This window comes from Haliotis rubra, unplaced genomic scaffold (assembly GCF_003918875.1).
Source record: "Haliotis rubra isolate DU_JTF1 unplaced genomic scaffold, ASM391887v1 Scf906, whole genome shotgun sequence".
Lineage (NCBI taxonomy): Eukaryota > Metazoa > Mollusca > Gastropoda > Lepetellida > Haliotidae > Haliotis > Haliotis rubra.
In genome coordinates this window covers 209,683-331,581 of record NW_025767642.1, presented here as the reverse complement: position 1 = coordinate 331,581, position 121,899 = coordinate 209,683, and the positions used below count along the sequence as shown (strand labels likewise).

At 41.1% G+C, this 121,899-nt stretch overlaps 4 protein-coding genes across 5 annotated transcripts; 3 read left to right on the top strand and 1 right to left on the bottom strand.

Annotated features, from left to right (window-relative positions):
• The first annotated feature begins 4,594 nt into the window (after positions 1-4,594).
• On the top strand, positions 4,595-5,413 carry LOC124264058 (protein TRACHEARY ELEMENT DIFFERENTIATION-RELATED 7A-like). The gene has a single exon (XM_046698775.1). It carries the CDS (start codon positions 4,595-4,597, stop codon positions 5,411-5,413), a length of 819 nt encoding a protein of 272 aa, XP_046554731.1.
• Positions 5,414-6,993: 1,580 nt separating this feature from the next.
• Positions 6,994-11,697, top strand: LOC124264056. Its single transcript, XM_046698774.1, is given in 6 exon segments — positions 6,994-7,179; positions 8,437-8,761; positions 9,398-9,633; positions 9,943-10,441; positions 10,928-11,358; positions 11,360-11,697. Coding segments are annotated over 5 exon segments (1,797 nt in total). The 5' UTR covers positions 6,994-7,179; the 3' UTR covers positions 11,666-11,697.
• Positions 11,698-17,049: 5,352 nt separating this feature from the next.
• LOC124264054 (E3 ubiquitin-protein ligase RNF123-like) lies at positions 17,050-84,726 on the bottom strand. Of its 2 annotated transcripts, none has more exons than XM_046698772.1 (38): positions 84,539-84,726; positions 76,827-76,905; positions 74,802-74,899; positions 70,207-70,310; positions 66,094-66,148; positions 65,693-65,778; positions 64,165-64,251; positions 63,437-63,504; positions 62,847-62,972; positions 62,375-62,492; positions 61,826-61,954; positions 61,180-61,305; positions 57,100-57,192; positions 55,476-55,549; positions 54,987-55,089; positions 54,630-54,726; positions 48,857-48,918; positions 48,627-48,698; positions 41,900-42,026; positions 40,674-40,775; positions 40,276-40,362; positions 39,884-39,999; positions 39,571-39,654; positions 38,666-38,773; positions 35,972-36,149; positions 35,370-35,444; positions 34,360-34,447; positions 33,644-33,731; positions 33,336-33,426; positions 32,721-32,860; positions 31,126-31,314; positions 30,377-30,452; positions 30,042-30,126; positions 28,713-28,837; positions 21,575-21,666; positions 20,487-20,575; positions 18,851-18,926; positions 17,050-18,584 (listed from the first exon to the last, which is right to left on the bottom strand). In XM_046698772.1, exons 1-38 carry the CDS (start codon positions 84,603-84,605, stop codon positions 18,531-18,533), a joined length of 3,714 nt encoding a protein of 1,237 aa, XP_046554728.1. In that variant the 5' UTR covers positions 84,606-84,726; the 3' UTR covers positions 17,050-18,530. The 2 variants fall into 2 exon arrangements, with proteins under 2 accessions (XP_046554728.1, XP_046554729.1); XM_046698773.1 differs by having other exon boundaries at positions 41,900-42,017.
• Positions 84,727-88,345: 3,619 nt separating this feature from the next.
• LOC124264052 (rab GDP dissociation inhibitor beta-like) lies at positions 88,346-118,619 on the top strand. Its single transcript, XM_046698769.1, has 11 exons — positions 88,346-88,496; positions 96,676-96,783; positions 97,630-97,732; positions 106,299-106,433; positions 107,560-107,755; positions 109,868-109,999; positions 111,782-111,950; positions 112,732-112,834; positions 115,945-116,089; positions 116,353-116,407; positions 116,561-118,619. The coding sequence occupies exons 1-11, from the start codon at positions 88,452-88,454 to the stop codon at positions 116,702-116,704; spliced, it is 1,335 nt and encodes a 444-aa protein (XP_046554725.1). The 5' UTR covers positions 88,346-88,451; the 3' UTR covers positions 116,705-118,619.
• Positions 118,620-121,899: the final 3,280 nt, after the last annotated feature.

Below are 121,899 nucleotides of genomic sequence, written 5' to 3'. Positions count from 1 at the left end.
CCAGGACATATGAACCCATCCCTTTTAGCGCATTAACACCTCAGCATTCTTGGCAAACAGTCACCTAATTGGCAGAAACGTCATCGGTATTCGTTAATCCATGTTCTCAGATTGATCTGCATTACCTGTTGCAAATTGAATGACCTGACCCTGTGTACACCCATTTTCGGAAGCGTTGCACTTAGCTCCTTCTTCTGTAACTAGAGATTGTAATAATGAACAAGATATTATTAACATATCGGTTGGCTTGAACTATAGTGATGGTGACCCTGAACACCAAGGGCTTGACAGAGATACCCTTGGTCTCATAGTCTGTATATCTGAATTAATTTCGAGTATCGTGCTTGGTGACAATGCCATTCAAAGCAAAACTTAACAGTAACAGAAGATATTCTGAGTAAAGGAAGTCCAATAATTTGAAGGGTTGTGTTCAGGCTAACTTGAATATTTGAGATGTGGTTTGGTGAGGTGATTTGATTCAACGGTGCTTGCAATAGGTTTTCACTTACCGGTACATTGAATTGTACATGATTTCATGACAGTTACCCCCAACGACATGTAATACCATGGGATATATAGTCATCCCTCTGTCAGTCAGAGATCTTTTCGTTTCCTGAGCAAAATTTAAAGATGGTTGATAAACAAGCATGCACCACCTACTATTTAAGTATTTGAAATACTTAAAGTATTTGTCCATTAGTTATTTCAGTTTAAAAAATACCAATATTATTAAATTTTTTACTAGCAGTAAACAGGACAATACTGGTTGTGCTTTCAAAACCTTTCTAGAGCTTTGATCAAGTAGCCCAGCACCCGTGAAGATCCAGTTTAGAATTGATCTTCAGTAACCCATGCTTGTCGTAAGAGGCGACTAATGGGATCGGGTGGTCGCTGACTTGGTTGACACGTGTCATCGTTTCCCATTTGTGTAGATCGATGCTCATGTTGTTGATAACTGATTGTCTGGTCCAGACTTGATTATTTACAGACCGCCGCCATAGCTGGAATACTGTTGAGCGCGGCGTAAAACTAAAGTCACTCACTACAAGCTATAAGGAGCCTACGTTAATGGTTTTTTCCAATTTTAAGAAAAAAATGTTTTTCAGTAAAAATATGTGTCATATATCTAATTTATGTGAATCAGTTTCAAATTTTTCATGAAGATTTTAGTCTGTTTTATAAATGTTGCTGAGATTTCAAATCAGATAAAGAAACACCAGTTATACTATTAATATTTGCAAGGGTTCACTCAATTCTGCTCACATAAGGGGGGCGGTGGGGTAGCATAGTGGTTAAAGCGTTCGCTCGTCATGCCGAAGACCGGGTTCGATTCCCCACGTGGGTACAATGTGTGAAGCCCATTTCTATTTTCCCCCGCCTTGATATTGCTGGAATATCGCTAAAAGCGGCGTAAAAACATACTAACTCACTCTGCTCACATAATAATATGTAGTTGCCAGTTAAAGTTAAAAACTTTTCCTTCAATCACCTTTTGAAATTGTTTTAAAATTAATAGCATAGAAAATATAAATGGTATCATATTTTCCTAATCTATCATTCTGGCATATGTTTCTGTTAAATCTTGATACAGAATGTCCCATTTATCACCAAGGTGCGTAGTCTTACACGGCCGCAGTGCATATAGTTCTGTGGGCTAATTATGGGAGCAGAATCACCTCAGTCCTCCTCCTCATCTCTCTCTTTTAATTGTAGCTTTTAGCTGTCTTTTTAATCCTTTATCTATTTGGCTAACTATAGCCTCATCTAGTTAGAGTTTTATAAAAGATATAACCTTTCCTTTCCATTCTGCTACTTCAATCTATTGTATACAAAGGGGAGATAACTCTCATTTACTTGTTTCCAGTGTGCTGGAGTGTCCAAAATCCAAGTTCAAACCTCATGTCATAATTTTTTTTCAGTTTTAATTTTCATTATTTACTATTTTGTACACTTCAGTTGTATGTTTTGCAAGATTTTATACCATTTTCTGGACTTATTTTCAGATAAAAAAAAATAATTGAAAAATACCATTTTTCATAGTTTTTGCCCCCAAAAAGCCACTTAGCATCAACATCCAAGGGAGGACTTTTTATATATTGTTTACATAACTATTGTAAACGATATCAACACAAAACCATTTCTGTACCAATTTTTGGGAGGTTCAGTGAATTTTTCCACTAATTTTACTGATCGGGAAGGCCATGACAAAATATTGACGTTAGAATTGGCTAGGTAGCGGACCGTGACGCGAGCTGAATGTGAAGGATCGTTGTCGTGCTGGAACAACTCCCTCTGTGGGTCCATAATCGGGAGCTTGTGGTGTGCAAGGATTTCGTTGGTGCACCGATTTGCTGTCAAATTCCCCTGAACCAACACTTAATCAGATCTTTGTGCGCTGGATATCACACCTCACACCATGACACTGGCTCCACAAATTCTGTCGACCTGTCGAATACAATTAGGGGCAAAGCGTTCATTTCTCCGACGGTAAACACGCTGTCTTCCATCTCGCCGGTGAAGAAGAAATCGCTGAACCAGACTCGCCTCCAGTTTCTCAGGTTCCAGTTCTGGACTGTACGACACCACCGCAAGCGATTGTGCGATGAAAGTCTCTCCTTCCTGGTGGAATCCTCACGTTACGCAATCGATTCCTGAGAGTTTGGTCGGAAATTCTTCTCAAACCAGGGGTGCGTTGTGCAGTCTCCACGGCTGTGGCAAGACGATGACGCAAGTGAGCAACCCGGATGTAGCGGTCCTGGGCTTGGGTGGTAACTCTTGGACGGCCCTTTCTCGTGCGATCTTGGGCGGAATTGGTCTGCAAGGAACGATCCCAAAGGCGAGATATGGTGGTCCTATGAACGTTGAAATGTCGGGCAGCTGCAAACTGTAATTCCCCAGCTTCAAGCAGGCCAATGGCGATGGTTTGAATGGCGGCACTTAGTCGTGGCATGATGATTTCATCTTTTTCAGGCAAAAACAAATGACGAAATTAAAGACAGCGTTTGCCTTTCTATAGTGACCAATACCGCATGATTTTAAGCTAACTTGCACGTGCATCCTGCTTTGCATGTTTTCTTAGAGACGTTTTGGCGAATATTTTTTCAAACGCTTCAAAAACAAAGATTATGTTTGGCCATGAATTAGTATATTTCTATGGCTTTTGCCGCAGCTACAGGAGTCCTATATTCTCAAAATCTTTTTCTTTCTTTTTCATGTCTAGCTTGTGTGTGAGGAGAATGTGCTTCCGATGGAAAGGGCATTTTCGTAAACCCTTGACATCTCGCTAATTTTTACAATATTCCAAAAGGGGTGAATAAGAATAATACAATGGATAAATGCATTCTTCGCCACTAGTACTCCGGGAACCCTAATTTCAAGATAATTGCCTCAACTGGTAAACTGATTAAAAAGAAACAATAGTTTGCAGAAAAAAAATGGATTTGTGCAAAACTGACGACCAAAAGAAGCTTCACCATAGCGTTAAACCCCGAATGATATATGAAAGTAACATGTATTGACAAGATCAAATTCTTAAAGAAATCAACATTAAATATGATTGCCATACAGCAAACGGGCATGATAAGAGGCTGAACTGAGGTAGGGTAGCTAAAACGAGCTTTCAACGTAATGGAAAATTGTCACACACATGCAAAACCACTCAAGTTAAATGACACGTCACACCAGTAGCGTGTATGACCACCCCTAGTACAAGACACGTCACACCAGTAGCGTGTATGACCACCCATAGTACAAGACACGTCACACTAGTAGCGTGTATGACCACCCCTAGTACAAGACACGTCACACCAGTAGCGTGTATGACCACCCCTAGTACAAGACACGTCACACCAGTAGCGTGTATGACCACCCCTAGTACAAGACACGTCACACCAGTAGCGTGTATGACCACCCCTAGTACAAGACACGTCACATCAGTGGCGTGTATGACCACCTAAGTACAAGACACGTCACACTAGTAGCGTGTATGACCACCCCTATTACAAGACACGTCACACTAGTAGCGTGTATGACCACCCCTAGTACAAGACACGTCACACCAGTAGCGTGTATGACCACCCCTAGAACAAGACACGTCACACCAGTAGCGTGTATGACCACCCCTAGTACAAGACACGTCACACTAGTAGCGTGTATGACCACCCATAGTACAAGACACGTCACACTAGTAGCGTGAATGACCACCCCTAGTACAAGACACGTCACACTAGTAGCGTGTATGACCACCCCTAGTACAAGACACGCGAAGTCTGCGAGGAACAGAGAAACGTCTGATAACGTGACGTACGATACGCCGCCGTTCTTGGAATGAATACACAATGCCATTAAGAAAGTGGTCCAATGTTACATATGTTACATTTGGGATTACACTCAGTAAAGTACAGATTCTATTACTGGGGGGTTGAGTCCCATGCGGGATTCGAACCAACACCTTCAGAGTCAGACACATTATCGCCAGCACACAAAGTCAGGCACCTAACCCGCTCAGCCACCCCGGCTTCCACAAATATGGACAACTGGTAGTCTAGACCAAGGACTCCGTGTACCCCTCTGACTACATTTAGAAAGTGGACAAATGTCACACAGACATTCCACCCCCAAAACCACACAGACAGTCCACCCTCAACCCTCAACCCCACACAGGCGCTCCACCCTCCACCCACCACCTCACACAGACTCTCCACCCTCCGCTCCACACAGTCCACCCACCACCCCACACAGACTCTCCACCCTCCACCCACCCACCACCAGACACCACCCCACACACCCTCCGCACACAGACTCCACCCTCCACCATCCCACCCCCACCACACCCAGACCTCCACCCTCCCTCCCCACACAGACACTCCACCCTCCACCCAACACAGACCCTTCACCCACACACTCCTCCACCAACCACCCCACACAGACGCTCCACCCTCCACCCACACAGACACTCCACCCTTCCACCCCACACAGACGCTCCACCCTCCACCCACCACCCACACAGACGCTCCACCCTCCACACAGACAGTCCACCCACCTCCACCCTCCACCCACCACCCCACAGACGCTCCACCCTCCACCCCAGCCCACCCCCACACAGACCCTCCACCCACACCACCTCCGCCCTCCACCCCCCACACAGACACTCCACCCCCCATCCACCCACCACCCCCCACACAGACTCTCCACTCTCCACCCTCCACACAGACAGTCCACCCTTCACCCCACACAGACCTCCACCCTCCACCCACCACCCACACACAGACGCTCCACCCTCCACCCTCCACACCATCCACCCCACCCCACACAGACGCTCCACCCTCCACCCACCACCCAGCACACAGACCTCCACCCTCCACACAGACTCTCCACACACAGACTCCACCCTCCACCCACCACCCCACACTGACTCTCCACCCTCCCTCAAAACACCCACACAGATTCTCCACCCACCACCCCACACTGACACTGGGAAGTTAAACGTAAAATGAAGCCTTAACGAAGTAGTAGTGTTCAGTAGGCACACCTGTTTACATACAACACAGGCTCCGTGACTGTTGTTGATAGTTGTGCACCCGGAAGTAATTGAAGCTGTACGCCTCATAGAACATTAGAACACAAAGAATGATTCAGTCATGATAACATCGGTAATAGGAAGAAAGACGACGGTAATAGATATCCCTGTCTGGCCCATTCGTGATATAGAATTAGGAGCACAGCGTAATGCATGCCTTCGACAATATACACAACCGGTTGTCAGTCACATATCTGGCTGGACCTCCATACTGTTTAAGAAACAAATATGTGTGTTTAAGTGCACGCGTGTATTTGCGCGCATGTTCTGAGGTCGTTTACATTATTTGTTGCCTTGCCTTGTGAATTAGTCTAGTGTATATATATATATATATATATCACCTGTTCTCTGCCTGTACCATTCATACTTGACAACGATACAAGAACCTGTATCGAAACGTCGTGCTCTAGAATAAAAGAAGTTGCCATCCATATATACTTGTTCTATCTGACATCTCACCTGATGAAGGAGCAAGCATAAACTCCGAAACGTCGTGTTATTCACAATAAAGCTGACATCCATAAATCTTGCTTTTCTTATGCATTCCACTTCTAAATACCCTTGAAAGATTTGTTCTATCTGACTTCAAGATTCTACAATTGCCACCCAAAGAAGTAAAGTTTGATCCTATATACAAACGTATTTGCAAAATACCAGTGGTCGACAGTATTAAATACGCTTTGCACATAAGGTTTTGTACATCGCGAGGTGTATGTTGGAAGCACGTGTATTCTGCAATATATGTAAGTATATACCACCAGCCATGATTGTGGGACAAGCGACATAGGCATTACTGTAACGTGACATGCTAAGGTATGCTGGACTTCAGCCTGTTATTGAGGGGAACTAACCAAATCTAGCTGTGTACAGGTGGTTGTACACTGCACGACCGGTGTGGTAGAGACCCAACACACCAAATCTAGCTGTGTACAGGTAGTTGTACACTGCACGACCGGTGTGGTAGAGACCCAACACACCGAATCTAGCTGTGTACAGGTGGTTGTACACTGCACGACCGGTGTGGTAGAGACCCAACACACCAAATCTAGCTGTGTACAGGTGGTTGTACACTGCACGACCGGTGTGGTAGAGACCCAACACACCGAATCTAGCTGTGTACAGGTGGTTGTACACTGCACGACCGGTGTGGTAGAGACCCAACACACCAAATCTAGCTGTGTACAGGTGGTTGTACACTGCACGACCGGTGTGGTAGAGACCCAACACACCAAATCTAGCTGTGTACAGGAAGTTGTACACTGCACGACCGGTGTGGTAGAGACCCAACACACCGAATCTAGCTGTGTACAGGTGGTTGTACACTGCACGACCGGTGTGGTAGAGACCCAACAGTGAAGTGGTCGTGAAGCATGAAGTGAATTCATAATATGCACATTCACCGACATTCACAAAGATACACATACGCCTGACAGTCACACTGAAGCCAAACAAAGGCGTTCGGTAAAGAAAATCAACGTAACACGTGGCTACCGTAAGTCGATATCAGTCAATACACAAACATAGACAACAACCAGGAAGTGTTACATGAGCAGTCATCACATGCTCCACCAACCTCACAGTCTCGTTCTCTACCCCTGACGGTACGTGTATCTTTAGATTTGATCTGATTTCATCCGCACGAGTGACAACATCTATTGTTTAGTTAGAATGCTGCTGTTGAAGCCCTGTGGTCTTACGTTTCTACTTGTCCATGTTCATCTCCATGTTGTTTTAGAAATACTGACCGTAATCAGGTTTCAGTTAAAAGAAAACGCCACATGTCCTACACTTTAGGTATGTAAAGTGTATATAATTCGCCTTGTGGTAAAACCGAGATGTATTTGAGACACATTTCCTACAAATAACGGAGTGGTAGCCCCACACTTGGTCATCAGTATCCCACAATGCAGCTGCACAGCTTCCTCGTCCGTGATCTCCTTGCTAGCTACTCAAGACGCGACTTTGTTGTTTTTGCAATGATTACTGATACCTGTTACAAATAATACTAAATATCATAATATATTACGGAACAGTACGTCGACGGTTCTGGGTGTTTTAAGTCATGGATGAAATAGCCTTCGGTTGTGAAGTAACCCGTTTAGTTCATGCACGATGCAATTCTCATATCGATACAAAAGCCGAGCCGACAACCCGTTTATCTCTCAATTGTTTATCTCTCAAGGAATGTTAACGTGCCTTGTTCTTATCACCAGCAAATTCTGCAAACGGGTTGGTAGTTAGGCACATGAAATTGTGGTCACGTGACCCCGCACATATGCAACTTCAAGTTTTCACAAAAGAGCGCGCTCATGCACCGCATTATATTTTCGCCCATATTAACTAGCTTGTACTATCCATTTTCACTATAATTCATTTCTCCCAATGTGAAGTTTCTTTTTCTATTCAGTATATTACAGGCGAGTTGAAGATTGAGTGAATTTAGTTTTACGCCGCTTCTAGCAATATCCCAGCAATATCACGGCAGGGACACCAAAATGGACTTCACACATTGTACCCATGTTGGGAATCAAACCAGGGTCTTCGGCGTGACGAGCGAATGCTTGAATCCATTAGGCTACCCCACCGCCCCTCGAACTAACGGATACACGAGTTACGTAATACTAATGGCCATATTCACTGAACTAAAAGCGAGAGTTTTACCCAGATTACAATATATAGGCTTTGGCCGTGTGAAGCCAGTGTTGTTGCAAAATACACTAACATCTTCCAAGGATTTGCGGGTCCTGCGTTCGACTGTCTGTTTGTTTGAATGATACAGATGGTTGTTTCAACATCACGGACATCTACGTCCTGCATCACCATTCTACTCTACTACAATCTCTGTTTGTTGTTTTCAGATGGCAAGTCCTGGAGTTACTCCTCTGGAAGGTGCAAGAAACAGGTACATCAGTGAACTGATATCTCAGACACAGAGTGCCCTTGGAGACGTCCCGTTGGAATTACAGAGACAGATTCTACATGAGATACACAACACCTTACACACAGGTTTAGATAACGTTGAAGACAGGATTAGGTCATATGGTGAAGACTTCTGTAAGCCAGACTTGGACCAAGAAGGGCTGACACGGACATTTCACCAGTTGAAGTACATGGAAGCTCTTTTGATGCAAACCTTTCGCAATAGAAGAACAGAATTAGAAATTGATAAAAGTGAAATTGTAGGTAAGTAGAACAAAAAAATGAGTTAAAATGTGTTTGGTTGCAATATAATTTACATAAACAGGATCATGGTAATGTAACCCTTAGTACTGTGTCTTTTTGACGTTTTTGTGATACAGGTTTTAACCAAGACGAATTCCTTGGTATAATCCTTCAAAGAGAAATGTTGATTATAGATGTACATGAAACTTACACCACAGACACCACATATAGCTATAAACCGTCAGTCTACCCTAGAGAGTTACAGGTAGGTCCAGAACAGAAACTTTTAAACATATCGAAATGAAGGGACGCTCTAGTCTTGGTAGCCTCACACCATGTCTGACATTACAAGAGGCAGCACATTACATCGATATATTTTCATGGATGATTCTCAGCCTTGGCCCTTTTTGGGGAAACTTGACCACTGTTGCAGCTTGGGGAATATTGTAATCATTTTCTTTATTGCTATTATCACTGCTTATATATATAGTATTGCAACTGAATCTATACTTCCACGCTATTTTGTACACCACTGTACTGATTTGCAACCTGAATTTTCGAATATAGTTATATAAATTATATCACATATATTTGATGTTTTTAGGTTTCACATTACTGGGAAATGTTTCACTGTAAATGAGTGCAGTATTCATTCAGGTACTGGTGTAGATGACGCCGACTACATCCACCTGAAGGTATTCCAACTGTGTCAACCGGATCTGCTTCACAGTGTAAGCATTGAATGCACATGCATTCTGGACAGACTGATGCAAGATCAGCTTCTGACGGACGATGAACGGGAAAGCATTATCGCCTTAAACCCCACATCCCGGCGAAGAAATGAGGCCTTCTTGGATGTCATGAGAGGTCGACTTTCCTATGCAACTTTGATGGTAAGCCAGTGTTGAATGTTTTGACGCGTTGTAGGGAAGACAAGAGTCAAGTTGCTAAACACGGCCACCCATCCAGGGAGTCTCCGTGGCCAGTGTTGCTTAACTTCAACTGGTTTGTGATCTGAGCTCTACGCACAAGATCACACATCACCAATATTGACAATTATGTGTTTGTTTACAATGTACAATACAATGTGAATATCTTACAGGTGTTTTCATTGATTACATTTTTTGTGGAATTGCAATGCAACCTAGAGTCTGTTGAGAAGTGTTTTCATGTTATAAGTTCTAGATTTGTGTACATTTCAGAATAACTTTATACCAGCTATTGGGGAAGATTATCCAGACGTTGCAAAGAAGTTGAGTGAAACAGCACAACATCTGAAAGCCAAACCATCAAAAATCAATGTCTGTGCCGTTTGCAATATGAAGGAAAATGTCCAAGTCAAGCACCTCGCTGAACACCTTTCAGAACATGGTGCAGTATCCACTGATGATTATCGGGTACTGAGAAACACTCACACATCTAACACCGAAAAATGGTCATACCGTCTAAGTAAATTGACCAACTTAAGCCACATTACTGAGGCCATAAAAATACGTTATCCGCAAATATACAAACAACTTCAGCGCCAAAACAAACTTGATCTCAGATGCAACTGTTCATCGCTAGAGGGAGGAAATGACAGCTGTTCCGCAGAAAAGAAGTCTGCAAGTAACCCTGTGTCTGATGTTGGACGTCTGTCTGATCTGGAATCTCTGTTCGAAACAGGTTTATGGGTGACATCAGGATCATTGTCACAGATGGGTATGAACACCATTCAGATAATCACATTCTTCCCTTTGGTTCCAAACCTATAAGCTTTAAGACTTACTTTACGAAAGTTTATTACTATTGGTTTAACACAGGTAGCACCAAGACGACTGTCACTCTGACTCTAACATACATAGTGCTACGATCACTTTGTGCAATTAGTCCTGGAGGTCAAGTGTTGCAGTACATGATACTACTACAAAAATATGTAGTATCATAAGATAATAAAGAAGTTGTCATCTATAAAGTGTCCTAAAATTCAACCAATTTAATACAGCAATTGTGCTCTACTTAAATTGTTACCCATCCATCCCCATGTGTTTCTCTACACTGTTAATGAGGTCTGATGCCAAGCATGTGACACCGCGTATTGCTGAGTGAGAATATTTTCACTGTTTCAAAATCAGTATAACAGTTATATCCCATAACTGGTAAAGATGGACACAATTAGAGATCAATAATACTCTTTCTTCATTTCAGAATATCAAGTAAGTTCCAACCCTAAGGGTATGGCAATTATCATTTGTAATCCCAAATCAAACCCACATGAAGAAATACATCGGTACTATGTAAATGATGCTGCTAAGCTTTACAGAACATTCCAGAAGCTTGAATTTGATACTCGACTCTATAGAAACATTTCTAAAACAGACATGATAGCACTCTTGGCCAGGGTTGCAGAGATGGATCATAGTCAGTTTGATGCTTTTGTGTGTGTTATCCACACTGAAACGAAGATCATAAATTATCGCCATTGTGTCCTTGATGCAAATGCAGCTCCAGTGCCTTTCAAAGAACTGAAAGATATGTTCAATGCATCAGGATGTCCTACTCTAGTTGGTAAGCCAAAAGTGTTCTTCATCCCGAGTGGAGAGAGGGATAACTTCATGTCTGGCGTTAAAGCCAGGAAGTGGAACTGAACAGGATATTTCTGTCCCTATGGAAGCTGATTTTCTAGTACTTCGTGCTACAGTACCAGGATTTAATGTTATTGGTGATGATGAATTCAGTGGATCTTTATGGGTAAAGAAGTTTACTGAAATGATGGACACACATTCAAATGATGCTGACCTGGTGACCTGCATGACCCATCTTGCAGCTGACATAAGCTGCCAGGACCTGTGGGATGTCTGCAAACAGAGTCCCCACATTGAAAGTCCACTGAGAAAACCATTGTTCTTCAGGGAGAGGATTCCAGATCAGGTATCATCTGGGTAAAGTAAGTTGTTGAATAAAAGCGTTTGTACTCAGCAGTTGTCATTACGAAAGAACAGGTTGATTATCCTCACAGTATTTAGTCAAAAGGATGAGCCACTAACACCACCAATAATGTAAAATTTGTCTTTGAATGATTGAATCTTGGACAGGAACATGAGTTGCTGATACTGTGATAAATGTTGTGGTGTGTAAGTGTCAACGTCTGAAATAGTCATCCATAAAGTCATCCCTCCAGATCAAACAGTTCCTATTTTCATCTGCTCCAATGACAAGAATGAAGAACCGATGGCCCATTCTCACCAGAAATTGGACAGATTGGGGTTACAAAACCCCAGCTTCCCCATCATGATGAGTCCAGACAAGCCATAACAGTGGGGAAGCTTCTGTCCAGCAGTGCTTGAAGCACTTGACTTGGTCCTCAATGTAGTGTACCTGGCTAGGTCACATTGTATGTATATTTAGAACGTGGATATCTGCTTGGATGTATGGTGATCATCAATACTTTTTATCAGCATTTACTAACTGGCATAACTATAATCAGAATCCTTTTTGTACCATGCTAAACGACCTGTTTAATTACATTTAAAATACTTGTGATCTTTTTTGATGTTGTCAGGGCCTTTGCCTAAACTGACTGATTCTGTCCTCAAGAAATAACCTAAGTTACAGGTCATGTTTTCCCTGTTGATCATGTGTATTTAGTCAAACTGCTGAAAAACACATTTATATAAAACAAATCAGTGATACCTTTATTACCAAGTGGTATTCCTCTACAGTTGAACAATATTTTTTTCTTCTTCATAATTACCAGCATCTGTAAAATTGATTAAGAATCTAAAACAATGACAGTGTTAGACACTCAAATGTGGCCTTCAGTCCTCCATAATCATGTGTAGGTTTACTTGTTGAAGATATAAACAAACAAATCAAATCCTTCCATTCGATCACATGAGCCACCAGCAGCTCAACAAGCAAATGCACTAATATCCGACACTGTCTGACATTTCTGATCACTGTCAATGATATATCTGTTTGTAATTAACTCAGACAAATATTCAGTTTATACTATTAATACTGATTGCATTTTGTTATGTATATGACTTTGTTTAAAAACAACAGTGCTTCGATACAAACCCAATTTAACATTAGATTTTAAGCAACTCAGGTACATATGTAAAAAATATATTTATACATGGACGTTGTGATTCAACTAGACATTTTACAGCAAAATGTTGCTTTCATCATTAATGACGATTTGTAAATAATTATTGTATGTTATGTGAATAAGCAAAATAGGATGTCATTAGCTTCCCCACTGCAAGCCTCTATTACTAGGAGTGTTCCTGAAAAACTGTTGGCCAGCTGACAGGTTTTTTTATTCCAGTGATCACTGGTGATAAAAAGTGAGAGACTTTATTGCATAGCTATATATTATTGCATATGGTTAAGAAAATCAGAATTTTTTAAAACTTAATTTTATTTGTCAATATGTCTGTCAAGGGCATAGTTTGTTTCTTTGATCAATCCCTCCAGTTACAACATGTTCCTAAATATATTCACCCTTTTATAGCCTAGCCTACTGGGTTCTCACAAACTGTGTGGAAAAAACAGCCTCCTGCTGCTGTGTAGAGAAACCAGCCCCAGAGCCCCACTGATTCCCAGCAGTTTACACCCTTCATCATCCCTGACTTTCATGTTTTACAACTAAACAAAACAAAAGCATCTTACTTATTGATACATGTAATTTATGATAAAAAAACTGAAATATCAGAGTATCATGATTTATTATGTCACTCTCAGCTTGTATTTTTCTATCACTCTGAAATACTGAAAAGTTCTGCATGTTGATATAAAATAGTAACCTACAGAGTAATTCTGACATTGCAAATGTTTAACTGTTACCATCTGTAGCATTGCTACAACAGTGTAGTTGAGTTCCAGTGTTGGTGAGGACATTACTCAAGCACCTGTGTGGAGACGCCACACACGACCATGGAGGGCTGAAGGCAGCACAGTACATGAAGAAAGTACATATCACAGTCTATCATTTATACACTTCAAATATAACATGTATAATAGTACAATTACATCCTACCAAACACTCCTGCAGTCATAAATATATAATACAATTCACAGTGTAAATGCCAAGCAAACATTCCAGGCCACATTGATTACATATAAAAGTATATGTCAAGTCATTTCAGGTCTAAAACTAAGTGACGACAAAAGTTACAAAATTTAAAAAGCATCATGATAAAGACTAGATCAAATGTTCAAAACTTAAAATATTTCTGTGGAAGTCAATTCCATTGTTAAATATAGAGGGAACAAAAAAAGGATCACATGAAAATTCAAGCATTCCTTTATTATTTGCAGTTTTCCTCACCACAGCTCTATTCAAACCTGGTGATGAAAACTGGAAAATATTCTCTCAGTATATATTCATACAGGGTCTGTCGGGTTGTAACAAAATGCAACAGTGACATGATGGCAGCAGTACAGAGAGTCTGGGTGATATCAACTTTGCACAAAGACATTGGCAGCAGTTACAGATTACTGTCTCTGGATGCCAAGTCAGCAATGGCATTACCCTACGGCCTTCACCCAGGTTCAGAGGTCTGCTTAATCAAATCAATCATAATAGGAAAAATCCTACTTCATCTCCAAAGTAAATATATATATATGTTCATGATTTACAGGACAAATTATTCTCAAGCAACAAAATGGAGCAGAGAAGAGTGGCAATATCTGTAGTTGTACAAAAAGGGAAAAGTAAACACAAATTTTACATGTCCTTGATGCAGAAATTATTTTTAGAGAAGTGTTTAAGCAGTGTATGAAATAAGCCAAAACTCTAGTCAGACATCAGGGCTGTTAAGTTCAAAATGTTACAAGCCCAAAATGGACTTAACCAGACCAAATATGGTGAATTTACTCATATGTATGGAACATCTAAAAATTTTACCAGACCACTGGGCTGGCTAGCTGTAAATTTAGACCGTCCGTCAGAAATCGAGACCGTCTCGGTCGGTCGGACAGGCTGTATTTCATACACTGGTTTAAGTGGTAATGTTCGGTATGAATGTGCTACAATAAGCATCCCCATACATCAGTAAGGAAGGAGATACACATTAGATGCTTGATTGGCATTTTAGAAGATGATATTTGATGAACATAGAGATTTTTCTGTGTGAGATACACATTGTTTTTGGAACCATTTCACACTCATTTCTATAATTTCTGCCCACAAACAAGACTTGAACAGTCTATGGACAGTAAGGGTAAGGAGAGTAACACAGGCCTTAACACCTCCTCTGTACCCAGTATGTCTTGGCTGCCGAAGTTGACATCCACACAGACTCTCTGCTGTCTCTGGAGCAAACCTCTTCCTAAAGAAAGTTGTATTTCTGACCTTAAAAAAATAACGGCACCTGGTACCAGTTGTTAGAAAAACACAGAGTCAAAACTTGAAGTCATTTCATTACAGCTTCAAATATAAAATAAAATCATTTACATACAACAAAGCAGATCGAAATGAAACTTGCAGTTCAGAAATGAAGGTCATATGCTTTCAGAACATCTCTCACCATATTTGTGCTGGATATTGAACCTGTTCTGTGTGGAACTATTGTGAGTGTAGTGAGCCAAACAAGTGGGTCATTTCATGTACATTTCACAACAAAACTAACCAACACTTTTTGGTGATGTTCCCTTTTATCTATCACAAAAAAGCACAACTGACACTTCTCACTGATTATAAAACATTCTGTTGACATAAGCCTCATCAACAGTGTGATTTCTGCATGAATAGAAAATATTTGCTGTCCAATCCAAATCTCGATACTTTGTCTTTACTCTATTAACAACATCACAGCACGATTGTTAAAACCTGCCCAAGTTCTTGTAAAGCTTGATGCATATTATCACAGGACTATCACGGTACATAAATGTGCCACGTTCAATCATAGTGAAATATAATACCTCAATACTGGGTAAAAAGCAAATCAGTGCATGCTTAATTTAGCTGCCAATTGGATAATAGTTTGCAATCAAATACAGTTTGTGCATCATTTTTTTCTGAAGGAGTGGTATTTGTACCTTATTTGTACAAACAGTGTAAAACACTGATTCACCAGATGCTTTGAATGACACTTTGCACTTGCAGCATGTAAAGTGATATGGATTGCATACACATATTTGGCAGATTTGGCGCCAAGAGAGTAAGTATCCCTGCCTTGGAGTCAGTTATTGCCCAAGTACCATTATAGGCAGCTAATATTCCCGCTACTGGTGTCTTATCCTATAATATATGCATTCAATGCATATTACAATACAAAAACATTTCAGGACATATGGGACTTGAATCTGTATATGAATTATTCTGTTGCAATCCAAAGTAGAATATCCCTATCATGGTTATGTAGAAATCAAATATACTGTGTGTTGCCATGACTCTATAATTTATGATGGGAAGGAGTGCCTTTACGAAGAGTCTTTCAAGCACAACACCTGAGATCAGTTCACTTTTGACTTGCAGATAAGCTTATTCTAAACTTTGCAAACCATTGTTGACCTCAACACTGACTATTCCTTCTCTTAACTCTACATTTTTTAAATCTGCTACAGTATAGGTATAAGCTGCACATATATTTTCTGTCAAGTGTCTATAGTTTGCTTAAATTAATACGGTTAATAATAAACAACGTAACTTTACAGACAATGATATGTTACAATTTGTTTGTTCTACTTGTGAATTGTTTTCAGCCCTTATTTAAGATGCCTGTTTCTTCCATCATGAAACACTGACATTGTAAAGGTATTTTACCTTAGAAAAACTGACAACAAAATGTACTCCCTGTGTCGGAACTTAAGTCCTATCTTCATCACAGACAACACACTGATCCCACCAAACCACCAGTGTCCTTCCATCAATATGGCAACATGCACAGAGCTCCAGATAAGGTATGTCAAACATGCAGACTAAATAACCCTAGCCCAAACATTTGAAAACCCAATAGTATAACACTGCCCTAATTTCTCCAGGTAGTTTCTTCAACAAGTATACACATATTTCACTACTAGTGGTGGTCTGATTAATTGAAATAATCAAAGATTGGTCGCAGTGACTAAACGACCAAGCAATCGATCATGTTTTCTCATAATCAAACACAAACAATTCTAGAACACTTGTTTTCATTAACAGTATTTTTCACTAGGTTGGTTTTGTCTGTTACATTTCATAAGCACTACAAGCTCGTTCCAAGTCATGATTGAATTTATCTTAAAGACTCTAAGAAATTTATGTTCCTCCATACTATTCATCCTTTAAAGATGTGAAATTTTGCCCCAAAAAACCCAAAGAACTACATGTTTTTTTCCTTATTTTTGTGAGCATTAACACATTTCATAAATGATGCTAACCAATTATTTTCGATGATTGATCGGTTGTAATGAACCAATCATCAATTATGAGATTTTAACCAATTCCTAACACTATTCACTACAGATCTACAGAAAAGCACATTTACATGCATTCTATGACGCAGAATGGTGCACAGATGTGTAACAGGTCCCTTAGTGTATGCATCATGTGACGGACCCATGAAGATCTGGGTTAGAATTGGTCTTCAGCAACCCATGTTTGTTGTAAGAGGCAACTAACAGGATCAGATGGTCAGGCTCGCTGTCTTGGTTGACACATGTCATCGTATCCCAAATGAGTAGATCGATGCTCATGCAGTTGATCACTGGATTGTCTGGTCCAGACTCGATTATTTACACACCACCATCATATAGCTGGAATATTGCTGAGTGTGGCTTAAACAGCAGAGAAACAAGGCATCATGTGAAGTACTTGGGGTGGCACACAATCATGTGCTAACTGGCAGTCACATAAAGCAATACATAAGAAGAATCATTGGATGTAAACGTCAACTCATCGGTGTAGAAAACCAACTGACTGGACCGTAGAGACTACAAACATTGAATACACCAATAAAGCTATCAATACTCAACAGTAAACTGAGTAAAACACAGTGAGTCTAAACAGTATCTGGAGCTCTGCACACATAGTCTAGATGTCACACTGAGTGTGGATCAACTTCAAATACATAATTTCATCTGTTTTCTAAACCAGACAGACAAATGTGTACAGGTGCTATACTTTCACCTGTATCTCCATGTTTAGGTGAATATATGTGACTCCATCGGGACCCTCAACAAAACATCCTGATCTTTGGAGAAAACAGAATTATTTGCCTGATTTAGCTGATTGCACTTCATAAGAAGATATATGGCTAAAATTAATTTATTACAGGACACTTCATCTCAAATCGTGAAATGTTCAGCACCTCAGACTTACGTCCCACAAGCTCATATCAGTACCTCACTCTCACCTAATGGATTCCTGCTGTGAGAAAAACAGTTTCAACGCTACATAGATAATGGCTTCCTTCAGTGTCATAAAAACTTGTGAATTAACAGCCTACACCTACATGCCAAACTTGTTCAGGTCCCTGCTAAGTCTAGTAATGTATTTACTTCATAAATTAAATATGATCAATCAGGTTGATTAAAACCAAAAAAATTCCTTTTTACTGCATTCACTGCACCCGCATACACAAAGTATCATTCTTGCAACAATAGTTGCAACTACACCATGTTGTCTCGGTCGTCCACAATATCACTTATAACAAATTTGTTTCAAAGCAATTGAACAATTAAGACTTTGAAAAAGATCACATCATCTGGATCATCTCCATGGTAACACAAGTAGAATGAAAGCCAACAGTATCATGACCTATGACCCTTTGATGTCCTTGATATGTCAGTGATGTCACCGCCCATGAAGACTTCCTGACTTGTGTCAGTGCTTTGACTGGCCTTGACATTGTTCTCGGAGGATGGTGTTTCCATGCATGTCCTTCACAGATGTGATGATTGCCTTGCAGAAGAAGCACTCCTTCTTGGCCATCAGCTGCTGAGTGATACACGCCCTGCAAAATGGAAGGAACAGGTGAAGGTCAGTATGTTTATATCACAGGTGATGGACATCTTGTAATGTTGGTGGCGAAGTTGGAATTTACATATTTTTCTGTATCCTGACTCCTCTAAGGAATCTGGTGGGTAAAACAGAATACTTTGGATTAATTAGCACACGGCTGAGCCGTCGTAGATTGCCTGCATGTCCTTCACAGATGTGATGATTGCCTTGCAGAAGAAGCACTCCTTCTTGGCCATCAGCTGCTGAGTGATACACGTCCTGCAATGGAAGGAACGAGTGAGAAGGTCAGTATGTTATATCACAGGTGATGGACATCTTGTAATGTTGGTGGCGAAGTTGGCCCAGTCCTCTAAGCTGCTACGGCTGAGCCCAGTTGCCTCCCTTGAGCATTCCAGAAACCTATGATTGTTGGTTTGAATCCTAGTTCCTGTCAACTGTATTTCCAGGCCTGTCCTAGTAGGTTTCGCCAAAGGGATAACCATCTGAGCCCTGCATCACTTCAGATTTTCCTCCCTTGTTCAGCTGCCACTCCATTACATAACAAGAATACTGCTTAAAGCGGCATCAAATCATTGCATACAATATATTCTCTGTATTGGGTGTGTGATTTCCTCCTGATCTTCTCCGATTATTTCAAATAATATACATCTGAAGGTAAAAAGCCTTGATTGTTTGTTGCCAGTTACAAGTACATGTACTTACTATCCTATTCAAATACGTCACCTCTCAAGACAATCAAAAGAGTGTTTTGTTCCAATTCTAAACTTCCTCCCCTCTTGGTAACGACAAAAGCACAAAAGAAACACATGAATCATATAGTGAAGAGACATCAACATCACGGAAATACCGAATAAACAATTAGACTGTGTAATGCTGTGGCCACTGGTAAACACTCACTGTGCACACCTGTACTGATCATAAAGCTTAGGCTAGTGTACTGTCACATACTTTAACAAGAGAAGTGGCTAGTGTACTGTCACATACTTTAACAAGAGAAGTGGCTAGTGTACTGTCACATACTTTAACAAGAGAAGTGGCTAGTGTACCGTCACATGCTTTAACAAGAGAAGTGGCTAGTGTACCGTCACATGCTTTAACAAGAGAAGTGGCTAGTGTACCGTCACATGCTTTAACAAGAGAAGTGGCTAGTGTACCGTCACATGCTTTAACAAGAGAAGTGGCTAGTGTACCGTCACATGCTTTAACAAGAGAAGTGGCTAGTGTACTGTCACATGCTTTAACAAGAGAAGTGGCTAGTGTACTGTCACATACTTTAACAAGAGAAGTGGCTAGTGTACCGTCACATGCTTTAACAAGAGAAGTGGCTAGTGTACCGTCACATGCTTTAACAAGAGAAGTGGCTAGTGTACCGTCACATGCTTTAACAAGAGAAGTGGCTAGTGTACCGTCACACATTCTTTAACAAGAGAAGTGGCTAGTGTACTGTCACATACTTTAACAAGAGAAGTGGCTAGTGTACCGTCACATACTTTAACAAGAGAAGTGGCTAGTGTACCGTCACATACTTTAACAAGAGAAGTGGCTAGTGTACCGTCACATACTTTAACAAGAGAAGTGGCTAGTGTACTGTCACATACTTTAACAAGAGAAGTGGCTAGTGTACTGTCACATACTTTAACAAGAGAAGTGGCTAGTGTACCGTCACATACTTTAACAAGAGAAGTGGCTAGTGTACCGTCACATACTTTAACAAGAGAAGTGGCTAGTGTACTGTCACATACTTTAACAAGAGAAGTGGCACACCTGTTAGTCCTAATTGACCCAAGTGATGGAGATGGGGATGCCACTGACACCTACCTGCAGGACTGATGTGCACATGGGATAAACGTAGCCGAGCGAGGACTTGCATAACAGATCGTACACAGGTCTTCATCTTTCACTTTCACCTGAGGCAAAATTTCACAATCAGTTGGAGATTGAGATACATGTAAATACGCATACATTCACTATATAGAGTCTTTTCCCAAAATTAAACATCCAACACTAATATTCAATGTATAAATGATGGAAGTAAGTCAAATGGTGTGATAGGTTTTATATAGTTTTACATATGATATTGAAAATAGCAGTGACACAATCTTAAGCACAAGCTTTTACTGTAAGTCATTATTGTAAGTCAAAATATATTGTTTCAGATTGTCATCTTCTTCAACCTACATAGATCATGCTGCATCAGTCTGTGCCATACACTCTAGGCTACCAGCCCAAACAAGGCCAGGCATCATTTTCAGAAGATTTCAGAGATATTTTAAGGACTATCATTAAGTCAACAAAATGTTTTCGTGATCACGAGAGCATCGAGAGTGACTTGTCTAATAATTCCATTTGTAACAAATGTCTGATCATAGCAATCAGCAGGACTGCTTCATATCATATACTTCAGATAATAAAATTGTTCAATACATCAGAATTATTTGAAGTTATTTTAATGTGTATTTCTTAACCCAATTATCGACAGATTAAGGAGGACTTTAATCAGCTGATTGCTATTTCCGGATAAGATTACAAGAAAATGAACACAGCACCCGGTAATCTTAATTAATGCATTTACAAATATGCCTAGCAGAACTAGAGATATAAATTAAAAGGTAAACCATTATGTCTTTTGAAGTATTATCTCAAATATAAAATGTTTTAGATCCAAATTTGTTGATACGTGTTACTTCATATCTGAATTTGCTACAGAGGAAGTTTTTTTCTGTGTATAGTACTTTGAATCTTTTTTTCCAAAACACTGACTCCTCTAAAGGTGGGTATACATTATTCTTGTATTCATGCGCTCACTTTATTCAAGAGACATGGTAGCTGACCGAAATAAAACAAACATAATTTTAGGCTTCAGGTTAGAAGCTACAAATGAAAACTAGTATAAATGGATTTCCCACCTGAGATTGTGACTCGAGTGTGTTCTGCTTGTGCTTGAGGTAGACTCGAAGACTTTCAATGTTCTCAAGTTCTTCCTTGCTTACTTCCTCAACTGCAATATACAGAAAACATACATGTCACTGACAAGTTTTAATATAAATTGTATATTTATATACTTATCCTATCTCACGACTTGCACCTCTCTCTCTCTCGCTTCGACTTTTAGTGGAACAACTGTAAACTTTTTCCATAGGCTTCCTTGTCCATTCGCCTGTGCACTCCATGCTGCTCTCCTTAATTAGCTTCCTAGTTCCTAATAAAGCTTGCAGCAAGCTCCACTAATTGCCCATGTGACTACCCTGAATGATCATTCTCATCTTGGAGCCAATGTTGTAATCTGAGTAGTGGGGAGGCCGGGCGGGCATCCATCGCGTGAGACAGGATAAGTATATAAATATATAATTTATATGAAAATTTCCAAATTTTTAAACTTATCCTATCTCACGAATGCACTTATCCCACGGTTGGACGGCGGGCTGCAGATTACCCTTCTGTCTGGACAGTGCGAACAGCTGGTCTTGGAGCTGTGTGGACTGATGACAACCGTAGATAGCGATGTACAAGGGAGGCCTGTTACGCATGCACGCAACTCCTTATAATGCTTGTAGTAGGTTCTCCAGAACCCCTTGGCTTACTAAGCACAACGACTCCCAGGGGAGATGGGTGCTCCTGAGCGATGTGGTGTTTGGCCGCAACCATGTACAATACAAGGGACGCAACCCAGCAAATAGGCCTCGCCTCACCACGATTTACAAGGTACCCCCGTAATTAAAGTCTAGCGACTAGAATCGAGCCAGCCCCTGCTTCAAGAAGACCCCGCAGACACCGACCGAGGCGGGTGAAAGAGAAACACAACTCGGCATCTCCAAGTTTTAACGTTCAGTTAAGCTTAGTCAAAGGATGTGCCCGGCAACTCCGGAGGCAGAAGGCAACGAAATCCACTGGAATTCGGGAGTGTCACACTTCACTGATGTAATTGCTCCGTGAAGTAGAGGTCAGTAAGTGTGAATGTCGAACACCTCTGCATCGTCATACTGATTGTGCCTCAGGTCCGTAGGGCCATGCTAGGTGGCCGTATTCCGATGCCTTGTTATGGAGGCCAAATGAAGTAGTTCTTAAACCCATATAATGAGAACAAAAGGTTGAGATCCGGTTCAACTTTTATTCAGTATATACAAGGAAGCAGTAACATGAATGCAGAACCGTCCCTCATCTGCGTAGTTGGGCCGATGTAAGCTGCTGAGCCAGTACAAGAGGTCCAAACTGGTGTAGTCCCTGGACATCCGTGACAGACAGGTCTCGCAGGTAATGTGAAGAGAAGACTATCAGAACGCCAGAAGCAACCTTCCATGATAGCGGTCAAGGAGCAGTTGCTATGAAGGGCAATCGTAGAGGCTAGTGCACGAGTCTCATGAGGATTGGAAGCGGCTGGAGGAGGCAACCCTGCAAAGGTGTAGGCTCACAGGATCGTGGCACGCATCCAGAAGGCCAATGTGGTCCAGGAAACCTCAGTTCTTGAAGCGGTCGACAAGGGTATGAAGAGGCGCTCCATAGCCGTCGACGATCCTTGGAGGCAGCAAGGTAAACGTGTAGAGACCTGACAGGGCAGAGTGTCAAATCTTCAGGCTCAAGAATGGTGGACAACGGGGGAAAGGTAAACATCCGGTCTGGTTGCCCTGGCAGTTGGTTTTTCGCAATGAAGTCCCAGTGGAGACCCAGGAAAGCCTTGCCATGCTTCTTCCGCTCGAACTGCACCCGATTGACATCAAGCGCATGCAGTTCACAGGGCTCCAGATAAGGGCCGTATCGGCGTATGTACGGATATAAAATAAGCACGATACGGTAGGAAACTATTTTAAAAACGTAGCAGATACGGACCACAGCAATGGTGTACGGTTTCAGAATCATTCACAGACGTATTTATCTGACAAAGTATTGTTTTATTGTTTACTGACCTGTTTACACAAGAGTAGCAATGTTGTGGTGCATATATGAAATGAAACACAAGATTACTGATACGCCATTAAATTCCATTCAGTACTCTAAATGTACTCTTATTGTTTTCTAGTACTCCTATATTGAAAAAATAAGGAGTACGTACTCTGATCATGAAAAATTATCTGGAGCCCTGAGTTCAGATATACTAGCAGCGGTAGCCAAAGCTACCAGCAAAATGTCTTGAATGTCCTTGTCTTCTAAAGGTTCATAATCTGTAGAAATCATATGACGAAGGACGACGGACAGATCCCAGGCCGGAGGTCTGAACTTCCTGGACTGGTCAGAGAGTCTATAGGAGCGTAATAGACTCTGCAACTCGGGAACAGTGGAAATCTTCGTGCCCGTGGTGGTAGCCAAAGCTGAGTTGATGGCGGGTAAGTAGGTAGGTAACGTAGTACCCTTGAGTTTCTTGGAGTGCGGAGATGCTGGAGTAACTCAGCAATGACCTGAGTCGAGGTGGAAGTGGGAGATGCAATTCCCCTAACCCTGCAATAGTCTTCAAACTTCTTCCACTTGTCCGCCGTGATGTAGCTGGAATATTGCTAAAAGCGGCATAAAAGTAGCCCTTAGCTATGAGAGACCTCTGAAGATGCACCAAACGTGTAGATTGAGGGTCTGAGGTGACCCTTGGTGCAGTTGCGAGTGAGGGTGAAGAAGTTGGTCGTCCCGGTTGGGAAGCGGTACTGGGTTTGGCTCTGCCAGGCTTCTTAGGTTGACGAACCAACTTCTCGCTGGCCAGAAGGGTGTGACCAAAAGCAGTAGTATGTTGCTGGTAGCCAATAGTTTCTGTATTACTTTTGGTAGCAGAGCTGGAGGCGGGAACGCATAGGCATTGAAACCCTCCCATGATATTGCCAATGCGTAGAGGTCCCAAGCCAAGGAGTCTGGGATTGGTGATACAAACTTTGGAAGTTGGTTGTTGAACCTTGTGGCGAACAGATCTATTTGAGGCCGTGATAACGGGTAGATCATCCACTGAAAGATCTGGAGCAGTAACTTCCACTCTGTCGGGGATGGTCGGTTGGATCGGGACAAGGCATCGGCGATCACATTTTTTACCCCGGGAATGTGTCTGGCTCTGGCTACGATGTTGAGTGAGTCGATGAGATGGAAGAACCTGATCGCCCCTTGTAGCAGATTCGCAGAGCCTGTCGAGCCTAGATGATTTATATACCAAACCACTGTCGAACTGTCTGATTGGATCAACAGACTGGTTGATTGAAGCTCTGTTGCCAAATGTGAGATGGCTTGAATTACCGCCTTGAATTCCAGCTCGTTTATATGAAGTACTCGTTCGTTGGATGACCACAGCCCGGCCACTTGGTGGTCGAGGAAGTGAGCTCCCCAACCCATGAGAGATGCATCAACGAATAGGTGATGAGTCGGTGCAAAGGGCATCATAGAGACTCCGGCGCAAACATTCCGTTCGTTGAGCCACCATTGAAGGACTGGACGAAGCGGTTCTGGAAGGCAACTCAGTTCCTTGGGCTTGTTTGTCCTGAAGGTACGGGCGTAGAAATCGCTGTATCGGCCGAAGTTGGTGGTGAACTGTAGCTGGCGAAGCAATAGAATCGAATCCTGTTGAGCCTGGATGCAATCGTTTATGTAGCTTTCGAAGGTGATGCCTTGAAAGTGGAGGAAGCTCGTTATGGGCTTGGTAATTCGGGTAAAAAGCCACAGGGCCATGGAAATTCCAAATGGTAGGACTTTCCATTGGTAGTGATTCCCGTTGAACATGAAGCGAAGGTACTTCTGGTGTTCTGGACGTATCGGAACGTGAAGATAAGCATCCTGAAGATCTAGGCTGATGAAGAAGTCTCCCTTCTTCAGGATGGTGCGTAAAGGTTGATCGACACCATCCTGAAGTGAGTATGGAAGCTCAAAATCGGGCATTGAACAACTTCATATTGAAGATGGGCGGAGTTTGTTGAATTTTTCTTTGGAACGAAGAAGATGGAGGTAGAATCCTGGAGTGACAGGCGATGGACCTAGGAGCTCTATATCGCAAGTTTGTCTAATAAGCACCTATTGTGGATTGCTGAGTTTGAAGCTGGTCCACAGGATATGAGCGATGAGCGGATCTTATGGCGCCAGAGGTGGACTGCCAATAACGGGTAGCTGATAGCTGTGAAGTAGCAGGTTGGTGACGTACGGATCTCTGAGGATGGTCCAATTCAGGGCGAAGATCTGTAATCTCCCGTCTACCGGAGTGTTGTAAATCGAAACGACTGTGACGGGGGAGGGGGGGGCACGAAAAAGATTATGTAAATCCGGATTGGTAGGGGTGAACTGTTAAGTTCGACGCTGAGTCCTGGAGCTGTGACTTCTGTATCTTTAACAGTTCAATCGAGACTTGAAAGTTGGTTTCTTTATCAACTTTAGTAGATACTTCTTGGATGCTACCATTGAAGAGGGAGTCAGTAAATCATGGCTGGTGAAACAGTTCTGTTTTAAATCGCTCCTCCCATGAAGAGATGTTAAGGTGTCCACGTCCGCCAACAGCAAGAGTGTAGCCCAAAAAATGAGACAACTGATCCAGGATAATTTGGAACTGGTCCAGAGCTAAAGTCATGCATCCTCGGATGTAAGCGTCTTGATCAGAGTAAGTATGCTCCAGAGCAGTGTTAACAGCATCGACTGCTGCAATCACAGAACTAATAGATGGCAACGTCTTTCTCACGGCTGAATCCATGTGAGTCAACTCTCAGTCCTCAATAAGGTTGGGGCTGAAGCAGCTCTTTTGCCACACAGGGTTCCAATATCCTCATCAACTGTTGGAGCCGTAGAGATTTTTGTTAGGCCGTGGACATGAGAGGTAGAAGAATTATATCTGGGAGCAGAGAATCCGTCCTTAATTCGTTTCAGGCTCTTGAAACCATCATTTAGTGTACTGGAAAATTTCCGAAGTTAAATGCGATGGTAGACCAATCCTGGTTCTTAGAGTATGAGAGTGATCCAGGTCATCTGCTGAAGTACTCAAGGGAAGTTGGAGCTTCTCAACAATCCAAACGAGTACCTGAGGTGTCTCAACTGCTGCAAAGCTACCCCCAGGGGTAGATAACTCAGAGTGAGCGGGAGATGCAGGCATGGCTATTTGGACTTGATCAATCTCAGGAGGTGGACCAGATGAAGAGCCAGGAGCTACCAAAGCCGGATGGGCTGAAGTAGAAGGCTGTATTTGGTTCCAGGCTGAGGTTATGGCCCTGATCATCATATTTAGATCTGGAGTCGCTGTAGGAGTGGGATTGTTATCAGGTTCCCATGACTCAGCAATGATCCTAGAGTGAGTCGAAGGATTCTCAGAGCGTGTAGGCAGAACATCGTAAGAGACTGTAGGCCTATTAGTGGTATCAGAGCAATGACCACCCAACGTCGGTCGAAGAAAGTGTATCGAGATCTCAACGTGGTAAGTACCGAAGTAGGTTGGTAAGCCGGTGATCTGGATTCCCTAGTATGGCAAGGTGATTCGGTATGATATGAACAAATAGTCCGGGTCGCTGTAGTTTGAGTTGGTGATCTGGTTCTGATTGGAGCTCTGAATCAACCATTTGAATAGGATTGGCCATGAGATGTGGATCTGTACTGTGATCCCAATTGGTCAATGGCTCTGTAAGGTGATCTAGATCGTATAGGTGACCTGGGTTGGTAAGCTGATCTGGATTTGTAAAGTGATCTGGATCGATTTGATGCACTAACTGGAAACTGTGATCGTGATCTGGATCTATAAGGTGATCTGGATCGAACAGGTGATCTGGTTTGCAGTTGCAATCTGGCTTGATTTGGTGATCTGGATCGGTCCGGTGATCTGATTCGAAGTTGTGATCTGGATCCATTTGGTGATCTGGATTGGTCCGGTGATCTGATTCGAAGTTGTGATCTGGATCGGTTCGGTGATCTGGATCGGCTAGGTGATCTGGATTGGTCCGGTGATCTGATTCGAAGTTGTGATCTGGATCCGTTTGGTGATCTGGAGGGGTTAGGTGATCTGGATTGATCAGGTGATGTTGATCATAGTTGTGATCTGGATCGATCCGGTGATCTGGATCAGCTCAGTGATCTAGATCGGGTTTGTGATGGTGATCTGGATCGTGAAGGTGATCTAGATCGTTGTGGTGATCTAGAATGATGTGGTGATTTGGATCGGCGATTAGGTGACGAAACCTGAAGTTTTGATTCATGATGAACGTCCCCAGCTCCGTCCGGTTCAATGAACTGTGGGGGGACAGTTGGCTGGTTGAATAAGGCTGGCTAGGCTCCAAACAAACTGAGACAGTCGAGACGATATGTACCCATGATCTGGATGATGATAGTGTCGATGAAGGTAGTGTAGATGGGACAGAACTATGAATTATCGATCACAACTGGTAGGTAGTGATCTAGATGGACAGGTGATTGATGCGATGAAATGTCCTCAGATAAGTAAGAATCTGATGAAGCATCCATAAAATCCTCTTGAACCACAGACGCCGCCTCTCTTGCGTGAAGGCACGCGATTTTCTGTTGCTGTAACTTGATACGCTTGGCGGGAGTGGGATCAGATTCTGTTGATTTCCTGTCCCTATTGGCGATTCTCCGGGAGCAAACACAAAGGTAGGCCTTAAAATCCTCATCTTTTAGTGAATTACACTTGTCACATCATTAGTTCCAGTTACATTGTCCAATACAGTCACTGCAAGATGAGTGAGAGTCGAGGGACAAATAATTCGTCTTGCATTGAGCACAAACTTTCCTTTTCCTTGACTGAATATCTGTTTTCCCCATGATGTTAGGGTGAAATAATGTCCCTAATATACAGCACGTCCACACAGTCGTGCGACAAGAAAGAGAATGATCATTCAAGGTAGTCACATGGGCAATTAGTAGAGCATGCTGCAAACTTTATTAGGAACTAGGAAGCTAATTAAGGAGAGCAGCATGGAGTGCACGGGCGAATGGACAAGGAGGCCTATGGAAAAAAATTACAGTCGTTCCACTAAAAGTCGAAGCGAGAGAGAGAGGTGCAAGTCGTGAGATAGGATAAGTTTAAAAATCATATATGCCTGAACATGTCATGTTTATACATCAATCTAACACGGTTTTGAGATTCACAGGTTTACTTACATGTTTTCAGAGAGAATTTTTTCCCTTTCTTGCCCTTTTCAGGAGGTATCTCTCCAAGAACAAAGTCAAGTGTAGACAGCTTGAATCCTGCATCCAGCAGCAGAGCTCGTGTAGCCTTGTCTTGTCTGCAAGATTAACAAGTGCACATTTTCAGGAAGATCATTTACAACAAATAAACTTAGACTGCGTTATGCAGTGTCTTGGATTATGTGCATAATGCCACACCTGCCAAGATGCTAATCTGAAATGATTCCATAAATAACAAGTTACACAGACAATGATCCAAATGAACTCTATCAATAACAGGGTAACAGGCAACCACTGGCTGACGGCATCGGTAACAGTACACACCATCAAGATACTAGACTACTGTGCGGAAAGCACTTCACTTTAGCAACAGACCCGTGAAGGTCCGCGTTAGAATATTGGCCTTCAGTAACCCATGCTTGTCGTAAGAGCCGACTAATGGGATCGGGTAGTCAGGCTCGCTGACTTGGTTGACACATGGCATCGTATCCCAATTGTGCAGATCGATGCTCACGCTGTTGATTACTGGATTGTCTGGTCCAGACTCGATTATTTACAGACCGCCGCCATATAACTCGAAAATTGCTGAGTACGGCGTAAAACTAAACTCACTCACTCACTAACTCACTTCAGCAACTGGTCTGAGACAGTATTTTCTAACATCACCTGTCTTGGACTGCTTGTTATGAACAGTATCCTGGTAATTTGCAACATTGCTTCCTTGTGTTGCAATATTTCTTCTGTGTTCCAGTAATTTGGGTAAAACAAACATACCAAGTTTTGCCTTTACGTGTATCATTTCACAGAAATCCGTTTACAAATGATGTCTCCCCTCAGAACATGAGACTATCGCCATATAGCTGGAATATTGCTGAGTGCAGCGTAAACCTAAACTCACTCACTCAGAACATGACTGACAATGTTATCTCCCCTGTGTCATTACTACAAAACGTCAGTGTACTCACTATGGTGACTTTACTTTAGTAGGTAATATGATTTCAGTGTATAATTAGGGTCAGTCACTTTTAAGCACTTCAGCTCCCAGTATAGTGCACAACATATAGCAATACAGATACCTACACTGCAATATACTACTATATAATATTTTACCAAGACACATTTTTGTTTGATCCAGAGATCAACAGCATGAGCATCGATCAACACCATTGGGATACGATAACATGTGGCTACCAAGTCAGCGAGCCTGACCACCTGGTCCCTTTAGTCGCCTGAAGCATGGGTTCCTGAAGACCAATTCTCACGAGTTATCGCAAGACACAGCCCAACACATGAGCAACTTACCTCTCTCCTTGTGTGTCAATCAGCAGTTTGATAAGGATGCCCACTGCCACGGTCAGCACTGGGAAGTATGTGACGCTGTCCAGGCCTGACCAACATAGACGTCAACACATAAACAAACAAATCATGGGAGCAGCTCCATGCTAAATATCGACCTTCAACTTGAGTTGCTAGAACCAAAGGTTTGAACATTTCTACATCTGGGAGGAGTGAATATTTAACATCTGACAAAGAACAAGAAGTGATGTATGCATTAAGACCTTGATAGAGTGGTTAAGTCTACTTCACATCAGTGGCACTCCTATCCAACTTACAAAGAGAGTGTGTGGTCCACTCACCTGGCAGAGGTAGAGACACAAGCTTCTCAAACGCACCATTCCTTGATGTGATTCTACTCATCACCTGACTAAGTAGCTAGAGACACAAAAGGTATCAGTAGATATCTCAGAGCTAATACATCCATTTGGAAAAAAGTGTCTAGTTGGCTTTAATGTACTTATCTATGTAACAATATAATATATCTATCTATGTAACAATATAATATATCTATCTATGTAACAATATAATATATCTATCTATGTAACAATATAATATATCTATCTATGTAACAATATAATATATCTATCTATGTAACAATATAATATATCTATCTATGTAACAATATAATATATCTATCTATGTAACAATATAATATATCTATCTATGTAACAATATAAGGAAAAATAATATATCTATCTATGTAACAATATAATATATCTATCTATGTAACAATATAATATATCTATCTAACAATGCTTGCTGGACTTGTCTGCCCCTACAGTAGTTGAATCTTTGGACCTTGTTAACCTCTAGCTTTAGACTTTTGATCCAGACAATGAAACCTTGACACTCATGCTTAATTTCACGCAGTTACAGACATTTAATCAACTAAAAGCATTTACATACACCTACAGATTACCACATTAGACAAGCCTTGTGTGCTTATAGTTAGGACTGAATGATTTTCTTTTCATCCAAAACCAAACACAGATCTATATATCACCACAGGCTATGAGAGTAGCCTGTGGTATATCACACCTGTAGTTACCTGCATGATTCTCTTGAGGAAGAGTTCGGCAGATGGCCTGGACCAGTCTGTAAACAGCTGAGATGCTATGGACACCACCATCTCCAGAACCCTGAGTAGACACACAGAGATCTCGAAACATGCCGCACAGATCTTCAGCTGCCGCCCTTCAAGGAACATGTGTTCCGTGTGTGATACCAACTGGTTAATCTAAGACAAACAAATCAGAAGATGCTTGTATTGTGACTCAGTTAATTAATTACCAGGAATAAATATAGATATCTCTTATGCACTAGTAGCAGTTTGACAAACAACCTATACTTATTAGGGCTGGATATTGCCCTGATTCTCATATTGTGATATATTGCAATAATTTAAGAGATATTGCAATACATATTGTGATATATTGACCGGAAGATTTCTGCCCAAGTGTGTACATCATTAATTCATAATAGCTCTCTGTGTGTGACATCGTCTTCCTGTAGCTGTTACACCATACTTTCAGGCTCCCCGTCCCCATTGTGTATGGCTGTATGCCAATGGTTTACAGATAAATGACATGATATAGAGCCTTAATGTAGAATGTGTAATTGAAGTACTGTATTGCAACAAAGTTTTGCGGACATAGTGATATATTTAATAGTATAACATGATTTTCATTATCAGCATTGTTTTCTTCAACAGAATGCACTTCAAAGCAGTATGTTATTATTGTTACTGTATCTGAGTGATTCATTCAGATCCAACTCAAATATAAACATGTGTTAACGTGAGCTATTGCAAAATGAAAACAAAAATATGATTTAAGTGGCCTACTTGAGCTTAAAATCTCATGTGACATCCAATATATTAGTAAGATTCTTGACTAGAATGTCATTCAACAGTCCTACAAAATTTATAAGACTTTGGTCTTTATGATAAATTGACAACATATGTCCTATTATAAAACAAAATGGTCATTCAGAGCCAGAGGTTCTACTAATAAGTCCATGCATAAGACTTATAAGTGGAATGCATAAGAAAAGCAAGATTTATGGATGTCACCTTCTCTACTGTGAATAGCACGAAGTTTCGGAGTGTACGCTTGCTCCTCCATGACTCGATGAAGGAGCAAGCATACACTCCGAAACGTCGTGTTATTCACAAAAAGAAGTTGACATCCATAAATCTTGCTTTTCTTAAAAGATTGGTCCATTTGAGGCCACTTAATTCCTCCAAAACGTCACATATGAAACCATTCATATCCACAAAACTTAAAGCATTTGGTTGAATATTTGGCACTTTTGGAGCCACTTATAAAGACACTTCCACTTGTAAATTGTAACATGTTACATGAAACCAAGTGAAATAAAGGCATATTTGGTACTTTTAGAGCACATTTTGTTGCTATGGCAATGAAGGGCAGATAATTCAAAGGGAGCTAATTCTGGCTGACCCAATATATTGCAGAATCTGAACCATATCGCGATAATCGTATCGCGAGATACTGTACCGGTATATACCGGCTTACCGGTAATATTGCACAGCCCTAATGCTTATCCAAAGTAACAGTTAGTCATCAACTTGGGTGTTGAATTCCAATGAAGTGTTGAATTATGTATCAGTGACAGTCTCACCTCCTGCATGATGCCAACAAACTCGGAGAAGGACCAGTTGAGCTGGTTCATCAGGGTGTCCAGGAACCGGGTGGACATGGCCTCCTCGTCCAGGAGTATCTTGGCCAGGATAGACTGATACACATACGAGGGGCACGGCTCTAGAAGGAAACACTAAATATAGACTGATACACATACAGGGGCACGGCTCCAAAAGGAAACACTAAATATATACTGATACACATACGAGGGGCACGGCTCTAGAAGGAAACACTAAATATAGACTGATACACATACGAGGGGCACGGCTCTAGAAGGAGACACTAAATATAGACTGATACACATACGAGGGGCATGGCTCTAGAAGGAAACACTAAATATAGACTGATACACATATGAGGGGCACGGCTCTAGAAGGAGACACTAAATATAGACTGATACACATACGAGGGGCACGGCTCTAGAAGGAGACACTAAATATAGACTGATACACATACGAGGGGCACGGCTCTAGAAGGATACACTAAATATAGACTGATACACATGATTTTGGCCTAACAAAGGGATACAACCTTGCATGGGGGGACATGAGTCAGCACACCAATTGAGTTCGATATATTATCACATTGTACTCACTTTGAAGACTGACGAAGCTGAACTCGGTTGGTTGTACTTTAGAAGGTACCAGATTGGGCAAGAAACGATATCGAAATGAAAATCCACAACCCTAGCGAAAATGAGAGGAATTGTTAAAACAATTATCACATACACCATGTCAAATATAAGAATTAACCAAGCATTAATACATCAAACAATCATCTCAATTATCATTACACTGATTACACTTGACCGTCTGAGGTGACTTTAATGATACTTACATATAACAGGAAAAAACATCACTTAAAAAATACATAGAAATGAATCATTCAACAGAAGGATCTCACCTTCCACAGTCGGACCAGTATCCAGTTTGTGTGTGCCCAAGATCTATTCTCATAAGGTGCTATAAGTGACTTGATAACTGAGGCCTGCCTAAAATTCAAAACAAAGAAATATAACAGTTTGTCATTGCTTGACAGAGTAAGTTTTCAGGCACCTTTGAACAATATTCTAGCAATATCATGGCCACCAGAAATGGGCTTCACACATTGTACCTATGAAGGGAACCTGGGTCTAGAGTGTGATGCTTCAGCCAGAAGGCTACAAACTGCCCCAGTCTCCAGGAAGGCAAAACATACTGGCTAGAGGCTAATATTCCTTGGATATCTTAAAGCAGAATATATCATTTTTAACCAAGTCTTCTATTCCTGTTTCATTATCCTATGCACCGGTTTACACAACTACTACCAAATGAATATTTTACACAAGGACTTGAACTGATGAAATAACTTCTTTGTGCTTTCTGTAAAGAACCAGTTTACAACACAGACTGGTTTAACACCACTTGGTTCAGAAACAATATGTCAGCTTGATGTAGAAGTTACCCCTTTGTGAAACCCACATGCACAGGGTTTGCTGATAAACCAAGGGACATATAAGAGCAGATCAGATCTGGGATTCAAAGCCACAATCATTCTGCTCAAGCACAGCTAAGGAACACAGCTGTGCAGACTGCTGCTTCACTTGTGCCCCAGATAATACGTAGCGACTGAGACATTACCTCTCCCATGGTAGAGACTCCAGCACCTCCAGGGTACGGGGGTAGCAGGTGAAGCAGGCCAGTGCTTGCACCAGGTTGTCCCTCAAGTCTGAAACACATCAACTCATGGTCAACCAGCCAGGAACTCCATACTATCATATTACCTAATTCCTCTTTCCCACCCAACCAGGCTATGTATATTACTGCATCTAACTGGTAACACTGTCCCATTGTTCATTCACTTTGTTAGTTTATTCATCCATCTACCCATCAGTCAGTCTGTGCACTCATATACACCCCCACCCACCCATCCATCCATCTATCAACCCACCCATCCATCCATCCATCCACCCACCCACCCATCCTCCCACTCATCCATCCATCCATCCATCCATCCACTCAAACATCCATCCATCCATCCATCCACTCAAACATCCATCCATCCACCCACCCATCCATCCATCCACTCAAACATCCATCCATCCATCCACCCGCCCATCCATCCATCCATCCATCCATCCATCCATCCACTCAAACATCCACCCACCCATCCATCATACATCAATCAACTTAATGAGTGAGTGAACATAGTCCCCCATTGCAAGAACGCTGTATCACAGAGCCTGTACAATGTTAGCAATACTGGAGCAGACAAACAGGTGGTTGATAGTGAGAGCTTCAACATAGCCTAAGTGTCTGAGGATATGTTCATAAACTAGATTACTGATAACAGTAGTTGGTATGCCCACTTGATCTTCCTTTCCACTGATGGGGACCCTTACATCCAAGATGTCTCAGTGAAAATACATTTTAAGCAACTTTCTCTTGCAGTGCCTAAGGACATCTGGAGACCTCCACTCAGTGTGTGACCCTCCTTGGTCCTAAACCAACTGAAACCCTGCATGTTGTTATCTGTTGTAATGTTACTGTCTTGGCTATCATGATCAACATCAACAGCTGGTGCTTTCATTCCTGTTTAAAGTGATATTCATTTTCATTAGCAGATTCAATGTTTATTATCAGCTTCTTACCATTGCTGACAATCCTGGAATCGGCAAAATGGCTCGTCAGAAAGTTGGCATACTTGACTAGAAGGTTATCATAACCTGAAACAAGCCATGTGAAAAATATCTTAACATCTTATCAACTTCACCAAAGTCTGTGTGGTGAAGCTGATCAAGCCTACAACTTGTATAAAGTCAGTGTATGCTCTCAAGCAATACTCCAGCACTAACAGACCAGTGGCCAACAGCATGTTTGTTGTATAATGCCACATTCAACAACATTCCACCTATATAATTGAATCTGGACCAAACAGCGACTGACAGCATTAACACTGATCTCCAGAAATGGGATAAGTGACATACATCAGCCAAGTCCATGAGGCTGACAACCTGACCTTGTAGTCTGACAACACGCACAGGAAGAATGAGCTCTTTCCTTGGAGACTAACAGGACAGCACCTGTCCAGACTACTGCAGTAATATGACACACAATCATCCAAGTCACACATTGGACAAACATGACTGATAGGAACCCAGGATGATACAGAATTGTCCACCATAAATCCCCAGACTTGTGAGAAGAATGAGTACTACATCTCTATGTTCCCTCAGTTACAAATATCACTCACCTTCAATTTGATCAAACTTTGTTGTCGGATGTAGGTAGTTTTTAAGTGCGTTGTAACTGTTGATACAGCTCTCTATGTAGAGTTCGGGAACAAACTGGAACAGCTGCTTGTATTTGGAAGCCTTCTCTATTGTTGTCAGGATAACCCTCAGCATCCAGGCAATGTCATTTTGCTTGGACTGGACGGAGGTAACAGAGTGATACATACAATGTGACGTAACATGAGTTACACGGGTTGATAGATAAATTCTGAGTTACAAATAGACTTAAAGACATCAAAATTTCTTTTTGTCTTTTTCAACCTAATCCCGCGTAAAAACCCTGCTTATCTCAGTTTTGAAGAAGTCCTTCTCTTGACTGTCCACAAAGACCTCAATAGCGTCTACAATATTACCATTCCTGTCAGAATGGGTTTGATCAGGCACATCTGTTGAATACAACGTAGTCTGAGTCATAATTTCATCCCTTAATTGGGCAACAGTGTAGCACAAGATGCTCATTTATTGTCTGGCCTTTTGGCAAGTAGTCTTCCAAGATGACACCCACTGCATTCAAAGAACAAGGATGCTATAACCTTTTCAACTGAAGGGATAGTCTTTGCCTTCAATGGTGGTGATGTTATCATATTCTTCTGCATCTTTGATTTCTGTTTGGATTCAAGTTTCTCCCATAGTTACACATTGTAGGAACCTTCAGTGTCAGCTTCAAGACATGCTGTGTGTGGAGAGTGTTTCATCGCATAAGAGAAGTATTTGAACGGTGTCGTGCCGGGATGGCTAAAATATATTTTTAAGATGTCCCGGAAAGGCTAAAATGTATATTTCGTATTTCCCGGGAGAGCTAATTTCCAAAAACGTAGGGGAGTACCGCCAAAGCTAAAGATACGGTGCCGGGAAGCATACTCCATGTCGGGAGTAGATAGATGTCTTTTCATAACATTGCTATAGTATTACTGTTGTCTGTACACTGGTTAAAAAATATTTTTATAAATTGCACATTTCGATGAGTTGGACAGTTCACTAAAGAAAACTGAATAGCCTGATCAGTTTTTCTTTGTTTCATAATCTAGAAGTAATTCTTGCCTTAACCATATTTCACTTAATCCAGTGTTTGACAAAATATTTTAACCTGATACACCCAATTTTTAACACCACGGGTCTCCACCTCCTCATACAAATACTCATAACAACACTGTAAAATGCTATTTTCAGACACAAGAAGCTTTCACCAATATTTAATAATACTATATCGCCTCTTAAATACGAGCGGATAACGGCCTAACTCGGCATAAACCATGGAATCACACGTTGATTTCTTAACTCCTAATAACCTTTTACAAAACTCAAAATGCAACCTTTCAATATTTAAGCCTTTATTATATCCCCATATCTCAGATGCATAAGATAGTATACTACCAACATAACAATCAAAGACAAATAAAAGAGATTCCGGGTTGAGAGACAGCGACCTGATATTACTGTAAATTAAAAAAGGGCCTTCCTACCCTGGTCAGACAACTGCAGCTGTGCCTTTGAGAATCGGTTATTATAATTAAAAACTATTCAGAAATATGTAAACGTATCGCCAACCTCAGGACACAACCATTATATATAACCAATGTTCTGACAATTTAACTTTACCAACTCTTCTGAAGACCATTATCTTTATTTTAGCAATATTTACTGTAAGTTCCCACCGTCTGGAATAAGCTGACAACGAATTCAACTGTTTGCAACCTTTCAACAGATTCAGAAAATATTACAACATCATCAGCATACATAAGCAGAAACATATTTAAAGATTTAAACTCGTATGGTATACATTTATCTTTTAGGAAAGACTCCTCAAAATGAACTATCTAATGTCGAATTAAAGAATATGTGTAATGAAGAATAGACGTGAAAATGTGTAAATAACTTTATTTATATTTTTAGATGTGCCCAAATTAAAGAGCGTCCCCGTTAATCCTGTTTTCTTTGTAATTTGTCAGAGCCTCCAAGTGAGACGCGCCGTGTTCATTCAGCCATAACACTGCATTGCAAGTACCGCGAAGGCTACGCTCATTGAACCGAGAAGCGTCACGAGTTTAGCCTTCCTGGCCATGAACCATTTGAACACACTGAACTGATACTTTCTTCAGGGCCATACTTGGAAAGTACTCTCTATTGGGAAATGCCTCTCAACTACCAACGTAACACTCAGTCATAACCATATTGTGGATTTTCATTTCATTTTCGGCCTTCTTGGATGGGGCTCATCTTCCTGACAAGCTTAAATTCTGTTGCTCACAAATGTGACAAAAGGAAGCGGCATCTTTCTGCAGAGTGACACTGACATCTTTATGGAGAGGTTTACTTGCAAGCACTTCATCACGGCATGTTTCTCAATTTTGTCCATTTTCCAAAGGTAATTCACAAAAAGTGGCTCAAGTAAATGCCGTGGCTCAAGTGTAGAGACACACCTCTATGACAGCATCTAATGTCCACAACAAAACATTTCACTAGTAAGCAATTCCTTCCAGACGAGGCTCAAAACCTTTCAATCAACCAATATATATTGAGTGGTCTGTAAGGACATCAGTGCTCTACTGATTGATACAGTCATGTACATTGCTCAACCATGAGTCTCACAGTGTACCTGCCCAATGTACACCACTACAGACACATGTAATGTACAATACTCCGTCATGTCCTACCTTAGAGTATATAACAGCAATAACCCAACCCATCTGGCGAGACTGTTCAGTGATCTTCTCCAGGAAAACCTTTTTGGCCTGTTCCAGGTCCTCACGGATGTCATTTGTCTATGTTGGGAAAAACACACAGAAAAGTTCACGTAATAATACCATACACATTGATGCAAAACAATATGACCATCCTTCAATGACTCTCTAGCCTGGAGATCTTTAGACAATGGAATAATGTCAGTATGTTGCCTGAGAAGGCAGTAAAGGTAATATTGGCAACAATCATTAACTGCAAATGCACAATGACACTTACCAATGCTTTGAACATTGCTCCCGTTACATCTTAGCCTGTCAACTGAATGCAAGTGGAAAGGTCAAAGTGACACAGGCCTCAAGACAGGCAAGGGTACGGTGCTGACAACACACTCAGTCCTCTCCACCCCAACCCCCCTAACCCCATCCCCCTACCCTCAAAAACAAAATGGGGTCAAAATTGAATTCTGTTATGTGCAAGGGCTGCAACTTTGCACAGCCAACTTTACACATGTGCCATCTCTACCCACCACAAGCCTCAGAAATACACTATGACAGGGATATTTTCTGATCTATTATTTACATCACTTTGAGTGTTGACTCCAGGTAATAATAATATCAAGTCATATCATTGCACAGAAGCCTCATATGAAAGACAAGTAGGTTGCATAGACTGACAGTGAAGTGAATGAGGGGTAACTGTCATCATGAATAGTATTTCAAGTACATGGTGCTGACAGAACAAAGGTCATCCACAGATCATAACACAGGTTTCACACGGCGAACACTGCTAACTAAGGGAAGCAACTGCACAGAAAATTGTAGGATCTAAGAGCAGTAGCCAACCAATGCCCACATTCATGTTGAAGATGACTACACACCTCTGTGGAGCACCTGTTGATTTTCTCCTCTGTATCCTGCAGGGCAAACACGAAGTCCCTCATGTTGTCTCTCAGTGCACACATCTGAAATACATACATAGAATGATAGATTCAAACAAAACACATTGACCAAAAACCCATGAAACAAACAGTGTCCCATCACTAGTTGGACCCAATAGTCCATGAAACAAAGTGCTACACGTAGCCAGACAGCCCAACTTGTAATGCAGTACATTCTAGTCTTAATCCATAATTTCACCAAGTAATGGATTCACTGATGTCATGGAGACAGTTTGAACCAGCCATGGCCTACCTTGCCGAGCTGCTTGTGAGCTGCTATGTGGTACAGGATGATGAGGCTATCCAGCAGCTTCATCAGGGAGTTTCCACTGGGCATCTCGGGCTCGGGGTACACCTCCGTAGTCACAGCTGCAACCAACAACTCTGCTTTAGTCCACCACCAATTGTGATCCTCTAGTAATATTACAGCCATATTATTCAGCAGAAAATTTGGTCAGGCTCAAATAGAGGTTGTTGCACATTACATTACATTAATCCACAACTGTGAAGTTCAGGAGTAGTATATCTGGGCAAGATATAGATTCCAATATAGATATACACCAGTACGGTGTGAAACGACACCTGAGGGAAGCAGTACTGTATCACCACGTACAGACACAATCACTCTGCTCCTACTCTGCTCACCTGCTGCTGACTCCTTGGACTTCTTCTCTGTTCGAACAACTTTTCCATCATCAGAAACTGATATACCCTGAGCTTTATTTACCTCAGCTGAAAACAAAACAACACAAAAACAACATTGAATAACTGTGTGATTTTAACACCAACATTCATTTCACCCTAATACACCTCTTCTAATTACTAAACACCCTGTCTAAATTTTACACCACTTTGTAAGTGTATGCCACAAATTTACTGGGCAGTCCACATATTCCTGTGTATGTTACATATTCTTTTACAGAGCAAAGCAGCATATTGATATAAAAAACAATTAACATCTTTGTGAATTATTCAAATCCACTCAACATCCCTGATGCCTTGCACATTTACTGATTGCTTGAAACATAGAGCCGATGACATACCACCAAGAGTTCTGTTCAGATGTGACATCAGACCTCCACACCTCTGGAAATCATAATATTCTCGAGTATCCACCCAAAATTCTTGAACTGGAACAAAGGCACCTGAAAATACATCATTTCACTGAAAGACTGGCAAACAACAAAAAGTAACTTACATCCCTTCCCTAAAAAATATCTGCTTAAGTTCATGGAGAGTACATCACTGTAGTTATTTCACACAAGAAACATTTGATCCTCAAGCTTGTGAGTACTAGTGACATTATGACTGATGGCAGAACCAGATGATCCCTCTATTCTCTAAATCCTATCAAATTCAATACATTCCAATGAGAACAATGATGGTAGAGTTACTTTCAATACAGAGAGCTTTCCATGCCATACAATGTTACTTGTAACTATTTCAAATCATTAAACCATAATTCAATAACAAAAGAGCAAAATGTTCCAACAATTGCAGATGTATGATGCTGAGCTTGTTTCACAGCACCATGAGCAGCATCTGACACTGTCAGGGTGTGATGTCACACTATCAACCCTATCTTCAACCCTCACCATACAATCCATTCAGCGGACTCTAAAACAAGAATAGGGTTATTGATCTACATTTAATCCTGAAATTCCAACATGTTTGTATGGTGAGTAATAACTCAAGTGTCCACAAAGTTTCACCAAAAATTAGAAACAGTTTATAGTACCATTCTTGGAGAATTATTCTGTCACCCCCTCTCTCATATGAACACAAGAATTCAAAATGCAAAAAGCATTGGTTCAGCATATAAATGTGTAACGTATGTTATATTTGGGATTACACTTACTTAGTGAAGTACAGATTCTAGTACTCTTGGGTTGAGTCCCACCTGGGATTCGAACCCACACCCTCAGAGTCAGGCACCTAATCGCCAGCACACAAAGTCAACCGTCTAACCCGCTCAGCCACCGCAACTTCCACAAGTCAGAGAAGTCCCCAAAGTCCCCAGTCTAAACTACCAGTTGTCCAACTTCCATTTGTGGAAGTTGCGGTGGCTGAGCGGGTTAGGCAGCTGACCTTGTGTGCTGGCAGGTGTTAAACCATGCCATATCTCCCTTCTTCAGTATTCAGATGCAACATTACTTGTCCAACAGTTCCTCAACACATACGCTGTGCAGTTCCCCAACAAATTACGAACAAGTGAGGTGTGATCCTCCATGAACTCTGCAGTTCCCCAACATACCAGGTGTGTTCCTACCTGAGCTATGTACAAATCTGCCTGTGTCCTCCTTCTGAAAGAGGTCCCAGTAGTAGCGCAGGGCTTGGATGAGTCGATGGTAGAAGCACAGAGACACCGGCAGGGGACATGTGTGGATCTGGTGCACCTGTTCAAGTAAGGAAACCAGATCAAGAAGAAAAGGCCAACATGTTATCATAGTACGATATGACTTGACTGCTGACTACAACCGTTGAAATACTAGTCAGCGATCAATCTGACCAAAGCTGAAATGATTCACTGATGTACATGTAAATAACAGTACATGATTTCCATCAATACATATGGTTTCAAAATTATTAAAATCTAAATATTTTAGATATTTACCTTACCTTACCTCATGGTAATGTGCATATTACCTTTGCTCATCCAATACAAAGATTGGAAATGTGATCGATAAGTGTCCTTGCTGAATGCTATCATGAAAATGGTGACGTGTCGATCTTGTCCGGCGAGAGGAAGCACGCCCCCAAATCCCGTCATGTTACAACGAGAACACGTCACTTTATCCGAATCCTGAAATCTGAGCGGAGTCCAGAGCGGGGAGGAGATGATCCATCTTCAGGAGGGCGTAAGATGCCATGAGGTAAGGTAAGTATTTAAATATCTAAAATATTTAGATTTTAATAAATTTTTAACTTACCTTACCTCATGGTAATGTGCATGTTGATCCGACAGAAAGGCAAGAGGGTCGGACACCGGTGAGGACCAGCCAAAACTATCAGACCAAAACAGCACAACCGGGGACGTGGAAACTGTCTTGTTGTTGAACTGGAATCGTTGAAACAAGAACAGTAAACCACCGATAGAACCCCTGATAAGGAAAACACAACACGAGAGAACGTGGGTTAACCTTAAAATTATCACTAAGATGATTAGACAAAAGAATAACCCCCCAATGACAAGAGGGCTCTGTCAGTTGCTGAGCTACCACGAGGGGCCAAAGAATTGAAGCCCCTGTACATCCTGGACTGCCAGATCCCGGAGATAATGGCTGGCGAAGACTGTGTTAGGCCTCCAAAAGCAACCTTCCATAAGCAACCTTCCTGGGGACCAAGCAGTTTCTGTGCAGAGCCATGGTGGACGCTAAGGCCCGGATCTCGTGCAGGTTGTTGGCAGTTGGGTGAGGCAAACCAGCGGAGTCGTAAGCTGCGAGGATAGGCAAGCAAAGCCACAAAGCGATGGTATTTCTGTTGACCTCACCGTTCGAAGAAGAAAACGAAATAAAAAGGTCTTTCCTGGTACGTCTCCTGACTGCTGACTGCTTGATGTACTCTTTAAGAGCCCTGACGGGACACAACGCAGTCATCACTGCCCACTATAGAAGACAAAGGAGGGATGACAAACATACGATCCGGTTGACCAAGCAACTGGTTCTTGGCAATGAAGTTCCAGAGAAGACCCAAATGGGCGGAACCGTGACGAGTCTGTTCAAACCTAATCATGGTGACATCTATGGCGTGAAGCTCACTAACTCTGGCCGCAGTACCTTCCTATCAGACTTGACAGCCAGCACTGAATTAAGGGCTGCCAGATAAGTAGAAATCGTACCACTCTTCATATGGCGAGAGTTGCATAGGTACAGGAGGAATTCCGCAATAAATTGAGGACAAGCTTTAACCGGATTCTTAGAGCGATCAGCTAAAAATTTCTCAAATGCAGACCATTTGTCATCGTACAAGCTGTGGGTGGACATTCTATGAGCGCGGGCGATGATCGTAGCCACACCAGCTGAATAACCCTTGGATTTGAGAGCTTTCTGAACATGACCCAAGTGCATAAATGAAACCTGTCCGGATCTGGGTGCAACAGGCGGCTGTGAGGATGCCGTAGAAGGTGAGGCCACTGTGGTAGCGATTGAGGATCTCCTTAGACGAGTCGACGTAGTTCGGGGAACCAGGTTCTCGCCGGCCACCAAGGCGCAACCAAAAGCACAGTCATCTGCTTGGGTCTCCTTGAGCTTGGCTACGACCTTGGGAAGAAGAACTGGAGGAGGAAACGCGTAGGCGTCTAGACCCTTCCATGAGAGGGACATGATCAGGAAGAGGAGACACGTAGACCGGAAGTTGATGGTTGTGCTTCGTTGCAAAGAGGTCCACTAACGGTCTGTGAAGGAGGTGACAAACCAGATCGAAAGCTTCCGGATGAAGCATCCACTCTGTTAGGGATGGCTTGTCTGGTCGGGACAGAGCGTCTGCCTAGTCGTTCCTGCAACCCGGAATGTGATGAGCTCTGATCTGGATGTTGTTGTCTTCCAAAAGGCAAAACAAACGAAACGTCTGATTCAAGAGAAGACCCGAGCTGGTTGTTCCCTGGTTTGCGGATCAACCAGACCACTGTCGAGTTGTCCGACGCCACCAAGAGCTTAGAACCCCGTAGTGAATGAATCCAGTGCTGAATGGCTAAGATGACAGCCTGAACCTCTAGGTTGTTGCTGTGCCAACCGGCCTGTGCGGTTGACCACAGCCCTGCCGCTGTCTGAGAGTCCAGGTGAGCGCCCCAACCCTGCAGAGAGGCGTCCACAAACAGTTTGCGGTTGTGTGTGAATTCGGTCAAAGAGACACCACCGCAGACGTTCGACTCGATTGTCCACCACTGAAGAAAGGGATGAAGATGAAGGGGCAGTGGAAACCGCGACCTGAGGTCGTCTAAGAGGATGAAAGGCGAGAGAAACCGTTGAAGCGGTCTGAGCATTAATCTCCCTCTGGTGGTAAGAGCCTGAGCCGACGTCAACAGACCTAGTAGGGACTGCCATTCCCTGAGTGTAAGCGGGTGTGACAAACCCCGCCGAGCAAGACTGAGGATACTTTGCCATCTGTCCGGTGGAACCCGCAGAAGGTCTTGATCTGTCAGGAACAAACCCCCTATGAAAAACAACAGCTCTAGGTGGGGCTTCTTGAGGTTGACAATCCAACCGAGTTGGTGGAAAAGCTTGATTGTAAAGTCCCTCTGTCTGCGTAGCAGCCGGCACTCCTTGTGACTCATGAGAGAGTCATCTATGTATGGGTCGAACTCTATCCCCCGAAGATGAAGATACCGGGAAATGGGTGCTGTAATTCGAGTGAAAAGCCACGGGGCCATAGAGATGCCAAACAGCAGGACCTTCCACTGGTAATGGTGACCGTCGAAAATGAACCCCAGAAACTTCCGGTGAGGTTCGCAAATGGGAACATGTAGGCATGCGTCTTGAAGATCCAGACTGACCAACCAATCCTTGGGGGACAGTTTGGTTCGTAGCTGGATCAGAGATACCATCCGAAAATGTGGCGGCTCCGGAAGGTAAAGTTTGTTGAACACCACCATATTGTGTATCATCCTCATCTTCTGAGAATTCTTTTTGGGTACTAAGAAGATTGGAGAGTAAAACCCTGGGGAGTTGCTGGGCTCTAGTACTTCTAGTAGTTCTATGGCCTTCTTGTCCAACAACGCCTGAATGTTGGTCAACAGGTGCTGGTGTTGAACGATGGAATATTCGTGAGACCGGGGCGAGGTGGTAAAAAGGCGGCGACATGGCTATTGGCAACTTGTAGCCTGTCTTGAGAAATTGGTGACAAAGGGGGTCTCCTAGGATTGTCCAGTTGGGCCAGAAGACCCCGAGTCTCCCGCCTACAGGTATATCGCGTATCAGCGGTGCTTGTACTTTGGTTTGCCGGTCTTGCCCAAGTCCTTTTGGTTACCGGCGGAACGATGTTGGAAGTCGTTGGGACGTCCCCTCCCCCACGAACCGACGTCCTCCTGGATTGGTAAAGGTTGGTGGTCCTGGTAGCTGGCGCTGACAAAGTGGCGAAGTGACGAAAAGATTGGAGCGCAATGTCAGTTTTGGTCAAGAGGGCATGCTCTGAAAAGACATCCGAGATCTTATCTGCGAATAAGGTGGGAGCCGCAAATTGGGGCACGCATCAGTCTTTTCTTGAATTCCTCCTGCCAGGTACAGGGAGCGAGTAACCCAGTCCTCCTAGTCACAGTGGTGGTAGCTAAGGCCGAACGAACGTGATCCACCAGATCAGACAGAACTCTAGCCTGCCATCTAAACATAGTGGTAAGATGATCTAAGCGGGAAGGGTTATCCTCCATATGATCTTGAGACATGGCCTCCGTGGCCGAAGCAAGCACAGAGAGGGGCTACAAGGTTCGACGGAGTTCCGTATCAATCGCAAAAAAACTTGGCATCTGGGACCTTGTATTGAGCTTGAGAAGCATCCGACAATCGTTTGGCCGCTTCATCTTGTGTAGCGCCAAACTCCACAAAGTCTAAAGAATGCACCTTGTAATCCTGACGGCGATGTTTAGCAAGCTTGATGGACGGATTGAGAGATAACTTTTGGAATTCTTCATCAAGTGAAGCAATGGCATCAGCAACCATGGGATGCGGTGGCAGAAGGAGCTCTGGTTCATCCCAAATGGAGGTAGCATGAGGAATATCCGACCCTGGAGACGGGCATGTGACAAGTCTGTCAGCTATCCAGGCGTAAACACTCTCCATGCCCAAGTTAGTCTGACCCTGGTTGTCTTCTTCCTCGTAATCTGGAACAAACTAAGCCTCCGACACAAGAGACGAGGAATCCCGCGACCTAAACAAAGGTGATCGGGATCACGAACGTCGATGAAGAGGTGAAAGGTGGGCACCTAGGGGAGCGCCGTGGTGAACGCCGAGGAGAGCGCCGTGGTGAACACCGAGGTGAGCGCTGTGAAACTAAACGACAACAGAGAGCACACACAGGTAGCTCTGCATGTATGTGCCACGCCTAGCGACCGCCGCCACTACTGGCAAGCATGTGAAAAACCTCTACGAAGAAAAACACACAAAATATGACACAAAGAAAGAGAACAAGATACATACAATGGTCAAGCAGGGACAAATACAACCCAGGCTGACCAAAGAGGTACCTAATTCTGCCGACGCGAAGCTGGATAAACAACGCGAGGCAAAACAAAGCAAAACAACACACCGCGAAGACCGTACAGTGAGAAAAAAAACAGCCAACGGTGAGTAGCTTTTCGTTATATCATAATAGAAGGATACAATAGGAAAACCTTACCGTAGCAAAACACAAAGAAACAGTAAGAAAAGAAACAGAAATATCGTATACACGTCCAACTGGCTGTGCGATAAAGGATAAAGTGACGTGTTCTCGTTGTCACATGACGGGATTGGGGGGTGTGCTTCCGCTCACCGGACAAGATCGACACGTCACCAGTTTCATGATAGCATTCAACAAGGATACTTATCGATCACGTTTCCAATCTTTGTATTGGATGAGCAAAGGTAATATGCACATTACCATGAGGTAAGGTAAGTTAAAAATTTCATAAATTTTTTCTGCACTTTCCTCTTTCTGAGTGAGTGAAAGAGTGAGTTTGGTTTTACGCCGCTTTTGGCAATATTCCAGCAATATCACAGCGGGGACACCAGAAATGGGCTTCACACATAGTGCCCATGTGGGGAATTGAACCCGGGTCTTCAGCGTGACAAGCAAACGCCTTGACCACTTGGCTACACCACCGCCCCAGAACTTTCTGAAATACTGGAACCAATTAATAACATGAACTTGTGGCGTTCATAAATGATTACAAAAAATGTTGATTGATCAGCACATAAGATAAAGTGAGAGGCAAAATTTTCATTCAACAAGAAGACAAAGTCATCAATTATCCCCCGCAATGGCAAAATACTCTTCATGATTATGTCTACGAGTTATGATTTTGTCAAATATTTAGGTGTGTATATAGAAAAGTGGAAGGAGAGTATTGAAAGGTTTTGAAAGTTCTGCTCCAGAAACGCCATGGAAACGCCAAAAATATTTTATTCAGAATTTCAAAACTACCAAAAGGCACCAGTACACCACCAGATCTATCTATGTGCCAAGTTTGGTGAAGACATATTGAACGGTTTTAGAGTTCTGCTCCGGAAAAGAGCACTACCACCAATTTCAGTCAAAGTCGAACTTGTTGCCATGGAAACGCCAAAAATATTTAATTCAGAATTCCAAAACTACCAAAAGGCACCATTACACCACCAAACCAATCTATGTGCCAAGTTTGGTGAAGAAACATTGAACGGTTTTAGAGTTCTGCTCCGGAAAAGTGCACTACCACTAATTTCAGTATTAGTCAAACTTGTTGCCATGGAAATGACAAAAATATTTTATTCAGAATTCCAAAACTACCAAAAGGCACCAGTACACCACCAGATCTATCTATGTGCCAAGTTTGGTGAAGAAATAGTGAATGGTCTTAGAGTTCAGCTCCGGAAAAGAGCACTACCACAATTTCAGGCTAAGTCAAACTTGTTGCCATGGAAACGCCAAAAATATTTTATTCAGAATTCCAAAACTACCAAAAGGCACCAGTACACCACTAGATCTATCTATGTGCCAAGTTTGGTGATGAAATAGTGAACAGTTTTAGAGTTCTGCTCCGGAAAAGAGCACTACCACCAATTTCAGTCAAAGTCGACCTTTTTGCCATGGAAACGCCAAAAATATTTAATTCAGAATTCCAAAACTACCAAAAGGCACCAGTACACCACCAGATCCATGTATGTGCTAAGTTTGGGGAAGAAATATTGAACGGTTTTAGAGTTCTGCTCCGGAAAAGACAAATGTGCACGGACGGACGGACGGACGGACGCTTATCGGAGGAGTCCATTTTAATACCCCTCGCAAAACGCGTTGCGGGGGATAAAAAACATATAAACGAAAAGGCTCACTCTTGTGTAGGCACTGTTTTCCCTCAGAAATGCCCGCAACTTCTCCATGAAGATATCTCGTGTGGTTTTACCCTGAAAATATCAGGTAAGTCATGGAGCAAACCATTCCATTTGTAGCCAGATACAGGTCACTACCATGTATTGAAAACCTGTGTTACTTTATCTTTTTATCATCATTAAATATTTAATGTAAACATTTAAGGGTGACCGTATTCCAAGAAATAACTTACATCTTTGGGATCATTCCAGATTAGAAGTACTTTCAGCATCTCCACTTGGATATCTTCAACCTCTATAAGAACCAAAGGAATAATAGTTATGTGCCAGTGAAATAATCAATCATGATTCTGCTGTAATGGTATTGAACTATTTCTGTTTAAGTCAAAAGTGGGCTGTGGTGTGCTAGTTACTGCATTTAGACTGGAGAAAAGATAAATCTGGATGTTTCTAGAACTGAAAGACTAAACCAACAAGGAATACAACCTTCCAGTTGCTATTTGACCACCTATAGAAGCAGAACACAACCACTCATATTATATCACCTATAGAAGCACAATATAACCAATCATATTATATCACCTATAGTAGCAGAACATAACCACTCATATTATATCACCTATAGAAGCACAATATATCCACTCATATCATATCACCTATAGAAGCACAATATAATCACTCATATTATATCACCTATAGAAGCACAATATAACCACTCATATTATATCACCTATAGAAGCACAATATAACCACTCATATTATATCACCTATAGAAGCACAATATAACCACTCATATTATATCACCTATAGAAGCAGAACACAACCACTCATATTATATCACCTATAGAAGCAGAACACAACCACTCATATTATATCACCTATAGAAGCAGAACAACCACTCATATTATATCACCTATAGAAGCACAATATAACACTCATATTATATCACCTATAGAAGCACAATATATAACCACTCATATTATATCACCTATAGAAGCACAATATAACCACTCATATTATATCACCTATAGAAGCACAATGAACCACTCATATTATATCACCTATAGAAGCACAATATAACCACTCATATTATATCACCTATAGAAGCAGAACACAACCACTCATATTATATCACCTATAGAAGCACAATATAACCACTCATATTATATCACCTATAGAAGCAGAATATAACCACTCATATTATATCACCTATAGAAGCACAATATAACCACTCATATTATATCACCTATAGAAGCAAATATAACATATTATATCACCTATAGAACAATAAACCACTCATATTATATCACCTATAGAAGCAGAACACAACCACTCATATTATATCACCTATAGAAGCAGAACAGATTATATCACCTATAGAAGCAGAACATAACCACTATTATATCACCTATAGAAGCACAATAACATAACCACTCATATTATATCACCTATAGAGAGCAGAATATAACCACTCATATTATATCACCTATAGAAGCACAATATAACCACTCATATTATATCACCTATAGAAGCAGAACATAACCACTCATATTATATCACCTATAGAAGCAGAATTATAACCACTCATATTATATCACCTATAGAAGCAGAACACAACCACTCATATTATATCACCTATAGAAGCACAATATAACCACTCATATTATATCACCTATAGAAGCACAATATAACCACTCATATTATATCACCTATAGAAGCACAACATAACCACTCATATTATATCACCTATAGAAGCAGAACATAACCACTCATATTATATCACCTATAGAAGCACAATATAACCACTCATATTATATCACCTATATTATATCACCTATAGAAGCACAATATAACCACTCATATTATATCACCTATAGAAGCACAATATAACCACTCATATTATATCACCTATAGAAGCACAATATAACCACTCATATTATATCACCTATAGAAGCAGAACATAACCACTCATATTATATCACCTATAGAAGCAGAACACAACCACTCATATTATATCACCTATAGAAGCAGAACATAACCACTCATATTATATCACCTATAGAAGCACAATATAACCACTCATATTATATCACCTATAGAAGCAGAACATAACCACTCATATTATATCACCTATAGAAGCAGAACACAACCACTCATATTATATCACCTATAGAAGCAGAACATAACCACTCATATTATATCACCTATAGAAGCACAATATAACCACTCATATTATATCACCTATAGAAGCAGAACACAACCACTCATATTATATCACCTATAGAAGCAGAACACAACCACTCATATTATATCACCTATAGAAGCAGAACATAACCACTCATATTATATCACCTATAGAAGCACAATATAACCACTCATATTATATCACCTATAGAAGCACAATATAACCAATCATATTATATCACCTGTAGAAGCAGAACACAACCACTCATATTATATCACCTATAGAAGCAGAACATAACCACTCATATTATATCACCTATAGAAGCAGAACACAACCCTTCATATTATATCACCTATAGAAGCACAATATAACCACTCATATTATATCACCTATAGAAGCACAATATAATCACTCATATTATATCACCTATAGAAGCACAATATAACCACTCATATTATATCACCTATAGAAGCAGAACACAACCACTCATATTATATCACCTATAGAAGCAGAACACAACCACTCATATTATATCACCTATAGAAGCAGAACATAACCACTCATATTATATCACCTATAGAAGCACAATATATCCACTCATATTATATCACCTATAGAAGCAGAACATAACCACTCATATTATATCACCTATAGAAGCACAATATAACCACTCATATTATATCACCTATAGAAGCAGAACACAACCACTCATATTATATCACCTATAGAAGCAGAACACAACCACTCATATTATATCACCTATAGAAGCAGAACACAACCACTCATATTATATCACCTATAGAAGCACAATATATCCACTCATATTATATCACCTATAGAAGCACAATATAACCACTCATATTATATCACCTATAGAAGCAGAACACAACCACTCATATTATATCACCTATAGAAGCAGAACATAACCACTCATATTATATCACCTATAGAAGCACAATATAACCACTCATATTATATCACCTATAGAAGCACAATATAACCACTCATATTATATCACCTATAGAAGCACAATATAACCACTCATATTATATCACCTATAGAAGCACAATATAACCACTCATATTATATCACCTATAGAAGCAGAACATAACCACTCATATTATATCACCTATAAAAGCAGAACACAACCACTCATATTATATCACCTATAGAAGCAGAACATAACCACTCATATTATATCACCTATAGAAGCACAATATAACCACTCATATTATATCACCTATAGAAGCAGAACATAACCACTCATATTATATCACCTATAAAAGCAGAACACAACCACTCATATTATATCACCTATAGAAGCAGAACATAACCACTCATATTATATCACCTATAGAAGCAGAACACAACCACTCATATTATATCACCTATAGAAGCAGAACATAACCACTCATATTATATCACCTATAGAAGCACAATATAACCACTCATATTATATCACCTATAGAAGCAGAACACAACCACTCATATTATATCACCTATAGAAGCACAATATAACCACTCATATTATATCACCTATAGAAGCAGAACATAACCACTCATATTATATCACCTATAGAAGCACAATATAACCACTCATATTATATCACCTATAGAAGCAGAACACAACCACTCATATTATATCACCTATAGAAGCAGAACATAACCACTCATATTATATCACCTATAGAAGCAGAACACAACCACTCATATTATATCACGTATAGAAGCAGAACATAACCACTCATATTATATCACCTATAGAAGCACAATATAACCACTCATATTATATCACCTATAGAAGCAGAACACAACCACTCATATTATATCACCTATAGAAGCACAATATAACCACTCATATTATATCACCTATAGAAGCAGAACACAACCACTCATATTATATCACCTATAGAAGCACAATATATCCACTCATATTATATCACCTATAGTAGCAGAACATAACCACTCATATTATATCACCTATAGAAGCACAATATAACCACTCATATTATATCACCTATAGAAGCACAATATAATCACTCATATCACCTATAAAAGCAGAACATAACCACTCATATTATATCACCTATAGAAGCAGAACACAACCACTCATATTATATCACCTATAGAAGCAGAACATAACCACTCATATTATATCACCTATAGAAGCACAATATAACCACTCATATTATATCACCTATAGAAGCAGAACACAACCACTCATATTATATCACCTATAGAAGCACAATATACCGTATACCGGGAAATTTTCGAGGTATCTAATTTTCGAGGTTTTCGAGGTTAGAAACGCAACCTCGAAAATATTATATCCACGAATTTTTCCGAACTTCGTACCTTTGGGCTAGATTTCCTATCGATAAGCATTTCAACTGCTGGCAAACAATGACTTCCTGACATGCGCATTAACTCTGTAATGCCTGTCAACAACCACGCTATTAGACTCATTTTGTCTCATCAAAATGTAACTACATCGAGTGAAACAAACTTTTATTCGTATGATGGCACGCTTGAGTCAAGCTACTTACATGTATAAACTATCGTGAAAACAAAAGAGTTCAACCTTCTTAGCTTTCTACAACAACATAGTTTCAGCAGAGACCCATGCATACATGCTTATAATTAGTTGTTAAGAAAACAATATCGCCTGAGAAAAAATGGCGTCATGTTTGAACTCTGCCGACAGAGTGTTTAAGTGGGCCATTTATCATAACAAAGGATCAAACGCTTGTTTTCATTACTATTATTGCTGTCATGGACTGGTATACCAGTTGTTATAACAGTCAGACAGCAGTTATCACTGGCTACTGGGAGTTTTGCCGATAGCTCAGTGAGAATTGGTCCGTTAAGTGATGTTTCTGGCCACTTTCTTCTAACCTCGAAATTAACATTGTCCCCAAACCTCGAAATTTAAATCACCTCGAAAGCTCTGGGGGTCTCAAACCTCGAAATTTTAATACCTTGAAAATTTCCCGGTATACGGTAACCACTCATATTATATCACCTATAGAAGCAGAACATAACCACTCATATTATATCACCTATAGAAGCACAATATATCCACTCATATTATATCACCTATAGAAGCACAATATATCCACTCATATTATATCACCTATAGAAGCAGAACATAACCACTCATATTATATCACCTATAGAAGCACAATATATCCACTCATATTATATCACCTATAGAAGCACAATATATCCACTCATATTATATCACCTATAGAAGCAGAACATAACCACTCATATTATATCACCTATAGAAGCAGAACATAACCACTCATATTATATCACCTATAAAAGCACAATATAACCACTCATATTATATCACCTATAGAAGCAGAACACAACCACTCATATTATATCACACACTGCCATTGTAACTGTGCAACTACTCAATTTCAATTGCCAATCTATTTTGTATTGCTACTGAAATTCCTTTGCAGTAATTTGAGCTGATTTGTAAATTTTACATATTTCAAACTCTTTTATATACCGATTTCTTTTTAGCTCAAAGTTTCAACTAGGAAAGTCGGCACATGTTAAAATTCAATATCTAATTAACCAAACTGCTAAGAATTCAGAACTACATATTTTGAGGTGAGTTCATGAACTGGACCCTTCTTGTATGGGGAGCTCAATGCCACAATACAAGTACAATCATGGTCCTACCACTTCAAAATGGGCGTGGAACTTATCTTGAATATTTTATCTGACACTAGTTCAGAATTCACAATTAACTTATAAAATGTCTTGATTCAGACATAGAAGCCAATGTGGCCGGAGGGACATTTCACCTTCAATTTGTTTCCGGAGTTGTTCACAGGATGCCAGGTAGTCTTTCTTCTTTCGGAGAACCTCAGGAGGTTCCACAGGAACAGGGTCATCTTCTTCCTGAAATTGTTGGGGTTTATTTACACCACAATGACCAGCATTCCAGCTATATTCCAGTAGCCTGTAATACATCATCATATCTGGCCCAGGTTAAACTCTGACATGTGATGGAGCAGCATCCTCTGTCTCAGCTTACAATGAGGGAAATGTCTGGTTAATTAATAATATCTGACCCCTTGAATCCAAACCAGGGTCCTTCTAACCTTATTGATATCTGTTCATGCTTACAGGCTGTGAAAACTGATATGAACACAACTTGCCTTGGTCTGATACTCCCAGTACACTATGGGTACCATCTCCGCCAAGCCTCCGTCGTCAGGGGGCTTGATGTGTAGAAAGATTGGGAACTTTACTTTGTCAAATGTGCGCTAGAGTTAAGGATTAAAAAAGAACAAGAGAAAGATTCAGTGTTGAACTGAAATGTTAAGATACTGTAATAAAGCATGCTGTGATGTTTCTGTTGACAGGAACAGAACGTTAAAAATTCACAATACCAACTGACAATAGCAATCCATGTATTCATGACAGGTTTCTTTTAAAATTGTGGAAACCACAATGTATTCTTAATTTCTAGAACTTTAGTACATTTTTATAGCAATGATTGGAAAATACAAACTTAATAAAGATTATCGAAGGAACTTCAGCAAACATTTTTCACTATTTCTTAGAATTTATCAAATCCTCTTCCACAAAGGGATCTGATTCAGTTGACTAAAACATACAGAAAATGACATAGGACAAAAGGATATAGGACATTGGCCAGCAGATGCTTTCTTGTCCGTCCATGTTGTAATATTGCAAGGGTGAGGTTCAGATACAGCTTCTGAAACCAAGAAAAGAGGCAACTGTTGTTCACACACACAAACATCATCACACAGAAACAGCTTGGAGCCACCATATGCATATGAATGGTTTCATACAAACAGTGTTCACTGCATAACCCTGGTCACTGGGAGATAAACACAGCACCACATCACTTATAACTCCTTTAGTTCCTTCATGCAGTATCTAAGGCGACCCACCTAAATCAGGAGTAGTTCACTTAATTAGCCAAAGCTTTACCTCAGGACCACGAGGGCCATCACAGTTGAGGAGTGCTTGTTAACAGCTGATTAGCACTTCACTGACACGCATGCACAATATTGTAAAAATGAAAACATACCATTGCGCATACATGTTACTAACGTACACTTTCCACATTCATCTTTTACCAAAGCTACAACCCCCATTGTTTATCAACCATGAGCAATCTATCAAGCAGCTCTATGGTGTATGATGTCTATCGCCTCTTGTTGACTGACTGACTGACCATTCTTGAGGGCCTCGAAAATTTTTAATTGGATAGATTATGAGTATGAAGTTGAATTAAGGTGAAATCTGTCCCTAACCTAAACCCTAACACTAAATCCTATCCCTAACCATAAAGAATGTGAAGTGATGTTCACCTCGACTTATCAACTCCTTAAGGATCATAGACAGACTTAGACAGTCATTTGCCTAGATAGAGGTGTGACCCACGAGAGCACTGTAGCATGAGCCAAACCCTGCCATTGCCAGACAGTGGGAGCGCTGTGTGTGGTCAGGGCTCTACTGAAGGGGGTTCGGCCAATCCGACTACCATCAATAAACTACACTCCAGCCCCTAAATCTGTTTTGGCAGAAGTGAATGTCTATGGTCAGCATTATCCCCATCACTTTCACCTGTCAACTATGAAAGTTTTATCCCACAAATCAGTGTTTGATATGTTGTGTAATCAACTACGTCACTGACTCTGATCCATTCCAGCCGCCTCTCAAAGTAGGAAATATGAATTAAATGCAAGTGTCACACATTTTCCACAATATTTTGGCCTATATGTTATATTTTGGGGACATATGCACTCACTATAGCTTCCTACTGACGCAATAAAAGACTTATTATCCCTTACGACTTGCCTGAAATTGATAATTGAAACTTCGGGGCAAACAGCTTCCAAACAGATAACACTTGCCATATATGGAATGTAAGTTTGCGTACATTGAAAACTGTTGCACATGCGGTATTGTTGATGTTTGCCGAACTGTTTTCAATCACAAGTTGTGTGTAAGATATTCGTAAAGAGAGCTCCAAGGGACATAACTCTCTGGGGTTTGCTTGAAATAATGTTCGGCTGGTAGCAGCCACGAGAGTCAATTTCATGCAACATTGCATTAATTCATTCAAACTTTTTAATTTAATATTGTAATCTAAATACATATTATTTTTTTAAATAAATTATATGTTAGCTGATAGGGCTGATAGTTAGTATTATTAAGAAAAAATGTATCATGTATCTTTAGAGAAGTGTGGTGTGACATTGTGCCTTTAAGGATGCAGTTTTAAGTATATCTTACCGGATATCGGAAATCTGACGTTACAGGAGAGAAACGATAGGATGACAGTAGTGTGGTCACCAGATGCTCCAAACATGTCTTCAGTTCAAAATCCTGGAGGAAAAGAAAACAGTGTTAAATGGTGTGAGATATGTTGCATTAAACAAAATACACATACTTTTCAGAAATGGTCAATCTTTTCAGAGATGGTCAAAGAAATCCAAGTCAAATCCAATGTCTAATAGTTCATTCTGCACGAGAAACACATGGATAAGTTTCATAGATGTTTGGGTTTGGGGTCTTAAAAACATTGTATTGCCAATACAACAAATATCTTTGTTGCGATGGGTATTGTGACATATTAGAAGCAAAAGGTTGAACATGCACACATTATTGTCTACATACTGTATATATTATGAACATTACTTTATAGTGTAGTAGTTTTGCAGTCATGGAAACAGCATGGTAAGTTTGTAGTCATGGAAACAGGGGAGATAAAGGAGATAAGTCACTTCAGTGGTTCTGACATTTTTGTCAATCAGTTTTGAAGAGGAACACATTTGTAAATAAATTTCTGTGATGATTTTTAACAGGTTATACAATACACACATCAACAGAACCTGTTATGTTCATTTTACCCAATAGACCATACCACAGCAAATATTGCAATATGTATCATTGGTGTATACAGCAGGTACCTTGGTGTCAGGTAACACGTGGATGTATCACCTGTTTATACTGTGTATGGGTGTATACAGCAGGTATCTTGGTGTCAGGTAATACTGTGTATGGGTGTATACAGCAGGTACCTTGGTGTCAGGTAACACTGTGTATGGGTGTATACAGCAGGTATCTTGGTGTCAGGTAACACTGTGTATGGATGTATACAGCAGGTATCTTGGTGTCAGGTAACACGTGGATGTATCAACCGTTATACTGTGTATGGGTGTATACAGCAGGTATCTTGGTGTCAGGTAACACTGTGTATGGGTGTATACAGCAGGTATCTTGGTGTCAGGTAATACTGTGTATGGGTGTATACAGCAGGTATCTTGGTGTCAGGTAACACGTGGATGTATCACCCGTTATACTGTGTATGGGTGTATACAACAGGTATCTTGGTGTCAGGTAATACTGTGTATGGGTGTATACAGCAGGTATCTTGGTGTCAGGTAATACTGTGTATGGGTGTATACAGCAGGTATCTTGGTGTCAGGTAACACTGTGTATTGGTGTATACAGCAGGTACCTTGGTGTCAGGTAATACTGTGTATGGGTGTATACAGCAGGTATCTTGGTGTCAGGTAACACTGTATATGGGTGTATACAGCAGGTACCTTGGTGTCAGGTAACATGTGGATGTATCACCCGTTATACTGTGTATGGGTGTATACAGCAGGTATCTTGGTGTCAGGCAACACTGTGTATGGGTGTATACAGCAGGTATCTTCGGTGTCAGGTAATACTGTGTATGGGTGTATACAGCAGGTATCTTGGTGTCAGGTAACACTGTGTATGGGCGTATACAGCAGGTATCTTGGTGTCAGGTAACACTGTGTATGGGTATATACAGCAGGTACCTTGTTGTCAGGTAATACTGTGTATGGGTGTATACAGCAGGTATTTGACGACTGAGTTTAGTTTTACGCCGCTGTTAGCAATATTCCAGCAATATCACGGCGGAGGACACCAGAAATGGGCTTAACACATTGTGCCCATGTGGGGAATCGAACCCGGGTCTTCGGCGTGACGAGCCAACGCTTTAACCACTAGGCTACCCCACCACCCCAGCAGATTTGAAGGAGTGCCCAGAACCACCACCACTAGGCTACCCCACCACCCCAGCAGGTATTTGAAGTAGTGCCCAGAACACCCAGTATTTGACGAAGTGCTAAGAAACCCCCAGTACCTGAAGTAGTGCCCACAAACCCCAGTACCAACCCCCAGTATCTGAAGTAGTGCCCAGAACCACTAGTATCTGAAGTAGTGCCCAGAACCCCCAGTACCTGAAGTAGTGCCCAGAACACCCAGTATTTGAAGAAGTGCTGAGAAACCCCCAGTACCTGAAGTAGTGCCCACAAACCCCAGTACCAACCCCCAGTATCTGAAGTAGTGCCCAGAACCACTAGTATCTGAAGTAGTGCCCAGAACACCCAGTCCCTGAAGTAATGCCCACTCCACCCAGTACCTGAAGTAGTGCCCACAACACCCAGTACCTGAAGTAGTGCCCACAACACCCAGTACCTGAAGTAGTGCCCACAACCCCCAGTACCTGAAGTAGTGCCCACTACACCCAGTACCTGAAGTAGTGCCCAGAACACCCAGTACCTGAAGTAGTGCCCACAACACCCAGTACCTGAAGTAGTGCCCACAACACCCAGTACCTGAAGTAGTGCCCACAACCCCCAGTACCTGAAGTAGTGCCCACAACACCCAGTACCTGAAGTAGTGCCCACAACACCCAGTACCTGAAGTAGTGCCCACAACACCCAGTACCTGAAGTAGTGCCCACAACCCCCAGTACCTGAAGTAGTGCCCACAACACCCAGTACCTGAAGTAGTGCCCACAACACCCAGTACCTGAAGTAGTGCCCACAACACCCAGTACCTGAAGTAGTGCCCACAACACCCAGTACCTGAAGTAGTGCCCACAACCCCAGTACCTGAAGTAGTGCCCACAACCCCCAGTACCTGAAGTAGTGCCCACAACACCCAGTACCTGAAGTAGTGCCCACAACCCCCAGTACCTGAAGTAGTGCCCACAACACCCAGTACCTGAAGTAGTGCCCACAACACCCCAGTACCTGAAGTAGTGCCCACAATACCCAGTACCTGAAGTAGTGCCCAGAACACCCAGTACCTAAAGTAGTGCCCAGAACCGACAGTCTCTGAAGTAGAGCCCACAACCCCCAGTACCTGAAGTAGTGCCCACAACACCCAGTACCTGAAGTAGTGCCCAGAACACCCAGTACCTGAAGTAGTGCCCACAACCCCCAGTACCTGAAGTAGTGCCCACAACACCCAGTACATGAAGTAGTGCCCACAACACCCAGTACCTGAAGTAGTGCCCAGAACCCACAGTACCTGAAGTAGTGCCCACAACACCCAGTACCTGAAGTAGTGCCCAGAACACCCAGTACCTGAAGTAGTGCCCAGAACCCACAGTACCTGAAGTAGTGCCCAGAACACCCAGTACCTGAAGTAGTGCCCAGAACACCCAGTACCTGAAGTAGTGCCCAGAACACCCAGTACATAAAGTAGTGCCCAGAACACCCAGTACCTGAAGTAGTGCCCAGAACCCCCAGTACATGAAGTAGTGCCCAGAACACCCAGTACCTGAAGTAGTGCCCAGAACCCACAGTACCTGAAGTTGTGCCCAGAACCACAGTACATGAAGTAGTGCCCAGAACCCACAGTACCTGAAGTAGTGCACAGAACACCCAGTACATGAAGTAGTGCACAGAACACCCAGTACATGAAGTAGTGCCCAGAACACCCAGTACCTGAAGTAGTGCCCACAACCCCCAGTACCTGAAGTAGTGCCCAGTACCTGCCCAGAACACCCAGTACCTGAAATAGTGCCCACAACACCCAGTACCTGAAGTAGTGCCCACAACACCCAGTACCTGACCTGAACACCCAGTACCTGAAGTAATGCCCAGAACACCCAGTATTTGAAGTAGTGCCCACAACCCCCAGTACCTGAAGTAGTGCCCACAACACCCAGTACATGAAGTAGTGCCCACAACACCCAGTACCTGAAGTAGTGCATGAGAAACACCCAGTACATGAAGTAGTGCCCAGAACACCCAGTACCTGAAGTAGTGCCCACAGAACCCAGAACACCCAGTACCTGAAGTAGTGCCCACAACACCCAGTACCTGAAGTAGTGCCCACAACACCCAGTACCTGAAGTAGTGCCCAGAACACCCAGTACCTGAAGTAGTGCCCAGAACACCCAGTACCTGAGTAATGCCCAGAACAAGTATTTGAAGTAGTGCCCAGAACACCCAGTATCTGAAGTAGTGCCCAGAACACCCAGTACATGAAGTAGTGCACAGAACACCCAGTACATGAAGTAGTGCACAGAACACCCAGTACCTGAAGTAGTGCCCAGAACAGGTCCAGCAGCTTCGATATGTAAGGCTGTTCTGATAGATGTTTCTCACAGTCACGAAACTTCAACAAAAACTTTAACAAATGCCCCTCTACAATATAGGCACTTCTCTGAAAATGAACAATATGAATCATGTTTAACAGTGGTGGTAATGTGTGCCATAACAGTTTATAGTAAAGTTAAATATAAAAGCATAACCAAACATATTTCAAAATTATTGCCATCACATAATGAGCATGATTTGTAGTCAACTAAACTTTCTTTAAATCTGAATAAGGCAGCTAACAATTGCATTTAAGACTGAAATGAACTTCATAATAATGAAGAAAGACAATTTGGAGCTGAAAGCAGACTTTCCGTACAATACATATTAAAGGAGCACTGTATAATTTCTGGCAGTGTCAAAATTATACACAAACAATATCCTTTGTACAGCACTTAGAAGATGTATTATTCATAGAAGACCTATGTATTTCAACCTCTCCATTATTGAACTGAGAAATTACTAGTCAACTCCGACCTTATCTACACTACAATTTCTACAATGCCACCTAAAGGTAACGTCTGCATGGAGACATATGTTGAATAACAGATCACGGTAATCTTACAGCAGAAATCATAATGTCCTACCAAGAGTGGTGCCAGTTTTTCAAATATATGTGCAGCCACTAGCATGGCCGTACATCGCCGTGTACGGTGTTCTGTCAGGGGAGGTAGTGCTTCCTCACCTTTGCCCTGAATCACTTCAGCACCAATAACCTAAAATAGAAATAATGTCTTCCTTCATTTGAATCTCGCTTAGCTAGACACTTGTATCTTCTCACAATATAATCCAGATAAGGAGTTTCCAAACATCTTAATCCCTGATGTCTGTACAGAGTTACCTCCCCTGCTAAGAGGCAATAAAAATACTCCATTATGAGTACTCCATAATACCAGTATGAGTTCAGATGCTGTATACATGCAGAGAAGCAAACCTTGGTCTTATATGTCATAGGTAAAACTTGATTATATATAATACATATTTAATATCTATGTTTTGTCAAGCTTATTGTCATTAATTATTTCAGTAAGAACGCCCTGCAAAAAAGTCAATAACAAGCGGCACAATGACTCTTCTGATCTGTTTGCCAACAATCTGAACACATCACTCAACAACCACTGTCCAACCTGTCTCACCTGATCATCTTCTATCATAACAGGCAGGAGTTTCTCCAGGTAGCCAAACAGTACTTGCGCCCGAACCAGATCCGACTTGGGAGGGTCCTGCAGTGGTTGGTAACCTTCCAGTGGATATCTGTTCAACATGAGTCAGTAACACATACAAGATTTTATACTGATTTCATGTCTTGCAGCAAAGGTCTGATGTCTCTGGTGGTTACCAGTCTTATCACCAGCTACTTACTCTTCAAATTTCACTGTCGGAAAAATACAATCTCATTTGTGATGTAGTATATTATCATGATTGAATTAGCCTTCTGTTACCATGAAGTAGCCATTCCTCCCATGGCTTCACCACTACCTCTCTGATCACCAACATAGCACATTGATGAGTGTATTTCGAATAATGTAAACATACACTGGATATTATACACTGTGTGGAGACACTTATATGTGAACTTCAACCATTCAATGAAATGTGTATCCCTACCTCAGAGGTGTGGCACCAAAATTGGCTCGGAGGTTCTCCGATATTGAAAGACTAACAGCAGGGAAGTAGGCCAGGCCGGGCCCTCTACGAACCGTTGAAAAGGCCTGGCCCATGCAGTTTCCATTTCTGAAACATTGAGAGTTCAAATCACCTGTTGAAGTTATTCAAAGAAAGCATGGGAGAGTATACTTAATTTGTTCAGAATATAACATAACAACAAAAATAGTGAGTGAGTGAGTACTGTTTTACGCTGCTTTTAGCAATATTCCAGCAATATCACAGCGGGGGACACCAGAAATGGACTTCACACATTGTACCCATGTGGGGAATCGAACCCGGATCTTCGGCGTGACGAGCGAACGCTTTAACCATTAGGCTACACCTCCGCCCCATAATAAATATAAACATCAGCTGTATTGCTTAATGAGGTGAAGATGCACATACAGTTATTCTGTTTTATCACAATGATGAGGATATTTAAGGTGGCACTGACAAACACAAAATATACAAGACACTACATCTGTCCACAAATGAATGAAAGGAGACATATCCACCACATGCGAGACCTGGATACTCCCGTTGTATCGTACCTGTAAAATGTCATTGTTCCTTCATCACAGTCAATGGCACAACTGATCACATCTCCAGTCAACCAAGGCTGCCAAAATATGGATAGCATTTTGAAATATACGATCTCATATCAAATATCTGAAGGGCATTTAGAAGTGGAATACATAAGAAAAGTAAGATTTATGGATGTCAACTTCTTTATTGTGAATAACACAACGTTTCGGTGTGTATGCTTGCTCCTTCATCAGGTGAATGGTAGGGAGGATGAGAGGGGTATATATATATATACACATACATGGGCACTTACAAATAAAACATGTTTAACAAGTTTAACAATGTTGAGGAAGGAATATGTAATAAAAACATATGCCAGTGATACACTAAAACAACATGGTAATAGATTTGATGGGATATAATAGAAACACGAGGAGGCCAGTGATATGCTAACACAACATGGTAATTGATAGGGTATAGGGCTTCCCTGTGTAATTCTATTCACTGCAGCAAACATACACTCCAAAATGTCCTGTTATTCACAATAAAAAAGTGTTGACATCCATAAATCTTACTTTTCTTACGATCTCATACCGTAGTCATACAAACTTAACCCTGTCATGTTCTACACAATCTACCCAGACTTGTGAATAGTGCAATTGTTTAAAAGCCTTTATTTTTTTCACATCCCCAAATGTATTAGATATTCAGAATACATGGATGGTATGGTAAATAGTGTAGTTTGTGTTCCCACCTCTCCATATTTCTGAGTCTTCACATTCCACTTCCTCAGGCGACTGCCATCGTAAGCGTAAGAGTCTTGAGTGTCACCAACACCCTCCTGTAAGTGAAACACCATCATTATGATCCTGATAATTGTCATCCTTGTCAACAGGTAGCATGCTTTAACCAGTCGCCTCAATGCTGCTTTCACCAGACATCTCCATGCGGCAATTTGGCTGTGCCAGAAACCTATGAGTCAATGATCATCAGTAGATCATGTTTCAATCACAGTCACCTTGATGATAACAACCGATTAGTGAAAACCATATCCATGCCAGCAGCTTTACCCAATCACTGACTGAATAGGATCTGATTCATCTTGAGCTTGCTCCTACACTCAGCAGACATTCTGTTGTAAAAATGAAATACTGTTCAAGGTATCACACTCACTAACTCACTGTCAACATGAATGATGTCATCCATGTCATTACTCCTATAACTCCTCCCCTCCCATCACCCGGGAGAGACAGCTTGGCACTGTCCCGAACATACTCATCCCCTCCCATCACCCGGGAGAGACAGCTTGGCACTGTCCCGAACATACTCATCCCCTCCCATCACCCGGGAGAGACAGCTTGGCACTGTCCCGAACATACTCATCCCCTCCCATCACCCAGGAGAGACAGCTTGGCACTGTCTCAACATACTCATCCCTCCTCATCACCGAGAGACAGCTTGGCACTGTCCCGAACATACTCATCCCCTCCCATCACCCGAGAGACAGCTTGGCACTGTCTCGAACATACTCATCCCCTCCCATCACCCGGAGAGACAGCTTGGCACTGTCCCGAACATACTCATCCCTCCCATCACCCAGGAGAGACAGCTTGGCACTGTCTCAACATTACTCCTCCCTCCCAACATACATCCCCTCCCATCACCCGGGAGAGACAGCTTGGCACTGTCCCGAACATACTCATCACCAGTGACAGATGAACATGTCCCCAGATCACTGCTTCTTGAAGTGGGTTATTGAAGAGAGGTTCGGAACTTAAAGGGTTTCCCTGAACCATGCCAGCACTAAATAAGCACAATCTTCATCTGCACATATATTTCAGCATCATTATCATGAGTGAGTGGAAAAGATTTTTGGCATCACTGTCAGCAGCATTTCAGGTTAGCGTAACAGGGGAAAACAGCTGGAAGTGAGGCAGCTCTTGAACATTGAATCCAGGTTAGAATTGATCTTCAGTAACCCATGCTTGTCATGGGATTGGCTGGTCAGACTCACTAACTTGGTTGACACATGTCATCGTATCCCAATTGAGTAGATTGATGCTCATGCTGTTGATCACTGGATTGTCTGGTGCAGGCTTGATTACTTACAGACTGCCTCGATAAAGCTGGAATATTGCTAAGTGTTGTGTAACACTAAATTCACTCACTCACTTGAACATGTAAAACTCTGAGCATGAGTGTGGTATTGATGATGATAACCAGAACACATAGTTAACACATTCAGGTTCGATCTCAAATAGTGGTGATTATGCATTCATTACCTCTTGAGAAAACTTGCACTGCATTGTACACCATCCAAGCTGCATCACCCCCTTGGAGCCCAGCATCAGCTCATACACCCACTTCCCTGGAGACAAACAACAGTTTACAGTCAAGGTTATAATCTGTAGGAGTCTCAACATTGACTCTTTAGTTAGTCAGTACAAAAACACTATGTCTCGTCAAGGAATACTTTGATTTCAGCACTAATTTTTAGTATAACTTAGTCTTAGTGAAGTTTAAGCTGATTGGACAAAACCAGAAGAACACCAACCAGACTAAGGTTACAGAGCAGCCGTTACAATCACAGACGATGATTGATAGCAATACTGAAGACTCATCGTAATATTTACATTAAAACTACAAGTGGGAACAATAACAAAAGTACTCTTGGATATATTACCTTTGTAGACACAGGTGTTGGCCCTCATACTGCTGAAGTTACTCAGGCTGGACACCTGAAGCCCAGACACTCACTGTTACCTTGACAAACTATCTTGTTATCACAGAGGCAGATCATGCTCACACGACAATGTTACCTTGACAACATCAAGTATATAGTTAAGGCAAGGGAATATTAGCCTGACAGGTCATTGTTACCTTGACAACAGCAACAAATTATAGTGTTAAAGCAAGGGAATATTAGCCTGACATGACACTGGCTGCTACCCTGACAACAACTATACAATTAAGGCAAAGGGAGATTACCCTGACATGACACTGACTGTTACCTTGACAACAACAACTATACAATTAAGGCAAGGGAATATTACCCTGACATGACACTGACTGTTACCCTGACAACAACTATACAATTAAGGCAAGGGAAGACTACCCTGACATAACATTGACTGTTACCCTGACAACAACTATACAATTAAGGCAAGGGAATATTAACCTGACATAACACTGACTGTTACCCTGACAACAACTATACAATTAAGGCAAGGGAAGACTACCCTGACATAACATTGACTGTTACCCTGACAACAACTATACAATTAAGGCAAGGGAATATTACCCTACTGTTACCTGACAACAACTATACAATTGGCAAGGGAATTTACCCTGACATACATTGACTGTTACCCTGACAACAACTATACAATTAAGGCAAGGGAATATTACCCTGACATAACACTGACTGTTACCCTGACAACAACTATACAATTAAGGCAAGGGAATATTACCCTGACATAACACTGACTGTTACCTTGACAACAACAACTATACAATTAAGGCAAGGGAGATTACCCTGATATGACACTGACTGTTACCTTGACAAGAACAACTATACAATTAAGGCAAAGGGAGATTACCCTGACATAACACTGACTGCTACCCTGACAACAACTATACAATTAAGGCAAAGGGAGATTACCCTGACATGACACTGACTGTTACCTTGACAACAACAACTATACAATTAAGGCAAGGGAATATTACCCTGACATAACACTGACTGTTACCCTGACAACAACTATACAATTAAGGCAAGGGAAGACTACCCTGACATAACATTGACTGTTACCCTGACAACAACTATACAATTAAGGCAAGGGAATATTACCCTGACATAACACTGACTGTGACCTTGACAACAACAACTATACAATTAAGGCAAGGGAGATTACCCTGATATGACACTGACTGTTACCTTGACAACAACAACTATACAATTAAGGCAAGGGAGATTACCCTGACATGACACTGACTACTGTTACCTTGACAAGAACAACTATACAATTAAGGCAAAGGGAGATTACCCTGACATAACACTGACCGCTACCCTGACAACAACAACTATACAATTTAGGCAAGGGAATAATTACCCTGACATGACATTGACTGTTACCCTGACAACAACATCTATACAATTCAGGCAAGGGAAGATTACCCTGATATGACACTGACTGTTACCCTGACAACAACAACTATACAATTAAGGCAAGGGAAGATTACCCTGACATGACACTGACTGTTACCCTGACAACAACAACTATACAATTAAGGCAAGGGAATATTACCCTGACATGACACTGACTGTTACCTTGACAAGAACAACTATACAATTCAGGCAAGGGAATATTACCCTGACATGACACTGACTGTTACCCTGACAACAACAACTATACAATTAAGGCAAGGGAATATTACCCTGACATGACACTGACTGTTACCCTGACAAGAACAACTATACAATTAAGGCAAGGGAATATTACCCTGACATGACACTGACTGTTACCTTGACAAGAACAACTATACAATTAAGGCAAGGGAATATTACCCTGACATGACACTCACTGTTACCCTGACAACAACTATACAATTAAGGCAAGGGAATATTACCCTGACATAACATTGACTGTTACCTTAACAAAAACAACTATACAATTCAGGCAAGGGAATATTACCCTGAAATAACACTGACTGTTACCTTGACAAGAACAACTATACAATTCAGGCAAGGGAATATTACCTTGACATGATACTGACTGTTACCCTGACAACAACAACTATACAATTAAGGCAAGGGAGATTACCCTGACATGACACTGACTGTTACCTTGACAAGAACAACTATACAATTCAGGCAAGGGAATATTACCCTGACATGACACTGACTGTTACCCTGACAACAACAACTATACAATTAAGGCAAGGGAATAATTACCCTGACATGACACTGACTGTTACCCTGACAACAACAACTATACAATTAAGGCAAGGGAATATTACCCTGACATGACACTGACTGTTACCCTGACAACAACAACTATACAATTAAGGCAAGGGAATATTACCCTGACATGACACTGACTGTTACCCTGACAAGAACAACTATACAATTCAGGCAAGGGAATATTACCCTGACATGACACTGACTGTTACCTTGACAAGAACAACTATACAATTCAGGCAAGGGAATAATTACCCTGACATAACATTGACTGTTACCTTGACAAGAACAACTATACAATTCAGGCAAGGGAATAATTACCCTGACATAACATTGACTGTTACCCTGACAAGAACAACTATACAATTCAGGCAAGGGAATAATTACCCTGACATAACATTGACTGTTACCTTGACAAGAACAACTATACAATTAAGGCAAGGGAATATTACCCTGACATGACACTGACTGTTACCCTGACAACAACTATACAATTAAGGCAAGGGAATATTACCCTGACATGACATTGACTGTTACCTTGACAACAAGAACAACTACAGGCAAATTCATTACCCTGACATGAATGACTGTTACCCTGACATAACACTGACTGTTTACCCTGACAAGAACAACTATAACAATACAATTCAGGCAAGGGAATATTACCCTGACATAACATTGACTGTTACCTTGACAAGAACAACTATACAATTCAGGCAAGGGAATAATTACCCTGACATAACATTGACTGTTACCTTGACAAGAACAACTATACAATTAAGGCAAGGGAATATTACCCTGACATGACACTGACTGTTACCTTGACAACAACTATACAATTAAGGCAAGGGAATATTACCCTGACATGACACTGACTGTTACCTTGACAAGAACAACTATACAATTAAGGCAAGGGAATATTACCCTGACATGACACTGACTGTTACCCTGACAACAACAAGTATACAATTAAGGCAAGGGAATATTACCCTGACATAACATTGACTGTTACCTTGACAACAACAACTATACAATTAAGGCAAGGGAATATTACCCTGACATGACACTGACTGTTACCCTGACAAGAACAACTATACAATTCAGGCAAGGGAAGATTACCCTGACATGACACTGACTGTTAGTGTTACCCTGACAACAACAACTATACAATTAAGGCAAGGGAATATTACCCTGACATGACACTGACTGTTACCCTGACAACAACAACTATACAATTCAGGCAAGGGAATATTACCCTGACATGACACTGACTGTTACCCTGACAACAACAACTATACAATTCAGGCAAGGGAAGATTACCCTGACATGACACTGACTGTTACCTTGACAACAACAACTATACAATTAAGGCAAAGGGAGATTACCCTGACATGACACTGACTGTTACCCTGACAACAACAACTATACAATTAAGGCAAGGGAAGATTACCCTGACATAACACTGACTGTAAAATGATACCATACAACCAATATCAGTGGTATTCATAATGTTCATAATGGATACTGTCTCTACATTGTCCCTGTGACACTTTATCAAGGTAAGTAAGTGTATACATTGAAATATTAACTCTGTCATATCCATAACTATTTAATGTGCCGTCTCATGGCTGGTTTTACCATGTTTTCACTAAACAAGATTTCACAGTAAAAGTGTGCTGGAAAGAAATATCAGATTACCTGAAAGAACCAATTTACCCAAATTTTAAAACAACATAATACCATATAAGACTCAAGTACTAACATTGAACATTTTATTACTTAAACAAAAATATTACAAATCATACTAATATATTTTGACACAAATGCCTCTCTTACCCCAAGTCGGTCTGGTTCCACAATGAGTGTCCCGACATTGGAGTAAATATCAAAGAAGACCTCTTTACTTCCAATTCGACCTGAGTTTTCATCCAGGGATGACTCTGAAACAGCAATTCCTTCCTGGTAAGATGCCCATTCGGACAGAATGGAGAAAGGCAGCTTAGTCATCTGGTATATCATCTGGTATATCATCACTAGCATACTGGTATATCCCCAAATCAAGGCATTTGCACCAACATATTTGTGTGGAGGTTTCTGTCTCCTGGACCCAGGAAAACCCAGAGATTCGCACTGGGTCAACTGCAAGTTCCACACAGACAACTGTACCTTAAGGTGACATGTTCCATTGCTCTATTATGTGAAAGTTAAAAGCTTTATGATCACGAACTGATGTCACATAATGATAAAGTCCCAAGAGAAGTCTCTATAGGCCAGTTTGTAACAAGATCTCATGCTGACATGCTGGATCAATCATTACTGATTGTGAGACAAATGCAGAACCATAAACACTGACTTCTCCCCATGTATGAATCACTAGATAACCCTGCTGCAAACAGACCTTCTCCTCATGTAAACATGACTTGGTAACCTTCCTGCAGTCAGACCTCCTTTTTGTGTATATACAGCCAGATAACCTTGCTTCAGAAATACCTACTCCCCATGAATACACGACTAGTAACCCAGCTGCAGACAGTCCTTCTCCCCATGTATATATGACTAGATAACCCTGCTACAGACAGACCTTCTCCCCATGTATATATGACTAGATAACCCTGCTACAGACAGACCTTCTCCCCATGCATATATGACTAGATAACCCTGCTACAGACAGACCTTCTCCCCATGTATATATGACTAGATAACCCTGCTACAGACAGACCTTCTCCCCATGTATATATGACTAGATAACCCTGCTACAGACAGACCTTCTCCCCATGTATATATGACTAGATAACCCTGCTACAGACAGACCTTCGACTCTTGTATACACGTCTAGACAACCCTGCTACAGACAGACCTTCTCCCCATGTATATAGGACTAGATAACCCTGCTACAGACAGACCTTCTCCCCATGTATATATGACTAGATAACCCTGCTACAGACAGACCTTCTCCCCAAGTATATATGACTAGATAACCCTGCTACAGACAGACCTTCTCCCCATGTATATATGACTAGATAACCCTGCTACAGACAGACCTTCTCCCCATGTATACACGCGTCTAGATAACCCTGCTACAGACAGACCTTCTCCCCATGTATATATGACTAGATAACCCTGCTACAGACAGACCTTCTCCCCATGTATATATGACTAGATAACCCTGCTACAGACAGACCTTCTCATCTTGTATACACGTCTAGATAACCCTGCTACAGACAGACCTTCTCCCCATGTATATATGACTAGATAACCCTGCTACAGACAGACCTTCTCCCCATGTATATATGACTAGATAACCCTGCTACAGACAGACCTTCTCCCCATGTATATATGACTAGATAACCCTGCTACAGACAGACCACTGACTCGTGTATACACGACTAGATAACCCTGCTACAGACAGTCCTTCTCCCAGTGTATATATGACTAGATAACCCTGCTACAGACAGACCTTCTCCCCATGTATATATGACTAGATAACCCTGCTACAGACAGACCTTCTCCCCATGTATATATGACTAGATAACCCTGCTACAGACAGACCTTCTCCCCATGTATACACGACTAGATAACCCTGCTACAGACAGACCTTCTCCCCATGTATATATGACTAGATAACACTGCTACAGACAGACCTTCTCCCCATGTATATATGACTAGATAACCCTGCTACAGACAGACCTTCTCCCCATGAATACATGACTAGATAACCCTGCTACAGACAGACCTTCTCCCCATGAATACACGACTAGATAACCCTGCTACAGACAAACCTTCTCCTTATGTACATATGACTAGATAACACTGCTACAGACCTTCTACTCGTGTATACACGACTAGATAACCCTGCTACAGACAGACCTTCTACTCGTGTATACACGACTAGATAACCCTCCTGTTACAGACCTTCTCCCAGTGTATATCGTCTAGATAACCCTGCTACAGACAGACCTTCTCCCAGTGTATATACATCTAGATAACCCTGCAACAGACAGACCTTCTCCCAGTGTATATACATCTAGATAACCCTGCTACAGACAGACCTTCTCCCAGTGTATATACGTCTAGATAACCTTGCTACAGACAGATCTTCTCCCAGTGTATATACGTCTAGATAACCCTGCTACAGACAGACCTTCTCCCAGTGTATATACGTCTAGATAACCCTGCTGCAGACAGACCTTCTCCCCATGTATATACATCTAGATAACCCTGCTACAGACAGACCTTCTCCCAGTGTATATACGTCTAGATAACCCTGCTACAGACAGACCTTCTCCCAGTGTATATACGTCTAGATAACCCTGCTACAGACAGACCTTCTCCCCATATATATACATCTAGATAACCCTGCTACAGACAGACCTTCTCCCAGAGTATATACGTCTAGATAACCCTGCTACAGACAGACCTTCTCCCAGTGTATATACGTCTAGATAACCCTGCTACAGACAGACCTTCTCCCCATGAATACACGACTAGATAACCCTGCTACAGACAGACCTTCGACTCGTGTATACACGTCTAGATAACCCTGCTACAGACCTTCTCCCCATGAATACCTTCTCATTGTATATGACTAGATAACCCTGCTACAGACAGACCTTCGACTCATGTATACACGTCTAGATAACCCTGCTACAGACCTTCTCCCCATGTATATAGGACTAGATAACCCTGCTACAGACAGACCTTCTACTCGTGCATACATGACTAGATAACCCTGCTACAGACAGACCTTCTACTCGTGTATACACGACTAGATAACCCTGCTACAGACCTTCTACTCGTGTATACACGACTAGATAACCCTCCTGCTACAGACCTTCTCCCAGTGTATACGTCTAGATAACCCTGCTACAGACAGACCTTCTCCCAGTGTATACACGTCTAGATAACCCTGCTACAGACAGACCTTCTCCCAGTGTATATACGTCTAGATAACCCTGCTACAGACAGACCTTCTCCTCATGTATATATGACTAGATAACACTGCTACAGACAGACCTTCTCCCATGTATATATGACTAGATAACCCTGCTACAGACAGACCTTCTCCCCATGAATACATGACTAGATAACCCTGCTACAGACAGACCTTCTCCCCATGAATACACGACTAGATAACCCTGCTACAGACAAACCTTCTCCTTATGTACATATGACTAGATAACACTGCTACAGACCTTCTACTCGTATATACGACTAGATAACCCTGCTACAGACAGACCTTCTACCCTGTGTATACACGACTAGATAACCCTCCTGTTACAGACCTTCTCCCAGTGTATATACGTCTAGATAACCCTGCTACAGACAGACCTTCTCCCAGTGTATATACATCTAGATAACCCTGCAACAGACAGACCTTCTCCCAGTGTATATACATCTAGATAACCCTGCTACAGACAGACCTTCTCCCAGTGTATATACGTCTAGATAACCTTGCTACAGACAGATCTTCTCCCAGTGTATATACGTCTAGATAACCCTGCTACAGACAGACCTTCTCCCAGTGTATATACGTCTAGATAACCCTGCTACAGACAGACCTTCTCCCCATGTATATACATCTAGATAACCCTGCTACAGACAGACCTTCTCCCAGTGTATATACGTCTAGATAACCCTGCTACAGACAGACCTTCTCCCAGTGTATATACGTCTAGATAACCCTGCTACAGACAGACCTTCTCCCCATATATATACATCTAGATAACCCTGCTACAGACAGACCTTCTCCCCGAGTATATACGTCTAGATAACCCTGCTACAGACAGACCTTCTCCCAGTGTATATACGTCTAGATAACCCTGCTACAGACAGACCTTCTCCCCATGAATACACGACTAGATAACCCTGCTACAGACAGACCTTCGACTCGTGTATACACGTCTAGATAACCCTGCTACAGACCTTCTCCCCATGAATACACGACTAGATAACCCTGCTACAGACAGACCTTCGACTCATGTATACACGTCTAGATAACCCTGCTACAGACCTTCTCCCCATGTATATAGGACTAGATAACCCTGCTACAGACAGACCTTCTACTCGTGCATACATGACTAGATAACCCTGCTACAGACAGACCTTCTACTGTAGGTATATACAGACAGACCTTCTCACTAGATAACCCTGCTACAGACCTTCTACTCGTGTATACACGACTAGATAACCCTCCTGCTACAGACCTTCTCCCAGTGTATACGTCTAGATAACCCTGCTACAGACAGACTTTCTCCCAGTGTATACACGTCTAGATAACCCTGCTACAGACAGACCTTCTCCCAGTGTATATACGTCTAGATAACCCTGCTACAGACAGACCTTCTCCCAGTGTATATACGTCTAGATAACCCTGCTACAGACAGACCTTCTCCCAGTGTATATATGTCTAGATAACCCTGCTACAGACAGACCTTCTTCGTGTGCTACAGCACAGGCTCCCTGCAGGTTGACAGCATCACAGAGGGACAGATCAATGTAGCTCTGTAGGTTGTGTAGGTCCATTGCCTTCCTGAAAATGTTTAGTTATACATATATACATGTACTTGAGGTCATGTCAGTTTCAGGCATGACAATTCCATAATGATACATCAGTCTGTCCTACCAAAAGCAAAATCATGAAAGTGACCTCCTTTGCTTCCAGCAAAACCAGCTCATATCATATATATATCAAATGAAACAAAAACATTTATCATTTAGAAATAACTAATCATATGCAAAATATAAAGAGACATATTCGCAGAACATATCTAATGAAACATAAAACACACATTATGAATTTGGTGTCATCAATGTTATTGAAGTTATTTGAAGCCCCATTCACAGGGGAGGGAACCCCATCAATGGGCTTTCCACATCTGGGTACCTGGCCCTCTATTACCAAACCCTATCTGTCACAGTCAGGTGCCCATCCCCCTATTTCCCAAGGATCCCTATCTGGGTACCTGGCCCTCTATTACCAAACCCTATCTGGATGCCCATCCCCCTATTTCCCAACCCTATCTGGGTACCTGGCCCTCTATTACCAAACCCTATCTGGATGCCCATCCCCCTATTTCCCAACCCTATCTGGGTACCTGGCCCCTATTACCAAACCCTATCTGGATGCCCATCCCTATCTGGGTTCCTGGCCCCTATTACCAAACCCTATCTGGATGCCCATCCCCCTATTTCCCAACCCTATCTGGGTACCTGGCCCTCTATTACCCAACACTGTTTGGATGCCCATCCCCCTATTTCCCAACCCTATCTGGGTACCTGGCCCTTTATTACCAAACCCTATCTGGATGCCCATCCCCCTATTTCCCAACCCTATCTGGGTACCTGGCGCTCTATTACCAAACCCTATCTGGATGCCCATCCCCCTATTTCCCAACCCTATCTGGGTACCTGGCCCTCTATTACCCAACACTGTCTGGATGTCCATCCCCCTATTTCCCAACCCTATCTGGGTACCTGGCCCTTTATTACCAAACCCTATCTGGATGCCCATCCCCCTATTTCCCAACCCTATCTGGGTACCTGGACCTCTATTACCAAACCCTATCTTGGTACCCATACCCATACCCCTATTACCAAACCCTATCTGGGTCCCTGGCCCCCTATTACCAAACCCTATCTGGGTACCCATACCCCAATTACCCAGCTCAGACTGGGTACCCATCCCCTATTACCAAACTCTATCTGGGTACCCAAGCCCCCTATTAGCCAACCCTATCTGGGTATCTATACCCCTATGACCAACACTATCTGGGTGCCCATCCCCTATTACCCAAGCGTATCTGGGTACCCATACCTATGTTACCAAACCCTATCTAGGTACCCATCTCCGTATTAGGCCTAAAAAAAAAAAGCTTTTGGTTCCAATTTCCCGACCGACCCTAAATATTCCCGCCGAGCCTAACACTTTTACTCACCACATAATAAATTAAATTTATTTTCTGACACATGAGTATTGTAAAAATATTTTGCAAAAAACAAAACAAAACCTACCTACCTACCCTAGTTCTGAAATGTAGGAAATCGGAACCATAACATATATTTTTTTGGCCTTAACAAACATTATCTGGGTACCCATCCCCTATTACCCAACCCTCTTTCAGTACCCGTGCTCCTATTACCCAACCCTATATGGGTACCCATACCCCTATTACCCAACCATATCTTGGCACCTGACACCCTATTACCCAGCTCATATGGGTTACCATCCCCTATTACCCAACCCTATCTGGGTATCTATACCCCTATTACCAAACCCTATCTCAGTACCCAAACCCCTATTACCCAACCCTATCTGGGTCCCCATACCTCAATTACCCAACCCTATCTGGGTACCTGTCTCCCTATTACTCAGCTTATACAGGTTACATAGCTAACCTCAGTTCCCACACTTTCAGGATTAGACATGTTCTGCAAATCCAACCATGTCATATACTTACTCGACACCAGCTGCCCCTGCCTCAGATGACTTTTCTTGATCAGAAAACACATGACGCAGCAAACTGTGGGTGTAGGGATCTAGAAAAAATGATAATTGACAACCAAGATCATTGTCAGCAGCTGATTCATCACACGTAAAATAAAAAACCAATATAATCTGCAGTTTGTGTTGTGTAGTCAAAATGTGAAGACAACTGACATGGACATTGGGACATAGGACCCTCATAGACAACTGGACATCAGGACCCTCATAGACAACTGGCAACCGTGTGTGGGTAGGTACACCCAGTGGTCTCAGGACAAATGACTAATGAATGTATGTAGGGACACCAAGTGGCAGGGTTTCAAAAATCCCATCGCAAGGACAAGTAAGTTTTCATTTTGGGCGATCAATTACTTGTCTGTGGGCTACCAGAAACTTTCTGCAATGCTATCAGTTTCAAACTACAAATAAACTCGGATTTCATTTCATATCGGCTCAAAATGTGGCTATTAAAATTTGACATGATACAAGAATGAAATGAACTTCGCAATGATAATATTAATATTTTTAATATACTAGAGTTTCTTTCTTTGCTCTTTATCACTCTTCGATCGGGGCCTCGCAGTAAACCCATTTACAAAGAAGTGAGCATTTCTATAAATATCTGACCAATCACTGACAAGAAAGCCATCATACTCTGAGTCGACAGTCAGGCCGAGACAGAATAGCAGACGACAGGTTATGGCCAAGGTCGTCAATGGCGAATCAGCACGACACAATTCTGTTTGCGATGAATAAATGTATGTAAACTCATTACGTGATGTGTGTGTGATGTGAAATTGGGTTTAACGTCGTGCTTGAGAATATTTCGCTCATATGACGACATGCATGTGTGTGTATGTGTATGTGCGGCTGCTTGTACTAGCCCAGACTTAAGCTGTTTTTATAGTGCTACCCCACTGAGATACCATGCCGCAGTGAAGCATGATTGAATACCCCACTCAGACACATTATACTGACTCCAAGCCGACCAGTCCTTGTTGTACCCATTAATGCTGAGCGCCGGGCAGGGACCAACAAGTACCATATTTGAGCGTCTTTTGGTATGACGCGGTCGGGGATCGAACCTGCGACCTTCCGCTCTCTGAGCGGACGCTCTAACCACTATACCACGGAGGCAGTCTAAACTCATTATGACAGTGAGATGTAAGTGTCTCCGAAAGAATGGCAACTAGCACGCAGACAGGCGCCATCAGTTCAACATGTTTTGGTGCATGTCGTTTGTGTATACTGTGAAATAAACAAGTAAATGGGTGAGTTACCGCTGCAAATTCTGAGCAGGGATTTTGGCTCAGAATCAAGAAATCACAATTTTTCGAGCTTCCGAAGACCCTAGCTCCCAAAGTACTGCTTCGATTTTTGTGCTGTATGTATCATTTCCTAGGTAAATCTATTTGGCTTGAAATGTGAGCATACTTTAAAGGGGATAAATGCAGTGAGTATTGTTGAATTCGCCCTCAAACAAACCTGGTGTGTTGACCTCGTTAATCCCTTTCCTCTTATATAGTACTAAGACCCCGTCAGTGACAGTATATACCTTGATCGCAGTTTATAGCATTACAAGCCCCTGTGTACTGATCCAAGTGTTCTCCAAGGGGTACTGTGTGCTTTAACTGGGCATAATAGTGATATTCACCGACAGCTTCAAACCTTAGCACCTTTATGCCTTAATCCACAACAAAACATTTGTCAGTTTGGCTGTACCTCTCCCTTGTACACCCTTTGCTTTGACAGGCAGCTTCTCATTCTTCGATGATAGATCTTATTTCATACAGGTCCATGCTAAACATAAGTACTGTCCAAGCCATCGTCCACAATAAGCCAGTTTGTATTCCGCGAAGAAACAACCGATCCATATTTCGACAATTTCAAAGTTGGCGTTTCCTTCCCCTTTAAAGGTCACATAAACCCTAGGGGGTACAAATACATAAATCACTAACTGGCATCGTTATAAATGAAACCCTGTCATTAAAACTACTCATTTCGACCTTTAATTGACTTAAATCGACCTTTTTGACAACAGTGCACAATTCTCACCCGCGAACGAAATTTCAACCAATCAGAGCGGCGCGCCTCTGTGACGTCATATGAGGAATAGCTTTGAGAGCCGATGCAGAATTCATCTACATTTTAGGGGGTAAATTATCGTGTTTACAGGCTTGTATAAACCTGAAATCGTGACAATTGTTGTGGAAAATGAAAGCTATATGTTCTCACAATCTACTGTCATTTAATTTTGTCTCCTGCTTTGCCTAGTTTCCGAGTTACAACTTGTTTTCATAGACGATTCTGTCAAAATCGATTGGTGTCGTTAGGCCCTATTTGTATAATGACTGATCCAAATTGATCCCATTTCTGTGTTGTTTTACCTCGATATTTAATCATGTCATGTAAAAATCTGTTTGTATTCACAAAACAGTGTCGGCCCATAAGTTTTCACATGCAATACAGCAATTAATACTCCCTCGTTGTAACCCGTGTTAGGTGGTATAAACCTACACATGTTATTTGTCATCATTCACTTGATTGTCAGTTAATGAATTTATAACAGGTATAATTAGTGGTAACACACTTAGATTACCCGACAAAGGTTCCCATTTGGCATTTCTTGTGTCTGGAGTAAATATTCAACATTATAAACATCGATTAAAGGATTAACCGATAACACGCTGATTGAGTAATTACTTTTATCTTGCACAGCGGATTAGTCAAAAGGTAGTGTTTATGTATGTATGTAGATTTAATAATCTATACTGAATATACTCTGTGGTATCTGTGTCTGTGAAAAAACGTCCTTCTTTCAAAGGATTAACCACCAATACATTGATTAATTGCTCATTACTGGCTAACTAAATTACTTTTTTTAAAAGAAAGGCGGATATTATGCAATTAGTTGCCAGGTGTGCTATCTTGGGTGACCAATGAGACTATACACCAATACCTGAAACGATATATCACCTTTTCGTATATTAAACTGTTAAAAGACACATCATTTGGAACAGTTTTGTGGATATTGATGGATACATTCCTCGAACAAGGTAATGGCCTGATATTGTTCCTATAACTTTAATCTGTTTTAATTTTAATATTTGCATTTTGTTTTTATTCATTTGTCGTAGCATTCAACAGAATCATTGTTTTCGCCGTAAAGTGTAATGAGACAGACAACATGCACTAGGGTGTGTGTGCGAATTATGATTCACATTGGCAAACTATAAAATGTCTAGATATTACAGTTCTGTTATAAATTCACTATAAGTATCAGCAGATCGTCTGCTTTTTATTTAGTTTCAAAATGCATACAAGTGTGATAATAAACTAATTAGGATTATAAGACCAAATATAAAGACGCATTATTGACTAGTATCTACATACTGGTGAGTGGACATTAACCATGTGAATGTAGCAAGAAATTTATCAGCAGTATTGTGACTTCGACCCCACATCGCTTCCGTGGAAGAAATCGTTATGTTATAAGTTGTGTCATGCAAAATCCTTTTGGTTATGATTCCAATACATATTTAACAACGAGTAGAAAGTAGTCTTGATTTTCTAACTTGATGAAAACAAACTATAATCTCATTAATTCTAACAGATTTTTTATTTTTAAAATGAAGGGCGCTCTGTCGGGAACATCCGCCAGTCTGAGGATAAATGGTATTTAGGTTTGTTTTCACCGAAGTTACAAAATCAAAACTACTTTCTACTGGTAGTAAAATATGTATTTTATTGATGGCCAATAGGATTTTGCATGACATAGCGTATATCATAACAATTTCTCTCGTGGCAGCGAGGTGGGTGTCAATATAATACTACTTACAATATTATTGTCACTTCGACCACAACCTCACTTCCGAGGAAGAAATCGTTATGTTACAAGTTGTGTCATGGAAAATCTTTATGGTCATCAATCATATACATATTTTACTACAACTAGTAAGTGGTTTTGATTCTTTAACTTCCGTGAAGCTATCTGAACACAAGTAAGATATCGTTTCAGGCTTCCACAACGCCGCTTTGCACTCACAAACATAACCCATTTAGCACTTAACTGCGGGTCCTGTGGAAATCTGTGCATGGGGACACCATCATCCCGACCCTAGGAGCAAGTGGCGACAAAGCAACGATTCGGCATGTCGCCGTTGATGTCGAAAAATCATCAAAATGATGAGCGTACTACACATTTTCTATACAACTAACTGAAAATCGTTCCTCATATGACGTCACTGCAGTGCTCTGGCGACAGAGTTACGTAACCTGTCTGTGGTTTCGTTGGCGGGCGAGAGGGAAGCAGGCGACTTTTTGGCCACTTTTAATCGCTCGGTATTAATTAACCACAAGTTTTTAAAGAATAAATTTGGTGTTCCGCATAAGACTAACCACAAATCTTTCATATGTAATGGTTAAAAGAGTAACAAAAAACAAAGTTTAGTGGTTCTTTAAAGGGCCACTGATGCAGAGTAATTTCCGTTGACTGGTTGTTGCTTTTGTTATTGTTTTTCTCCCCTGAGTACCCGGATCATATCCCAGAATTCATGACTGGTTCGTTACCTCTGCTGCGCCACCACAATGCACAATTGATAGAAAACGTATAGACTGATCAACAAAGATGAAATCCTGTTTATTCGATAATCTTGATGTTGTTGTAAAATTATGTACACTGTGATGAATAATTTGGATTCTTATAAAAACAATATTCACTTTGATAAAAATGCTGATTTTGATGTAAAATTTTGATTTCATAGTAATGTTGTCTTCATGAAATTGTTACCGTAAATGGAAGTAGAATTTGATTTAAGAAATAGTTTGACCTCGATTTTGGTGAGAAGCCTGATATAATAGCATTGTTTGAAAGTAAGAGTAACTAAGTACATGGGGAGTCTTGGGGAGAGTAGTAAGCTTGGGTTCACTACTAGTCAATCTTAAACTTAATGTTGTATTAAATGGCATTGTTTTGATAACAAATGAAAACATTTTAAGTTTAACCATCTGCCAGTGGTAAAAAATGTTAGGACTGAAATAACGAAGTCAATTTATGTATTTATATTTTGTCTTATAATCCTAATTAGTTTATTATCATATTTATATGAATTTTTAAACCTAATAATATGCACACGATCTGCTTATACTTAGTGAATTTATAACATGACTGTATTATCTAGACGTGTATCATATTTCACACACACGCCCTAAGTGCGATCTAGTGTATGTTGTCTGTCTCATTACCTTTCGCGGCAAAAAAATGATTCTGTTGAATGCCATAACAAATAGATTAAAACAAAATGCAAATATTAAAATTAAAACAGACTAGAGTTATCGCAACAATATCAGGTTATTACCTTGTTAGGGGAATGTATCCATCAATATCCACATAAAGTAATGAGATGCCATTCATCTGCAGCTGACAATGAATCCTGTTCCATGTCATGTGTCTTTTAACGGTCTAATATGTGAAAAAAGTGACCTATCGTTTCAGGTTTTTCACATTTGTGTATCCCATTGGTCACCCAAGATAGCACACCTGGCAAGTAATTGCATGATGTCCGCCATTAGTTAGCCAATAATAAGCTACCAATCAAGGTTTTGGCGGTTAATCCTTTGAAGAAAGGACGTTGTTTTAACAAAGAAACTTTACGACAGGGTGAATTCAGTGTAGATTAGTGAATCTACATACATAAACACTACCTTTTGACAAATCCGCTGTGCAGGATAAATGGAATCAATCAATCAGCGTGTTATCGGGGTTAATCGTTTGATCGATGTTTGTTTTGAAACTCAGCTGATAATTCCTCTAGCTGCACTTCCATGCGTATATTACATAAGATGTAATACATTTGCCACATCAGACCTAAATTTATAATGATGAGTATTTACTTCAGACACAAGAAATGCCAAATGGGAACCTTTGTCGGGTAATCCGAGTGGTGTTATCACTAACTATACCTGTTATAAATTCATTAACTGACCATTAAGTGAATGATGACAAATAACATGTGTAGATTTACCAACAAACAACGGTAACAGCAAGAGAGTAGTAATCGCTGTATTGCATGCAAGTTTGATTGTCTGAAAAAAACTTATGGGCCGATACTGTTTTGACGATACAAACGGATCGAACTTCATTGTTACATAAGAAATATATATAAACATTTGCTGTGTATGAAGTACTTATTTAGAAATTGTATATACCTATGTACCTAAGTACAATTTCAGATTTGTTTTAGCAATGGCAAAGTGGGGTTGTTTAGTTTATGGATTCAAAAATAACAAATGTGTGTTTTTGATATCATAGCATACGTAATAGACATCATATTTTTACATGATTAAATATCGAGGTAAAAAACACAGAAATAGGATCAAATTGGATCAGTCACTATACCATCCAAACATTTGTAAATCTGAAAATGTCTACACTCCTGGGATACTTTATTACAATCAAATAGAACTACCGGGAATATTTTCGGCAAGACTACAGAATACCGGATACCTTCCGCCATCTTTGAAAGCTTATTTTAGAACTGCGCACAAAATGTGCGCAACTGAGTTCCTTAGTAACGGCGTTTTCTTTATGTTGCATACTTGACATTAGGGTTTAGGGTTTAGGTTTAGGTTTAGGGTTAGGGTTAGGGTTAGGGTTTAGGGTTAGGGTTTACGGTTAGGGGTTTTTTGCCGCACGATTTCCTTGCTACATTTCCAACACAAATTGTCTTTGCTGTAGCTTTTATCTTTACACAAATAAAATTTCCCAATACAACATTTACCGCATGTTTTCCCGTCCCAGTTTCCAAAAAGTCCCTTGTTTCTTAAAAATCGATGAAGTTCTACTTTGTCTTCCGATAACTTGAATACGTCCCACAATCGCATCTTCTGAACGCCGAGTAGTAGTTGTAGACTTCCAAATACGGCCGTTACTAGGCTATGACGTAGACACAAACTGACCAATCACTGAACACTTACCTTTCAGAAATTTCCCACGCTCATTCGCTCCAACTCCCAGAATTCCGTAGGTCCGGTTTTTTCAAAGGCGCATATATTTTGTATTTGTGATAACTTACCTTTCATTTTAAAAATCGTTGGTTAGTTTTACTAACCGGAAGTCGTCTCAATCAATCCGATTTCAATGTTTATTTTTCATTTTAATGCTCGCTTATTGTTTCGAATAATATAGCTCGTGCTTCCCTATAATAGGAAGTGCGCGTGCTAACAAAGAATATGGTTGGTAGGTATCCGGTATTCTGTAGGTGTACCATATTTTCAAATAACGGCATCTGATGGGCATCCACCTAATGTCCCCCTGATTATGTTGAAGAAATTCTGCCAAGGTGGACAGTAGCCAAGTCCCCGTGTCCGTCACGGTCGAGGGAGCAGGGCTGACCAGTTTGCAGCTAGGTTTCGTAATTAGACTGTTGGCTGGAAACATTAATCCCTCTGCATCAGTGGCCCTTTAACACTTTTAAGGGGGTGATTTACTTTTCATAAACAGACATAAAGAATCTCCGTTTCTGTGACGGAAATGTTTGTATACATGTTGTGGAACCAAAAAGCGTGATTTCGTCCTATATGTTCAGGTAGGGCTCTTATCCACACGTTTATTTGCCTTACACTCAGAAAACGTAACATTGACATGAACAACATATCACTGAAAACATTGAACAACTTCACACATACCTTGATCTGCAGACTCGCGTTGTCTTACGACGTGACTCAACCCTCTGCTCTTTCTGCTGTCAGCCATGACGAATAGTAATAATGTTCTTACAACAATATCGCAGTCATGACAGATAGGCGTCTGCTCAAATTATCTGAGGGAGAAATTCCTTGTTTTCAACCGGAAGTCAGCTTTTTCAAAGATACGAAGTGAATAGGATCGGGCGAAAAGTCTTCCTTATGACCTATCATCTTCATAATTATTGTTTCCGTTATTTAAACCAGCGATATCAAGGAAAGTGCATGCATATCTTTTCTACCAAATATGTAATATTTTGATTTATTGAGTCCGTATTAGGTAATCATTGAATATCATTACGCCTATCAGCCGATGTTTTTCAAAAGACAAGCATCTATCATTTGTGACACAAGAAAACATTTTAGTAGTCATAATTCAATGTCTTTAGTAAAATAAACACCAACAAGCGGTGGTATATATAGGTGTGTGAATGTGAGTCCGTTCAATATCTTGAACTATCTCCCCTAGGTGTGTTTATCCTTCCGCCCAAGAGAAAATGTACTACAGTATGAACAACTGTTGTTAAGTAAAGAAGGAGCATCAGCTGAAACGAGAAATGTTTGACATGTTCCCCCGAGTAGAGAACGGCTAACAGCTATAAATAGCAGTTGTTTGATTCTGCGTCACAATAGTGACACAATACAAAATCCACCTCTATATAATAACGCGTATCAAATCTCATAGTACCAGTAAATGTAATAGGCTTAACTACTAAAACATTTGCAACTACTCCCTTATTTTCACATTATCGTACCAATAACAATAATCTTATGAATATAATACAAATACGTGTACTGTACGACTCAATTTCAGAGAAGCTTAGTGCAAACAGAGATCGTTGGCCTTTCTTGGGGAACAAGTTCACAATAATAGGTTGAACACTAGAATAATAAACATATCTCTTTCAAAACTTGAGTATCTCCGATATGAGCAAACAAAATAGATACATGCAGTAGTAACAGCCTCTGTTATCTATATGTGTATGTGCTATACAGCATAAAAATAGTTTTTGTTTCGATGTTTTTATAAACATCACGATAGCTGGTGTGGATGACTGCAAATCTCTGATTAAAGAAGTTGTTTATCCATAAAACTCAATCGTTCCTATTCATCATACCAGCTTGTAAATGCCACTGAAAGACGTTCTGCTACAGTTGTCACTGACCAGAGAGATCCATGTATCTACTTAGAGCATAATTTCCTACGTAGTCGCTGCTCTACATAGGGAATGGCCATGCACACAAGTTAACGAACGTTATTAATTACTCGTGTTTCGCCTTGTCACAGTAATAAATGATCTATTCCAACAGTGGTGTGAAACCTCCCATAAAGTTCGACCCGTGAAGGTCCGGGGTAGAATAGCCCTTCAGCAACCCATGCTTGCTATAAAAGGCGACTATGCTTGTGGTAAGAGGCGACTAACGGGATCGGGTGGTCAGATTTGCTGACTTTGTTGACACATGTCCTCGTATCCCAATTGCGTAGATCGATGTTCTTGCTGTTTATCACTGGGTTGTCTGGTCTAGATCCGATTATTTACAGACCGCCGCCATATAGCTGGAATATTGCTGAGTGCGGCGTAAAACTCAACTCACTCACTCACTCACTCCATTAAGTTCAAGTCGTGCACTTACACACAATGAACAGCTGCATGTAGTACATTGTTTTCTTCCTGCATGATAATGCATATTACAGCATGATGCATGGATGCGCTGTTCTCCAAGTGTTCCAGGGCCCAAGAAGGGGTCTGTGTGTTTAGGTGCTTGTAACTCCCGTACTTTTTGAAATGTTCCCTGTTTTCCGTGTTCGGAAGTAAGAGAGTACAATTAATGTCAGGTTTACAATAATAAACGAAAAAGAGTTTACAATAAATAGTCTTAACGAAATCATGAATATTCATGAGTGGGCGGAGATTTCTGTGCACTTAAGACCATTGTGCGTTTAAGGGCACAACAAACGGTTGGGGGAAGCTTTACGCCGCTTTTAGCAATATTCAACTAAATATCACCTTGGGGGACATCAGTGTGGAATCGAACCAGGTTCTTCGATGCCGACGAACGAATGCTTTAACCGTTAGGCTACCCCACCGCCCTGAACTAACGAGACAAGCATCAGTATGTGTTCATGTCAGTCGTTTGACCCGCAGCTGAGCGTATGAGTTGCATATAACGCTGATGTCAACGCGATCATAAGGAGTGAGCTGGATGTGGTAGGAAATCTTAAAGTGATGCAGGTCTAAACCTCAAGATCTCCAGTTAAACCGAAGGGTATGGAGCTGACAAACTAGGTAACATACACAGGACGAAGAACCCGGACAGTGTGGCGCCACTGAACTACCGAGAGCCCTCCCTGCCCTAGATCACTCCAGAATGGGCGGGCATGCCTGCATGTGAAACACTTTCTGGCATGGGCAGGGATTGGGTTTTAGAAAACGTATATGTATCCCGAACAACACAAAATCTCATTCATTTATTCATTCATAACCCGTGAAGATCTGGGTTAGAACTGGTCTTCATTAACCCATGCTTGTCGTAAGAGTCTACTAACGGAATCAGGTGGTCAGGCTTGCTGACTTACATGTCATCGTATCCCAACTGCATAGATCCATGCTCATGCTGCTGATCACTGGCTTGTCTGGTTCAGACTCGATCATTTACAGACCGTCCCAATAGAGCTGGAATATTGCTGAGTGCAACCTCACTCACTCACTCGGCATCACAGACAAACATGTTCTGTATTCCTATTTAATATCTAAATATACAATCGGTTGTCAAACTGACCTGTCTCGTGGACTGTAACAGCCAGCTTTAGCATACGAGACAGCCATGCAGGGGAAGTGTAAAACAGTTTACGGTTATTACGAAACACAGTTTTAACTTTGTCCAATGACGACGAAAGTTCAATATAAGTGCCTTTATATATATTAGGTCACTTAAAACAGATTGCACGTAATTATAATGAAAGCTTAAGTTACATAACGAGTGAACTTTTGTCAATTATTTCAAAATAACATAATTTCATAATGTGGTATCGTTCGTTCAAAATATCTTTTAACCACACGAGTCTCACAAATAAGGCTTATAGAAAAGAAATCAAACTTGTAAATTTCGGGTGACATTTTCATTTGGCTCCCCGTGCTTGATCCCCACATTTTCATTGTGCGTGCACATGGAGTGATTATTTTCTTCTCTTTTGTTCTTCTTTAAATCTCATACAACTTCTACATATTATCTTGCACATTACGAAACGAACCCGGAACCCGTACACACATTTTAACTATTTTGATGGAATCGAAAGATTCGCGAATAAAATACCCCCAAATAAAGGAAATCAAAACTCTAATATACTTTGTGAAAAAAACTAGGAAACATCATAATTTATTTTAATTCATGTAGCTATAGATGCCTAGATTTATATGATAAGTTCAATGACTTTGTAACTGAACTTATCTGCGGTACAGAAATGTTCAGTGGGAATATATGAGAGTAAACGTTGACCCAACTACCTGTTCCTGGTGTCACTTGTTGGTGGCTGAGGTAGACATTATAGGGACAAAATTATATTCGACTCACTACCCACACTCCACCCACCTGCCACAAACACAATAATGTTATGTTACTATATAAACCAATTTGACGAGAGTCGAGGTTTTTAAGCGGTAAGATATTAATCGCTCAAACACATTATCCTTTTCACTACCCACCAGACGCCCTGACAAAAGCGCTCATATATTGGAAACAGTTGTCGGAAGTACGTATTAGTTTTTCGGAGGGTGTTAGCCATCTTGAGAAGAGCCGGTGGCTGTCCAAAGAAAACGTTTCGTAGTGTCCGTGTAAACAGTGTAGACTAGTAGCCATGGATGAAGAATACGATGTCATCGTTTTGGGTACAGGCTTGAAGGTTGGTAGTTTTGTTTCGCTGAGTACCTATTAGTTCCGAATGAGTTGTTTTTCTATGATCAATTTATTGTGATGTCGGGGAGTCATGCGACAGAGACGAAAATAGGACCAACACGTCATTATAGTAGTGACACGAACTGATGTAATTCTAGATTGTTTTAGTCATATGTAATGTAGTTTATCCGATTCCTGAAGACAGATTATGTCTTTAATCACACACACACGCAATCCTATATACCGTGGTACTCCAGACGCTAGCCCTACTTGTGTATCCAACTGGCCATGTCATTATCAAAAAGTGGGAGGTACTCGCTGATGCTCTTAATAGATCTAGTGTTTATATACACTAACTTAAAGGTGAATTTGTGGTCTTTTCTCAAAACGTGTTGTTTCATATTGCATGGCATCTTTTGTTTGATTTGAGGATCTTATTTGGATTCATTTCTTTCAGAATTGAGGAAAACAATCTTATCATAAATTTACAGATCCGTTTATCTTCTGTTGAATTTAAACCTTGTTTAAAGAACAGATAAACTTTACATATGAAAGATTTGTGGTTAGTCTTATGCGGAACACCAAATTCATTCTTAACAAACTTTTGGTTAATTAATACCGAGCCATTAAAAGTTACCAAAAAGTCGTCTGCTTCACTCTTGCCCGCCAACAAAACCACAGACAGGTTACGTATCTCTGTCGCCAGAGCACTGCAGTGGCGTCATATGAGGAAGGATTTTCAGTTAGTTGTATAGAAGTGTGTAGCAAACTCGTCTTTTTGATGATTTCTCGACATCAACGAAGACATGCCGAATCGTTGCGTTGTCGTCAATTGCTCCCAGGGGTCGGGCGATGGTGTCGCCATGCACAGATTTCCACAGGACCCCAAAGTTCGTACTGAGTTATGTTTGTGAGTGCAAAGCAAGCGTTGTGGAAGCCTGAAACGATATCTTACTTGTGTTAGATCGCTTCACGGAAGTTAAAGAATCAAAACTACTTACTAGTTGTAGTAAAATATGTATATGATTGATGCCCAAAAAGATATTCCATGACACAACTTGTAACATAACTATTTCTTCCTCGGTAGCGAGGTTGTGGTCAAAGTGACAATAATACTGTAAGTAGTTATTGACACCCACCTCGCTTCCGGGAGAGAAATTGTTATGTTATGAGCTATGTCATGCAAAATCCTATCGGCCTTCAATCAAATACATATTTTACTACCAGTAGAAAGTAGTTTTGATTTTGTAACTCGGTGAAAACAAACCTAAATAGCATTTATCCTCAGATCGCAGATGTTCGCGACAGGGCGCCGCCATTTTTGAAAATCGTAAAGTCATGGGCTAAAGTATGTTAGAATTAATGAGATTATGGTTTTCTACTTGTAGTTAAATATGTATTTGAATCATGACCAAAAGGATTTTGCATGACACAACTTATAACATAAGGATTTCTTCCACGGAGGCGAGGTGGGGGTCGAAGTCACAATACTGCACGATAAATTTCTTGCTACATTCACGTGGTTAACGTCCACTCACCAGTATGTAGATACTAGTCAATGTATGTCTTTATATTTGGTCTTTTAATCCTAATTAGTTTATTATCATACTTGTATGCATTTTGAAACTAAATAATAAGCTGACGATCTGCTGATACTTATAGTGAATTTATAACAGGACTGTAATATCTAGACATTTTATAGTTTGCCAGTATGAATCATAATTCGCACACACGCCCTAGTGTATGTTGTCTGTCTCATTACACTTCACGGCGAAAACAATGATTCTGTTGAATGCTACGACAAATGAATAAAACATAATGCAAATATTAAAATTAAAACAGATTAAAGTTATAGGAACAATGTCAGGCTATTACCTTGTTCGAAGAATGTATCCATCAATATCCACAAAAACAAGTGATATGCCATTCATCTGCAGCTGTTCCAAGTGATGTGTCTTTTCACAGTGTAATGTACGAAAAGGTGATATATCGTTTCATGTATTTCACATTGGTGTATAGTCTCATTGGTCACCCAAGAGAGCACACCTGGCAACTAATTGCATAATGTCCGCCTTTCTTTTAAAAAAAGTAATTTAGTTAGCCAGTAATGAGCAATTAATCAATGTATTGGTGGTTAATCCTTTGAAAGAAGGACGTTTTTTCACAGACACAGATACCACAGAGTATATTCAGTATAGATTATTAAATCTACATACATACATAAACACTACCTTTTGACTAATCCGCTGTGCAAAAGTAATTACTCAATCAGTGTGTTATCGGTTAATCCTTTAATCGATGTTTATAATGTTGAGCATTTACTCCAGACACAAGAAATGCCAAATGGGAACCTTTGTCGGGTAATCTAAGTGATGTTACCACTAATTATACCTTTTTTAAATTCATTAACTGACCATCAAGTAAATGATGACAAATAACATGTGTAGGTTTATACCACCTAACACGAGTTACAAGGGAGTATTTAATTGCTGTATTGCATGCAATTTTAACTGCATGTGAAAACTTATGGGCCGACACTGTTTTGTGAATACAAACAGAACTTCATTGTTGCATAAGAAATACATTTAGGCATTTTCTGTGTGCTAAAACTGTATGTACCTATTTACCTAAGTAAATTTTCAGATTCTTTTAGCAATGGCAAAGTAGGGTTGTTTAGTTTACGGATTCAAATAAGTCAAATGTCAATTTTTGATATCATGCGTAATAGACGTCATATTTTTACATGACATGATTAAATATCGAGGTAAAAAACACAGAAATGGGATCAATTTAGATCAGTCATTATACCCCCATCCAGGCATTAGAAAACCTGAAAAAGCCCACACTTCTTTGATACTTTATTACAATCACACAAGAACTACCGGGGATATTTTCAAATAACTGCATGTGATGGGCATCCACCCTTCTTAATGTCACACTGTTTATGTTGAAGACATTTAACCGTAACCGTGATGAGCGAGACTGATCATCGTTTTTACTATCACTAGCGTCTAGTGCCTGCAAACACTGCAAGATTTCATGAAATGTAAACAAAGTTACATAACAATGAAATTATGACACAAATACAAATAATTTTTACAATTTTTTTACATATAATACATAGTAGTTTTTGCCTAAATCCATACACAGAGTAATTTTGAAGAATAGGACCTAAATAAAAAGGATATAATGCCGTATATATATCTATATACGGGACTCCAGTGCTCGCCCAACCATCCACTTGGGCGAAAAGGGAGAGAGCGACAAGTAAGGCTGGTGACATGACTGTTTACGTGGGAAAAGGCAGGTAACTCGTGGGTGAGTGTATTTTTACGTCCGCTTCAGGAACTCCAAGGGATTCAAGTGTTCCACTACCATTCGCAAGGAAAAGGGAGATATACAAAAGATCATGAGTCAGAATAAGTATAAAAATATCAATTTTACTTTAAAAGGACATTATTTGTACCCCCCTAGAGTATATGTGATCTTTAAGTAGTTCTTATCTCCTCTCATGAATTTTCGTGAGAAAGGAAGAAATATGAAGAAGATGAAGTGTCTTCTGTCTGAATTATGTTTCCTTTTAACTTACTAACACCTAACAAACAATTGCTATAGAGGTATGAAAGAGAAGTAAATTATAAAGTTGTCAATCTAGGTCTTGTATTTGACCTGATTGAGAATTTGTTGAAATGAGAAGAAAAAGATACCTCAATCTAAAAACCCCAATCTATTTTTGTATATAGGTAGCCACCGGTAAGATCAAGAAGCAAAGCCAAAGTTGTAGATAGCCAAGGATTTGAAATTATTTATCAGCAATATCATTTACAAGCACATAGCAGTAACAAAAATTATGTAAGAAAACCAGTGAAACAATATGTAGAAGGCTATTACATATGGAATTGTATTATGTGTCTCTGTATGCATGTCCATTAATATACCAATGCATATTATCTTGTTTAGTCATGTATTTGTACTGGAATCACCATTATAAGTTGTGGAGTAGCACCTTCTGGAAGAAGGTACTTGATATTTACTACTTGTACGAGGTGAAGTGAGGTGAGATTGGGTTTAACGTCGTGCTTGAGACTATTTCGCTCATATGACATGCATGCGTGTGTATGTGTATGTGCGGCTGCTTGTACTAGCCCAGACTGAAGCTGGTTTTATAGTGCTAGCCCACTGAGATACTACTACTTGTACGAATAAGATCTATCCACTGGAAACTGGCTAAGTTAACAGGTAGATTTGGTTGCATCACAGGACATCTCTGAAAGAGTAACAGTTGGCTAGAATATGCACTCCAGTCTGTGCATGCTGTAGGAGGTGTTTATGATAGACATTTCTGGTGTCCCCCGCCGTGATGTTGCTGGAATATTGCTAAAAGGGGCGTAAAACCAAACTCAGTCAGTCAGTTTATGATAGATCAGACGGTCAGACAGCAGAGAGTTGAATTCAATCTGCTGATCAAGTTTACAGACTGAATACACTACTGGCTTGTAGAAATTGCTATTCCATGCTTGAATGAGTCACCACATACCAGTGACATGAAAAAGGTTTATTTGATTTGAATTATTTTCACTTTTGCTGGAAGTTCTTCAAAATTTATCAGTAATGGATCGATATTTAGTTAGCAATTATCAATCTTTATCATCTATGTCAATAGCTTGCCTTTTCTAAACTATCCTTTCACTGTACCAAACTAAACCCCTCAAATCGTGCAATGCATTATGGCACCATGTACAGAAGGGTAACCTAAATTCGTGGATAACCTTGATTCGTGGATTGCAGAAATTATCATGCTAGCTCGTAAATTAAGTCTCGACTGACGTCACGAAGCGGTACTTTTGACGTACAATGCCACGCCTCACTGAAATTAAAGTTCCGAATCTCTGCATTACACGCAAGTACACTAAATATAATTGTCCAGCATTGAGATAAATAGCCCCAAATTACTAATACCAACATTACCAAATTTTATTTTTACAAAATATCAACCAAAAAAGATACCATTAGCTCCAACATTCTCACTTCTTGTCTGCTTTCCTTGGTGTCAATACTTACTGCAGTGGGATGTCGTACATAGTGGTATAAAGTAACCCACTACGTAATCCACGAAACAAGGTGACGAGACATTTTGTGGGCACACGAATGGGTGATGATTGCAAATGGCTACGTAAACAAATGCTTCATTCACGAGTGGAATATTAGGCATTTTCAATTTGCTGAATCAAAGCATAAAATAATCACTGCGTATACAAAATGAAAGCATGCATTTAAGATATGAATTTCGCCGTACTTCCCTTATATCCAGAATCAAGGTTACGCGAGTGTAATTCTTTTTAATTGGTACATCAAACTGCCTGCTTACAGTAACAAAATTCATGATGATATATATCTGTCAGCAGATGCAACTAATACAAGGAAATAAAAAGTCTGCACTGTAGTAACAATATGTTTCAAGACACCTTTGAAATGATACACAATGCATATTATTTCAGGTTCCGGTATATATAAAAGAAATATTACAAGTTTCGTAAATATCTGTGTTGTTTAATCTAACATCTGCCCAGAAGTTCATTCACAAAAGATGCTTCCCTTTAAAATTGGCTGACAAAGTGACAACATTGGACTGAAAATGAAATAGTCCAGTTACTGTTCCCCATGTCATCATGGCTGAACCTGGTGGCAGCTGCAGTCATTGTCACTCACTTCAGCTCAAAATGTGTCACAGTATTTTGCAGTACAGTATTTTTGCCAATGCAAACTTTGAAATACAAATAAAACCTGACTTCTGTAGTGTATTTTGTGTCAACAACATGAGATATGCATCTAGCTTCAGAATGTTCTTCAGTGTGTATGGAAGTAGTTACAGTAATTTGTCCTTCCTGATGATATAAATACAACAGAAATGCTATAAATTAGTAACAGTTTCACAACTGATTTTGAAAAAGACCTGTTTGTATCTTAGGCAAGTTTAGTGATGTGTGTAATAGTGTTTGCTATTTTAACTCAATGGGAATGATTTCAACAAAATGCAGTAGGGTTGCCTGACTGACTCACTGGATGCTCGATGTTAACACAGCACTGTTTCATTAGAAACCAATCTTTATCCAATAAAATCGCTTCTTTCAACTGTGAAAATACTCTCGGCAAGGGTATAGTGATATTGTTGATGTTCAGAGCTTTCGAACGATACCCGCCATCAAATGATTCGCCTCGCATGTTATGCATTCCGAAGCTTCGAAAACGGAGGTATTTTCCGTTGTTGTGTCATGTTACAGAGCGGAAAGCTACTGATATCGGGAAATGGGCGACCATACATATTATTTATGAATTTTTTTTATAATTGTTATAATTTGGGTATACACTCACACACATAGTCCCTCATGTCTTTGCAAGGATTAGAGATTAAAAATGTTTCTAAAACAATTCAGATGACTCTCCTAATCGAAATGCTTCAAGTACATTAAATCAAGACAGGGCTGGAAACTTCAATGTACCCCACCTGCCTGATTTGCTGATTGCTACACTACCATCGCATGCAACTGATTAAAACTGTATGTAAACATAATCATGGATTATTGACCAATCGATCACCACCCCCGACACCAATTCTTTATTGTTATTTCTGGAAGTCGATTGAAAGCCTATTCTGACCCTCAACTGAACGTCCTAGTCACAAATCGATGATGATCTGCACAAAACGGTGGTGGTGCTTGAAGCGAGCCCTCTGATTGGTTCAGTTGATGGTCAGGCCTAATAAAAATGTTGTGGTTCCGTTTACCCGACCCATCCTTGAGTTCTGCTGCAGACCCTATTTTTTTTAGGCGGTATGAATAAATTACGCTTTCGGATTCCATTGTGTTTTCCTTGCACCGACAGATGTTGGTAATTCTGATAGAGAAGTATATATGATGGCTGCCAGCTTGATTTAATAAACAATTACACATTGATAGATGTGTTATTAATTGTATGTATTCAGCGGCGTCCGTACGTACGTACGTCGTCCGATTCTTGTAAACGCGATATCTCATGAACTGTTGCACCCAATGTCTTCAAATTTGTTGACAGCCTACATTGGGAGATTATGCAGACACCAGTCGATTTGGGTGACCTTGACCTTATTTTCAAGGTCACCACAACACTTTGACCACTTTTCAAACTCTTGTTAACGCGATATATCTCATGAAATGTTGTACCCAATGTCTTCAAATTTGGTGACAGCCTACATTGGGTGATTACGCAGACACCAGTCAATTTGGGTGACCTTGACCACTTTTCAAACTCTTGTTAGCTCGATATCTCATGAAATGTTGTACCCAATGTCTTGAAATTTGGTGACAGCCTACATTGGGTGATTACGCAGACACCAGTCGATTTAGGTGACCTTGACCTTATTTTCAAGGTCACCATGACACTTTGACCACTTTTCAAACTCATGTTAGCGTGATATCTCATGAACTGTTGCACCCAATGTCTTGAAATTTGGTGACAGCCTACATTAGGGGATTACAAAGACACCAGACGATATGTGTGATCTTGACCTTATTTTCAAGGTCACCACGACACTGACCACTTTTCCAACTCTTGTTAACGTGATATCTCATGAATTGTTGTACCCAGTGTCTTCAAATTTGGTGACAGCCTACATTGGGGGATTGTGCAGACACCAGGTTATTTAGATGACCTTGACCTTATTTTCAAGGTCACCACGACACTGAACACTTTTCAAACTCTTCTTAACACGGCATCTCATCGACTGTTGTATTGGGTGACCTACGCAATGTCTTCAAATTTGGTGGCAGCGTACATTGGGGGATTACACAGACACCAGTTGATTTTGGGTGACCTTGACCTCATCTTCAAGGTCACCACGACATTGCCACATCAGTGGCAAACACTTGTTTGTACTTTACTTCTTAAAAAATTGTTAATAAAAAAATCCTACCTACCTACCCTAAATTATAAAGAGGTGTAATCAGAACCACAACATTTTATTTATTTGCCCCTAATATTGACTGTCCAATTTGGTCTTGTTTATATAATGTAACTAGAATTGGATGATCAACAGTTTTAACCCTCTAAATGTTCAGTTGTCTCAGACAAATGAAATGTCATTCCCTGCAACTATCTGGGTACCTCTCTTTATAATCATCATCGGTTTACAATCCATATCTCTGTTGCAGGAATGTATCCTCAGTGGCATGCTGTCTGTCAGTGGGAAGAAGGTCCTGCATATGGACAGAAACAAGTACTATGGTGGCGAGAGTGCCTCAATGACCCCACTTGAAGATGTAAGTTTGGTATATTCAGCAAATAACTTGTGGAACTAAGTTTATGACGAACAACAATAGTCGAATAATGTTTTAACTCAAACTGATGGTAATTTACTCTCCTTCATCTGACTACTGCTTCCAAGAATAATGTGACTGGCATGATATAAGTTGATAGCGATCAATAGCCCATTTGTGTATTGTTTGCTTATTATTTCTGCTTTTTTAATACACTGGAATTATATTAACTGGAATCTTCGTTGGCATTAACTTGAATCGGTGATAATTTAGTTCTTGCAGGGCGTATCGTTGAGAGGTTTCTGTTCAGTCTTCTTATTGATGTGTGACTTCTTATCGTGATATAGCTGAAACACTGCCATTGTGACATTAAGCTTTAACTCCTACACCGTGATAGGACTATTGTACCTCTTGCCTGTGTCTTGTCTATCTACCTATGGTTGATATATTGCCCATGTCCCAGTTTTGTAGTGGTTATAAAATCAGGATGACACTGATAGTTGTAGATTGACTCCAACTGCTGGTGTAAAGATTGATCAGTGTATTCACTGCCATGAAGTATCAGTGACCATGTCAGCTCACTACATCATAGTTATTATCCTAGGAAACCAAAGTGAACTGGCCCTTGTACATGTACCCACATTTTTCTCCATTTCAACATGAGAGACCTATGTTTATTTCCATATAGGGGGTGATGGGGTCACATGTAAAGCATTTACTCTTCAAGCCCAAGACCCAGATTCAGTTCCCACATAGGTACAATGTGTGGAGCACATTTCTGGTGTCCCTGCCATGATATTCTTGGAATATTGCATAAAGTGATGGAAAATTGTGTCCTGTTCTTTTCAGTTCTATAAATATAAAGGACGGACATATCCAGGAGATAATGAAAAGTTTGGAAGAGGAAGGGATTGGAATGTTGACCTAATTCCCAAGTTGTTGATGGCAAATGGTAAGAAGACTTAAGGTGCTATCTTAAGGTGAAGTAGATGCCACTCCCGGTTCCTGCATACTTCATTAATTTGCAGTGGACTGTCGAGAATGAATGATGATTGGCCATGATATGAGACAGGTGAAGGTCATGTACATTATGATAGCAGGGATCAAAATAGTGCAATATGCATACCATGGCATGGTACATATTGAAATGGCACAGGTGAAATACTTCTAATTTAATGGAAAATGAGCTGAATTTGACCAACTCCAATGACATATGCCTATTTTTGCCACCCATCAAACTGTTTAACATGGGCACGCCCATTTTGAATGTCAATATGCATAACGAGTAAATCTGGGTTTTGATGATAACATAGATTTTTCCTTATCATGAAATGTTTGTCTCCTTCTTCTTGCAAATGATAGTGTAACACTTGAAATCCCTTGAAGTTCCCTTCTAAAAAAAGCGGACATAAAATCATCACTCACCCACAAGTTGCCTCCCTTGTCCCTTTGGCATCCTTTCAATCACCTGACTGGCCATGCTTGTCACTCTCTCCTTCTTCGCCCTTGAGGACGGTTGTGAGAGCACCTGGGTCCCTATACGGCACATATCCTTTCCTTTTTGGACCTATTACATCCTAAATTCAGCTTTTTACGATTTTGGATTAGTATACTACTGATATGGTTTGGGATTTTGTCTAAAATTTACGTTGTTTGTACTTGATTTTCATCGTGTTTACATTTGATGAAAACTTGTATTCATTGACCCCCATTTATTATGTCCTGATTGTACTATCTCATGTTCTTCCCGCTCCCGCTGTAAACAAAGTCAGGGATTAACCACCTTTGAATTTAATAATTACCTCTTTTTTCATTCATAGACGTGCAAAGGACTGGGTTAGAAGGTATTCACAAGGCATGTCTGGTATATCAAGTGATTGCGCTGATAACTGTGTGTTGAATGTTACTGCTGATATTCATTCTGCTAGTGAATTGCCTAGCATACAAAGGCAGGTCGCTGTTCCAGCAATGAACTCTGGCTCACAGAAAAAGAGGTCGTCGTCAACAGAGCTGGCCTCTTCGCAGACTAAGAAGTCAAGGACGTCTTCAACGCTCAAAAAGAGGGCTCCTACCCTAAGACTTCGTCGCAGGCTTTACACAGCTCTACACAGAAGACGAGATCCTTCTCTGCCGAGATTGTACCTCCAGCGGAAGCAGACGTGTATGCTGATTCCCCCCCATCCTCATACCTGAAGTCACAGTCGTCTCCAAGAAGACGAGGCCTGCTTCCACAGCTACATCGGCAACCATATCAGCGCAGACATTGACAGAAGACCTTCTATCAACGCAGACATCGGGTACTAGAGATAGCAGCAGCGTCAACTCTTCTCAAGCACAGCGTACCTAAGAAGAGGCCTCATCGTCCTCCGAAGCATCATCAACCCTGCAGCAGTCGCAACTTACGTTGCAGAACTTCAACCGGGGGCTGTTTATGCAACAATTTACGGAACAGGTGATGTTGATGATGGAATGTCGCTATTCGCGCAGGAGAAGACTACTACGAGGACCTCTACCTTTACTACAAGCCTACGTGAAGGGTCAGCTGCCTCTCCAACACATCTGGAAGAAGAGACAAACCTGCGCGAAGGCCCACGCACCCGACCATGTTCCCCGGTCTGAAGAGAGGAGCTTCGACAACACTACCATGTCAGCTCAGCCCTAGACGTCCCTGAAGGAAACTCTAAGAGTCCTCCACGCAGAAGTAGATTGAAGCGTTCTCCAGAACCCTGCAGTAGACGTAGATATGGATCGTCATCTCCGTCAGACTCACGACTCACATCGGGAACCTGCATGCAGGCGCTTCACATCTCAAAGAGAGGCTACGACTGAGAATCAACCTTCACGAAGGTCTAGAGAGATATCACAAAACTCCAGGAGAAATACACGTTCTCATCGGGATCGTTCACCTTCGTGCAGCTCTACGTACAGATCTACATACTCACGTCGCCATGGATCGTCGGATCGGGAGATGTCGAAATCTGAGGATGAACGTGAAGTCATAGTAACCTCATGGATTGCAAAGGGTCTGAACCTGGCATCACCATCCAAGGGCACAGATGAGGCATATTCCTACAAAATGTCCAACGAAGAGTTCGACACACTCACCTTCCCACCGATCGACCCGATCTCCAAAGTACCGGAAACTCTCAGCACAGCTACCAAGTTTCAGAGTCAACACATACCGACGTTCAATGCCAAGGAATTCCCCCTACATCACATGGAACCCTTCCTGAAGGCACCAGAGATTGATGAGGACTACAAAATCATCGACGACTCCCGTTATAGAACTTACAAGATACAGGATAAGAAGCTAGCGCAACTTGATATGACTACTAGACATACTTTCTTCGGACTAGCCAGGTCCAGGGCTATCAACGAAGCACTCATCTCTAAGTTCAAGAACTCCACCGACGAAGAGGACCGGATGGTATATTCTACTCTACTGACTCAGAAGAAAGACCACCAGTATATGTCGGAGCATCTCGCGGGCCTCGCTCTCCTGAGGAGGCAAGGACTACTGTCGTCGTGCACCTTGAGTGAACGGTTCACCAAGTCCTTATACAGAGCCCCATGGTCAGCATCATCCATCCTCGGAGGAGGAATCGAGGAGTCGCCAAAGACGTTACACACGAATCAAGGGAGGTCATGATGATAAAGTCCATAGATACCTTGGCAAATGTGATCCGCCAGACGTCCCAGCTCTACTCCAAGTCCAAGTTTGCTGGAGTCCAGAAAGCCAGAGTAAAGAAATAGTCCAACCCTAAAGGAGGAAGAAGCTCTTTTCATCACCCAACCGGAGCCCCCAGAGGCAACCCCGGAAGAGGTCGAGCACCCAGAGGTGCCAGGGGATTCAAGCGCTGAAGGACAGGTTTGGAACGACTGGAGTCTTCCACCCCCAGCCGGTGTAATACTACAGGACGACTACGTATCACAAATACTACGCCGAGGGTACGAGATAGAGTTGGAAGCCACTCCACCGCTGACAAGCAACCCGCTGGCCTGCACCTATGCAACCGACCAGATAGACAAACTGGACGACGGAATCAAGACTCTACTCGACAAAGATGCAGTCGAAGAGATACATCAAGACCACATCACGCCCAGTTTTTACTCCCCAATTTTCCTGGTACCGAAAAAGAATTCCAAGGAGAATTTTGGCTCATCTACAACATGAGGAAGTTCAACCAGGAGTATCTTCGCAAACCAGCAAAATTCAAGATGATACATCTTCCTCAGCTCCGACATCTCGTTCGTAGATCAGACTACCTTGCCAGCATAGATCTGCAAGATGCTTATCTACACATCCCGATACATCCAGACTCAAGGAAATACCTAAGATTCCTTTTCAACGGACATCACTTCCAGTGGAGGGTTCTACCGTTTGGAATATCATCGGTCCCCTGATTGTTTACTCTAGTGACCAAGCCCATCATTGCATATCTACATCGTCGAGGTCTCACGCAGTGCATTCTACCTGGACGGCGGAATTTAAGTTCATCAAGAACCCAGGCAACTGCAACTAGACTTCACCATCAGGCTTCTCACTCAGTTAGGATGGCTGGTAAATCTCCTCAAGTCGGAACTGGAGCCGAAACAGGATCTACAATTCCTAGGAATTCGTTTCATCACGTCGTTGAATCGCATTGTCGTCCCAGAGGATCGTTGGGTCAAGATACAACAGATGATATCTCAAGCAATGCTCTCTCCATTGACACTACGCGCTTGGCAAAGCATGCTCGGTCTACTCACCTCAGCTCAACTCATGACTCGCAGAGGGAGGTTACAGCTACGCCCATTACAAAGATTTGTGAACGCCCATCTCGACAGTTCGGATCCACTGATACTACCAGACAACCTGAAACCATATCTCCTGTGGTGGACACAGAAGTCGAACCTTTTTGTCACAGCCGGTGTGCGTCACTACAAGGATTGGGTGCTCACCTAGACAGTGGCAGCAGGGAAGTGGTCGAGTCAGGATCACCTTCTACACATCAACCTGCTAGAGATGAAAGCAGTGATCAACGCTTTACAACATTGGTCCAGCGTACTGAGGAACGCAAAGCTCACGGTCCACACGGACAACTCCTCAGTGGCGTTTTACATCAACAAACAAGGATCAACAAGATCACCAAATTCTGTTAAAACTCAGCTTTTACCTGTTCAGCATCGTCGACGACCTGAACATCTACGTGAAGGCATGTTCAATTCCAGGAGCAAAGAATGTCATAGCAGAGGCGCCCTATCTCGGTCCACTTCAACCATCCCCGACAGAATGGATGCTACATCCAGAAGTATTCCGGTTCGTCATACCGACAGTAGGATCTTGGCTCATAGACCTGTTTGCAACAAAATTCAACAAACAGCTACCAACATTCGTCTCACCGGTACCGGATCCTCAGACATGGGCAACAGATGATCTAAGCATCTCGTGGGAAGGACTAAACGCCTACGCGTTTCCACCTCCAGCACTACTACCACAAGTAATACAGAAAATCAAGCAGACGACGCTGCAACTGATTTTGGTCGCTCCCTATTGGCCAGCGAGGGTATGGTTTCCCGTCCTCATACAAGAACTTGGAAGTCCAACCCTGAAACTACCAGAGTGGACGAACCTACTCGTCCATCCACACACCAAGCAAACTCACGGGAATCCGACAATGTTCCAGCTACACACGTGGAGCGTATCAAAGCTTGCTTAAAGAAAAGAGGGTACTCCGCCAGAGCAGCGAAAGCAGTGACACTAGCTCTATGCAGATCAACTCGCAACTTATACGACGACAAGTGGCAGAAGTTTGAACAGTATGCAACGAGGAAAGGCTTTACAGCGGTACAAGCAACCCATCCTCAAGTGGCAGAATACCTGTGTCATTTGCGACAGACGAGACACTTAAAAGGTTCATCACTCTCAACATACCTGGCTGCTCTCAGCACAGTTATCACCATGAAGGCGGGTGTCAAGTTGACCAAAGTACCAGAGATACTGGCACTACTATGCTCGTTCAAGTTTGAAGACCAACAAAAGAAATTCAAGGCTCCTGGTTCTGAATGTAGTTCTACAACATCTCACCAGTGACTCCTATGAGCCTCTACACTGGACATCCTTTGAACTACTGACACAGAAAACGCTGTTTCTGATCGCCCTAGCAACAGCACCATGGATGTCAGAAATACATGCTCTGGACTTTGAACGAACACGATTTGAATCAACACATCGTAACATCGTACATCTTGGACTGAGGTGGGATTTCATCGCAAAGAACCAACTGCCTGGCCAGCCTGACAGACAGTTCCACCTTCCAGCACTCTCTACAGTCCTTGGGCCACGGGATACACAGGATCTATCCTTATGCCCTGTCAGAGCATTGGAAGTCTACCTAGAAAGGACAAAGACTAGGAGACGAAAATTCAAGCGCCTATTCATCCCCTTATCCACTGAGACGCCCACGGAAGTCTCACGAACAACTATATCAGTATGGATGAGAGCCGTCATACTAAGGGCCTACAAAGCAGCAGGACTTGAGCCTCCACGAGCCTCCAATCCCCACGGAGTCAGAGCCCTGGTGTCTACACATGCTCTGCATGGAAACTGTACGATTATAACTATAATGGAGGGCTACTTTTGGAAATCAGACACAGTGTTTGCCAACCACTACCTCAGAGACATTGCCACCGAAGACGTCTCAGGCTTTCACCAGTTTGGGTCACTTGTTGTAGCACAATGACTAACGGTTCCACAAAGGCTCTGAGTAAATTTCACCCTTTTATCACGTGACTTGTGAAAACCAACACTCCGGAGAGCAAATGGTTATGTCCATACACACGTCTAGAACAGACTAGCATGAGTGATAGACCCTGTGCTTGTATAGGACTTACTCGTACATGAAGAAGGGTCACATCTCCACTTGATGCACTTCATCAAGAGATGGAGTTGCAATAGATAACTAATGGAACATTAGTATATCTAAAAATCCACACGAAAATGTCAGAAGTTTCGGAAGAAATCGGACAAGTTGTGCCAAAAACCACCCAAACAAAACACACACACACACACACACACACACACACACACACTTACTAAGGTCTCATCAGAAGGAAGTTGGAAGAACAGAGTCATCAGCAGTACTGTCATAAGTTCCCATGGGGGGTAATAATACAGGACGTAAAACAGCAGCCAGTGAATCCAGGAAGTGGCTTGACCCACCACCGTTTCCGACAGATTCTGCAAGCATTTAGCATGAGTCAGGATAAGGAAAAATATGTAGTTTTCTGATTAAAATTGATATTTTATACTTATCCTGACTCATGAGGTCAGCCCTTCCTCTCAAGGCACTCTGGATTTCCCTGTAAATCCGGGTGTCAGGCGAAAGTATACATTCAGGAGAGAGTGACAAGCATGGCCAGTCAGGTGACTGATAGGGCGCCAAAGGGGCAAGGGAGGCAACTCGTGGGTGAGTGATGATTTTACGTCCGCTTTTTTAGAAGGGAACTTCAAGGGATTTCAAGTGTTCCACTATCATTCGCAAGAAGAAGGAGACTAGCATTTAGCATGAGTCAGGATAAGTATAAAATATCAATTTTAATCAGAAAATGACATTTCCTGTGTTAGTTTATGGGTCCAGGACAAATGAAGCTAAAATATTCTTGCAGTCTTGATAGTTGTCAGGAAATCCAGCTCTCAAGTTGACAGGGTTACTTGATGTTTACTTGATGTTTGTTTAACAATAGCTGACATTGTTGTCATAATTATTGTGATGTTTAAGTTAACTGGGTCATCTAAAGGTTTTGGCATGCTATTTTTATCCCCCCGTCGTGTATTGCAGGGGGATATAGTAGAGGCCTCGTTTGTCCGTCCGTTATCATTTTGTTTCCGGGGCATAACTCAAAATCCGTTCAATATATTTCAACAAAAATTGGTATATATAACAAACAGAACCTAAAGTGGTGCCTTTTGCTTTTTACAGATTTTTGTCATTTATATTTTCTCGGTTTCCATGGAAACGATTCGGACTTAATCTCAAAAGGAGGGGTCGGTTTCATTTCCGGAGCGCAACTGGAAAACCTTTAAATATCTTTCAGCAAAACTTGGTTGATATATCAAACAGAACATAAGGTGGTGACTTTTGATATTTACATATTTTTGTCATTTTTATTTTTCATGATTTACATGGAAACGTGTTGGACTAAGTCTCAATAAAGGATGGGTGGGCTTCTTTTCCGGAGCACAACTCAAAACCTTTCAGTGTCTTTCAGCAAAACTTGGTAGATATATGAGGCAGATCCCAAAGTGGTGCCTTTTGCTATTTACCAATTTTTGGCATTTATATTTTTCATGATTTCCATGGAAATGATTTAGACTTAGTCTAAAATAAATCAAGTTAGACTTTATGTAACTGTCATATGATTTGTTCTTTCAAGTATGTGGGAGCCGGGGGGATTTGTCACACCTAAATCGTCTTGATTGCGGATGTGGGTACCCTTGTGGTTAAAGCGTCCGCTCGTCACGTTGAAGACCCAGGTTCGATTTCCCACATGGGTACAATGTGTGAAGCCTATTTCTGGTGTCCCCTACCGTGATATTGCTTGAAATTTGCTGGAAGCGGCGTAAAACCATACTTGCTGTCTCCCTGTATGGAGTTTGTTGCATGGAATTAAACACCGCTAAGCACTGTCAAAAGAGGCACATGGTTGAATGTTAATAATAGGTAAATAAGACTCATCCATGTTTAAAACCATGCCTCAAACCACCACATGGTGGTCATTACTAAATCATGGTGAAAACCATGGCAATGTCATGTCTTGTTCGAGAATGAACTTATGTAAGTGATGACAGTCCTGTGATGACAGTAGTGGGTGGCCTATCATTATAAGTCTGAAGCCATTCATGGTTTGCCTTCAACCTCAGGAGCTGCTAACTACAATCATATTCTTATATAAATCTGTTTTTTTATGCCAGTGTTTCATGAACGTGTGTTCTTGCAGAGGCCCAGATAAGCTGCGTATCTGGGTAAAATACGCATAGAAAATTTCCAATTACGCATTGAAAAATAATTGTTGCGTACCAATTACGCATTTAAAATGTTAGATACGCAAAAAGTTTAAAACACATGCGTACGGAATATATTTATAAAAATCGCTTTCGTAATGAAAAAAACATGGATTGCTATCAAGTTGTTCTGTTAGTATAGGACTAGTGTTGTACTGTCCGTATAGGATGAGGGATTTTTTATGAAATCATTTCCATTATATTTAAGTTGGTTTTATTGGGTATGACATAAGGTAGAACATACCTGCTTAGTAAACTTACTCAATGACATAAAACTTAGGTGAGTAAAATGACTGAAATACGCACATATTTGAAAGCAGTGGGTAACGGAAAATGAAATACCCACTCAACATTCATAATACCCACTCCAAAAAAATACAGTGGGTACAGTACCCACATGAGCTAAATCTTATCTGGAGCTCTGTTCTTGTATGTGTCCTCCTTGTTGATACAATGTGTTCGTGGCTGTTTCCAGGCCAGCTGGTGAAGCTTCTCCTCCACACTAAGGTCACCAGGTACCTGGAGTTCAAGTCCATTGAAGGAAGCTATGTATACAAGCAAGGCAAAATCTACAAGGTGCCCTGCAATGAAAAGGAGGCTCTTACTTCATGTGAGTACTGTTCAGAAATGCTCCTTGCTTATTATCCTGATGATGATAGTAAGCCTATGTGAAAGTATTTGTGTGATTTCTGGTCCTTGTCCATGCTGGATATATATGGAATAGTACTAAAAGTGGCATAATAACATGCTCTCACTCACTCATATTTCAACATGGCAACTAAGAGAATGTGTTGCGATAAAAAAAAAATCAATCACCTCTGATATCATTAGCAGGGCTCCAGATAAGGGCCGTATCGGCGTATGTATTGATAAAAAATATGCAATATACGGTAGGAAAAAAATGAGAAAACGCAGCAGATACGCACCACAGCAATGGTGTACTGTGTTAGAATCATTTACAGACATGTTTATCTAAAAAGATATTGTTTTATTGTTTATTGACCTGTTTATACAAGGGTAGCAATGTTGTGAATATTTGAAACGAAACTGATATGCCATTAGATTCCATTCAGTGCTCTAAGTATTTCCAGTACTCCTATATTGAAAAAATAAGGAGTACGTATTCCTGATGTTGAAATATTATCTGGAGGTCTGATTAGATACTTACTTGTATAGCTTTGTGGTTAGAATTATTGCTTTCCTTTCCTAAAACATATTATCCCCCTAACGCTTTTGGGGGGGGGTATTAAAATGGACTCCGTCCGTGCACATTTGTCTTTTCCGGAGCAGAACTCTAAAACCGTTCACTATTTCTTCACCAAACTTGGCACATAGATAGATCTGGTGGTGTACTGGTGCCTTTTGGTAGTTTTGGAATTCTGAAAAAAATATTTGTAGAATTTCCATGGCAACAAGTTTGACATAGACTGAAATTGGTGATAGTGCTCCTTTCTGGAGCAGAACTTTAAAAACCTTTCAATACTCTCCTTCCACTTTTCTATATACACACCTAAATATTTGACATAATCATAACTCTAGACATAGACTCGAGACATAATCATGAAGAGTATTTTGCCATTGTGGGGGATATTGATGACTTTGTCTTCTTGTTGTCAGTTGCATTGAAGACTTGATTTAAACAGAATATTGTAAATGGACCTAGAATTGTTACTTAACTGTTTTCAAACATTGAAAATGCATTTTTGTTGTTATATCATTTTTTTGTTGTCTTTCAGCTTTAATGGGTCTGTTTGAGAAAAGGAGGTTTAAGAATTTCCTTCAGTATGTTTCGGACTTTAAGGAAGATGACCCAAAGACCCACAAGGATATCAATGTGAAAGGAACAGCCTTACAGCTCTATGAAAAGTTTGGTTTGGACAAGGGAACTATTGACTTTGCAGGCCATGCCTTGGCTCTCTACCGAGATGACAGGTATATAGTTTTTTATGGCAAGAACAAATGATAAGACATAGCTTGATAAGACAAGAAGACCATGGTAACACACAAATCTGGCCAAACCTTTCTCTACAATTTGTTTCTGATTATTACATATTGTTATCCCCCCCGGCATGTAATGCGGGGGCATATAGTCGACGCCTCGTCTGTACGTCCGTAATCATTTTGTTTCCGGAGCATAACTCAAAAACCGTTCAATATTTTCAACAAAACTTGGTAGATATATCAAACAGAACCTTAAGTGGTGCCTTTTGCTATTTGCAGATTTTTGGCATTTTGATTTTTCCCGGTTTCCATGGAAACGATTCCAACTTAGTCCCAAAAGGGAGGAGTGGGCTTCGTTTCCAGAGCACAACTCGAAAACTTCTTAATAACTTTCAGCAAAACTTGGCAGATATATGAGACAGATCTCAAACTGGTGCCTTTTGCTATTTGCGGATTTTTGTGATTTTATTATTTTCTGGGTTTCCATGAAAACGATTCGGAGGGAGGGGTGGGTTTCGTTTCCGGAGCACAACTCGAAAACTTCTTTATATCTTTCAGCAAAACTTGGGAGATATATGAGGCAGATGCCAAAGTGGTGCCTTTTGCTATTTTGATTTTTGGCATATGTAATTTTCCGGGTTTCCATAGGATTCGGACTTCATCCCAGAAGGGAGGGGTGGGCTTCATTTCCGGAGTACAACTTGAAAAGCGTTCAATATATTTCAACAGAACTAGGCAGATATATGAGACAGATCTTAAAGTGGTGCCTTTGGCTATTTACATACTCTTGGCATTTATATTTCTCATGATTTCCATGGAAACAATTTGGACTTAGTCAAAAAATAGCTGGACTCACTGAGTGAGTGAGTTGAGTTTTGCGCCAATCTCAGCAATATTCAAGCTATATGGCGGGGGTATGTAAATAATCTAAAATGGACCAGACAATCCAGTGATCAACAGAATGAGCATGGATCTGCGTAATTGGGAACCGATGACATGTCAACCAAGTCAGAGCCAGACCACCCGATCCCATTAGTCACCTCTTACGACAAGCATGGGTTACTGAAGGCCAATATTCTAACCTGGACCTTCACAGGTCAGCTGGACTTTAAGTAGCTGTCAGATGATTTCTTCTTTCAAATATGTGGGGTCCGGGGGGATATGTCATCTTCTGATGACTTGTTGAGCTCTGCAAGAATGGGGTCTCACTGGAAACTGTGGTGAAGATGTGAATTTCCCACCCTTGGGGATGTGCTACTGCCCTTATTGTTCCGCACCCTACCCCTACAATCCCTTGAATATTTGTATAAATGGAAGCTGAAAATGCATTCACTTCTTTTTATGGAGATATATGATTGTCTAAACAATCAAACAATCATGGAGACCTATCCTAAAACTGTTTCACCTCAAGGTAAGCAAGGACTACCCACTGTTGACATTGGTTGTTTAAACGAACATAGCTTGACAATCCATACCAAACACCAAGTTGTGTGGATTGGATGCAAATAAGAGACATCATTGCCATACTTACCACTTGGTGTGTTATGACGATATCAGGGCCGGTGGGGTAGCCCAGTGGTTAAAGTGTTCGTTAGCATGCTGAATATCCAAGTTCAATTCCCCCCATGGATACCATATGTGAAGCCCTTTTCCAATGTCACCTGATATGATATTGTTTGAACATAAATAACAATCTCATTTATGTTTTTGCATTCAAGCATAATTGTACAAAGACAACACAAATTTGTCTGAGACCCATTAACTACTCTCCAGTTTGAAAGAGGCCCAGTTGATGAAGCATTGTAACATATGTTATATTTGGGATTACACTTTCTTAGTAAAGTACAAATTCTAGTACTTTTTTTAGTTGAGCCCCATCCGGGATTTGAACTCACACCCTCAGAGTCAGGCACCTAATCGCCAGCACTCAAAGTCAGCCGCCTAACCTATTCAGCTACCGCGACTTCCGCAAAAATGGAAGTCGGACAACTGGTAGTCTAGACTGCGGGCTTTGTGTACCCCTCTGTAATGATGAAGCATCGTTGAGGTATTGTGATGATTCAGGATGTAGGCTTGTTTTATCACTGACTTCTTTGTGTGCAGCTACCTGAATGGCCCCTGTGTGGACCTGATCAAACGCTGCCAGCTGTACAGTGACTCCCTGGCCAAGTATGGCAAGACCCCATACCTGTATCCTCTGTATGGTCTAGGTGAACTACCACAAGGCTTTGCAAGGTAACAACACATGGTAGCATGATTTAATATTTACAACAAGCTGTTGTTTTTTCTACATTTGGTGCGACTGTTGCTTTTGGTTACTTATCAGTTGGGTTGGTGGGGTAGCCTAGTGGTTGAAGCGTTAACCCGTCACGCTGAAGACCTAGGTTTGAGTCCCAACATGGGTACCATGTGTGAAGCCCATTTCTGGTGTCCTCAGTCACCATATTGCTGGAATATTGCTAAAAGCGGCCTAAAACCATACTCACTCACTAATTATCAGCTGTGTCAGTCTTCTCCATCATCTTGTTTGCTAGTAAGGTTTTGAGAGGTCACTAAAGAATTCTAAAGATTGCGGATGGGCAGTACCAGTGTCAACTTGAGGCCAGTGTTCCACCTGGCCCCGATTTCTCGAAACAAACAAGTCTGAGTTTTGACTTAAGTTCGAGTTTTTACTCAAATTTGAGAAAACGCAGGAAAATGCATTTCACAGAATGAACTGAAATCGGTATTAAACTCAAACTATAGAAGATAATTTGAGTTTGGTGGATAGATTACTTTAGTTGTTTGGGCTTTAGTATTTAACAAATGCAGTTGAGTTAAAAATTCAGCTGTTCCAAATTGTGAACTCAGTTTGAGATTTGAGTAAAAACTTAAGTTTGTTTCGAGAAATGGGGGCCTGGACATTGGCAGCTTCTTCACTAGCAGTGGTTGGGTCGGTATTCCAGTGACTGCTACACAAGGTATCGGAGATACAATATCAGATGTGTCTTCAACTAGCAGTTACACCTGGAACAGGGGATGTGCTCCTACAAAAATGATAATGACATTTATATGTTTGACATCTCTTAATCACTTATTGGGTCTGGGCCGTGGGGTTGCCTAGTGGTTAAAGTGTACGCTCATCACGCTGAAGACCCGGGTTCAATTCTCCACAGGGGTACAATGTGTGAAGCCCATTTCTGGTGTCCCTGCTGTGATATTGTGGGATATTGCTAAAATTGCGTTTTGACACATTCCTGAGGTGCAAATATGCTCTCTTGGGCAGGCCCTACAAATTAAATGCAGAGAGAAGAGAGGAAAGAAAGATATTGCCCACAAACCATTCTTGATCAGACATCACTCATGCAAGTTTTGATGTTTTTCCAATTTTATTTTTTTCTGTTTTCATGGCAACAATTTGGACTTTGTCTTTTTGAAGGGTAAAGTTCTTTTCCGGAGCATAATCCTGCAACTAATGTTCTTTTCCGGAGCATAATTCTTAAACTATTTACCCATCTTCACCAAATTTGCTGTGCTGTCCACCATATCATGTAGATGTGCATTTTGGGGGTTTGAAATTTTCTGTTTCAATGGCAATAAATTTGGACTTGGTCTTTTTGAAGGGTAGGGTTTGTGTTCCAAGCATAACTCTAAAACAACTTCACCCATATTCACACAACTGTGGAGTTGATGATAAGCAATCATGTTCAGTTGAATATTAAAATATTAAAACGAAGACTTTTCAAACATGATAACATACTATCAATAATATGTATTTTCATACTTAGAGATTTTGAAATTGAAGGAATCAAATGAATTCTTTGAGGTCTCAACGTTGAATTGGGGAAGGGGAGACATCTGTTTTTATGAGTAACACTTTTTAGAGAGAGATGGGGAAATTTGGACTCTCCACATCATCCCTTGTTTTTTCAATAAATTCCATGGTGAGGTAATAGGGTTTGTTGTTTTAAAGTGAGTGGAATGAAGGTAAACACCTGATGTCTCTGTATAACCTAATGCTGCTTCTCCCATGTGTAGACTCAGCGCCATCTATGGTGGAACCTACATGCTGGACAAGGAAGATGCTACAATAGTGTATGAGGATGGGAAGGTGGTTGGCGTGTCTTCAGCTGGAGAGACAGCCAGGTGCAAGATGGTTGTGTGTGACCCCAGCTATGCCAAGGAGAAGTGTAAGAAAGTGGGAGAGGTATGTCCTGTCATGCCACTGTGGGTACCTGTATATTGTAGTTAGATAGGAGGAATCCCAGATGATAGTGCTCCCAGGAGTACCTACATCAGTTTCACCAAGTTGTGAAAATATTAGACCTGTCCTACTTTGGTATTGCCTCCCTTTTTGAGCTAACGGGGACACACTGTATTGTCGCTTTTCAGGTTGTTAACACAATCATTATAGCTGAACAAGGTAGCAGTACATGCTTATTCAAACTGTGTGATGTCAGTGTCATTAGAGGGATACTAGGTATAGTACCAAAATGTGATTGCAAATCTGTTTTTATTGTCTACTGTGTATGGACCATAGTCCAAGAACAGTTTGGAATTAATGATGGCCCTTGACATTCGCTCCTTTAAACATTTGAGTGACCAAGCACCGTCTAATGTTGTAACCTGTGACATTAGGGTATTGGCAGGGATCATCTGTAGCTTCTTGCTGGATTGCATACTGAAGTAATTGATCCATTGCTAATATGTATGATCTGTGTATTCTAAACACAGGAATATCATTTCTGGTGAAAACAGTCCAGATTCACATTTTATTGTGGATGTTTTTTAGACAAAAGCCACTTCACAGACACAGTTTTCGTTCTGTAGAAACTTTATTGTGTTGTATTGCTATGTATTGATTCAGCTATAGAAAAACAGCAACCATGCACAGGCCAAAGCCCTGAGCTGTCTATATTTACAACAGCTGAAGAAAGTCTTTGATTTGGTATTGTCTCAACTGATATTCTCCTACCTTTGTGTTACAGGTGGTGCGTGCTATATGCATATTGAACCATCCAATTCCCAATACTGCAGATGCTTTGTCTTCTCAAATCATCATTCCACAGAACCAAGTTGGACGTAAATCGGGTAAGTTTATAGCATCTGAAAGCTTTATTTTTCAACTGTACTTACGAATTTGTGTATCATCCAGATGTCTAGACGTTATCACACCATGATGTCCAGTCCTTGTCATCAGACCGTGATGTCCAGTCCTTATCATTCAGACTGTGATGTCCAGTCCTTATCAGGCTGTAATGTCCAGTCCTTATCATCAGATCATGTCTGGTTATCATCAGACCATGATGTGTAGTTCTTATCATCAGACCATGATGTCTTTGTTCTTATCAGACCTTGATGTCTTGTTATCACCAGACCGTGATGTCCAGTTCTTATCATCAGATCATGATGTCCAGTCCTTATCATCAGACCGTGATATCCAGTCCTTATCAGACCTTGATATCCAGTCCTTATCAGACCGTGATGTCCAGTCCTTATCATCAGACCGTGATATCCAGTCCTTATCAGACCTTGATACCCAGTCCTTATCATCAGACCATGATGTCCAGTTCTTGTCACCAGACCGTGATGTCCGATCCTTATCAGACTGTGATATCCAGTCCTTATCATCAGACCGTGATGTCCAGTCCTTATCATCAGACCGTGATATCCAGTCCTTATCATCAGACTGTGATGTCCGATCCTTATCAGACCGTGATATCCAGTCCTTATCTTCAGACCGTGATATCCAGTCCTTATCAGACCATGATGTCCAGTCCGTATCATCAGACGGTGATATCCAGTCCTTATCAGACCGTGATATCCAGTCCTTATCAGACCTTGATACCCAGTCCTTAACATCAGACCATGATATCCAATCCTTGTCATCAGACCGTGATGTCCGATCCTTATAATCAGACCGTGATATCCAGTCCTTATCAGACCGTGATGTCCAGTCTTTATCATCAGACCGTGATATCCAGTCCTTATCAGACCGTGATGTCCACTTCTTATCATCAGACCGTGATATCCAGTCCTTATCAGACCTTGATACCCAGTCCTTATCATCAGACCATGATATCCAGTCCTTGTCATCAGACCATGATTTCCAGTCCTTATAATCAGACCGTGATATCCAGTCCTTATCAGACCGTGATGTCCAGTCTTTATCATCAGACCGTGATATCCAGTCCTTATCAGACCGTGATGTCCACTTCTTATCATCAGACCATGATGTCCAGTCCTTATCATCAGACCGTGATGTCCAGTCCTTATCATCAGACCGTGATGTCCAGTTTTATCATCAGACCGTGATGTCCAGTTCTTATCATCCGACCGTGATGTCTAGTCCTTATCATCAGACCATGATATCCAGTACTTATCACCAGACCGTGATGTCCAGTCCGTATCATCAGACTGTGATATCCAGTCCTTGTCATCAGACCATGATTTCCAGTCCTTATAATCAGACCGTGATATCCAGTCCTTATCAGACCGTGATATCCAGTCCTTATCAGACCGTGATATCCAGTCCTTATCAGACCGTGATGTCCACTTCTTATCATCAGACCGTGATGTCCAGTCCTTATCATCAGACCGTGATGTCCAGTTTTATCATCAGACCGTGATGTCCAGTTCTTATCATTTGACCGTGATGTCCAGTCTTTATCATCAGACCGTGATATCCAGTCCTTATCAGACCATGATATCCAGTCCTTATCACCAGACCGTGGTATCCAGTCCTTATCATCAGATCATGTCTGGTTATCATCAGACCATGATGTCTAGTTCTTATCATCAGACCATGATGTCTTTGTTCTTATCACACCTTGATGTCTTGTTATCACCAGACCGTGATGTCCAGTTCTTATCATCAGATCATGATGTCCGATCCTTATCAGACCGTGATATCCAGTCCTTATCATCAGACCGTGATATCCAGTCCTTATCAGACCTTGATACCCAGTCCTTATCATCAGACCATGATGTCCAGTTCTTGTCACCAGACCGTGATGTCCGATCCTTATCAGACTGTGATATCCAGTCCTTATCATCAGACTGTGATGTCCAGTCCTTATCATCAGACCGTTATGTCCAGTCCGTATCATCAGACTGTGATATCCAGTCCTTGTCATCAGACCATGATTTCAGTCATCAGACCATGATTTCCAGTCCTTATAATCAGTCTTTATCATCAGACCGTGATATCCAGTCCTTATCAGACCGTGATGTCCACTTCTTATCATCAGACCGTGATGTCCAGTCCTTATCATCAGACCGTGATGTCCAGTTTTATCATCAGACCATGATGTCCAGTTCTTATCATCCGACCGTGATGTCTAGTCCTTATCATCAGACCATGATATCCAGTACTTATCACCAGACTGTGATGTCCAGTCCTTATCAGACCATGATGTCCAGTTCTTGTCACCAGACCGTGATGTCCAGTCCTTATCAGACCATGATGTCCAGTTCTTGTCATCAGACCGTGATGTCCAGTTCTTATCATCAGACCATGATATCCAGTCCTTATCACCAGACCGTGGTATCCAGTTCTTATCATCAGATCATGATGTCTGGTTATCATCAGACCATGATGTCTAGTTCTTATCATCAGACCATGATGTCTTTGTTCTTATCAGACCTTGATGTCTTGTTATCACCAGACCGTGATGTCCAGTTCTTATCATCAGATCATGATGTCTGGTTATCATCAGACCATGATGTCCATGGTGCCGTTGCACTAAGCGATCTTATCTAAAATCAATCTTAGCAAGTTATGCCAATTGTACAGTCGTCTTAGCTAACCGATCTTAGGCCGATCATAGCCAGTGCTGATCTTACGATTTGATCCTAGCTAAGGTCTAGACTCTTTTGTGCAAGAGATAGAAAAATGCGAGACAGAAGTTATCTTCCTATCCATAGTCGAGCAGACGATGGAAGTAGTTTTGAAACCAAGTGTAAACATGGAGAAGAAACAAGAAGTCTTAGGGTAGCGAGCACCTTGGTTTCAGGGCAAGTGCATGTTAATATTTAAACTAAGTAATTGAGTCTGGTCCAGATATTATCAGCAACATCTGTATCGAAGAGCCATAGGTTCCTGGGGACAGATTATCTTGCAGAACCCCCACAAAGTCCCATGTATTGATATAAAATGTCTGTGTTTTGCAGTGAGTAGACAGATGTTCATTTCCTTTCAGACATCTATGTTTGCTGCGTGTCCTATACCCATCAAGTAGCTGCCAAGGGCTTCTTCCTGGCCATTGTCAGTACAACTGTTGAGACAGATAACCCAGAGGCGGAACTTAAACCAGGACTTGATCTTCTAGGACCAATTGTTGAGAAGTAAGCATAAGTCGATTACATGCAACCAGTTGGGGTGGTGAAGGATATTTAAATGATGAAAATGACACTACCCTAAATATTGTTGATAATCATTCAAAATACCTGTCATAGCATTGATCATATATTCTCTAATGTCTTAGTATATACTGAACAGGTTCTGAATAGTTTTCAATAGCTCACACACTGCAGACTGATGCATGATGTTCGGAATATTGCTTATCATGTTTGTGTGTGTGGTAACACATTTCTGTCTATTTCACCAGGTTTGTTGATACTTCTGATTTACTGGCTCCCACAGACGACGGAACTGATAGTCAGGTAAGTGTATTGTGTGTTTAATCAAACAAAGTTAGGCCACAACAGTGCAGGTATTTTAAAAGCTGCTGAAAGCATTATGGCTCTGTTGTAGATGAGTCTACGTGAGTATATCAGAAGCATTATCTTAATGTAACATCTTCTTCTGTTTGGCAGGTGTTCATCACCAAGTCGTACGATGCAACTACTCACTTTGAAACCACTTGTGATGATGTCTTGGATCGCTTTGAAAAAATTACTGGTGAGAAGTTTGATTTCTCAAGCGTCAGCCAAGTTGATGATCAACAGCAGGAAAACTGAACAAAACAATGTGACTTTCACTGCAATTATGTTGCACATTGGACAGTGCTTATTCCACGTCATTCACGACACAGGACCACACTGCCCAAGCTTCGGAGAAGATCCACCATCTTGGAATGCTTAGAAACAGTGGTGCCCTGGTGAATCTGCTTCGTCAAGTCTGGGTAGTCTCCCTTTGTCTGCCATGTAGACCAGACAACAGTCTGATCATGTAACAAGCTCATTGAGTTGAATGTTTCCCACGGGATGCTTCTATTGGTGCAGCTGTCCTTTTTTATGTTCGACCATGTACTATAAGCCCCGCTTGTTTTGTGTCCAAATTGTTGGTCATGTCAAGGTGTATTAGGTGTTGTAAGATTTTGTCTAATATTCTTGTTGTCTTCAATCATGTACAAGACATTTCTGAAGACATTTTACCCAGTGTAAGTGACTCGCTCTTTCTCTGTCTGTCAGATGAATTCTGGTTAAGTAGGTACAGATGTTATTGCTGCTTTGATTATTTTATGCATGCTTAGTATCTACAACTTTGGAGTAGTCCCATGACATGAAAGTCTGTTGTGTTAATGGTAATTTGATAATGAAAGTGTCCAACTCTACTTCATCCTATCAATAGATACTGTTTTAGTAGTCATTATTTTAGCACACCAAGAAGTTGTTTCCCCCTTCCTCAAATTCCATAAGGTGTATTTTATTTTGTTAAACAGTACCATGATGTACATGTATTTAACTGCTGTAATGATGTGAATAAACTCTTAATATATGAAATAATTGCAGTTTCGTCAATTGATATGGTAATGGCATAATGCCAAGCTCAAATTTGAAGACGTTGATAAGTCGTTTTTAAAACATCTTGAGTTACTTGGGACTAGGTCAGCATGGCTTTCATTCATACAAAGGACGGCACCCCACCTGACGTGAAACCTGTTCATACCGAACTGGGTAATCCTAATGTGGTCATCAGATTCTTGCACTTGAGAAGACCACGTAGAAAGCTTGCTAAGGGTGACGTTGTGAAGGTATTGGGCTGGTGTCCCTGTGTTCATGTATATTTCTGATTCTGTTGCATCTCTGTAAATTGGATCATGAAGTATATACTACAGATGATTGAATATTTTGTTATACTCTATTTGCAGTGGTTGAAGATTTTGGAAGCTTTATATTTTGTCAGCTGTTCAGTGTACAAACATTCTGTGCATATTACAGTCTGAAGTAGATAAGTCTAAGTAGGCTCGAACAACTACAAGTATCACATGCCAAAAGTGGTCTGTGGTGAACCAGTGCCAAAGGCAGTATTTTATGCAGTGGAACCTTTTTTGAAAACAATTGTCCAAATTGTTGATTGTAACCCACATGTACTTAAGTGATTTAGGGTTTGGGAGAAGGATGTTTTGTGAATCAGTGCATGGGAATTTCAAACTTATCTTTTACAGAGACCTTTTACAGACTGGAAAATATTAGTCATGTAATATTTTCAAGAGTCGCTAGTTACTCTGTCTTTCGATTCCGTAGTTTTTTCTGGCCCCAAAGTAAGATATGTTCATGAAGCCTGTTTACCATTCCTGGATAAATGGATGAGATTCATTGTCACAGATCAATTCTGGATATGGTGCACTTGTTTTTGAAGGGTTTCACTCCAGCTGGTCCGTGCAATAGTTTGAGAACCTGTGTATGTTAATATGTACTATATCACCTTTCACTTTTGTTTATTCGTCCAGACATGTACTCTTTGTCTAAGCAGATAAAATTAGTATGATTCTGCTCTGTTGTTGACAAATCCTGATATTTCACTCAAAAGGCTACCAATGTACTTTGAGAGAATTTTAGCTTTCATTGACATCCAGATGAATTTCTTGCGCATGTATGAGTAAAATCAAGTCATTGATTATTGTCAATAAAGATGTGAGTATTGCTTTCACTAAGAGAATGTTGTTTATACACCAGTGCATCAGCTGACATTCTGATCTTCATTTGCACCCCATTCATAACTATGAAGTGTCAGATCACACAATCCCTCGCCTGATCTCAGGGACCACATTAAACACTCATCCTTTTAAGTTCTGTTGGAATCTGATCAGGGCGGTGGGGAAGCCAAGCGTTCGCTCCTCATGCAGGAGACTCGGGTTCGATGCCCAACATGGTTACAATGTGTGAAGTCCCCTGCCCTGATATTGCTGGAATATTGCTATAAGCAGCGTAAAACCATGCTCACTGATTACTCACTGGAATTTGATATATATTATTATTATACAATATTTATATAGCGCACATATCCAGGCAGGAAGTGCTTGCTCAAGGCGCTGGTATTATATAACTATACAGACTGACAATAACTAGTTCTCATAAATGTCTCTGAATTATGTCTTTGGCAGTTGTCCAAGGTCAAAGGCCAGAGTCAGCAGATTGGAAACACAACATACTTTGAGATTACACTTTCTGGAAAAGTATTGCTGCATTTTCATTTTAATAGGGACATGTTTTAGCAGTCATGTAACTTTATATTAACATGCTTCATAACATACACAGCTGTGTTCAAAGTCATTTGCGCCTATGTCAGTGGTGATGGTCACCTTTGATTTAATTGTTAAAAGAGATGAAGTCTATATTGCTGAGTGCGGCGTAAAACTAACCTCGTAAAATTTCTGGTCCTAACCTCGCCGTTGACTAGATTCTTCAATTGTGCACTTTAGATTCTTTTGGATTATATTTGCTACCTTGGTTCATCACAGTATGCAAAAGGCCACGGTCAGGTTTGGTGACCTTGACCTTTATTTCATGGTCACAAGGGGACTCAGGTTTTACCCTTGTCAGCAAGAAATCTCAAGAACCCTTCACTGGATCTTCATGGCTTCATCTAGAGGAGGCGCAGTGGTATTACGTATGTGGGACTATATTGGGGGCGGAGAGATCAGTGGGACTATATTGGGGGCTGAGATCAGTGTATGTCGTATGTGGGACTATATTGGGGCGGAGAGAGAGATCAGTGGTATGTCGTGTGTGGGACTATATTGGGGTGGAGAGATCAGTGGTATGTCGTGTGTGGGACTATATTGGGGGCGGAGAGATCAGTGGTATGTCGTATGTGGGACTATATTGGGGGCGGAGAGATCAGTGGTATGTCGTATGTGGGACTATATTGGGGGCGGAGATCAGTGGTATGTCGTATGTGGGACTATATTGGGGTGTGGAGAGATCAGTGGTATGTCGTAATGTGGACTATATTGGGGGACGGAGAGATCAGTGGTATGTCGTATGTGGGACTATATTGGGGGCGGAGAGATCAGTGGTATGTCGTATGTGGGACTATATTGGGGGCGGAGAGATCAGTGGTATGTCGTATGTGGGACTATATTGGGGCGGAGAGATCAGTGGTATGTCGTATGTGGGACTATATTGGGGGCGGAGAGATCAGTGGTATGTCGTATGTGGGACTATATTGGGGCGGAGAGATCAGTGGTATGTCGTATGTGGGACTATATTGGGGGCGGAGAGATCAGTGGTATGTCGTATGTGGGACTATATTGGGGGCGGAGAGATTGGGATGTCGTATGTGATCATTGGTATGTCGTATGTGGGACTATATTGGGGGGGCGGAGAGATCAGTGGTATGTCGTATGTCGTATTTGAGACTATATTGGGGGTGGAGATCAGTGGTATGTCGTATGTGGTATGTCGTATGTAAGACTATATTGCGGGCGGAGAGATTAGACCAAGGCAGAAAACAGACATTGGAAACAAGTGCACAGCTGCTGTTCACTTGACAGCCGTAATATTTCAGAAGCTTGGCTACGTGGATTCACAAGGAAGGATGGCAATCTTCATATTACGTGTGTTCTGAATGTTCATGTTGATACTTCGTGCTGAAGAGCTGAACACATATTGTTCCCGAGCGAATGTAGCAATAACAAGATCCCACCACGATAACATGGTGCTTTTTACTGAGGTGGTATCTGCTGATTGGACTTGTGTGGCATTACGTATCAGATTTGCCTTGAAGTAATCACTGGATGTCATGCAGTCAAATAAGTTACATATACTGTGAAGTGTTTACCCGGAGTGCCATGCGTGGTACACAATGCCCCACCCCAACACTATTCAAAACAAACAAAAAAAACATGAAAAAACACTCGATGTTCGCAGATGTTCAGCGTCACAACACAAACACATTAGGACTTTCTCAGCCTTGAAGGAAAGCATTGTTTAATAATTTGCAGCTACTTCCCACCCATACAATGTATCTACAACCGTCTGTATATTGCTGTTGGTTCCTTGTGTTCCTTCACTTACAATCTCTATCGACCACTGAATGTAGGAACTCTGTTTATCTGCACAAGGAGTAGGACGAAGACCACTGACATGTAAGCTACTATATCAAACTACATATTGGTCAATGAAGGGATATTTTGATTACACAATGCCATTTAGAAAGTGGGCAAATGTAACAAATGTTATATTTGGGATTACACTTTCTTAGTGAAGTACAGATTCTTGTACTTCCTAACGGAAGTCTCGGTGGCTGAGCGGGTTCGGCGGCTGACTTTGTGTGCTGGCGATTAGGTGCTTAACACTGAGGGTGTGGGTTCGAATCCCGGATAAGACTCAACCCAACAAAAGTACTATTATCCGTACTTTACTAAGAAAGTGTAATGACAAATGTCCCAAGGAATATTTTGTACGGTTCTTAATCTAGACGTTGATAAATCAGATGAAACGCGGTAACTTTAATGGCCTAATCATTCAACAGATAGTGAGATACTGGACTCAAACATGCTGTGACTATCAATTTATGAAATCTCCCCTTAAATGAAACTTCATTTTTCAGCCTGGGAGAAAGGGTTTCAATGTCCATCGAAAGAAATTCAGGCGCTCTGGTGTGTTTTTAAAAAAAAAAAAATCAATCTAGGTTTACAAATGTTCACTAGTATTCAATAATGTTCAATAGTATTCTACTGCCCCGCCGAGCAACTGTCCAAGCTGGGCGCGCTATGAATGTATTGCGTTATCATATTGAACTGCCATTTCTGGAATGAACAGCTGACCATGGTGTATTTTGCAAAGCTTCATATATGGTGTTTTTTAGTCATTATCAGATAATGCAATCCGTTGTTTTGGATCTTGGGTATGTGTGAAAGTAATACGGCTCGTGCTTGTCGCACATAAGGATTCTCTCTTTGCTCATTCCATTGAGCATATCGGTT

Coding starts and splice junctions, on each gene's coding strand:
- LOC124264058 (XM_046698775.1), top strand. CDS start 4,595: ATGTCACACAGACATTCCACCCCCAAAACCACACAGACAGTCCACCCT.
- LOC124264054 (XM_046698772.1), bottom strand. CDS start 84,605: ATGGCTGACAGCAGAAAGAGCAGAGGGTTGAGTCACGTCGTAAGACAA. Junction 64,252..65,692: donor AGTGCAAGTTTTCTCAAGAG/GTAATGAATGCA, acceptor TTTCACTTACAG/GAGGGTGTTGGTGACACTCA. Junction 62,973..63,436: donor GGAACAATGACATTTTACAG/GTACGATACAAC, acceptor TCAATGTTTCAG/AAATGGAAACTGCATGGGCC.
- LOC124264052 (XM_046698769.1), top strand. CDS start 88,452: ATGGATGAAGAATACGATGTCATCGTTTTGGGTACAGGCTTGAAG. Junction 107,756..109,867: donor GCTCTCTACCGAGATGACAG/GTATATAGTTTT, acceptor CTTTGTGTGCAG/CTACCTGAATGGCCCCTGTG. Junction 116,408..116,560: donor ACGACGGAACTGATAGTCAG/GTAAGTGTATTG, acceptor TCTGTTTGGCAG/GTGTTCATCACCAAGTCGTA.